Genomic DNA, 144179 nt, shown 5'->3' with positions numbered 1-144179 from the left:
ACCATATTTACACAATCAATTTATAATACAGTGATGAATTGGAAGACGGAAGCTTTTAGCTGCAAGAAGACGGATCGTTCTTGCTATTATATTTTATTATTGATCAGAACAAATAAGGAATAGCCGGGAGCAGTGCCAGCCAGTGTGGATAACTTCTCTGGTGTAACTGAACCAGATTGTACCAGAGACTTTGTATAGCCAATGAAGTTCTTAATATGATCATATGCCATACAAATGGGCCTTTGTGTGAAGGTAATGAAAAGGCAGAGGTACAGCATTAACTTATTAAGCCCAACCTTGTAGGAGAAGACTAAAAACCATATAGAAAAATAAAGCTTGGAGGAACGAAAGGGAACATAGAAATTTGAATAAAGTCAACCTTGTAAAAACTCTACCTAGCATTATGGCTCAATTAGCTCCTGAGAAAGACGTGCTGTCAGTAGCTCATCAGAAGCTGCAGTGCTAGTTTGATCATGTAAAGAAGAAAGAGTGGGCCAATCTGTCTGTGTCTGACCTTGTCACTAACTTGAGCTCCACAAAGAAGCCTTGTATGCACTCTTTTCTCATGCTCAGTGGCTGGTACAATGAATCAAGGCACAAAAGCCGAGCACTCTCAAACTGCCTGACATGCATTTACAATACAGGGTCTTGGCAAGAAAAGCTTGTACTCAATGTCCTCTCCCCCCCCCCCCTCCTCTCACGCTTTCTACTCTGCTACAAGCTTCTCCACTGTCTTTCTGGGGCCAGATGGGGGAATGTTTCGACCCCTCGACTCAACCAAACTCCACAAACCTGTGGGAAAACAAGTCCAAGTCTTCAATTTTACTCTGTAAACATGTAAAATTGTCAAAGTTGGCTCCTCTCTTTGTAGCAAAGAGAAGAGGTGACTCAGGGTCAGGGGCTCAATGTGCAATTGTAGTAAAGAGATTTTTGAATGTGTTTTGAGGCTTCTGCTTTCACCAAACACATACCCAGTCACACAGGCACATGCGAACACACACATAATTGGATCATATCTGAATGTACAGCAAATGGAAGTGCTGTGGACAGCAGCTGAAACGAGGACTGCATGCCTTTCCCATCATTAGCCAGCTGACATCGATGTCTGGCTGCAACCTCAGGCAACTGCACACTGAAGAAACAGGACACAAAAGGCTTAATCATGTAGTGCGTGTACAGTAACAGACAACTCGACTCTGAGTCCAATGTACACAAAATGTTGTGTGAAGAGGCTGGAACTACTTGCAGTGACCCAGCAGTGTCCAGAGCAAGAGACAGAAACCCCCAGGGACCATACAGCCTTCACTGCAATCTCATCAGCAGCTCCACAGTGCGACTATTCCACTTGGGCTTACAATGAAAACGTGGAAAAACAAAACAAAACACTTAGGCAACCTGGTGCAATCAACCTCTAAGGATATTAGTATTCATCAAAGTATAATGGGTGTCATAGCACCATTTTGACAGCTTTAGTTCAAGTCTTTGAGTGGGTACCTAGAGGGAACGGTACGAGCAGTGCATCGCTGTTCATGTTTCATATAGCTGGCTTTTTGGTCAGGGCAGAGGGAGAGGCCCTATGGATGTGTCTGGCTTACTGACTGACTGACTGACTGACTCTGGAAGCAACTAGGTGAGTGACTCCCCATTGGTAGATTATGCATGCGCACGTGAAGAAACAGAGCAATCTACACTCCAGAGCTGAAGGTGGTGGCACCACGTTGGATGGTGATGGAGGATGAGCTGATCGTTGTTTGTCCTGGAGTTTGTGCACCTAAGCTGATATGTTTAACTATTACTGATGACACTACAACTACTACTACTGATAATGATACTACCATGGGTACAATCTTGGCAGTCTTGCCTGAGACTTTATCGATGGGGATACAGAAAACTGACTGTTCAAAGAATGAAAACTGGGAGCATGCGAGCCATCTCCACTGGCCAGGACAGAGACAATTAAGCTACCTAACAAGCCTGGCAGTTGTGACCACTCAGAACAAACAGTTTACAGCCCACCACTTAATGTAAGGTCAGAAAATTATAAGCGTCATCAAGACAGAATGACCACAGAATAAATTTTGAAAAACAATGAGCGCTGCTGTTGCCCCCTTACTGGATATAAAGTTAAATAAATCTGACTTCTCTTCAACCTTGAAGGTAACCAGCCATTTAAGCATTGTTATTAGCACTTAACTGTGACTGCTGCCCGTCAAAATATCCATTAGACACAATCAATTGTATTTAATTGTATAATCTTCTTCTGGTAATTTAAAATGCATGTTTTTTTTCCCCCCACAGGTTTTACAGCACTATCTGCTCTAACAAAATGTCCTCCTATTCTGCCCCACCTATACTGGTCATGACGTAAACACACATCACGCTGTCGATGCGTGAGTATTTGCATCAAAATACATATTTAAATCAAATTTCTTGCTTCCATAGTTTCCTTTTTTATTTATTGGCTTCTTGAAGTGATCTGCGGTGTCAGCTCAAACTGCATGCTAACTGTACTGGTTAGACACATAATACACAGATAGTGCTGGACATTATTCATCACATACTCCGACTATCCAGGTACGATCTTCACTAGGCTTGCCTGGTCTTGTTTGGTAAGTGCTAGCTACCACAGCTAATCTGTTAGCTATCTGCACTATCAAGGGAACTTGAAGGGAGAGTCCGAGATGAGGCAGCTACATCCCTTAAGGGAGTGGTTGGACTTTCCAGCAGACAACAGCCAAACCCAGGATGAAAACATGTTGAACAACTCTTCTTGTGAGGCAACAGGATCTGAGACAGACACATGAGAATCTAGACCTGATCTGATTCACAGCCTTGCCTGTAAACCTAGCACTGTGGAGGAAATGGGACTGCCAAGCTTACACATTTCTATACTGTATATTATCATACTGCCCAGCCCTAGTGTGGGGCCCACAAGTGGTACTTGTCAAAAGTGAACATGGAGGCCTGACCATATCCAATGCTGAGGATTTAGGATATTGTATAAATGGTGTGTGCAGATAAGTTACTTGATCCTGATGGAATCCAAGAAAACTGAGACAGTCAATGTACGTACAATAGTGAACTGATGACATGGCCTTTGTCATTCACTGTCTGTCCAGAAAACCCTCAGATTGCGGACGTATTCTTCGTATTCTCTTCATCTCATCTCAGTTCTCCAGAACCAAACCGACTGGAAATTGCATTTAATGCTCCAGTTCCGGAAATGTGGTGTATAGAGCTTTGTACGGCTGTCCTGCGGGCAGTTCAGCAGAAATGGAGATTTCACGCTCTGAAGGCAACATAGCTCATGGATAAAGACACACTTGGCTGCCCTCTCATCCAGGATGACAGTGGGGGGGAGGGCACATCTTTTTAAACAGAAGGACTCAGTATTACATAAAAATTAGATTAAATTTTAAAATGAAGGTAACATTATGGGATTGTGTAAGAAACTATTCAATTACTGACCAACAAAATAAAACCGTGGCTCTATGAATTGAAAGTACATGTTTCCTCTGTCTATGATGCTCAGTGATATGCACCAGTATCACTGCCAGACAGATCTGGTAAACCCAAAAAGCGGGCGCACTGGGAGACAGTTCCAGGTATGTCTGTGTACACCTGGGACTGGACTGTGTCCCCACATGGGTCTCAAGTGACCAAATGTAATTGTATTGAATTTTCCTGCTCTATGTGCAAAGAAACACGTTTATAATTTTCCTTTGCAAAGGCAAGTGAAAAGCCATGGTTTTTAACTGCAGGGGGGAAGCAAGGCTATTGTTGTCTAGCTCATCTGCCAAAAATTAAAAAGAGAATAAATCAAAACAATACATTCTGGGTCCATACTCCTTGTTGCATGTCTGGAAAACTAAATCAGATAAGATGTTTAGCAGCTTGTAACATCTCTCTGGGCTTATCAAAATTAAAATATGTGTACTAATATAATATTGTTGACATGCAAATTAGCAAGTACTTCCAAGTACCGAGCCAGCAGTAAGCACTCCTTTAATGTCATCCATGTCACATTTGCAAAAATATTATATAAGAAGATGTATAAAAATGTGGTCACTTACAGTCTTGACTGCCACTCAGTGTGGTCATGCCAGATCTGATGAACAGGGTAGAAGATGTTGGCAACATAGCCCCCCCCCCCCCCCCCCAAGTCTGTTCAACTGTACTGACTGCTGCTGGGATGTTTGGTCTTCTTTCTCTCTCTCTCTCTCTCTCTCTTTTTTCCTTTTTCTAAGTATCGTTCACCTCCTCCACTCACTTAGCATTAAAGTCACTGTGTGTGTGTGTGTGTGTGTGTGTGTGTGTGTGTGTGTGTGTGTGTGTGTGTGTGTGTGTGTGTGTGTGTGTGTGTTATCGCTTCTTGTGAGGAAGTCATTTTTAAATTTGGAATTTTTGGGCAGGTGAGGAGAATTTGAATGACTTGGTCTGTGGACAGCGGTTTGCACATGGCCACCCCTGGGCAGGAGTACCCACTGGTCTTGATCCCCTCACAGACTCAACGGTTTTCACGGCAGTGGACCATCATATTAATAAGTGATCCTGAGTCTGTGTTCTAAGAACTACTACAGTTCAGTCTAGGTAGAGTTGGAGAGCAGTTATACATTCTAACCATTAGTAGTATTGGTTGGCTGGATTGTTTCTTGTCATTCCTCCATCTTGTACACACGCACACCAACCCACAACAGAGGATGCCGATGGGGAAGACACCCAGAAACCTCTAATGGGGAGCATTATGGTGAACTTGACATTACTGAGGAGTCGAGGAGGAAACCCAGTTAACAAAGCGAGGAAGTAAGTTGTCACACTTCAGCAAGTCTGGATAACGTTAAGTTGAGTAAAAACGGACATCAAAATTCAAACACACATGTGAAGAAAGCAAACCAAAACAGGGCTCCTGTATTCACTTGATTTATTGCACCACAGTGACGTTTCATGTGAAACCTTGTCAGACTTAAAAAAAAAAAACTATGTAAGACGCCATCTTAATACTTTTAAGTTCATTTATTTTGCCACTTGGTGAGGCTGGTGGAATGAAGTAAAATACACCACATCCAGAGCTAGTGTTAACAGAAGGGACGTAACTAAAACATGAAGCCAATACCTGCACTCATCATACATGCTTAAAAATACACATGATGTGGTCACATGATATACTCAGTGTGGAATGTACCACATCTGTGTGACTCAGGTCTTCAGTGAATTCTGTTACCTGACAATGGCCTACACACACACACACACACACACACACACACACATATATATATATATATATATATACACACACACACATATATATATACACACACATATATATATATATACACACATATATATATACATACATATATATACATACATACATATATACATACATACATACATGCATGCATATATATATATATACATACATATACATATACACACATACATGCATGCATATATATATATACATACATATACACACATACATATATATACATATATATACATATACACACATACATATATATATACATATACATATACACACATACATATATATACATATATATACATATACACACATTCATATATATATATTGTGGTGATCTGAGTGCATCATGTGACCACACATAAAAAAAAATCTTTCGTTGTTTTGTCTGACGGTGGACTTTCACTCAATGAATTAATTTAAAACCAAAGCCCTGCAGTTGTGCTAGATGTTTTTGCATGTCTTTCAGATTACATCTGCCCTTTTTCACTTTGGATATGCATATTTCTATTTTGGCTCATCTTTAAGGGGAAAAAAAAATACTAGTATGTCTGATATACTCCAGTTTTTGTTTTGTTATGCCTTAGCACCAAAGAGGATTTTCTTTTCACACATATACAAACTGTGTAAACTTAAATTTGAATGACAACCTTGAGATTAGGTAACACATGTTAGTACTTCAGCCTTGCAGTCAAAGAAAATGTATTAGCAATCAATGTAAGATGTAAAATCCTTCTTAAGGTGCTAATGCACCTGCTTAAAGTGGCAATGCTGGCCTGCCTCTGAAAGCGTCTGAATGGATGTGACTTGCCAGAGCTTCCTGAACAGCTAAGAAGGCTTTTTATCAATCAGCAGGATTAGTAGCATGTCTTATCATGGGCTAAGCTTTATGATTATGTTCAACAGGGTACAGCTCTGGAAAAGAATGGAAAAACAGCAAGCGACACAATTCCTGAGGGTGACAGACTGTTCAGCCTGCTGCTCCCATCACGTATGAGAGATTAACCCACCTGGATTTTGACAGCGATAGACAGGGAGTTCAATTCCTTATCCAGTTCTTTGAGGACGACAAGCTTTTTCAGTGTGAGGGTGCAGAGCCTAGGTGAAAGAGAAGAGAGAGAGGGAGGGGGGTCAGTGGAGTGGCTAAAACAACACCAACACACCTTCTTAGCATGCTGTTGCCTCCGAGGACGGAAAAGCAGACTTTACTGCTGCAACATTTCACCTCTACTTATTTTGTTTCTTCATTCAGTCTGCATGGATGCAGCAATAAAAATGAATCCAAAAATAATCAGTGTCTGTCAGGTAGGAAAGTGAGTAAACGCAACTGAATTATAACTCGTTTGCCATTCAGCTACACACGACAAGTTTGTGCTCCTCATCTTCACAGATCCATCTATCACTTCTTCATTGGATGATACACCACAGTGATAAATCTGCATTCACAGTCAGCTTTATGGCCGAATTCTTCATGGAACGTGACATAGCCCAGATGCTCTTGACTAGCCAGCAGTAGTGCAGAGAAACGACTTCAGCCTGGTTCAGCAAATTCAAATGAGGAGCAGAGTTGCTTATGCGACTTTCTTCCATCTGTTTATCGGCAAATTAAATAAGTAGGAAGACCAATATAAGAGACACATTAGACCGTAATGCTTTAAGTGCTTAAAATTGAAGAGGCTCATCTCTACGACAACACGGAGGCAGACTTTGAAACTAAAGAATAGAAGAGATGTCAAATCAGACACAAGAGTGACTCCATGCCCCCAAAACATGCCTCTACAGCGAGACACTCCACAAGAAGTCAACAAAACCAGAGCCAAGTGTGCTGAACTTCCTCTTGACCTACTTTTCCCATCAGCCCCGTTACATTAAATTGTGATCAGTCCTAGACAGTCAAAGAGGAGGAAGAAAGACAAAGCAAACAAATCTGCAGCAGTCACCCACTTTCCTTGAGAGCCGCTCAGCAACCCTCACTGACTTTATTCAGGCACTCCCTGCTAGGCACGCATGATTCAGACACACTCATCAAGTTCAAGCACAAAGGAAAGGGGAAAAAAAAAGCTCAACAGGCAACAAAGCGGGTGGCAAGTTGAGAAATGAATATGACGTAATGTATAGAAGATCAAAGTGTAGCTCATCACATCCCGTTTCTTCACTTTTACCTCAGGGAAGTGTTCCCAACAGGTTGAACTGGCAAATATCCCAACATTTACTGTAAATGCCACTTTGGAACATGTACGAATCACATAACCATGGAGTTGCGTGTAATGTTTCCGATGATAAAATTCTTCCACGTTTCTGAACACGCCTCACAGAGATCAGAAAACAACACTATCGGTTAGTTGAGGCCCAATGATCTTTAACGAAATCCTGAAATTTCAGCTGTAGAATACCGGATGCAGCAGAAATAGCCTTAATCTGGATGTGTTTTGTGAAAAAAGGGGGTTCCCTTATCTCACCGAAACATTAAATTGCAGTAGTGAGGCTACAACATGTTGAACTACTACATCTTGGGACACATTACTGATACAACAGTTGGTTGCAAGAGTTGTAGCTGCCAGGAGATGGCAACAAAAGTACCACACTATAGCTTTAACATATTTCTCCATTTCTTTTCCATAATTTAGACATCAAAAGGGCAAACATTCAGATATATTCATAATATATTTTTAATGATGACAATATAAATCTTTCAATTGCAAAAACACTCTTTTTTTTTCCCTTTTGGCCCTAACAGGGGAAAACATTCATTTTACTGAGAGTGTTTGGGCATAAATTGTCCCTCCACTTGGCTGCACAATTACTTAAATTACTGCATGTGTGTTAGAATAACAAATGCATATCTATTTGAAGCTGGAGTAATTAAATGTTAAATCTAGGTAGCTCATGGATCCAGCTCGTCTTCCCATGAGGATGAGTCATCAGTCACAGCTCTGTCAGGGAGGTGGGGGTAGACAGACATGGGGACTGATGGTTTAACAACATCTCTATCCCGTCACAGCTCTCTCTCTCTGACTGGGATTCACATGTAATTAAAATGGCTGCAGGCGCTGAAAGGGTCACCTAGGGAACCAGGGATTTTTTTATTATTAGACAGAGGTGTTATCTCCACTCCTGCCTGCCACTGTGCTGTGTTGTAAGTGAAACTCGTGGCCATCTGGACTGGCCTGGTGCCAGGCTGTTCCTGAGCTCTAAAAAAACGGTGTCCCCCCCAAACAATGACTGCAGTGACAGACAGTCCCGTTGCGATAATTACATTATTGACTCATTGTACAATATGTGGATGTGATGTCTGGCATCTTCTCTGACCTCCATACAGCCCGTTGCATTTGCGTGTGTGTTGTTTACATAAGAATCAAGGTCAACAACATTTTAGCGACTCATGCTGCTTCTGTCCTCTCGTCTGCACTTTGGGTCAAAGGCTCCCTGTGTGTCATACGCCTTCAAGCAGCTCCTCCACACACACACACACACACACACACACACACACACACACACACACCTGACAACATAACTTCAGCTTGTTGGTGTTTTTCCTGTGTAGGAGTACTTTCTTTTCTTTTCCTTTTATTTGAGTCGAAATTTGTAATTTCTAACAGTGGCAATGAAAATTGGCATTCCACGCAGTTTTCTGGGTTCACAATTAGAAATATAATTGAAAACAGTAATAAGGAATCCTAAAAGATAGAGTCAAAATGATTCAGCCATTAAATCCTGTAAATAAACCAAAACATTTTAATATGGAGCAACTTTTGAAAGACAGAATGAATTCCTTGAGACTTTTTTCTTTTTTTCTTTAAAACTGCCACGACAACAACACTTAAGAAAACAACTCATTGAAGCAGATCTTCAGTTACTTCACGACTTTAATTATGATCCAAGGTCAAGCATCTTTCTTGACCCCCCCCACATTCCTTTCTCTGAATTTTCTTTCAAAGTGTATTGTTGTTCAAGTCTATTTGCAATGTTATGCCATCACACTATCATTATATTACTGCATAAAATGGTTTTAAAACAGCAATAATACAGTTTCACAACATTTCTGGAAGAATATTTTCCAGCGAAAATAACTAAACCCCTTAAAAGGGTGAGACCAGGTGTGGCCAAAAAAAAAAAAAAATCATCAATCACTGTGTTTAAATATCCAGCAGACCCTTGGTCAGGTTCAGACAATTTTTTAAATATAGAGTAGAACTACAACTGTATGTGGTACGGCCTGGCCTACACTCCGCACACTAGCTCGCATTCAAAATCAACACAGAGGTTTATAAGACCCTAAAAGATGCACAAACGTAATAATTCACCCAATCAGTGTCATTTGTAGTTTAGATGTCCTAAGTTTTTCCCAGTTTTTCCTTGGTGAATCCAGAATCAGAAAATGCATAACATAATAGCTGCAGCTTGTGCATTCAGTAGAAACCCTGTCTCTAAACCCGTTCATTGGCCAGACTCCCCTGCCGGATGTTCATGGTGGGGAGAATCTAGAGCTAAGAATCCCAACTGTTAGGTTCAGTAAAATTTTGCTAAAATCTTCATGTGAATATTGAGCATATAAGTGGATAAAGAACACTGGACTCACTCAGAAGTATTGCAGGGGAAAAGGATAATAAAAAAGGTAAGAAATTCAAGACTCGTAACTGTGAGTTAAAAGTAAACAACAGTTTTTGTGTGGAGTATCACTTTAATCCTGAATTTTATATGCCAACTTCACATTCCTGCAGAGAGCCAGGGGTGTCATCCCAGCATGCTTCACTGTGCCAAACAACAAAAACAGAAGTCTGTTATCAACACTCAGAGAAGACCAGGTGGGTGGAGAATCTATACAGCAGTCTGCAGTTCAGTGTTTCTGTTAACAGGCGGTGGAAAGGAAAGATAAGTGATACATTTTCTGTCTGTTCGCCAGTTGATAAGAGTCAGTGAGGGAAACCCCTCCTTCAAATCCAGTACTTGCACTGGTTAAGCCAACACGTGGCCTGCGAAGCTCTTCTGATGAGGTCATTTTGTTATTGATCCTCTCTTTCATGCATCAGTCCTGCTTATGAGTCATATTTCTGATTTTGATATGTGGTTTTGGAACTAAAGCCTGAGAAATTAGCACAAATTTTAATCATCACTTCCCTTAAACAGAGAACATAACAACCTTCATGAGGACAGTTAATATTGTGGGACTGTGTCTTTTCAGCTACAGTCTCTGTATGCATTAGAATAACATTATCCAAGTATATTATTGCCTCCATTTATTTCGTGTTTGAGGGGAAATGTTTTTTTTATGGTTATAAAGTGACAAAGGTGCTGAAGACACTGGGTTTGAACAACATGCAGATAAAATGGCAGCAACAGGTCTGCTTCTGGTAAATGGAGACAAAAATACACTGGAGCTACTATAGACACGGCAGGCTAAGTTCCAGTATTTTGCTTGCCAACTGCTTAAAGTGAAGGGCAGGTGACTGGAGCTCTGAAGCTAGTGTTAGCTTTGACCCAAGCTCACGAGCGCACCAAAGGTGCACAAAAGTTAAAAACAAGCACGAACTTGCTGTCCATTCATGAGGATAACTGATAATGTAAGGAACCACCATCTCGACTGAGATGTCTCTCTCAGTCTGAACACACGTTACTTCAACAGAACCAAACACACTTCAACCAAACAACCCTACCACTACTCATCTGTGATTGTTTGTTATCTCTACGAGGGAGAGCTGGCAACCTGACACACACTTAGCCAGAAAAAAAAAGCCATTGATCAGGACTCGTGTGCAAGTGAGAGAAAACAGAGTTCCTGCCTGCTGCAGGGACAGTGAGGGGCAGTTGTTCCCAACCCTCTGCCCTCTCACCACTTCTTCTCTACTTAATTGGGATAAAATCTTTTTTGAAAAAGTTTTTTTGAACTGTTGAAGCCAATGTCTCCCTTATATCCTCTTAGTTTCTAAGTCAGGCTCGATCCTCGGGGTCAACTCTTGTTGAATTCACGTGCACACAGAGTTTCCATCTTAATCTTCAAATAATCAAAACTTGATGACTAGCACAATGCTAATATGACGTCGCTTTGATGGACAGCGCTCAGTAGATGCTTGAGTGCTCCGCAGCTAATAGGTTTAGCTTCTATGGCATCAGTCGCAGCAGCATGAGTGGTGCTGCTCTATCTAAGCCCATTAGTGCATCCAAGTCACTCAGTGTACCGTCACTAACTGTTGACCTTTTCTGCCTCTAAAGTAAAACAAGGCCATTTGACTCAAAGGTCAGTTCCCACTTTTAGATTGCTGAAGAAATCAACTGTATGGAGGTGGCAAATTATAACACTTTTGATTTAAAGTACATGGGAAAAGGGCTCTGGAAATTCCATTAGTCTACGAAAAGACCTCAAATCTTCGCTGAATTCTCCGTTGTTTAAATAACAAACATGATCAATTATTCAACTATGACTACTCTATATATTTTAAATCTTTTTTTATATTTCTGTGTCAGTACAGAAACATTGGGTTACTGCTGAACAGATAAATTAGCAAAGAGCAGAGCCCTAATGTTACGTCATGTCAATCCTTTCCACACCACAAGCGTGGTAAGGATTAAATAATTAATACTTAATTTAACCCATAAAAATATCCCTCTAACTTAAGTTTTCAGCAGTGGCCTACTGGTGTCTTTATATTTAAATTTTTTGACATTTATGTGTTTTGGACAAACAATACAAGTTATCTGGGAGCACACTCAAACAGCCAAATATTTGCTTTTAGATAAGAGGCCAGTGATTGTGGGTTATATGACATGGTGGATTATGTGATTTTCGCTGCTTCTCTCTTTTTTCCTACTACAATAACAAACAGACTTCAGACGTGAACGTACCAAACATTCAAAAGTCTTAATTTTAATGCTGATCAGAGAAACTCAAATACTCTTTGGCATCAGTGAAATGTGAGCGACCAATCACTAGTATGTGGGAGGTTGCCGTTCCCCCTGTAAGTGTGAACTAAATAACTTGGCCCAGCTACGTGGGACCTCAGAGGAACCAAATCCATAGTGAGAGGTGGATTAAAGGTGAGCAGCAGCCAGGTGGAAGTCAGCGAGCAGCGTCCTGACACACACATACCCTACAAAGTGAATAATCCTTTTTGTTAGCCCCTTTGTGACCTCTCTCTCCCCTGAGCCAGGCTGGATTTCTTTAATACACACAAGCCCTCACAGGTTCTCTCTGGTCTGAAACAAAGCTTCTGGCACCAAACCAAGCTTCAGTCACTCTCTGCTTTGAGTCCGGCCCTTTGGTAAATGATATGATATCTACCTGGAGACATCACATTGAGCAGGAGACAGAGTTTATATTACACTGATACACTAAACAAGATGTGACATCCTCCCTCTAGGCCCTGAACATCAGCGTCCCAATTGAGAGGATGTGCCGACAAAATGAGGGAATAATAATTCAAATTGAAGGCATGAATGTAAAGACCACTGAGTTTTCCCTGAGATCACTCCTTGTATTTGAAAAGTCATGACAAAACCAGAGCAAAGAGCCACCTACATTAGACCCGGGATCATACATTCATCTATCTCTTTAAATTCTTAGGTATTATTTAAAATCACCGTTTCACTCTTTTTTTTTTTAATAAAAGACCATGAGAAAAAAGTTTCTACACTTTCAGAGAGGAAATTGCACACTGAAACAGATGCTAGCCTTAATTTGACATCCTTGCCATGTGAACTTGAACTTGAACTTAGAAACAAAATAAAATACACCCTAGAATTAAAAATATATACACTTTCAAGTAAAGCCTCATTACGTCTCATCCAACAAGCACAGACTTTAAGTGAGTGAAGTACTTCTTAATTTTAGCTTCAATATATCGATTCAGGAGTTTAAAAGTGGACAGTGACACCCCCCCCCCCCCACTCCTGCTCCACATTCAGTTTCACAATCTCTCATAGCTGTAAATCTGATTTGTTGATGCACTCAACAGTTAAGTGCGCATGAATATTTTGAGTTTGCTTACAAAGCAACACTTCATGTAACCCATGGACGCAGTCTAAGCATCACTCAAGATGTTTAGACCCTCATCCGGATTCATGTCAACAAACGGCAGACATTCTCTCTTTATCAACATCCTCTGAAAGCTTCAGTCCAAGATGTACTAGTGTGTAAGAGTACATGTGACTATTATCGCAAGGCTATTCCTGGACCACTTTAGCGATAGCAGCATCTCAAATGACTTGGTGATACAAAAACACTTGACTTGAAGAGACTACAAAGAGACAACAGCAAGTCTGCCCATGGCAAAACTTCATAGAATGAAAAAAAGATGCATGCAGCCGACACAGCAAAATATTTAGTTCTATCTATATATGCAGCTACTTCATACAACTTAACATCATAAATAATATCCCATAAGTATAGATATGGGTCTTTATGGACTACAAATCAACATGTGCCACATAAAAAAGCCAACTGAACAATATTCTGCCTGAACAAAAAGCAGTTTTCTAATTCTTTTCCCCTGGTCAGCATTCTACTTGATGTTTCGCCAGCTCCATGCCCTCGGATCACTGCACAACAATTGTCAGAGGCACAAAGCAGGGGGGAAGTGGAGGATGAAGAACAAGTGATTTAACAGAGGGATGCATGAAAAGAGGCTGTATGTTTGGTATGTGCTGGGGGTTACAAGCCCGAGAAAAGACAAGTCAGGCTTTCAGTTCTTTCAGTGCGTTATTGCTCGCACTCAGTTTGAGATGTGAACGTGGCGTCATTAATAAAGGATGATTGAACACTTCATATTCTTATAGAAATGGTCTACTGCATATATGGTGGGGGGCTGACAAAAAGGTCTCACTTCAGCAAGCTTTTGCTGAGCCTTAGAACTTTTGCTTATTCATAAGACTATTATTTGTTTATGTCCAGTTGCATAATTTAGCCCAAATACAGCGTGTGCTCGACTAAAAACTGCTTCTGAATATTTTATCTTTGTGCAAGGATAACTATGAGAGGTAGGAAATGGAGATTAGCTCAAATAGCACGTCCAAGTATATGATCAGTACGGCAAAATAAGGCGGAGAAAGGTACTTGGAAAGTAGCGTACATTTTTTTAATGACCTGCGTTATGAGTGGTAAAGACAAATGCAACTGACTGAATAGATGATTTTTAACAAGTTTACACCAAACCATGTGCCATAACAGCTTAGTATGTATTTAGGCTTACATGCAAAAGCTATTTTAGCCCCCAAATATCTGGTTGTGTGTGCCAGATGGCCATAGTAAAGGCTTTAATTCCCCAAAATGAAATCTTCTCAAGGCCCACGGAGAACGACGGGGAAGAGGCTGTGACAAGCATACACAAAGAGAACAAGAGGATACTGGTAATTCAGAAAAGCCTGATTTATCGGTTCTTTGAGGACATGATACTTTTCAGTGAAAATGGTGGGTGGGCATTCAATCTGCCTCTGTTAGAACGAGGAGGCCAAATACTTGCTTTTTTTTTTTCCCAATAACCCTCATTCAAAAGATAGTTTTGTGCTAAGTCATTGCTTTTAGCTTTGTTGCTGCAGAAATACCAGCAGCAACAGATTGATTGGTGCAACAGCAAAGCAGGGCAGGTGTCATCACTCAGGTATGAACCCACCCTGAGGGAAATGTTATGAATACACACGCGCACACGCATGCACACACAAAACAAAAAACGTTGGGGAACAGATAAACCGGTTATTTCTGAGAATACAAGAGGACGTAATAGCTGCACTCAAATCTGTCATAATACTCTGTAATATGGTCTTTGTGAACTCTGGTTATGAGGCTTCCCAGAGCTGTGGTAAAATCTGACTTTTGTCTGGATTACCAACACATTTGATCTAATACTACATGGAGCTGGTGCATTAGTGTTCAGGGCCAAGGTTTTTCTGTTTGGAAGTTTAATCCCGTGCTTTCCCTCAAACAAGATTTATATCTAAAGTGTGAATGGGAGGTTTGACTGCAAGGCTAGTACACTCCTGTATATGCCATTACTGATAATGAAGAGTGTGCAAGCAAATTGTCTACATTTCCTATTCAGAGAAATGGAGCAGAGGACAATTGTTCAAGGTCAGCAACTCTTGGCAGCATATTGATGAAGTGAGCTTGTCCCCTTAATTTCCAATCAAAAGTACGGCCCTCTACAGTTCTGTTGGTAGCAAGCCTGATTAACGAATGAGTCTTAACCTAAAGCAAACACAGGGACACAAGCCTGTGATGAGTCAGTCATCACATAATTCAGCATGCTCTCTCTTCTTTAAATAATGCGAGTACACGCCAGCTACGCTCACACTATTTCACTTCATTCTCAGTTCTTCTAAGAACACAGGTATGAATATTCACATATCTATTTGTGCACATGTTGTTCAGAAGAAGATATAAACATCTACAATAAAAAAGAAAATAATGTTGAATACTGTAACACCTGCTCTCTGTGCACGAGGTTGGAACAAGTGAGAACATGCCAGGTGAGATCTTCTTAATTAACATGCAATTCAAGTGCCTATTTTTCATAAAGGGTAGGCAGTATTCATACCAGTGTACATACTAAAACTGCAGTATTTCTGTACGGAGCTTTTACATTTGAGATATTCAGAGGCACCATTTTCACAGTGTTGCTGTTACTTCATTCAGTTTGACCTACATTTCATTTTTAATCAATGAAAGTGATGTTTGATTTGTGCTGTTGTGGGACTCCCATCACGGCTGTGACAGTAAGTCAGAAAAATGCAGTTGTGGTTTTGTTGAATATTGGGGTTTTTTTTTACAATTGGGTGTCTGACCCCTCCCCACTCCATTTCTATTCATTTACTCATGTTTATCCATCTAGAATATTCATTGGCATCCCAACATTGATCTGAAAAACATTTCCAGGAAGTCAGTATGTGGATGTCACCCTTTGTTGCCATTTTGCAGTGTTAAACAGCTCTTTTGTTCTACGCCGACCACAAACAGATGAGGCCAGCAGTCCCACGTCTGTAGTGACCATGCAAGACTCAGTTGTTTACAGGGCCCACAAAAAACACTTTCCTAACAACATAGCATGATAGATGATATCATCCTAGCATGAAAGAAGCGATGACACCACTATCTGACCTTCATACTCTTAAGAGGGATGAGCTCCCATAACCTTCCCTTGAGGATCAGATTCCCACTCGTCACAGCTGATTTGTTAAGACAATAATGAATCTCTTCAGTCTGCTACGAAATTACATTTCTCTGAGTGTATACAGTCAGACTGGACTGATCGGATTTTCTGCATCAAACTAGTACCGCACAGAACAATGCAGCCTTTTTAGCAAGTGAATAAAAGCATCCTCTACAGCTGCTGCTCCAGACCCAATTTTCACTTCTTAATAAAAATTCATTCATTCAAAGTATGACTAAATCTAGGATGATTCGTTTTTGATATGTAGACATTTGACTCATCGACACAAGATTACACACTCCTTTTGACAAGATGTGCTTAAATATCGAAACCCAGAAACGTACACACAATTAGAAACGAACACAATGGATTTCAATCAACACTATTTATCAAGAGAAGAGAAGACATTTCTTTCTTTTATAATGTAAAAACATTTCTTTTTATATTTAAATGCCAAAATCAACCATCCAAGAGAAGGTAGCTTGCTCTTGCCTAAAAGTGAAATGTGGTATTATTTAGTTTACAAGACAGATTGAGTTTTATTTCCCAGTCTCGTATTGACATACGGTGCCTGTGATCAGCATCAGACAGGATTAAGCTGATCTGTAACCTCTACTGGCATGTTTATCTCTACAATCTCTGATCGATAATGAGAACAAACAGTCTCAGCCTTATCTGTCAGTAAACAAAGAAAAAGAGTGGCTAGGTTTTGACCCGCAGATGCTTCACAGATCAAACTATGTTATTCACAAAAATGCATGTGAAAGGAGTTGCGACGAATGTAGATCTGAACTTGCTGTTTGAGGAACGTTGTATGTGGTCAATGCCAGTGATTCTATCCAGGCTGCAGCTGGTGAAGGGGCCTTCCTCTGTTCTCCTAAAACCACTGTATTTACAGCAATGTAGACAAAACTTCAAAAAGAAATGAGGGCTCACTTCAAACTGGAAATCTCTTGATCAATAAATATAGAAACACTCACTGTCTGGAGCATCTGGAGCATTATCTATGACCCCGGGCTGGTAAAACGGGTGCATCTGATTAATCTTGTTCTCCACTATGCCTTGCAAAAACAATTCCAGACCAAATATACTTTCCAACTGCTTCCCCAGCTTCATATGTCCAAATGACAAACGAGCTGAATCTGTCCAGGCACCAGAGGAGCTGGTGCCTGTACACAGACCAGGCTGTTCTCTGTATCCATGAAGTAATTTAACAACGGTGATGCCAAAGTGAGCGGAAACTAAAAGACACAGTTTGCCGAGAAAAAGCCAAATTGTACACTTAGTACACAGACTGTAAGGATAACATCAGAGTCAACAGCGTTCAATTCATGAAATGACAAAATATCCTTTCCAGCTCACACATGGTTGATGACCATGAAATGAGTGTAAACGTCTCTGAAGTTGCCAAGTCCACTCAATGGCACATGGTGGACAGCAGCATACGAAGCTCTAATATCAACTCTGGTGACGGGTTTATATTGGATAAGAATTCAATCTGGTCCGAAACTAAATGAGTTTAACCAGTGATCGTTGTGCCTCCACAAAAATCTGGGCCTGAACCTAATTCTTGCCCCACAAAGAACCCCTTTCAAAGCTGACAGGATGAACTTTACAATAGAATTGTGGACTAATTGAGAGGCACATTTAAAAAAAGAGGACGCCAGACAGTTCAGACGCCTTAATCTGTGATTAGACAAGTGGGCGGGGCATAAAGCTCAATGCTATTTGAGAGTTGACACTCTTAAGGACTCATGTCTCACAGAGGCTCAATGTTCACTTCAGGGCCTCATTTTGAAAAGAGTGAAGTTTGCAACTTGACTCCGTAACTTTTAATATGTGGTTGTAACAGACATTCTCAGCAAAAGACTATTGTAGCAAAATTTTGCTACTTTAAAAACACCTATGGTTGCTTCTGTTCATGTCATATGCTAGCAAGCTGTGCACTCTTTGTAACAGTTATGTACAGGCTCTTCATCTAAAAAGAACAAGCATGTTATATATGCAGCCAGCTACAGAAACAACTGTAATGAACAATGACGGCCTATACACTACCTTGCTGCACGACCAGACCTACCCAGAAAGTTTTCAGTAAATGTGTACCATCCCACCCCTAGAGAGTTCCACAATGACAATGTTTCATGTTTTCTCCTGCTCTGTCAGGTGCTCTCACTCATCCACACCAGTGTGTTTTTGTCTGAAATAATAGTCTCTGTGTTGCTGCTGGCACATACAGCTCAGGAAATGCCTGAAAGGGAGAGGTGGGAAATAAATGGAGCAAGAACAAGAAGGAGAGTAGAGTGGTTGAGAGACATTGTCCCCTATGTGCTTATTTTGACAGGATCCTCCCTGTGTCAGTGGACAGTTTCCTTGACTCACAAAGTTGGATATCATCTCTAACAGGGACCCCAGTATCCACCCACACGATCATCTGGCCCTTCTCCCGCTCAGAGGTCCAGGCAGGGGTAAAAACTTTTCCCCCTTTATGACGAATTCAAAAGGAGCTGTCAGAAACATGCCTGTTCTCCGTGACGCTCTGGGCCAGTTCAGCAAATCTTTTCAACTGATAATGCAGTCCTGCCCAGCCTCCCAGAGAGCAGGTTGTTGGTCAACAACAGAGAGGGAAGGGGGAGTTGCTAGCTGCACTAGCAACTCTCTGGTTCCAAGGAATGTGGAGTGTTCCTCCTCCTCCTCCTCCTCCTCCTCCTCCTCCTCCTCCTCCAGGAAAGTAGCGGAAGGAAACCAAGAGAATTTTGACACTTTTCAGGCAGTGGGCGTGAGCATGAAAAAGAGGAGCTTGAAGGTGCTGATTGGTCTGCTGTCAGAGAAGCGTGTGAACAGCATGATGAAGCATGACGAAGAGCTACATTTTTCTACAGCATAACACAAAACAAAACTGGACAATCAATCACAATATTTTTAAGATTTTAAATGTTTATAAGTGGTATTTAACCACATTGTCTGCAAAAGAAATGAATAGTAAAAGAAGGAAGTCGTTCACATTTTCTCGTTCATCTTGAGTATAAGCGTGTAAATTCTAGTCTTTGGAAAAAAATTTTTTTATTGTAGCACTAAAAAAGAACTATTAAAAATATAAATGTCATTGTAAATCCCAAAGCAAGTTAACTTAAAAATAGGCAACTCAGGATATATATATATATATATATATATATATATATATATATATATGCATAAAAAAACATGATCAAATAAGACAGATGCCCCTCGCACTTTGACAGAACATCAGCAAACAAACCATTCTGGTACAAGTGACATTTTTGTGTGTCACTGTCCTAAAGGGCACAGGAGATGGGCCCTGTTTGTGATTCAGGAAGCAGAGGATTAAGCTGTCGGTGTCTGTGTGCAGCATCTGATTACTCTCTCTTCGTTTCCTGTTATGAAATCAGATTACTGCAGCTCCCCTGCTAAGAAATACAATATCCAAGGCTTCAAACGAGGCGTGTCACGATATATCGTTACTGATGGCAACTGATATTTCTAAAAGTGATTATCTGTATTGACAAGTAGTACATTATTTTTGATCTTTTTAAAGTTTGACTGGAGAGAGTTAAGACTCTAGCTGTGATTCTGCCTTTCTTTGGTGCTAAAATTTAACTTTCCAGAGGCCAATGATGACGCTACTTTTTATACTCTTAACTGCAGGTGTGTATCTCCACAGTGACTACATGGCAGGGACCCTGTGTTTCATTGCTCTTCATGTTTTGCACCAACATCTTCAGTCTCTCTTAAAAAAAAAAAAGATCGGAGCTGAATCCAGACTATGTGTTCATGTCGTGTTTTACACGTGACATTCATGGCATGTGGATGTATGGGTGAATCTTTGCAGCCCAGGTTCACACAGACTTCATACAGAAGAAAAATAGTCCAATATCATGAAGTAGAGAATGTTTATTTGAAATGAGTTCTTAACTGAATTTAAACAAAAAAGAACTTTATCTTTAATCTACAGACGCTAACACTGTAGGGATGGACACTGGTAATCAATTCCTGACTTTTATAGGAAAACCAAGTGGGTGATGACAAAACTGTCTTTTCTTTATTTTTGCCCATCTGATCAGGCACAAAACTGGACCAGTTACTAACAAAAATCACTTCAAACGTAGTGATGTTGCCTTGAAAATAAAAATCAGCTATACTTTCTTACAATTAGGATTTTTGGACATTGAGCATTTCTTTTCTTAGCATATTATTGTTGGCAAAGCCAAAATCATTTCTAGTTTGGGATCTCAGCTGGATATTTACAGTCATTACTGGCCCCTCTCCCAATCTATGCTACACACACACACACACACACACACACACACACACCTGTATCAGCATCAGCAATGCATGTAGAAGGATTTATTATTGCAGGTTGTGAATTAACTTTTAAACTGCTAAGAAACCCTTGCTTGCTGAGGCCCATTCTTTAAGTGTGACTATAGCACTATGCTGACCTACGCATGAATGTCATTCCTTGTCATAGATGTGATCCATTCTGACAAAGGTTACAATTTTACATGAGTTTTTCTATGTGGTCAGAGCCATTAATTGCCGACCACACTTTCAGGCCCACTATCGCATCAATGTATTTTTTTTCTCCTTGAATATCGCTGGACACTTCTGGTACCCAAGTATCCTGTCAAATAAAACCACCAGTATGATGAAGACAGAGAACAAATACATTTCTCTCTGCATTCGTTTTTGGTCTCATTAATGTACTGTATGGAATGTCATGCAAATTCGTTATGTATTGAGGTTTTAAAGGGAGGCACAAACAGGATTTTGAATACCCTGGTTTCAATTTATAGTTTGCACGCCTCCAGCATTTTCTTTCAAAATAAAAATTTATTCCTTAATCCCTGAACAGTGTTGAAGTACATTTCAGGACTCCTCTTGTGCATCGTATCCCTAAGCTATCCATGGTTACTCAGCAACATTGCCAAAGCTCTGGTCAGCTATTTGGGGGGGTATATTGGAAAAGAGGAAGGGTAAACTCTCTCCAACCCCCCCCCCCCCACACACACACACACACCTCAAAGAGGTATTCTGTTACATTGTTAGACGGTTAACAAGAGAAAAGAAAATGCCCAGCTTATGAAAAATAAGATGCAACACCAAAACCACAAGGATTTAGAAACATTGAGGGTGGCAGACTGGCAGGCAGGGCAGTGCTGGAATAAAAACAGTGCTTGTCCAACCGTTCCAACAGTTCTGCCAAGGATGGGATTGCCATAACACAAAACTGGCGAGTAGAAACGAGTCAAACACTGTATCACACACACACCAAAGCAGCTTACAGTTGTCTTTAGACACCACAATCATCCAAGATAAAAAGATATGTGAAAATGCCCAATTAATCTGGCTTGATGACTTGTTATAGTCAGTCAGAATAAGAAATACCACAACAAGCCTGTTTTTAACAAGTACTTTACTGGCACACTGCCATAGGAATGTCAACAGAAAAGCTGTCATAAACCACAGTCCCATGCTAAGAGGCCTTGACAACATTTTTTCCATTGTGATTGAATGTTTTCAACTAAGCACCACCTTCAAGGGGTCTGCAGTGCTCAGGAAGGTTAACTTTTAAATACTAATCTTGTAATTACTAAGTAGCGACATTATAAGTACCACAACATTATAAGAGCACCACAACAAAATAAAAGGCAACTGTTACCAGTGCTATGCCTTCTTTGAAATGATGCCACTTGGCTGGACACCAACATATGCTAAGGCCTAGTGGAGAAGCAAACAGCTGCACACAGAAGGGCCAAGCCCCTGAAAGAATGCCAAGGCAGAATCCCCAACACAGGCTTTGGGCTGGGCTCCATGCAAGACCTTTCACACCAGACGAGGATAGAGGATCTCACAACACAGAGGGCCTCTCTGGTCAGAAAAAGGAGTGGCTAATTACTCTTCAAAATCCTGCGAGAGCTATAAATCCAAGCCACAGCATCAAGCATTAAGAACAAATTTTGAATGATGATTGGTCATGATCTCAGATAACATTTACTCCATTCAGATGGCGTAATTATCCAAGACATCAACAAAAACATGTGTCAAACAGTCACTACAGATATTCTACACAATGACTTCAGTCAATGCCTCGGCCCATTAATAATCCATTATTAACCTCATCCTTATTCATCTTTAATACTACACCTAGCATGTCACCTACGAGAGAGAGGCCAGCTGGTGTAGAGAAAGAGACGTGGGAAATTAAATGGTCGTGTTAGCCACAATCTACGGCTTCAGCTTTTTCTGCAGGCAAGGGGTTTTAAAACATAATAGAGGCAGCTGTCAGAGGCCTGCTCATTCTGAAGATGCACCCATCCAATTTCTCGGTTCCAATCCAAGTCAGATACACATCTTTCCCCCTTTAATATTATCATTGTTGTTGGTAAGGTGGTTCCTCTTACCTCATAAGGATGTACTAAACCACACAGTACTTCCTCTAATTGAAGAGCAAAAAAACAAAACAAAACAAAACACAAATTCATTAGATTTGAAACGGTGTGTATGCATTGGTGGTATGTCTAAGATTGTGTAAGTGTTTTCATGGTGCAATACAAGCGAGGGTGAGGAATCTAGAATGGCAACACTCCAATTTCCAGTGTGTACAGCAGGAAGTCAGCCGATATTGAAAAAGTGTGAACACTGGATTCTGAAATTTCCGTTTCAATTGCGCACTCCAGTCCCAAAAACAAACCTAGTAGATTAAGTAATTGTACATCAGTTTAGTGTGTCTATAGAGTCCTAAATATTTCATGTCAAACATAAGGAGGGAAAACAGATCAAGTCACAATCTGATCACCACACGAAGTCGATGATAATTAAAGTATCTTGACACAGCAATTCCGCGATGGTCGGTATCATGCAAGACAATTAAGCTCAATACATAACAATATCTTTCAAATTGAAGAACATATCCTACCTAAAAATCAGGAATCTATCGATTCAATTGTTGTTTTATCAGTTTCACAGAAATTAACAACTGAGATAAAAAAAAAAAATACCAGCATACCAACCAACATCGATGTGCCTGTTTTTAACCAAGAAGAATTAACTAAAGGTCAACACAATCGAACTGTCCTTTCTTTCACTAAAATAAAAGAATATTAATTGTATTTTCAACATCGGGATTGGCATAAAAATGGTTCTACGGTGTAGAATTACAAAGGTTTAACTGTACACACACACACACAGTCCTTATTTCCATCTTACTTGGTTCAAATCAGCTGAGCTGCCACAGACAACACTGACTATTATTCATGATACAGGAGAGCTACCAGTCACTGTAAATATTTCATGTTTTCACTTGTTATGATTTAATTCACTCTTGCATACTCATACAGACACTGAAGAGGCAGCAGGGAAAGGCAACACACACACACACACACACACACACACACACACACACACACACACACAGGGACTGTGGAGGAAACCCTCCCCTCCGAGCTCTTCCAATGAGTGGAACAGATCTAGGTCAAAGCTGATTAATGTACCCACAGTTCCCGAGAGGTTTCTGGTCAGGTGGCAGCAATGCCTGCTCATTGACGATGCATACTAATATTACTGAACACAACTGCCATGTTAGACTTAAACAAAACAAAAAAATCGCGACATGAAAATAGGCACCAATACAATGACCGCCAGTAAACGTGCAAGTGTCAATCAAAACAAGGTGCTCTCAATCTTTTCGGCAGCAGCCGGACCAACATGACCGACGGTGTTTGTTGTGGATTTATGGCTGTATTTCACGAGTTAGTTGAGTACACTTACATATCAAACGATCACGCAAAAAAAAAAAAAAAAAACCTGCGGATTTCGAGGGGCTAGCCAGCTGGTGAACTGCCCAATAGCACAGATAGTTCATGACACGGTGCTGAGCGATGCGTCTACCTATTAAACAAGCAGCATCCATGCCATTTATTGACAGTTGTGTTGCTATTGTTTAGCATTTAAACAGAAAATTAGTTCAAGCATAGACCTATGTAAATGAAGCATGTATTTAATGTCTGCAAGGCTTTACTACACAGTCACAACGCCAATGTTAAGCAGCATTAACCCCTACTAGTTAGCCGAACTTTGCTAGCTAGTTTGTCAAAACGTTAAATAAAATACAATACAAGCAACCAAATTTCACCAGAACAATATACATTATCAAGACTAAATACAAATAACGTGAACTTCCCACTGTGGTGTTTGTGTCGTACGTGGAAAATAAGCATTAGTCCCACTCAATGGACAGTGTAACGTTAAAATTCTTTAGCGTAAACTCCAGGAATGTTGGTGGGTAGCTTTAGCATTAGCCACCTTGCTAGTTAGCTTGATAGTTAGCCAACCCGACACTGTGCAAGAAATGCACGGCAGTTTGTTTCTCCTGCTTATCGTTACAGTCAACGAGGGCGTTGTTTGTCCAACACTGGCCTCGCACATATCGCAAAATATCATTAATAAACATTACCGCTGATGGTATTTACGTAAACAGTGTTAACGTTACCTCGGCACACAGCTCGGGGATGATCGGTCTATCTCCCAAGTCGCAAAGAGGTTCATCGGTACGGGCATGCTGCCGGAGCCCGAGCCCAGGACCACAGCCCCGGCTAGAGCTCCGGCAGGGAGGGTTGTCGGTGCAGGTCCACTGCCACCACCGCTGCTCGGGTTCAGGAAAGCGGCCCGGACGCCTCCTCTCTCTACAGCCGCCGCCATCATCACCTCCACTGCCGAGGGAGCAGCTCTAGCTAAGTGTCGGACGAACGCGGGAGCCGCTGTACTGCGTTGCCTGTACTGCTCCTCCAGACTCCCGGCTCCTCTGCTCTCTGGGACTGGAGATGCTGATAGTCTGGGCGGGGCATGCCACTTCGGACGGGGGGCAGCACCTCCCTGCTTTTAGGGTGGGACGCTTCACACTTACCCAAACCTGAAATATACCAACATTTACCTAGAAGCATTTGAAGGTACAGATAAGAAAAAAAAAAATCTTAAAATGACGGAATTAAATTCAGCCATTAATCTAAAAACGACATAAAATGACCAATGACCAATTTCTAAATTTCATCAATATTTTTTGAAACCATCATCTCAAAGAATTTGAACAACACTTGCCTACTTTGGCATGTTTTGCACCTGCAATATGATAGTAATGTACGCTAAAGTATCCTGAGGTACCAGGACAGAATTAGAGCAATAATATAGACGAAGATACACAGGAAAGGTTAAAAACTGCAGATTATGGTCATTACAAGGCAAGGTTTATGAGGTCTTGTTGTGGGGCAGCGCTAATCTCTAAATTCTCAGAATTTCATTTGGAATCAACATTTTCAGCTTTGTACATCTCCTCTCTTCCATCTTTGCTTTTTGCTGTCACAGAAAGAGCATAAAAGTAGAAAACAAAATCAGAGCTACTCACGCATAGTGAACACTAATAACAGGGTTATGATACAGCAACGTAACTTTATTATCATTCATTTCTGGCAGATGTTTAAAAGTAGAAACTTTTAGAGTTGATAATATTGGTTTAGTTAATGAAACTCAGACGTAATGTAACTTGGCATTTGCTTGCAGTCATTTTTAATGATTTTAAAATGCCCGATAACTCAGCAACAATATTCAAATTCACAAATGTGAACAGTTTTATTATTTATCATCACATTTGCACATTTATTATACTTTGTCTTCTTTGTTCCCATGTAAGTTTATATGTAGTACATTAAGTGCACATATATTACCGATTTTACATTTTCAAACAATTACAAGTTGTATAGTTGTGTTTTATATATTGTTCTTCTTCTTTTTTTGTTGAATAATGTAAAATGTAAATATTTAACATATCTCTATACTATTATTTCTCTATGGTTATATTTTTCTGTAATCTAACGGGATCACTTGCGATCCCTCTGGGGATCAATGTATGTATATCATGATTTTGATGTGATATTCTGAATTATATCAGTATTTTTGGAATATAATCCCAGTAAATATTCTCAAAGAAAGAAGAGAATACAGATTTTCATGTAAGACAGAGAGGACATTTATGAGCAATGCTGCTACATACTCACTTGTCCTTTTGATTTGATTTATTTAAATGGCTTTAAAATGTTCATTCTTGACCTGTGCAAACTTCTGTGGTACAGACGATTGATTTACTAATAACATTATTCATAATTTGTCACCAGTTTTGTGAGAGCTTAGTGACGTCTGACGTTGGATGCTCAGCTCAGACGTCGCACCCATTGCGGGTGTTGTGAAACACCTGTAACTGTGACTAAAGATGACTTGACGTGCTCAGAAAAGTTGGGCAACGGCTTGTTCAAACAAGCCTCCAGGGTATTAAAATCACTTCCTGATTCTGATGTGTTGAGAACAATTTCTTATGTCATCTCAAAGGAATACACCATTTTTGAGAAGATCTTCACATTTACGCCGTAATATTCCATGCATGTAAAAGGAGCTCTCTTTATTAAAATCCCACTGCTGCCACTGTGAAACAAGCTGCGGCTCAGGAGCCCTAATCTTTAATCATTGCTAGGCAACTCTGCACACCTGACTGCATTTAATCTTCCAGGCTGTAACGGTGACAGCCTCCCATGTTTAAAAAAAAAAAAGATAATAATAATAATAATAATGACAATGGTTATCATAATGCAGCTGCAAGCTTCCACAGGTTATCATTATACAACCACCTCTTAACAAGATTTGGATCACTTGGAATTCGTTTCTTATCTTTTCAGTGTGGCATTAATGTATACAATTCTCCATATACACACCCTTGTGTTGTAACATCGTTGACCCCTGTCGTATTCTAATGTTTGTAGCTTTCTGAGGGATTCTCTTACGGACAGTTGAACATGACATGAGCCAATATGAGGAGGACACTGCCACCCAGTGCTTAAAAACAGTACTGCAACAAATGTGCGCAATACACTGTATTGGCACGCATTGACTCATCCTGTAGGTGGCAGGCTTTCTGCATTTTTGGTTTCCAAGGAACTCACTCGCTCTCTTTCTCTCTCCCACTCTCTCTCACTCACTCACCCCGACTGAGCCCCTCAAGTGTGAGTGGGTGGGTGCCTATATCATATAGCGACCCTGCAACGCCACTGATCGTTATACAACACAACAGTCTGTGACATTTTATAAGCCAACCTTTCATTTCTATCAAAGTCCAAAGAAGCAGAAAAATACTGAGGCATCAGTTTGTTATGTAACACCTGTTACATCAGAGAAATTGCCCTTATCCTGATACCACGGAGAGAGGATGCAGGCATTTCCAGTCTCTAGAGCTGATTGATGTGGGCACCCAACAGTAAAAATCATCTCTAAATCATGTGTGACTGACAGGCAAAACCTTTCATAATGCCAGCGCGAGGACAAAAAAATAAAAATCTTTTTTCAAGTAGATCTTAATTTTTCAGATCTGAATTATTTGCCTTGGAACATTGCTGGGGCCACCTCCACAAGAAAAGTCGGTTCATTTTTTTTTTTTTTTAATGAACAATCCTTAGAACTACGAACTAGAGAAAAAAAAAACAACAATTCGGAATCACAGCATTGCTCTCTCTTACAGATTGCAGTCACGCATGTTCTCCTTTTAATTTAGAACTTCAAGGGCATCAGTTCTTGGTAACACCTGTGAAAACTTGTCAAAGTTAGTTTGAAGACTCTTTTTTTTTTATTATTATTATTCCCACCACTGAATGAGAGAATAACAGAGAAAAGTCTCCGCTGGATTAGAGATCATGCAACTTGGCACCACAGAATGAATCTATAAAGTGGTCGCAGCTTCTGTAGTGGGTGCACGAACACCAAGTTCACCGCCTGAATGCAGTAGAATGTGGACCATATTGATGCATTAATGAGAAGTGTTTAGGGCGCTTAAAAGATACATTCAATATTATGGGCAGCTATAAATTTGACCCCTGAGGAGCTCAGCTGCGTGTTTGAGTGGTACCCTACCTGCAGCACAGTGCTGCGGCACAATCAACATCTGCTTCCTTACTCACGTCACGCCGTGTGATGCAACTCAATTCCGAAGGTTTTGTCAGCATGACCTGCCGGATCCATGCATATTTGGTCCAGTTTTACTTACGCATCTTCTTATTAGCTCCACTGAGGCTGCTGCTGTCAGGTTCAGCTCTCACTCAAGTGGTTGATATTCAGGGAAGAGACGGGTCTCGTCTACACTGTTATGATGAAAGAAAAGGGTTAAGTCTCCCCTCAGCTAGAACCAGCCCATTTGACATGAGTTTAAGGGAGGTCTCAATCATCAGGAAATCTGTACACAGCATTTCTGTTACGTTGCTCATTTCACACACATATTACAGCAGCTGAGTGATAGGTCTCTGGTGAGCAGTCATACACAATTTAAACATCCCGTCTGCGTTTGTAATCTGCAGGAAAGATTGCTACATGTCCTGATACAGCAGAGCAGATCAATCCAAGTTACATCTCTTTCTCCTTCTTATGCTCCCTGTGCACCTTTCACAACTAATCACACTTCAAGACACTGAGGGCTGCAGATAAGATACTCAGCTAATTATGGTTCTGCAAGCCTAGCAAATTAAGGCGACGATGTTTCATGGATTATATCTTTTGCAAGAGCACAATCGATCTACAGTTCCCTCCGTTTCTATTTATCAGGTATTAGTATTTCTTTGCACTGTCTGGGCTTTGATACTGATTAAACACTGATGATATAAGTGGAAGTAATACACTGTTAGGAAAGGCATCATGAAGCCCACTCAACATGTGTGTCATCAAAGATTACACACTCACACTTTGTTGCACGCAAAAACAAAGTCTCCATCCGAATTGTTGCCTCAGTGACGGAGGGAAACACCATGTGAGTTTTTCCAAAAAAGATCTAGCCTTTTGATAAGGTCGCTCTTTAATTTCAAAGAAAGAATTCAAACTCTTTTTTTTTTCTAATGCTTTTCAAGGTGACATTTTTCAGTGTTGTAAATCAAATTCTGGAGAATCTAACACAGCCTCATGGCTTTTCCTCACCTTTAGAAAATAGAAAATTCTTCACACAGCCACTTTTACGAGGGGGATGCGGATGTCCTAATGAAACCAACATTATCTTCCCCTCAGGACAGCAACTTAGATTTACAAGGAAGATGTTTATGATTTTTAAAAAAAAATACAAGTACCCTTCACTTACTCAGAATCAAGACACGAAAAACTAACCTTGGAATATCAGATCAGAAAAAATTGGAACTGGGTACCGACACTGAAAAAATGACATAATTCCCGGATTGAAAATTGGAAGAATGGTGCCAGTGCACGTACCAACCCACCATGTTACTGAGTCCAAATAAATGGCTTTGGAATACATACAAGTTAAATCATTTGTGTATGCATTTTTAATAAATACAGCCAAATCTATTAGTGCAGCCTCGTGATGTAACTTGAAACATAATGACAACATCAACAATAATAATAATGACAGTCAAGAAAAAAACAAAACCTCTGCAAAGTCAGTATTTGCAGGCCAATGTCCGATGCGCAGCAGAATCAGACTGAAACTGAACAAACATAAAAAATGAGGATTGCTGCATCCCAACAAATAATTCCAAGTTTATTCATTTAGTTTATGTTATGGGTGATGACATTTATGCACTGACTGGAACGAAGCCTATGTGTTGGAAAATTTGGCCAATGTGTGTCCATCAGTGTGTCTGTAATTGGAATCCCTGCATACTAAATGCAAACGCTGGTGCTCCCAGTAATATCTGTGGTTGAAACATCACACCACTGGACGCGGTTTGGCCGATAATCACCGTATTCGCCGGACGACTCCATTAAATGTCAACCTGCAACATCACACCATCCCTCCAGGTCAAAAAAAAAAAACACCTCTGCTGAGTAAAAGTTTCACCTGCCACATTATTTTAGGTCATCCATCAAACGGCTTTATCAGCACGCGCTTCGGACTGTTGTGGCTGACCCTGAATTTCATAGATCCATAAATGAACGAAGCTAAACTCAAAGTGGATGCATTAGCAGCAAACATCTTTTCAGCTGAATAATGTACTCTTAAAATTCAAAGTTATTAGTCTGGCTTTTACAGAGCGGGTTTGACCGCCCACGTTCATTTTCCCACTTTCAAATAAACTTTTTTTTTTTTTTTTTTCCAAGCTAAATCTTTGTAATTACACTGCACAGTTGAAAACACATTGACAGAAGATTTGGCTCATAAATAAAGATAGATTCATCAAGGAATATTTGTAAATTTAATACCAAGCGTACCAAGGAAAGGTTTCCGCTACTGAGGTTGATCAAACATGAATGACTCTAATTGTTCATAATTTATAGACTTTCGACATTTATCATCATGATGAAGCAAAGACAGACACTTGTATTGTTTCTAAGAATTACTCTCCTTTAAAATCACTACAGTGCAGCTTTTGCTTTAGTTGTGTGCCCTGCATTAGAAGACAATTACAGAAAATATACATTTCCATCTCTGGTGTCACGAACAAAATCCTTTTCCTGTGGGATTTTTGTACCCAGTGGTAGACAGAACTACACAGCTTGAACGCAACCAATCGAAATGCTGATGGTGTCAATATATTTATAGCCACTACATTGTTCAATCAACTTTTACTTCATACTGATAAATTAAAGTGAGAAACGCATCCAGTGCCACTTTAATTTCAGTAATGGCTTAGCTGACCCAAGGGAAAGAGGGATGGATTGAGTATTTGATTTTTAAGACCTACTATTGAAACGATGTGAAAATCCCATTTGGAGGTTATGAGTGAGATGAGAAATGATACAACACAAGCCTTTTATCGTGTTGCAAAGCTGGCGTGGCAAGAATACGACTGTGAATAGAACTTTTAATGTGTATTTGCACATGAATGACGCTGACACTCTTATTCGATTCAGCCAACACGTCTTTTTGCCGTTTGGAAACTCTTCTTAGGAAGAACGCATTGGCACCTTTTGCCAAACGAAAATCATTTCTTTGTTTACTCTCCTCAGATTTGCTCTAATAGCACTACACTGAGAGGGTAAAAGAGGAGAGACGCAAAGTGTTGGAATGAGATGATGAAATCCTAACATACAGTATGCAAATCAGGAGAGACATCCTGTGCCAGCTTCGAATCTCATCTCCATCTCACAGCACACCATCGGCGAATAAGACCATAATTCTCATCCGTCCAGTGATGAATTGATCTCTGAAGAATGTTCGACCAGATTCCCCTGACACTCACTGTGCTTCAACTCTGGACAATGCAGCCGAGAAAGATGAGAGGGCCAGTGATATGAAATCCATTTGCATGAATGTCAGCCTCAGAGAGAAGACAAAAGGACCGGAGCTTCTCCTCGGAGGGCTGACCTGGTCTCACTGTACTGCCAGCTAGCATCACAAAAGATGACTCTGGACATGAGCCAACATTAGGAGAAATTCTCTGCTGACATTAAAATTCCCATTAAACTAGGAGCAGGAAATGCACCTGCCAGCGTTCTATCTGTCCTCCTTTCCCTTTGATACGTTCAGAAGGGAACCTTTGTTGAAAGGAATCATTTTGCATTTAGATTTCCCAGAGTAAAAAGAGACACGTGGGAACTCCCTGCTTGGCGACATGTCTCTCACGGAGGAAGCTCATCCTAATGACTCCTCTCAAGCTTAACTGTTTATTTTCTGTTTTGGAGCTGTTGCAGCATCGCTAGCACATCCACTATTAACCCAGATATCCAAAATGGCTTCCCCCAGGGTATGTTTGATTACTCTCCCCCAATTCTTTGAACTCCACTGCAACCAGTCAACCCCAACTTCAAAAACTTTTCACCATGGAAATGAAAAGGTATCTCTCAGTCACAGCGATGCCCTTTAGAGAAACAATTCTTTGCTCCGAAACGCCATCTTTGAACTGCGGGGCCTTCAGAGGCTGCGCCTGCAACGTTATCTGCAGCTCCATGTGAACGGTGCAGTCATGTTGATGCACAGTCCTCTATCACTGCCGTTTATCTTTCTCAATTAATGATAGAGTCTATCCTCAGTCCACTTCAATCATTTTCTGTGATGAGAGATTTTTATGATTACTCTGACAAGTTGGTGGCTGCTTTGGAAAAAAAAGAAAAGAAAACATATTTGTTTTCCATTTTTGGTTTCCAGTGGGTGACAACGGCAAATTATTTCACTGTCACATGAAATGAGCACTCATTGTCTGAGAAGGATGTTAAGAGATCTAATAGAGAGGTAAAGGTGAAAAAATATTTCACAAAACACACTTTAGCAGTGAGCTACATGCTAACCAAAGGAAGAGGAGCTTCTTTACAAGCAGCATGATAACTTGACATTTCCATTTGGCCTGATATCATTTGACATTTTCTGGCTTTTTGGGAATGTGCAGTTGGATACAAGAGAGTTTACTTAGATTAAAAAAAATTTATGTGTGGAAAAAGATTTCATCTTTTTGAGATACGACTGTTAAAGGATGACATGTGCAGCCTTGGGGCAAAATTCCCAAAACCCATTTCAGAGTCCTGGTTTCTGTCCTGGGTAATGTGGTGTAGGTCGAAGGCCAGTGAGGCATCATATTTGTGTCTCTACAAGATGAAGCTTCGGCAAAGAAGGTAACAACGTCTGCAGTAACAACTCAGTTCATTCATCTGTTTATTTTGTGCCTCTTTAATTCACGCTTAAAGTGTAGGAGAGACAGCCACCATTAAAACAAAGTAATGTTAAAATGTATATAAAATAAAACGGTGACAAAGTGCATGTTGGGGCTGCACGGTGGTGCAGTGGTCAGCACTGTCGCCTCACAGCAAGAAGGTTCCGGGTTGGAGCCCCGACTGGAGCACAGGGTCTTTCTGTGTGAGTCTGCATGTTCTCCCTGTTCCTGCGTGGGTTCTCTCTGGTACTCCAGCTTCCTCCCACAGTCCAAAGACATCAAGAGGGGACGAGGCTAATTGATACTCTAAATTGACCGTAGGTGTGACTGTGAGAGTGACTGGTTGTTTGTCTCTATGTGTTGGCCCTGAGATGGACTTGCGACATGTCCAGGGTGAACCCCGCCTCTCGTCCGTTGACGCTGGGATGGGCTCCACCCCCCCCCCCCCCGCGACCGTTAATAGGAGTAAGTGGAAGACAATGGATGGGTGGAAGTGCATGTTGGAAATGAATCACGACATAATTGAAACATCACCCAGGCTTACATTCTACAGAATTCTACAGAATACAATCAATACAAACAATGGCAACCTAAGAAAACATTCCACATGTCTGAACCAATGACAAGACCGCATCATGATTCAAACGATCTCAACACTTGAACGCCACGTCAAAGTTGTATTCCTCCGTGATGTGAGCCTCACTGTAATGTGTGTTTAGGTTCACCTAAATAGGTTCTAATTCTGTCTCCTGTAACATAGATTCTTACAATAAAATTTGCACCTTCCTCAAAGTAAATACCAATGGGAAGTGGACGTTCGTGCCAAATGCAGTGAACGTCCACAGCGGCCACCAGAAACCTTGTCAGTTCATTCAGTCCAAGCCCCTCCACTTTGTGAGATATCATGTTCATATAAAGGGACACCGACCTTGACCTTTCACTTCCAAATTCTTTTCAGTTTGTGCCAAATGTGAAGAAATTCCTTCAAGGTGTTTCTGACATATCACATTAAAAAAAAAAAAAAAAAAAAGGGAACTTGGAGCTGGACGGACAACCTGAAAACGTTATTTCTCCTGTCCTTGGCTGCATTGCTCGGAGGCAGACAAAACACAAACGTCATATTCAATAGATTTCCTCAGCAGGGGGGGCTGGCATCTTCCTCAGGTATAAGGTGAGAGGCTCGGTCATCCATGTGGATTGCATTGGAAAGAGCCTGTTGACGTGGTTCAAGTGGCGAGTTAGGGTCCCACCTCAGTGTCTCGCAAGTGAGGTGGCGCGCTGGCTTGATGGCGCTTTTCCCTTCATTTTGTCCAATTTTAAGAAATTCATTCCAAGACTGGCAGTGCATGAGGGGAGACTGACCTTGACCTTGAACCAGTTCAGCTCATCCTTTTTGTTGTTGTTGTTGTTGCTAACTTTGAAGTAATTCCTCAGATGGATGGTGGTGTGTGGAGGAAGGTGTTCCTGAGCTGGATGGAAAACCTGAAATCATCCCTGGTGTGGAGGCATAAAAACACAAACATGATATTCCCTTGACGCTCTTCATAATTCTCTGTTACGGATTTAACCGGTGTTCTTTTCATGATGTCATCCTCTCGCTCTCCTCTTCTGGAATGCGTTAATAAAACTGGACGGGGGAATCAGTGGCACCGTCAGTTTATCTTGATGAAAGTCCTAATATTCTCATCCCAGCGGTGGATTCACTGACAGTTTCTTTTGCGTTTGGTTAAATTGTGCCCTACATTTGGATGAAATCTTGGCTTCACGAGCATGCAGCAAAAACACAAACCTTACATGACTGGACCATAAAGTTCTAAACACATTTGCTTTGAAGTGGGAATGGGTGTGCTTGCCCTCCAGCTCATCTGTCCATTCTTATTGAACTGTGGCGGAAGGATGGATGGGAACTTCAAGGAAACAGCTCAGCTGTGATTGAGGCTGACAGAATGTTTCTCTTTCTCCTAATACCACCCACACCATACTGTAGCTAAGAAACATTTATCCAGGCCACCAGTTATGAAGTGGAAGTGCTACTATTTCCTCAGAGACAATAAATGATGCTTAAACATGCTGCCAGACAAAGTGTTCTTTATGTTGCTTGTCCTTGCGTTATAATGCCCTTCAGCGAGCACTGAGCTGTGACGGGAGGCTCGCAGCAGGACCTGCTTTGACCGCACCTTTATCCACAAGCTGTCACAGATATCCCTCACCGCTCTCTCTGCGGACACCTCGCAGTATTTCTTACCGACAGAGAGGAGCAGGAAGTGATCGCTCTGTAAACACTGACCTGAGGGGCAAAGAAAAGAGGGGAAAAAAAACCCACCACCGCTTTATCTTGTCAATGTATTTCAAATGTCAGGAGCTTTTTTCTTTTTTAACTCATTGATGTCTGTGTGGCTTATACACTGTACATCCATTTTATACATCGCGTGTGTAACAAAGCCTTCCATGTCGAGGTTGTGCCAGGGTTGAGTAAATTTCTAGATTCACTTTGTTTGACAAACTATAACTGCCTCATCATATGGCTCAAATAATCCATGTCTGGCCTTCCAATTCTATTAATATAATATAATAAGAATAAGAATACATTGCTACATGTTCTATGTTCTCTCTCCTGCCCAGTCAGTTGAGGCAGATGGCATATATTCATGTATTTATCAGGAATTATCAGTTAAACATTATGATCATTTTGCTATTCTGGACCGTCCCGTCCGCTCTGCTTCGTCTGTGCCTCTCTACCTTCTGGTAAGAAAGACAGATGAAACAAATCTATTGTCTATGCAGCAATTAGTGGACTAAATTTCTATTAATTCAGGGACTAAAAGCAACTTGTTTTTGCATGCTGGGATTCTGTCTGGCCTCCTTATGTAGAGATCTGGTTCTGCTTTCCACTGTGCAGCTTGAATACCTTTTTTAACTCCTGGCTGCATCAAATTTCTCTGTATGGGGTGATAAACTTGCCTTGCTGCATATATAATTCATACCGGCTAGAATTACAAGTACGGCAGTAACTTATGTTTTAATGTATTTTGTATTTTGGGTAACTTTTGTGCAAGCATGGTAAAAAAAAATCATGGGCAATAACACACCACATTATGACATGTAATTGATTATTACATAAAACGAAAGGCGATGAACCCGGTGGGAAAATCCAAATCCAAACTCTTATTGAACACACAACTCAGGTAGTTCCTCAGCGGGATATTTGACCCAGATATGTGAGCAGAATCTCTGCAGCTACAAGGAATGTCAAGCACAGATCCAAAATGTTCTTACCAAATGTTGCTCTACAAAGAAGAACTGAAATAACTTCATCAGTACAATGCTACAAGGTTGTACACTAAAACATTGTTGCGATACCCACAAAAATCCTCGCGTGGTACAGTGAAGCTGTGAGGTTGTCACCTCTTCAGCTGGAGGCTGGATTCTGTTCTCATCAAGGCCAGCCATCCTTTTTCTTGATATGTTTTAGGCACACTTACAGCTGTGCCAAACAGACGCACACAATAGGGAACTAAACTTTTTCACCTTCAAGGTTGTATTTTTCTTTTTTCAGTTACACATTGGTTGCCAGCATTCTTCTATGTTTACCTGCAATTTTGTTTTTCTTTCCAGCTGCAGTTTTTCGCTGAAGGCAGAGAATGGATAAACAGACAAGCACAGGAAGGGGTGCGACTTATGAAAGAAGAAGTATTTTTGAAGCACTTTAGCGTCTGATAAAATTCTGAATGGACTTGTCAAAATATCATCTTATTCCGCGGGACTGTCATGCCGTCAAAGATGAAGTACAGTCCCTTTCATTCTTTCAGACAATTAGAAGGGAACAGTCAGTCAGAGAATTTAAATTTTAAGATCAGTTATGAGAGGGGCTACACTAACCGCATATGACATTAGAAGATTAAATCTGACGCTGGCATTATGTGGACAAATACGAGTGCGAATACTGATTGCCAGTTTGGAACACAGTCTTGGCTCACCGGTGAATTGAGGTCACTCCCTGTAGGAAACAGCTGTGCATGCTTACAGAAAATGAGTCTTGTTTCTTTTTTGAAGTTGTGGGTACCAGAAGATTAAGAGTTTTATTTTTATTTGGGCGTGCAGATGATTACTAGGATGGCTCTCATGGCTGGGGCCGAGGGATTAGAGAAGCATATGAAAGTGAAATGTAAAATGCTCTGCCGTCTCCTGCCAGGGAGGAGCGTGGGGACCAGATGTTATCTTCATGTGGGTAATGGGTTATCACATCGTGGGGCACAGATTACAGACTTATTGTCATTCTCTGCCTCTCTTAGATATCATTGGAGTTTTGATTATCTTGTCCACACACTGTCACCTCAATGACTCAGCGTCTTGTCAGCCTGATGCATAGTCACAAAGCAGCTTAGTTCCCCGTCACCTCATTTACCCTCGTGCACCAATCTTAATAACTCTTTATCACCATAAACATATCACTGAATTCTAGCAATGACTTTCGGGTTATTAACTTTCATACTGCAATACTAGAGCTGATGGGAAGATGGGGAATTTATTTGATGTGAGTTTGAGCATTACAAGTGGTTAGTGGCAATTTTGGCTTCTGATTCAGAGAATGATTTATTTATTTTTTTTATCAATGCACCTAACGGTCGCTATGTTTTATTTAGGTGTTTAAATGAATTTTTAACTGCACTTAAACACTAAACAAGCAAAATTAATAGAGACTAAACATAATATTGTAAAATATATTACTTTTTATGCCTTCAAAACATTTACTGTTCTCATATTAAATCATTATATTTCCATCACAGCAGCAGCTTTTCTTTGCGTGTCTTTGCTCCAGCTACCAGTGAAACACAAGGGGAATAAACTAGGATTAAGTTTATGCTCTGGGCCTGTGTCAGCTGTCATATTATCATGCAAGAAATATAAATGGGATCATGTCAAAGAAGTTTCTGTGGCAAAGTCTAAAAACATGCAACTGGGAGAGGAAAATGCTGCATGTCTGCGAAGTGGGATACAGTGTCTTCTCCACTGTATTGCTTATCTTTGCAAGAAACCACAGTGAAGAGGGACAAAAATACCATACAAACCAGGGTTTAGTATGTTGTGGCTGCAGCACCTCTGTCAACACAGGGGATGGAGTTACAGTCGTTGCTGGTTTGGAGCAAACATGGACTGGAAATATGTGGCAAATGAAATACCCCTGTACTGACTTTAGTCGTTCAACACTGAAAAGACACACAAATATTACCAGATAAACACAGAGTGAGAAAATGTGAAGTGCTTCAAGAGAGGAGAGAAAGAAGTAGCGCTCTATAGGAAGTGGTGTTGCATTGGATACCCCTGTGGAGGTGCGTGCATGAGATGTAGAACCCAGCATGCCGTGTCTGTAAGATCTGACTAATGCACCATCAGCCATTGATCCTCAGCCTGCGCACTCACCTGGCCAGCGTTGCTGCTAGGAGAGTCCTCCTGTCATTTATTATGGAAGAGGAAGCCTCAACGTTAACACACTGGGAACAGATATAAACGTGGAAATGGGAACAAATGTGTTTGAATGAATGTTTCTTGTTTGTTTTGATATGTGGAAAATGTGCAATTATTTGTTCCCTATTTTCCTTTAAAACAATGGACTACCAGGGAGCCTGAAGGCTTCCACTTCACTGAGTTTGTAGGTTGATTGATTGCACATTTGTTCAGGGATCCGCAGGCAGCACTAAATAACAAGAGAAATAATCAGGTTCATGGTGACGCACGGGCAGCCCAGAGTTTAAATCCTTCATCGGTTAGATGTTGTGAACTCCAATTTCAATTTGTCTGCAGAAGTTAAAGAATTTTAAACATCTTGCAACACTTGGACAGAAGCCCCACATCCATCCTGGCTGGCCCCTCCCACTCCAGGAGTCTATTCCAAAGACGATGGCTGAACCCCTGTGGCACATTGTATTGCACATTTAAAAAGTAGTCGACATTTTCTTGTTATTTGCTATTTATTGTCTTTTGATTAGTTTATTAATTTTTTTGTCTGCGTCTCATGTTTGCATGCCTCATGTGTGTTTTCATGCTGCATCGCTAGTCGCCTTCATCAACAAAGAAGATGTATTGAGTTGAAAACAAGAGGTACTGACTAGTTACCTGGAGTGATATTCAGCGGAGACGCGTCTAATATATTGCATGAATCTGGAGAAGTTTTCTTTCTAAATAACAAACACCATTTTCAAAACAGCTTGTTTAACTGTTCCGGTAAAATCTGAGTGATCTCAGAAAATATGTGAAGAGACCAAAACCACATACACGGTGGCATGTAATGTGTTTCATGATAGGACAAGGTAAATAAAGCCACATACCAGGAATTGGCTCTGATCCTTTTTTCACGGTGGACATGTGATGGCTGGTGGTTCGGTATGCTGAAACACAAGAAAGACCATCTAAGGAGGGAGGCTGAGCAGGTGGTTGGATCCACAAAACAACACACTGTCAGCATTAACCCAACAGACGATGTTTCTAAAACCATAACCAAATGTTTCTTGTTTCTAAACCTCATTTTTCAGTGGAGATTTGGTGTACCGACACATTATAAAACATGTTCGTCTAACACTGAACTTCATCTCAAGAAGCTGTTCAAGAGGAAGTGAATAACCATATGATTCATTTTAACAGATGCCACTGTCATGGGGTCACCCATGCCAGCGGAGTAACACACCAGTGTTTGATTGCCACTGAACACATGGTGGCACAGTAAACTCGCTGCTTGCTAGATTGGTTTAAGGGACATCAGTGAAAGAAGTTTTAGGTTGTCTTCATTACCGCTGTGCAGGGCGTGCAGGTCTGAGGGCCGAACCAGAAGTGGAGGAGTCCACAGGAGAAATAGAGGGGGAAATTGGGAAGGTACCATGGGGAGCCAGTACAGAGGGGTGTTCGGGGACTAAGGTCATTGATTAATTTGGGAACCCTAGGTTAGTTTGTCAGGGGCGATATGTATGCCCAGATTGGCTATTTATATTGCAGACGTGCCTAGTTGTGTTTGATATGTATATGGTGTGTTTATTGATTGATGACCTTAATTGTCTTTTAATGATGGCTTGTCTCGTGGGAGGGGCTACCGGTATGAAGGAAGAGTGGAAAGCCTCCTCTCGAGGGAGAGCAGCTTGGGCCTGAACAGAGCAGGTGCTGGAGCTCCATAGCATGGAGCCTAGCATTGGTTGTTTGATTTTTTTGACTGACTGACTGACTGACTGACTGACTGACTTTATTAATCCCTTTTGGACGTTCCGCCAGGGAAATTGCACTCTCCTAACATTCACAGCACTGTTACCATAAAATAGACATAAATGAAAGCTTTGATTTGTGAGCTTTAGTTATTTGGCATTAGTTTTTGTTTTGTTTTGGTTCCTTTTTTTTTGGTTGTACCTTTACCCTGAATTTTTCATATGCACATTTTTGCACAACTGCACTTTTTCGCACTTTTGGTGGGCAAAATAAAAACCCCTCAAGAAGATTTTTGAGTCTCCATGATTCCTCCTTCCACCCCTGGGACAAATACAACAGCCACCATCACATATGAAAAGGTCATGGCCATTTTATTTCTAAGAGAAAAGGTTGATCTGATCATTTGTTTCACTCCTGATATTTGTCAGACTGCACAGAGCTGGGTGGGGGCAGAGGAGGATGCTCGAACTTTTTAGCAAAGCTAATACACCAGGCAGCACTTTTACCTGTAAGTGTGTGTGTGTGTCCTTACACACACCAGCATGGCAACAGGCTTTCCAAAGCAATCTTATCCTACCACTGTCTCTCATCCTCTCTTTGTATAGAATCTAGTTTGTCTAGGAGACTTTGTGGCATTCCTCCTGCTATCTAGCGCCTATTTCTGTGTGTGTGTGTGTGTGTGTGTGTGTGTGTGTATGTGTGTGGGGATGTTAAAAAACAGAGGAAAAACCGCCCTATACATCAGGATCGATACGACTGGCCTGTTATTAGATGTGATTTGAGGAGGTTGTTTGGGGACTCTTTCACAACTGGATAACCCTCACACAACACAGTAATCAATGTGGAATCACCACGCAGCAGAAGCAGTTTTTTTTCTCATTCCGGGCCATGAAGCAGTATTGGACCGCTGTGGCCGCCCCATGCAGCGTCTGTCTCGAGGAACTTTCCATCTGCAGCCTGGATATAGAGTTCCTGCTCAGTGACAAAGAAAATCCCCTTTGTTTCCACAGCTTTAGCAGGCTGAAACCGCACGTGCTAACAGATCTCATACATGCATCCATCTGTCTAGATGGGATGTTAGCTGGTATTCGTACTGGGAATCTTCTGCTTGTCAAAGGAAGGTGCTTTGGGCTCCCATTTGTCTTCTCACCAATGGGGCTTCAATCAATTTGTGCTGCATTTTAAGGACCATCATCACACACTTGCAGCCCTACTGTCAGGAGGACATGCTGGCTCAGAATATAAAGGAACATTAAAACTTTCATGTCATAGTGCTCGTTCTAGTATAAAAAAAATAAAATAAAGGAAAGCAGTCCCCATGGACAGCACTGCCAATGTTCTTTTACAAAAAGGACCATTTGAGTAACCGCCCGTTTGAAAGGAGGCAGATCGAGAGACGGTTGATGTGAGGTGTGACAGAGAAGATGCAGAAAGATTCAAGCTCACACTGATGATGTGAATAACAAGCTGCAAATTCAAATAGAAAATAAAGGCTAATTGTAAGCAAAAAAAAAAAAAAAAACGGATCTGCTTTTCCTGTGCAGTAACACAATAATGTGCAACCTAAAGTAAAGCGGATCATATTAGGCTGTTGTGTGCCTTCAGGTGAGCTTTGAGTGGGCTTGTTTGCTCCAGCGATTTGTTTTTAGTGTCACCTCACAGTTGCCACAGTCTCACCGCAAATGAGACAAACTTGTGTAATTATGATAACAACCTCTGTGTTTTGGATTCCGAGCACCTCCAAAATGCCTGTGACCTCTGCTCAACGACGGGACTGAACACCTCCTGCGTAGCCTTGCAGCTGATCTGCTTAACGTGGTGTTTTTGCTTTTCTATTTTCACAGCACTGTTCTCTGACTCCTTCCCTCTAAGTGGGCAAGACAAGTGCTCCGTCTGTAGTGGCACTTCACAGTTGTGACAGATGCACATAACAACAGTCATTGGGCCTCATTCATGGCTCTTACACACTATAGGACTTTTTTTTCATCATCAATTTAATCTTATAGTCAGAAAACAAAGCCTGATGGGTCGGGTAGACGTTTAAGTCTCTTCAAGCGTGGTTGACTGCAAGAGGTACACAATCAATGTCAGGTGCGACATGTTTCAAATAACTAATCACAAATAAAACACAGCAACCCAAAGACACCAGGCTTTGCTGCATGTCTGTAAGACTAACTTCAGGGCTTAAAAGCTAATTGTGTATATGAGTGTGTGTGAGAACATCTAAATGCGGCCCATTGCGTGCTGAGCAATGGGAGCTTCCATAATGTTTGTGACTTGCGCTCGTACGCGAAAGCTGCTTTTGCACTCCCCCGCTGATTGGCAGCTCTTTTCACTGTCTATTTTTTATTTTTTTTTTACTTCACCCTGAAGCCCGGCCCTACCCCGCAGAGAGCTGAGCAGCACATGGAGCTCATTCAAAATGTAATATTAAAGACTACGGAAATCCAAATTGCACCAAATTCGACATATCGCTTCTTTGGATCTCAGTCAGTTTTATGTTTGCTGAGATAATTGAAGAAAAACAAGCAGACAAACTGAGATTCCTCGCATTATGGAGAGATAACTTCCATGTTGAAGGCACCTTAATATGCATAACTGTTCCTCTCAAAAACCGTGGTCGATTGAGTGTGCCACATTGAATGAAAAGAAATATCTATCTGGTGCTAAAATGGTTCTTATAATGAATTTGTTTTATCCTGAAAGACATTAAACTAAAATCCTCCTCTTTGATCTTATTCATAAGAGTGATTTCTGAGGTTAGAAAGAAACAGTTTCGACATCAAACTCTTAAGAATTCAGGTTTGAGTGGAATGAAATGAGCTCTTACTGTAAATGGTAACAATAGCTGAAGCCCACTGGATGTAAATTACAGTGTTTACATGCCAGGACTATAAAACGCTGCAGGGTAGATATCAAGTGCAGGGGCTCCACTACATAATCCTTCCTAATAAGATTACAATGCAGCAACAACAAGCTCTATTTCAATGCACATAACTAGGGGTCTGCATGTAAAGGCATCATAAAGTTCCTGGCATAAATGTAATGACAGTAAACTTAAAAGCTGTTTCCACTTATCAATATTCCACAAACAGCTACTTGAGAGCACCTTTTAAATCTAGTCAGTCGAACACTACTTGCATAACAGAAGATTTCTACTTAACACAAATAACAAATCACATCCCTCCCTTAATGCTGTCAGTCTGGGGAGGGAAAAAGAACAGTCTGCCCTGAATGGATATTCGATAGTGAAGACAATAGGAGTGAGCTGCATCCGCCGCTGCTGCAAAAAAACTGTTTTTGTTAAATTGTTTCCTAAGCCAACAGCCAACATCTCCAACTTCAAAGAAATGTTTCCACACCCACATTCTGCTGAGAATCAAATAAGAGGTAGAATATAATTGCTGCACATGAATTATTCAGTTGTGGGATTTATGATAAGACACAATTCTTATCAGGGCTTTCCCTGAAGGTCCAAGGCAGACTGTTTTTTTTTTTTTTTTTTTTTTAACCCCCATTTTGAATGGCTGGCGGATGGTTTAAGACTCTGAGGTCTCTATCTTCTACTCTCCTGCTTCCCTTGATGCCCACCAGGAGAACAGTCAGCAGAAATCACGCTCGCTGACACTAAACAGGCAGCTCGCTCTGCAGCAGCGCACTTCCTCTCGTACTCCACTCTTCAAACACATGCAGGAGGTGGTTTTTTTTGTTTTGTTTAAATCCTGAATAAGGAATGCTAAGAGTGACAGGTGCGAACAGAGAGCGCAAAGAGGGAATACAATTTACAGGACTGCCAATGCTCCTTTGAAAAATCGCTATAAGCAAACTGTAAGTGGAGGTAAAGTTTATACCTGATGAGATCAAAGAGGAGATTTCTCTCTCTCTCTCTCTTTTTTTTATAAAGTCCAGAAACAAGATCTGCACTTTAAAGCACAACAGTGGTCCCCTGTGTGCTCAGGGCTCCGTAAAGTGATTTTTTCCCCTCCTGCCTCTAAACCCATTGTTGGGAAGCATACACCACAGGGTTTAATAACAACTTCAACAAACTTCTCTTTTTCTTTGGCACCTTGTGAGTTAGCAGCCTCCTTCAGAGCTGTCTATCCTGGGTTTATCTCAAAGGGAAAGAGTTTAACTGCTGCCCAATTTTCTAGAAAAAAAATGGAGAAACAAAAAGGAAGAAAAGGGGAAAAAAAGACGCCTTCTTCTATTCTCTCCATCAAAAAGTCACCTCCAGAAATATCACACACACGTGAAAAAAAGAGGTATATTTTATGATGGAGCACAGGAGCGTCGTGCTCTTGTGAAAGTGCATGTGCCTATCAATGAACTGATGGATGAGACGGGTCTTCAAATTTAACCTTCAGTGCCTTCCCCTACAGATCAAACCCATCCTTGTTGTATGAAAGTTTGCATTCTGCCGAGATGATAGCCCACGCCTTCAAGGTACTCATGGGAGAGCATCGACAAAACTGAAGCTCTGTGCTAAATGGACTCAGAATCTATATTACTTTTGGCACCGCCTGTCACACATCCTTGTTCTGATATGAAAGCGTGACCTCAGGAGTTAAGGGGCTGCAGGAGTCAGTGCTTTTAGAAGTCCTCCCCGCATGATGGAGGGAGTTTTCTTGCCGTTTAATTTGAAATGTTTATCCTTTTTTTTTGTCCGCTGCACTAGAGCTTACACAGCAACTCTCCACATTCACAGCAACGTCTTAAAAATGGTCACAAAACAGCTTGACATTCACCATGAGGGACACTGCCCGGGGGACGGTCGCATAGCAACAACAAACATTTAAGAGAAGTTCTCTAAGAGAGTTTTGTGGACAAAAACTAAGTGGCAGTATAGCGTACAGACTGTATTTCAGTCCATTCAACTGAAACAATCTGAATTATTATTTATTGATAGGCGAAAACATTGAATTTTGCACAAAAATATTCATGTCAAACGTTGGACATGCTAAAATATTTAAAAAGAAATAGTCGCTTGTTTAGAAAGCGGACAAATTCATCCAGATATGATCTTGGGTTTATACGGTGAGAAGCATGATGGGACACACAGGAAACAGTCACAGCGCACTCATGATAATAACAGAAAACTGTAGTTTATGCAGATTTATTTTCATAATATGTTTATGTTCTTTTATTCCCCATCCTTAATCCCATTGTTATTTATGAGAATGTATCAGATTTCATTTTGCCCCCCCCCCCCCCCCCCCCCCCCAATATTTCATGAGTACCTGGAGGTGGGGGTGTGGGTGCCCACTCACCATTGCTAGTTCCCATGGGGATGTCTATACAAACATTTTAAAAACAGGAGTAGAAGTAGAACTTCTAAAATGGCGGGTGACCACGTGTGTGTGGACTCTCTTGGATCAGCTCAGCCACGTCGGAGGGCGTCTGCTGGACGGTGGTGTGAAGGAAGGTCTCGATGTCCTCCAGGGTTTTCTTCTCATCCTCAGTCATCAGGCTGATAGCTGCTCCCTTTCACCATAACGACCACTACCACCAATCCTGTGGGTGTGATTTTCCCTGTTGATGGGCACGTTGTAATTAATCACCAGGGACACCTGCTGAACGTAGATCCCCCGGGCCAGTGCGTCCGTGGTGATCAGGACTCTACTGGAACCGGTGCAGAACTCACTCATGATCAGGTCTTCCTGCTCCTGATCCACGCTGGTGTGGAGAGCCCAGACGGAAAATTGTCTTTCTCTCAGCGTCTGGGTGAGCCAGTCCACCTTTCTCTTGGTCTCGACAAAAATGATTGCCTGTGGGACTGTGAGGGATTCATATAAATCACACAGATCCGTCCATTGATGTAGAACCGCTGGATCCCCTCAAGCGTTAGCTCCTCCTCGTTAACCAGATTTCTAACTGGTTGGTACATAAATCGTGTTTTGACCTCCAGCACTTCAAAAGGCATTGTAGCTGACAGGAGGACCACCTGAGTTCTGGCTGGTAGGGCCTGGATGATGTCATAGATCTGGTCCTAAAACCCTCTACTGAGTATCCCGTCAGTTTCATCCATCACCAACACGTTGATGTTCTTGCCAGGAGTCCCCATTGCAATTAGAGGGGTGTTCAACGCAAAGCACCTGCACCTCTCATCGGATGTTGATCCTCCAATACAAACGTAGCAGCTGACTCTCAGGTAGTCACCCAGGGCCAGCGCCTCCTTCTGGATCTGCTTGGCCAGCTCCCAGGCTGGGGCCACAACAAGAGCCTGAGTGGCATTCAGCTTAACTTTGAGCCTCTGCAGTATGGAAATGGCAAAGGTGGCGGTCTTCCCAGTGCCAGGCTGGGCCTGAGTGATGACATCATGACCCTTGATGCTAAGATGATGACCCTCTGCTGGATTGGCTTCTCTGGACCATGACAACAGAGGGAATCATCACAGAATCCCTGACAGAAACATCATCTTGCATCTGTCGTTATCACTGGCATTCAACGCAAGAAATCTCTGCCAGAAGACTGAATCTGGTGCTGGAGTTTGCATGAGTTGGACCCCCTTTTGGCTGTATTCTTGGGCATATTGAAATAAACCCAGTAAACAAAAAGGGCAGCTTCAACTCTGTAGTTTGTTATATCATTTATTGTCATAAAAAAGTGCAATATGCATAAGTTGAAGACAATAAGGAGACATAGAAATGGGATACAAATATGAAGAACACCTGAAAATAACTCCTGTCTCCTGTGTAGAAGTCTGATGTTTGATGTAACAACAGCTACTCAGACATAAATGACCGTGGTAAATCGGTTGTGATATGACTGACGTTTCAAAGCTGGTTAAGATGTAGAGGGGCATCACTGCAGTTTCCCCAAACCCCCACATAACCGAGGTCATCCATTTAGTCGAAAAATGGGCAGTCCAGGAAACGTTTTCACACTTTACAGTGGACATCAATATTGCAGAGGGGGCAGAGACATGTCAGGCTCTTTGCCTCAGCCCCGCACCTGTGGGCTCTCGAGCTTTGCAGGATGTCCCATGCTGACAGAGAGTTTAAGGCATCCGTCAGACTCTATAAGTCATTCTTCTGCCCCTCTTGCCTGAGGACATGGCAGTAAACTCTGGTGTTCGCTTTTAGCACTTCAAGGTCCTTTGGTTCTCTCCTAAAAGTGAGGAGCTGGAAGTGTTGACCTGTGTTGGTCCCTGGGTATGCATCAGAAAGCACCTCCTGCCTTCGCCACGTAACCCGGTGACAGGCCTGCGCTGGGGTACTCTGGGCAAGAGGACGTGACAGGATGATCTTTGTCGACACTGTAGCTTTCATTTTGGCTCAGGTAATATACCATTCACCTGACCCCTGCACAAAAAAACGGCTGTAATCCCAACTTTTCCATTGCTAACTTTAGAAAGACCCTTGTCACACTCAGCTTGTCATCTGACATTCCGTCTTTTACATCTAAAACACACCCAGGAAGCTGCAAAACTGACAAAATCCATGAAAAGCATAAAATGTTATCCTGTATTAATCGTAAGGTTTTTAGCATACATTTCCAAGATGAACATAGCTTATTGTTATGTTTTCCAATTGCTTCATTAAAAAAAAAAAATCTAATCAGAGTTTCATTTCTTCGTGCCCCTTTTAATAACAGATCTCTTCAAAGACTCAAATCTCAGATCAAAGCTGCATGTTTGTTTCCTTCGCCTGTGGGAAAACTTATTTTGGACTTTTTTTTCTCCACATTTTCACTGTAAAACAAGCGAAGGTGAGGATGTCTGCTTATATGTTCAAAGTTAAATTCTCATGCGTAGGTTCAAAAGAGAGAGAGCGCCAAAAGAGATCTGCCCATGATGAAAGAAAGAAATCCTAAAAGACAACAACTGGTGCAAAAGTGTGGCGTATTTGCATAACGATCATGACAGCGATCGTGCAGAAAATGCTCATGAGACATAAAAGCAACGCAAAGCAAAAATGTATGAGACAATCAAATATTCGGTTTATGCTTTAGACAGGAAGCGGTACGTTTATTTGCGTTTTTCTGTCCGTCCATCCATTCTTGTTAAAACCTCTTGAATATTTTAAGGGAATTTCTCCACATTTGCCGCAAACATCCACTGGGATTCCATGATAAACTGAAAAAGATTTTTCATGCTCAAAAGTGGCTGCCATCTTAAATGAACACAAAAGTGCTCAAGAAGACTGACGTCATTATTTGTCTTTAAACATCAATATTTTCCTCTTTTCTTCTGCTCTCCTCATGTTTAGCTTTTTTTTTTTTTTTTACTGTACTCTGCAACAGAGAAACATAAGAAGTGTTTCTTGGCGTGATGAGGAATGGAGCACTAACTCTTTCTTCTGATCTCAACGATCGAGGAACACCGATGAATCGCACGTACTGCTGCAGACTTCTATCACCTGACCGATGCCAATATTCCCTCAGCTTCTTTTCAGAGACACCCCCCCCCCCCCAAAAAAACCCTCCTCATGTTCATGGCGACACTCAATGTGTCTGGTAGGTGTAATACAGTCAAATAAATTGTGAGCAACAGGCTACTTGGAGAGCACAATCCTCCGCCGAGGCAATATGACGTCATCAGAGCCACAGTGGTTTGATTGTCCTAAGTCATCCAGACAAAATCGTCCACCATTTCCAGAGCATTTGAATATTAAGAGGTGTGCTATGATATTTGGCCCCTGAATAGACCAAAGGTTATAAATTTGAGAAAAGAAAAAACAAACAAAAAACCCTGTTGCTGTCTAGAAATTCAAGCTCAGTTGCAAACAGAGAAGCACAAACCTGGCAGCCGCTTTAAAGTTTCTCTTAGCAGTCAACTCAACACTTTCTTTAATCTGAGACATCAAACGTTCTCCTCTAAATTTTACAGTCAAGCCATCTAATCTGCATAAAGTCAAGCTCTTTTCAACATTTTGGACATTAAATCTTTATTGGCTTTACAAAAAAAAAAAAGAAAAGAAAAAAAAAAAGGCCACCTCACCCCAATCTTTCCTAACCTCCTGTTAAGTTAAGTCATACAGCACTTCTTTTGAAGGGTTCAGATGATAAAAAAGCACAAGTCCACACAAATTAATATTTCACGACTGTAGACTTGTTAAATTCCACTGAGTCACAGCTCTCATCGCTGTTGAACTTTAAGTAAGTGATGTCCTACAAGAAGCCGTTTAATGAAGAAGTATAATAAAAACGCGTGGGAAAAAAACACCAATGGCAACTGATGGTGCAATAAAAGACTCAAATCAATAAAGGGACACTTCTTGGAGGGATTCCAACGCTCAACCAGGCTTGGCTCAAGACACAGTGACATAAAAAATTATGAGCAGGCAGCAATCTAAAGAAACCGAGGTCATAAAAATGCAGAGGTCACGTCACATAAACAGTGTTCTGGCGTAAACCCACGATCTGCTGACTCGGGCACGCAACACCTATCAGAGAGCAGTCACATAATTAGGAGGCATGGGTTTATGATGTTTATTAAAAAAAAGTTCTCGTTGTCGAGAGATTTCTTCGCTTAAACCTTTTTAAACACACCCACCCACACACACTCACACAGATACAGACTTCAAAAAGATTTAACGCTTGGCGTGAATTGTAAACCTTGTATTTGGTCTGAGGGGAGCTGTATGACATCCAGTGTGACAACTATTAGCATCTAAGGTGGCAAACACAGCGATCACCAGTGTGCCAAACACGGTGGGAACAGATGAGCTCTCTGCATGTTAATGGAGGATAAATAATTAAAGGCAGCAGCATTACATAATGAATGAACCTCTGTCAAATGAGCATTGTTGAGCGACAGCAAGTTGAAGGAGAAGAAGAGGCAGAATGGCCCAGTGAGAGCTTGACAGCGGCAGAGCCGCCTGGGACAGATAGGACCAAGTGTGCCCATGGCCGCGCATCTCTGGCAGGAGATGAGAGGAAGGACTCTCTCACATGAAAGAGGGGCTGGCATGAGGAAGAGCGACGAGAGGGAGATGAGAGTGAATGTATAGAGAGGAAGGTCAGGAAGACCTGTGACTCTGAGGCGTTTGACTGGCCTGGTTCTGCCTACTGCTACTGTTTTTATCCTCTGAGTTTTTCACCTGATTAACTCAGGAAGTCGAGGCGGACAAACCCCTCGGAGAGAGCAGGCTGGGGATCTCAGCCACGTTTAAAGAATGTCCTTAGTAAAAAAGTATATCAATCAAAAAATGGGAATACAAACATGACTCCACATTATATTTACTCATCACTTTAAATCCAGTTCCAGAGAACGACATTTTCATCTCGTATCATAAATACACTGTCTACTGTACTAAAGAAGAACTCCTAGTTGTGCTGCAGATTAAGACTTGACACCCTTCACACATGACAAGAAGCTTGTTAATGATGATGCAGTGTTTTAGATAAATCAACCCAAAGGATATTAAAAATTCAGAATCAATACTTGTCACATCTTGGCAGTGATAACGTGTCATCGACTCACTTACATTTTTACTCAAGATATAAAAAGCAGCAGGGCTGATGGTCCCAGCCTCAGCAACAGCCTTTTTACAGGATTCATTTGTGTTATTTGGCTTTACTGATGCAACCAGGAAGTTCTGTGTCCGCGTTTGTTTCCCGTGACGTTTGTTTCAACTCTGATCCATGCGGTGTTGATCGCAATACATTTCACTTTTTCATAAATCCTTTAAGTCATGTCACATATTTGCTTTCCCTGTAGCTTTGTCTTGGAAATGACCTGAGCCGCACTCGCTCAATTACTTCGTTAGAGCTTTTTTTTTTTTCATCAAAAAAACAAAGGAAAGACACTCCAAGTTTTACTTGAAAAAAAGATTGATGAGTACGGCTTTAATGAAAGGACTGAATTAATTCCTTCTCTCTTTTTTTTTTTTGTAGATCTGTAATTTTTAATAAAATTGCCTGGTACCATAAATTCACTTCGGGAAATTAGCAGTGTTTGTGCGCCGTTCCTGAGGGCTCGTGAAACTTCGATCTCCGCGCGTGCCTGAAATGTTAGACGATAGGTATAAAATTGCTCTTTAAGATGTGGGATGTAAAAGGCTTTTGGGACAGCCTCATCATCACTCTCATTCTGTGCATGTGTAGTTTTCACAAAACTGAGGATCCCCTGAGTCATACCCATAGAACAGCGTCTATAGCAGAGCTTCTTTCCTGCTCTGATAATATATTCATGATGCTGATGGTGGGCAAGAAGGTATTATAGGTCAGCGCAATCCGCTCCCCCTGACAAGCTTTGTTGACGTGTGCTTGCTACACAAGCATGCAGGTGGAATATAAATCATGGCCGACATGTCTCGATAGACACAGAAGGATCCTCACCACACGACAGAGGAATAAATAAAAGAACAAGCTGTGATAGTTGTCAAAGGAGCTGCTGTAGAGGCGTGACGACATGTTTGTCAGCCTGCTTCTCCGCTTGTTTCTCCTGATCCTGTTTCTTTCATTGTCCTTTCTGTTTTTAATGTGTTTGTTACATAAAACTACACTATCCCAACAAATTCAGTGTGATTTCTAGTATTCAGCTCCTGCATCAACTTGATAATTTTTCCCCCCCCCATTTTTCTTTGCAGGCTGCTAGTTGACTTAATGGACTTGGATTTGTTTTATGTCCCTTTTTTTTTTTTTTTTTTTTAGTGTGTGATTTCTTGCTGATTCTGCAGCTCCCAAGGAAGACTGTGCAAAGAGGAGAAATAAAAGACTGGTTTATGTTTCCACTGCTATCCATGAACCTCTGATATGCTAAAACGTGTAGTTTTTTTTTTTTTTTTTTTACTTTTGGTTGGTAGTATCCTATAGAGGAATCACTTGTCTTTCCTTTAAGGGCTTTCTCTGTAGCCTGCTGGTGTCTCTTTGTTACTCCACACGCACTGCAGAGGGGTGAGAAGTAGTTTCACAGCCTGAAAAACACTTTGGGGCTTTTCATAATTTGGTGACGCATCCCATTTTAATGCAAATGGATGAACAACCATACGAAATGTGACAGCCTAGTAATCAGAAGTTTACTGGCTCCTCCTAAAACCGTGCTGGAGTGACCTTGAAGTGACACTGAAGCCGAGTGAGTGATGAATGAGGCACCACTGTACAGCCCTGTGACTGCTGCTACGCTAGAAAAGGTGCTTTATACAGTACATGAAGCCAATTTATTTCACTCGTTGAAGGAAAAATTTAGTTTTTTAAACATGGGCCCTACTTGCTTATGTATTTTGGGGGTCAAAATGATTGATAGGGACCAAAACTATTTGATTTGTTGTGGAGCAGTTGTTATGTTCTTATATAATGCCATAGAGTGGAGTAGAAGAAGTTAGCATAACTGAAGTTCCCTTGTCACAAATTCAGGGATTTTATCAAAATAGGTTGATGGTTACATAAGTTAAGATATAAGATATTTACCTGTCTTAAAAACTGCCAGGAAGTATCTAAATAAGAAGACAGGGGTGGCAGGTGGGGAAGTTGGCAGAGGAGCAGCAGGGATGCAGTCAGATCTCTCAGTTTAAATGTGGCGCTCTATTGGGACACTGGTCATGTGACTGACAGAACCTAGTCTGTGCACCTCAAAGATGACATGTGTTTGTGGTGACGTCATGTGACTGTTTGCAGTGGTATTATATTAACTGTCCATCCATCCATCCATCCATTGTCTTCCGCTTATTCCTGTTAAGGGTCGCGGGGGGGGGGGGGGGCTGGAGCCTATCCCAGCAGCTACGGGCAAGAGGCGGGTTCACCCTGGACAGGTCGCCAGTCCATCGCAGGGCCAACATACAGAGACAAACAACCATTCACACTCACATTCATACCTACGGTCAATTTAGAGTATCAATCAGCCTCGTCCCCAATTGCATGTCTTTGGACAGTGGGAAGAAGCCGGAGTACCAGAGAGAACCGGGAGAATATTAACTGAACCTGATAAACATCCTAAAACTGAAGTTCATTTGTGAAAGTCATCTTGTGCCTTGCAACAGATTTTTGGGGCAACAATCCACAACTCAGTGTAAAAATCCCTCTAGCTGTTAGTGGAGGCGACCCACGGTGATGCTAACTTCAGGTGGGTGAAGGAATCTATGCCATCCCTGCTGCTCCCTGCCGTCTGTTTCAACGGAGCTCTAAGCTGTCAGGAAGTGACGGCAGTAGTTTGCAGCCTGTGAGGTCACCGTATGTACTGATGGTTGGTAGAGAGAAAGCAGGATGAGGGTTTTTAACTCGCCGGAACCAAATTAGGGCTCTGATGCTTGGCAGGGCATGAATCCTAATGAAAAGCAAAGCAACCCTCTGACATGTTTGAGTGGAGCATTAATTGCTGCAGAAACCGAAGAGGTTTGAGGACCAATCGAGTTGTGGAGTCATCGTACTACAGCTCCTCAAGTAACCAACCAACAGCTGAGGAGCTCTTGCTGATCCTGTGAAATCTAATTTTCCCCATTAAAGAGAATGTCAGAGTTCTGCTCCAGAGGCACTTCTTCCATGAACTATAATCACTGGATACCTTTCATTCACATAATTCCCCTCAATTCAGGTGTGGCTGCCAACCCTCATCCTTTCACTCAGCACGTTATGTGTAATTGACTTTCACCTCTGCTTTGCAGAATCACCTTCAAGTTCACTCAAGCAACCCTCCTGTAATTCCTCTACGCCAAATACAATGGGTGGGGTACGGGGCCTAGAGAAGGTGGTGAAATTAATATCCGTCACCCTGGTTTTTTTTTTCCCCACTTATATTACTTTCATCCTGGAATCAGATTGGGTACATGAGGCCTTTGTGAGCCTTTCTTTCCAGGCCATGAATCTGTCTCATTACACACTCATATCTGTTAACGTCTCAAGATGATTTCTTACAGCAGCGGTGACATAAACGTTTCCTTCCTGGTCAATATGAGTACAACTGGCACACACTAGAGGAAGTGTGCACAACACAAGATTCAGTCAAGATGCAGGACTGCACACTCTCTGGCGAAATGGTTTCAGGGAGGTAAATCCAAGCGACCTCAAATGTGACTTTGGAATGAACAGAGATGGACGTTGCAGAATCTGTGCAATGTTTTACATCGAAAAAAAAGAAAAAAAGAAAAGGAAAAAATATGGATGGAGTCACGGCTGAGTCAACATGGCTTACATATTTTTCACAGTCGGAAATAAAGTTTGATTGCTGTTCTCAAATGGGGCTCGTGCTACAAGCTAAAGTACACAACTTCCTGCCAGTCAGCTCGTAATCATTTGCTCGTGTGGGTTTCTGATCAATATTCCATCACGGTTCCTTTCACAGTACAGGATTTCAAGTCGTAAATATCAAACAATTCCCAATTAACAATTCAAGATTGGGGAGACTGCGGTCCAGCTGGAATATTGAGATTATATCTGTAAACCCCTCACACATCACGACCATTCGGGCAGATAATCTGGTCAGATCAACCTCTAATCTGGAGAGCCCTTGTGTAAGTAGTTCAACTGTTGCAGACAGTTACATGAGCTACACAAAAACTACATACATGCATGAGAAAGACAAACCCATTGAAGTAAAACGTGAAGTACCTTCTGTTACCATAATGAACAATCAAGTACATTTCTGATCTTTCAGCATCGACGCTGCAATCCTAGCCGGGTATTCTGAATCTGACATGGGTTCATTTCATTCTTCCACCTCAGAGGATGGAACTCTCCCACTTCCTAGTTGCCTCTGAACACATTATAATTCCACTTCTAATATCAATTTTATTTCCCAACTTTCAAGTTCAAAACAGATAAAAACTTCGCATCGAGTCCGAGTGTTGGTGAAGGAGTTTTGATCCTCTGGGACTGTGGAGAATCATTCTGGCATGCATGTGAGCTGCGCTGCTGCTGGGAAATCAAATGATATTGTTCTCCACATCTCCTGTGCGTCACTGGGAGCACAGCGAGGAGATAGCCTGCGTTTCACCGCCCATGCTGAGGCACATTGACGGTTTCCCGAAAACAACGTGGAGCAGAATCAAAATAACAAGTGATATGATTGGCCAATGTGAGTCTGCTGTCACGGACTGCACAGACAAAGCTTCACAAATTGAGAATGAATAGAACAAATAAGAAACTCTTCTTCTGCTTAAATGTTGTTTGTAGAATGTCAGTGGTATTAAACAGCACAGAGACGCTGGATGTCATTGAGTTTCAACTGATCCTTTGATATAAATTCAACACCTCTCCATCCCCCCAACCCAACACTCTCCCAGCTTGAGAAGTATTCCAGCTCAGCGGGGATGTAAACAAGTTATTGACTAAAGCATTGTTCAATAACAGAAGATGATTTGCCAACATTATGATGCTGAATCTTCCTCCACACAGTTATGAATGCATTTGTTGGATAAATGATTGATTGGATGAAAAAAGATATTAGCGACATTGTGTTTGATGTGTTTTAGAATAAAAAAAATATTTTGTATTCTTACTTAAAGTCTCTGTTTTGTAAATTATCTATTGGATGATTTTTCACCAACATAAGCTGTAAAAAATAAATCTCTGGGTGCCATTATGAACCTTGTTGATATTTTTGAGTGTACGGAGGCTATCAGACTGTCAACTTGCAAATTACCGACTAATGCAGAGCCGACTACGCTGGAATTAAAGCTGCAGTCTCCATGGGAACCTGAGAAATCCAAACAGATTATACCTGCTTCTGGACTTCTGCACTGTCTCTCAAATTGTTATCAGATATGCGTGTCAGATATGAGTCAGCGAGGCCTCTGAGATCATCTCGCAATGCAGAACACAGTGAAAAGCGGGGAGAGCAGTTTTTATTCCTCCGTCTGTCAGACACAGCGAAAAATTCTGTCAGATTGTAGGGAGGATATGCAATTTAAAAATAGAACAGTATATTTTCAAGTCTTTCTGTGTGCAAGCATATAAATTAAATGAATTTGCTGTCCTTATAATCAAAGCTCAATGGCAGCATGAAAATAACAACTGCTTCCTCTGCTGAAAACTATCAGGGCTCAACATTAGGCCGCCGGTGTCTACTGATGGCATTTCCCTCATCCTTGGGCTTGATGCAATCATGAGAGACAGCCTGTCAAGATGAGTGACAGGTGCAAAGGCAGGACCTTGACCAACAGAGAGGGAGGAACTAAGAAAATGCCTCAAGGTGAAACGACGCGTACTGTTGCTTTAATCGCATTTGGAAAACAAAAGCACAGATGAGATTTCTGCGAGTGCCTTTTGACGTGTGAAACCAGGAGATGAAGATGGCTCTTCGTTCCTCTGTGTCCTCTGCTTGTCCTTGTGAAACAATGATCATCTAGGACACAGACAGTATAGCAATATCCCATAATTTACACATAATATTGTGGCCGATTTGCTTTGGGAACTGCAGTTCAAGCAGCAGCAGAAGAAGAAGCCACCTCTGTTTATTAAAGATGTGCCAAGCACTGCAGCTGAAGATCCTATTAAGTTATGAAGATATGACATTTATTGAGAGGACCACTGGGTAAAGGAAGAAATAAGCAAGAAGGCGGGGTGGAGATACTGCTGCCTCTACTTTTATGTGTCAGTTAATGAGCATGTGGCTCTAGCTGGTCAAAGGGGGATAAAGGTGTGAGCCACCGCTTGCTGCGATATCCAGCAGATGCCTCAGTAATGACAGCTGGTGAGGCAAATGGGCCAGAGTGCAAACATTCAAGGTAATTACTGAGTAATTACCCAGCATTGCTACCATATGGAAACCCACCGAGCACCATACATCTTATTTTCATCCTGAGATGAATCAGTTCTTCCTCGATCAGGGGGCAGCATCTTCAAAGACAATGTGGTGTGGTGGACTTGTACATGGTGTAGAATCAACCAGAAAGGTTGATGGAAAATGGTCTGGATCACTGCTTCATGGCCAGAGTCACTGATGTAAAATAGACCAGATCCTAAAAAGATCCCAAATGGAACAATTATCATTATGATCCTTAAGTCTGTCACGTTGGGAAGATGCGATGTGCCCTCATGCTGACTGAATTCATCTAAAGAATGGAAAAAGGCATGCCGCAGTTAACAGCATTTAATTATACACCACAATATTATTAGGATCTGACAATCTTATGGAAATATCACAATATAATTAATAATCCATTAATTATTTTCCCCAACCTTTCCAACGACCTCCTCTAATCTCCAGCAGACTCCTGTCTCATGTTTATCAATGAGCTTTTTCTCTCATCAAAAGTCAACAATAATGAACACACCACATCAGTGCACTGATTCATTTTTCACACTTCCAGCAACAAACCCTCCTGTGAGAACAGCTGTAGATGTAACCCTGATCATTGATCTTGCATGGCGTAGCTGCAGCTCCGAGCTCTCAGAGTTTTTGATGTTTCTACCATCTCTCCATGCTCCCGAAATGCCTCACCCCCTGCCTGCGGGGCTGACGACTAACCTGCACCACTGAAACCAACACTTAATCACTTATCTACGCTCGTCATGTAAGGCTCGCTGCCTTTGCAGCTCTTTGTCTTTAGATCTTCTTGGATAACAAGTTTGTTTTTTTTGGATTGCACTTGTTCATGCGTGCAACAAAGAACAAACACTCCCACCTGTGTTCCAGCAAACACGTTAAGTAACACTGTTATGGTTCTGAAGGCTTTTGTTTGTGTTAAGACACATGTCCTGCACCAGATGTATAAAAAATGTTTTTGTTTTTTTTAATCAGACAAGAGATCAAATTTAAGAACGAGAACAGATTTTGTTTGTAGATGAATGTCAGGGAGTTTTAAAAAGGACTGCGTGACATCAGCAGTACTGCAAGTGTTGCATAAATCTGTAGTTGTGAAGAAGGAGCTGAGACAGAGGCGAAGTTCTTAATTTACCATTCCATTTACGTTCCAATCCTCACCTTTGGTCATGAGCGACTGACAGAATGAGAATGAGAGAATCTCAGACATGTGGGGGGAGCTCAGAGTAGAACCACTGTTCCTTCACGTTGAGAGGAGTCAGCTGGGGTGGTGCAAGCATCTGGTTAGGATGCCTGAAAGGCGCCGGGAAAAGTCCTGCACCCTCTGAAACATTCCTGCTGTGTGGCCCTTCTATCCCCACAGATGGTGCTAGCACCACCAATAGCTAGGCAACTACTAATAGGGCTAGCTCAGATACGGTACTGGAAAAGCCCTGGAGCAGATGGTTTTGACAGTTGGGACTCTTCAACTGATGCACTGCACCTACTGACATTTTGCTGCTCTCACTGTTTCAACCAAAAATCCATGTTTTTCGCAAGTTAGGCAACATATGGGTGCTAAAGAGCCTTAGTTCAGAGGTGGAAGTGGGTCCTGGGATCCATTAAACACCCACCTGTGGCCCTACTCTGCTGCTTATGGCTAGAACTCGATGCCTATAGGCCTGTGAATCCCTTAGAAATAGCTGCAGTGTGCTGCTGGGTCCAGGAACGACTGGTTTAATTCAATCAGTCTGCTGACAACATGACCCGGTTCAGGACAGAAAATGGATGGATGGATGGACATAGGGTTTTGTCCATGAACATCTCACTATTTACACTTGTACAGTATGTATGTGTGTCACAGCGTTATTTGTCCATCCATCCATCCGTGTTGTACTGCTTATCCTGATAAGGGGGGGAGGGGAGGTGGAGCCTATCCCAGCAGCCTGTGGGCAAAGAGCAAGGTTCACCCTGGACTGGTCACCAGTCCATGGCAGGGCCAACACATAGAGACAGACAACCATTGGCTCTCACAGTCACACCTACGGTCAATTTAGAGTCTGGATTAACCTGGTCCCCTCTTGATGTCTTTGGACTGTGGAGGAAGCTGGAGTACCAGAGAGAACCCACGCAGGCACAGGAGAAGATGAAAACTCCATACAGAAAGACTTCCTGCCCGAGCCAGGGCTTGAATCTGGAACATTCTTACTGTGAGGCGACAGTGCTGACCACTGCACCACCGTGCCGCCCAGCATTATTTGTTTCTCACTGTATTCTTTTTGCCAGAAGAAAGTCAACAATCAACAGCGGGCTGCTCCGAATGTAAAATCTTCAGAATGACACTTAATTTCACAAACCATCCACGACGCCTGTTTCCATTGCAGAGCGTTGATAGATTACGTTGAATGTGTTCAGCGTGTGCTCTCTGAAGCTTTCTTTGAGTTCGTTTATCACAAGCATGCTGTACCGTACCCGTCCAGATTGATAACATTTCACAAAAGCTGGAGCCCAAAACACGGGTGGCTTGTCAATGGAACTGAGAGCCCAGGGAGGCCTCTATCTGATGGGGGACAGAAAGAAAACAAGCGGAGCAACAGTGTGGGTGCAGATCCTAAAGATACTGCAGATTTATTGACATGCTACAGTGAAACTGCATGAGGCCTGTTAGTACAAGTTGAAGGGCTTGCCTCCATCTCAGCCTATTAGTCATAACTACATTTATAGCCAATTAACAATGGCTCATTGCATCAAAGTCAATGGATACTGTGACCATTTTTCTCTCAAAATGACTTCTTCAGGGCACAAGGTATATCTTAATTTCAGATAATAAATGTGTACATGGACAGAGAGCACTGCGTGACTTTTTTTTGGCTTTCTATCTTTAGTGCTGTCGTAATTCCCTCCTGAGGGAAGGCATCTCATTTAAGATAGGAAATGGCAGTGAAGCCTTGATCTTAACTCGTTCATTAGTGAGTAATTAATTCTCATGCCTCTTAAATGTGTTGAAGTCACGGAGAATCACTCAAAAGGCTGGTTGACTGTCAGCAGGGTGCAATTTGATTCGCAGGCCTTTGAGCAACTTCAACTGCTTTGCTCATAGCTTGAAACAGATGAAATAAAAACATCAGACATTCATCACACTGGTGTTCTTATAAAGATAATATCACGGTCTGGATTGTACCCTTGTTTTAAGACTGCCAAGGAAATAATGGTATCCTGCTTGCAGGTTTTGCAATTATACAAAAACTATAAGGCCAGTTTTCAACCAAACATGATGGCACGGGCCAAGGGAGAACAAATTAAGGTTTTAATTATTATATTTTATTGTGTTTTAAAGAGGTCTCTGGATTGAAAACACCTATCAGTCATCAACATCCTATCATCATCCACTCTCCTGGTCATTGCGCTTTACTCATTGAATTTTTGAATCGTGACATTGGGGTTTTTACATCGGTTTTGACTGAGATCGTCTCTGTGGACGTATTTACTCACTGAATGCTCTCTATTATAGTCATATAATAGCTGAGAAGGCAGCAGTCAATCACTGCATTAATAAATGATTGTTGTGGAATAAATGATCTTATTGTGTTGACTTGAATGCATAGAGCTGAGTATTTTTCACACATCCAACATTTGCAATCATTTAAACCTGTGTTTCTGGCAACATGGTTTTATGTGACTATGTAAAATGACTTGGAAAATGCATTGACACCACATTGAGAGGCGGTAGAGGAGCACCTGTCCTCTAATATTACGTGTCAGTGCCAAGCAAACAATTCCAACAGAAAAGTAGTTGGGATTGTCTTGTTGGTGGTCGCAATATTTTTTTTCCCCCTTTAACACTGAGATTAAAATGTGGGTAAAACTCTGACGTATTATCACTTGAAGGGTGTCTCTTTTGATGTGGATCAAGAGTCAAATGACATATTTAACGAAAACCTTCTTAGACAGAACAAGATCGATGGATCAGTCAATCCCTCCAAGCATTTAAGGACACACAAGGTTGTTCAGTATTCTGGATGTTTTGTTGTAGTCATCCACAGCAAACATCAACTGAAAGAAAAAACTTTTAGCCTCGTTCCCAATAAAACTTGTTCTGGTCCGTATTATTCCTTCCTGTGATGGGAACAGGTTTATTGCTTCTGTTTTTCTAATCTCTAGCACACATATATCGAGAGGTTGGAGCTCTGCTCTCTACGATGGACAAATGAAAACTTGTTGTCTCTGCTGAATGATTCCGTAATTTTTTTCCCCCTATTTCTGCTACAAATTCAGCCTCTTCATGTTCAAGCAGCGATGCTCTTACATTCTGCACTCTGTGTTAAGTTTTAAGAATACAAAGACTGAATACCAGCCCAAGATGTGCCACTCCACTGCTATTTGGACAACACCAGACACTACTTTCTGGTGTAGTGACAGGGTTTGTAAACCCTGTAGAACAGTGATCCTCAATAACCCTGTAGAACAGTGATCCTCAATAGCCGGCCGCCTATTTGTGGCCCCCAACTGTTATTCCTTCACTGTGTGTTGAGGCTGGGTAAGCACATGAAGCCAGGGTAGCCATCGGGAAGTTCGGAAGTTTTCTTGAATGGCCGGTCCAGACGTAGCGTTATTTTTTTTGTAGCCTCAAACGGCGCGTTTATATTCCACCCTGCCCACGCAGCCACAGCACGTCCAGACAGGTACACTGATAATCCAAAAGCGACCGCACTTGTACTTCACTTGCACCCCCACCAACTGGGATGCGATATACTGGCAGGGACTTGTCTGTGCCAACGATACACAGACATCCTGTTACTGGGTCACTGGTTCACTGTTACGAGTGCAACTTTTTAACTTGCACTTTTGTTTTCAGAGCAGTTTTTCAAATTTTAATCAGTTTGTTAAACAACTTTTAAATATTTCTCATTCATTTCAGTTCAGATTTTTAAAATATTTTTACTTTTCACAGATTAAAAAAAGCACAAACAAAAGCACAACCAAGCACAACCTCTAAACACAACAGCTGGTGTTCACTGATGACAGGAGCATCAGGTTTCTCCCTTAATTCCACAGACCCCTCTCCCAGCTCGGTCCACAGGTGTGATGTCTTGGTCGTGTCCCCTCTCAGTGCATCTTTGTCTCAGGGTCTCCATTCATTTTAATGTGGTCAACGCTAACTCAACTCATAGGTGAGAGGGCCCTGACCCCACATGCCCTCTCCAGTTCCAGTGGGGGCTGGGGTCCTCTCCTCATCTCCCCATCGCCGAGGCCAGCTTAATTCAGGAGAGGGAGGGCAACAGCCCCCCATGTCCTCTCTAATTCCCACTCTGGCTGAGAACCTCTCATCATCAGGACTCCTACGCCTGTTGTATCCATCAGGGGGAGGGCCACGGGCCCCTCTGTCAGATTGCTCGATTGTTGTATAATGTCAATACTTTATTTGTGTCAGAAGTCACATTCAGTATTTGATTGGCATGAAGGCGTCACATACAAGTATGGATATGAAGTTGCCTGTTTGAGGATATGAAGTCTTTGGTTGTTTCGCAAAGCCCTGAGACAAGTCATATTTTTAGTCTGTCGTCTTCGTAAAACCAGCAGAATACCTTGACATTTATATCCTTTATTTCCTTCTGTACCTGTAGGAGATTAAAACGTATTCAGCATCCTTCACAGAAAAACTTTTTTAAAAAAATGCTCCATATTTGAGTTATTTCCCAGTAAAGGGAAGTAAATCTGTAGGTAATCTGGAGAAAATGAGACAAACTGCATGCTTCATGTAGCTTTCACTGCAACAATTTCTCTCCTGGCTACAAATCTACTGAAAGTGTACAACTGTGTGTGTCTCAGTTGTCTGCAATCCCCTTTTCCATGCAGCCAAAAAAACCATCCACTCCAGCAGATAATAAGCTGGACTGGCTATTCAGGCGGAGCTAGAGGAGCTGATAATGGCCACTGTTATGCCTGTGTGTCACCTTATTGTGATACTAGTCAATTGGGGCTGAAGCCATTCCAGGACACAGCAGATGGACTGGAGGCACACTGAAACTGAAACAACCTGGGGTTTTTTTGGTTCACTTTGAGAAAAGCATTTGCCAAACAGTTTGGCAGCTCATTCTCCTATTTGAGACATCTGGACTACAGGAATAAATGTTTGCACAGAGCTTTGAGATCTACACCTGTTCAGTTGTACCAGGTATGCCCATGCTCAAAGTCTTCAAAATTGCAAATATTCCCGATGTTTGTGTCAAATATCCTTGGTATACATAGTTTGTATCCTTCTGGGGCTGTGGTGTTCCGTGTTCCGGTTGTCCATCTGTCTGTGCAAATGTCTACATGTCACTCCCAACTCTGGAACACCCATCCATCCCTTTTCTATGCCTGATGGAGATGAGCCAAAGGAGCGATGCTCCCAGCTGTATTCTCTCCATTTTATCTCCCGTTATCTCAACTATGCTGTGATCTCCATGTTCCTGGGTGTAGCCAACAAGATCAGTTTGCCTCAACACACACACACACACACACACACACACACACACACACACACACACACACACACACACACACACACACACCTTTGTTTGATTCAAAACATTTTGATACAATATCTGCACGGTCTGGCAACACAAATCATTATGCAAAATTGACCAATCAGGGACAAATGCCAGAGAGTCAGGGCCATTTCTTAAAGAATGTAATATGACTTTGTTTCCACAAAAGCTAGGTCTGAGCTCTTCCAGCGCTGGACTTTGCTGCACATGTAATTCTGCCATGAAGAGTGAATAAACCACTCACAGATCTGGATTAAGCTGGAGTTTATCCCAGTTGACAGGCGGGGTACGACCTGGATGGGTAGCAGTTAGGGGTTCAGTATCTTGCTCAAGGATATTTTAACATGGTCACTGGAGGAAATGAGGATCGACCCAGCGGCCCTTCCATCAATCCTCCATTTTTTACCGCTTATCATGGAACCTATCCCAGCTGCCTTTTGGCAAGAGGCAGAGTTCACCCTGGACAGGTCGCCAGTCCATGGCATTGCCAACACATATAGACAGCCAACCATTCACACTCACAGCCACACCTATTAATTTAATAGGTTCAATTTAGAGTCTGGATTAACCTGGTCCCCTCTTGATGTCTTTGGACTGTGGGAGGAAGCTGGAGTACCAGAGAGAACCCACGCAAGTACAGGGAGAACATGGAGACTTCACACAGAAAGATCCCGTGCTGGAGCCGGGGCTCGAACCCAGAACCTCCTTGGTCTGGAATGACAGTGCTGACCACTGCACCACCGTGCTGCCCACCTTGAGGACATTCCCTCAAATTTGGTACAACCGTCCACTGGGATAAACTGAAAAGATTTTGGTCACAGATCAAAGTCACTTTTTACCTCATATAAAGTGGGAGCACTTTCAGAAAATTTCTTCAGATACTCAAGATATGTCTACAGGGACTCAGGGATGAAATGAAAAACTATTTGGATGGTCAAAGGTCAAGGTCGCTGTGACACGCACACATCATGGAAGCATACAACCACCACGCATTAATAATTGTTAGCCCTGGTTTTACTGTCACACCTGCCCTGGCTGCCTCCTCTAACACGCCCTCCACGTCCTGGTCCTTTCTTCCCAACCTGTTTCCTCTGTCCCAGGAGTTCTCTTCTGATCCACCTCCACTACATCTGCGCAACCTCATCAACGGTTCGCCATATTTAGTGTCATCACAAACCTGTTGGAGGGGGGTCAAGGAAGGTGATTCGTAAAACTCTCTGATGCCAAGTCTTACTGTCTGTGTGCAACACCTGACTGTATTCGTTATGGGACATTCTCCATAAATATTGCACTTAATAACATCCATACTGGCATTTACTCCTCCAGGGATGTTATAAAGGCCAACTATATAATTATAGCTTTGATTAAATTACACTGACATTAGGTATTGTCTCTTCAATAATTTTGATTTAGATCTCCAATCTAGAGACCTGTACTGTGTTTATGTGTTCATTGGAGTGGAATTTTTTTGTAGATTTATTTTTTTGTGCTGTTGCAAAAACCAAGCAGCTGATACACATCAGCTAAAAATGAGATGCATCCAAAATAGCAATAAGGTTCCAAATTTTCTCCATTCTATTGCATGTTAGACGATTCCCATTTTCACTTGACAAAGCAGTTTGTCAATGCAGTCATACCACTGACTTAATTGGAGTTAACTCCGAAATTGAATGGGAACGCTGAGTGTCTTGTTTGAGTAAGATTCCCTGTGTGTGCATGTTGAGTGGAGACAGGCGTGCTGGAGTCAGACACCTTGAAATACTCAGCTCTGCCGGATCCCAGTGCCTGCTTTGTCCATCTACATCTTCAGCCAGCTTTATAGCAAGTTTACTCATCGAGTATGATCATGTTTATCTCGCCCTGCTGTCCTCGCTCTGCTCCAGCCTTTTGTCTTGTCTGCCCTGGACTTTTCCTGCTAGCCACCAGCTCGATACCAGCATTCTTCTCCGCCTATCGTTCCTTCTTTTACCTTTAACATCTCTCCTCGCCTGCTTGGTTTCTCTTGATCATACAGTATACACCCTACACACCTTACACACACACTTTTGGGTTTGACTTTTGATGTTACCTTGGATATATATATATAGATATATAATTTTTTTCCCTTGTTTTTAACAAGATTTTTTTTTTGTTTTAACAGTGCAGACATTTTCCCTCAACTTGCCCACAGTATCTACTGTACATTTTAACCTATTCATTAAAGCTGCTGTAGCTCACACACCACTGGCTGGCACTCATTATAACTTCAGCTACACTGCATAAGGCTGCGATGCATGCTGGCTGCTGCCAAGTGTGACTCAACGCTCAGTGTAATTGTAGAGTCTTCTGTTCCTGCACCAGAAACATCAAGAACAAATCTTGACCCGTAGACAAAAAAAAAAAAAAGAAAAAAAGAAAATGAGAGAAAAGATCTGACCAAATTTGTAGTCAAAGTACTTACACTAATAGAGGACAGAATCAGTTAACAAGTAGCACCACAATGAGAGAAAGCGATTTATTTGAAGCAGACTAGCACCCACACCAAGGTTAGGTTTTCAGTGGTGTTTGTCTGTTTTGTCTCTCAGCTTGATAATGATAAAACTACAGTATAGAATCAAGGAAAAACATGTTCTGATCAGGGGCAGATTAGCGCCACCAGGTAGCCACAGGAAATGCCATCATTTTTTACACTTTGATGTTCTCCCCCTGGTAGGTTGACCACATCCATCTCAAATTTGGCCAGAATTGCCTCAAGACCTTGGTCGTGCTACTGCGGAGAGGTGGCCATGTTTTATTTTTACCCCAGAACACAAACAGGACACTTTTTAAAAACTTCCCAGTTTGAAGTCAAGCTTGATTTATAGACTGCTGGGGGATCTCCCATGGTGCACTGAGCTTCTCTCTCCTCCTGTTCTCATGTATGTTACTAACTCGAGTTCTTCTCTTGAGCCTTTGTGCTTCCCCACTTCCCAGATCCCTGACTGGTGCTGCTGCTGGAGGAGGCTACAGACCTGAAGAGGCTCAAGCTGCCACCTTTTGCATCACTTATTCCCCTCGCTCTCCCTCTTTATCTCTGCCCCTCTCTTTCCTTCTGTATATCTGTCTTTCTCTGATATCTGTCTTTGTCTCTGCCCTGCTCTTCTGCTCGCTTTCCCCCCAACTGGCCAAAGCAGAGCCTGGATCTGTGGTGCTGGACCTGCTCTACTTGTAAAGTGTCATGAGATCATTTTTGTGGTGATTTGGCGCTACACAAATACAACTGATTTGACTGATTTAGGTCATAGCGCCACGGAGTGGTTACAGGAAGTGGCCTGATGTAACAATCATCACTCAATCTATATCCAAATTACACTGGATTGTTTGTCAACCTATGTCCTTTAATTATGCATAGGTTGTCAATCCTGTCATTGAAAGCAGTTTTTATATTAACAGATGTGTGATGTGATAGGTGGAACTTTGGTCAGCCGCCTGTTCAAACGACGGCTTTGGCTGTGAGATGGTTAAGGCTCAGCAATGGCAGATCTGGCTCTGTTAGAGGACCTTAACACGCGCATCAGGCGAGAGAGGGTTTTTCAGGACCGCCAAGATTTATTTATTACAGGAGAGTGATGAGTGGTTCATGAGTCTTTTTCGTCTTCCTAGGCATCTCCTCCTGGAGTTATGCCACAAACTAGAACCCCCTACACCATACCTGTGCCAGTGCAGGTGCTATTCACCTAGGGGTTTTTGGCCACCAGGTCCTTTCAGCGGGAGATCGGCGATAGGTCTGGAACAACCCAGCCATCACTCAGCTGAACTATGCCAGCAGTTTTGAGGGCGATCAGTTCCCTTTCTGCTGAGAATGTTCAATTCCTGTATCATGATGCTCAGCAAACTCTGATTAAAAGGGAATTTCATGAGATTTCCAAACTGATTGGAACAATTGACTGTGCGCCTAAAGCCACCATCCGTGAATGATTATGCATCCATCAATCGCAATAATTACCACTCCGTTCATGTACAAGAAATCAGTGATGCCAGAATGAGTATTCTGAATATGATAGCCCGGTGGCCTGTAGGCACGCACGACTCGTTCATTTTTCAAAACGGCAGCATAGGCACTCGGTTACAGGAGGGCGCACTGCATGGTCGGAGTCACCTCATCGGTGAGTTCCGTACACAATTATTATTTTAATTGTTGGACACATAGCTCCAACAATTGGATGAGATTCATTTAGGTCGGACCGTTTCTTCTCAACCTTATTGCAAATAAAACCATTTTTATTCTAAGTGAAAAACTAAAAAAAGTGTCAAACTAAGTTTTATCAAAATGTTTAACCTTCAAATGTTTTATTTACTATCACAGATGTAGAAATTTAAATATTCCATCGTCCAATTGACTGTGGAAACACTGTTGACCGCAGCAGTAATTTCTCTCCGCACCACAATTTTTTTGCTTGCCTTTTATACCTGATTTCAGGTTATTAATCAATACCATCCATCCATCCATCCATCCATTCATCCATTCCATTTCCATTTTCTACTGCTTATCCAGTTAAGGGTCGCAGGGGGTGGAGCCTATCCCAGCAGCCTGTGGGCAAAGAGCGAGGTTCACCCTGGACAGGTCACCAGTCCCTTCCAGGGTCAACACATAGAGACAGACAACCATTCACACTCACAGTCACACCTACAGTCAATTTAGAGTATCAATCAGCCTGGTCCCCTCTTGATGTCTTTGGACTGTGGGAGGAAGCTGGAGTACCAGAGAGAACCCATGCAGACACAGGGAGAACATGGAGACTCACACAGAAAGATCCCGTGCCCGAGCCGGGACTCGAACCCAGAACCTTCTTGCTGTGAGGCGACAGTGCTGACCACTGCACCACCGTGCTGCCCCATGCAAAATCCATATCTGATTTTACCATCCTCTCACTTGAAAGAGCAGACACACACTGTGATATAAACTCGGGGTATGGGGCCGTTCATCACTGCTTTAGTTAGGATCCAAGCTCTAAAGTGCCAGGAGCTGGAAGTTCACCTTGGCTGAGGTACGAGCTCTCTGAGTGGGATCTAGGTTGTTATTCATTCATCTGTCCATCCATCCATCCATCCTTTGTTAAATGCTTGAGCCTCTTTTTAAGGGCCACAAGGTGCTGATGTCTATGACAGCTGTCATCAAGCAAGAGTTTAACTGCTGATGGGTAAAATATTCAGTCAGTAATGTACTTGTCAAGATTTCTTGAAATGCAATTATACTGTCTCAAAAACCAGCTCAGGTTTCTTACTGAGATGTTAAGTGATCAAGGTGTATTGAGTACAATGGGATTTCTAACACATAAAGACTTCTGTATAAAATACACACTGAAGTTGCTACCTAATCCTGAACATTAGTCAGTTAGAGCAGCTTCTAGGACTTAAGTAAGCATTATTGCCATAATGAGCTGATAAGATGCCCAGTAATGCAGCAGTGGGAGAGAGCCTTTCGTGACAACACGATAATCCAAGATATACGCTTCTCCTCGAGAACCAGATGGGGACCGGATGAGAATACAAAAGTGATGGTTCGGGTTTTTCTGTCTTTCTTTAGTGTGTTTAACAGTTATCCAGTGGCATGTCACCCTACAGGCTGCAAATGCTGTGTTGCATTGTTCCATCTGTGATTCACATGTATGCACAGAAAAGGACTGACGTGAATTATAAAATCATTACCACATTGTATGGCCACATTTGATACACAGCTCCAGTGCTGGGCGTGAGACAGATTTGCATATTTAGAAGCTTTTTTTTTTTTCTGTGCAGAAAGACTAGAGCCTGTAATCCCCAAGCATGAATCCATAACTTCTCGAGTAAACTCTGAGTGCACGTGACTGCACATTCATGACAGCGAGCCTCCACTGGGCAAACGCTGCAGTGTACATAAGCCTCTTTCATTCATGTGCATCCACATCTTCCAGCCACAGTGCAGAGTAAACACCACCACCCCCGCCTCCTCCCTGTTATCTGACCTGCTCGAGTGGCGTGTTTACTCAATAGCTAACGGCACTGTAATTTGCTGACCTGTGTGAGCTAATCTCAAATGCTATGCTAACCCACCTCCCTTACCCTTTCTCCCCTGCTATATTTATCTTCACACACAACGATAAATGTGTTAATTCAGTGAAGTTCCAGCTTTTACATGCAGTGATTTAAACAATCATGTGCACCACCTAGCATGTCATCCACAAACTTCACCTCCTGTTAGCGTATGGAGGACAACCTTGCCACTGGCTGGGATTTATGACGCTATATCACAGCCCTATTCTGTTCCTATAACCACTCGAATACTAAAACTGCATTTACATTTGTCATTGTTCAGCTTTGGAAACAGCCACTTTCTCTTAGTGTGTTTATTTCTACAGTTTGCACTGCGCGTGGTTGTTATTTTCAAGATCAAGTGTGCACGACCCCATTGTTCTTGCAGTACAATATCCTCTTATTTATTAGCAGTTGTGTTTCTGCATTTTAAGATGCTCTGTTTGGATCAAGAGCAGATACAATGTACTTCTGAAGACTTATCACACACCCACTCACTTGTTCCAATTGTGCTGGCTAGAAAACCCAGAGTGCTTCACTCCAATACTGCAGGCAATTCTCGGAAAACCTTTCAGTCCTGTGGGTGATGTATTCGTCATTGGTGGCAACAACAGCCAGTCTACCAACTGATTGCCTTGTAGTTGCACTTCTCTAAAACTATTATCACACCCAAACTTTAGAAATCTCTCTCATGTCCCTTGATTTTCCATACTGTCCTCTTTTGTCAGTCAAAATTGAAATATCTCAAGGCCTCTGACACAAATTGCCATGAAATTTTGTACAGTTTGGAAATACTGGAAACAAATCAGATCTTCAAGAGCTGTGATAATGGAGTTCAACCTTTCGTTCAGCCGCATCACATGGTGAAATGTTCAATATTCAAATCAAAATCAAGTCAAATTCATTTCTGTAGCACATTAGGACGTGTTGAAAGGTGTGTACAGAACTTCTGCATCAAGTTTTGTTGATCCCATCACCTTCAGTTTCGGTGCCATACGTCACTCTGAGGACCCACAGCCTTTTTTCCTTCCCATCTGATGCATTCAGACCAAAACCATCGACTTTGGTCTCATCAGACAGCATCAAAACTTTTCTGGCTACATGCATTTGAGTTTTGTTTTGTTTTAAACAAACTGAGTAGAACACCTATCACTCCATCCTGTCTGGGTTACACTTATTGCCACTTTGATTGCTATATTTAGCTATGCATTCAATATTTATATGGCGCTTAGCAGTTGTTGGCCTGCAAAAAGATAAGATATGTCCAATCATTGCACCAGAGATGGGACTGGACCCCCCGTCAAGCCCGGCAAGAGACGAAACATCAACTCTCTCCCTCAGAAGTTGCACATTCCTGGCCTGATATTCAGAAAAGCGATGGAAAAGCTCACCCTTCAAGAAATCCACATGAAGCTGAGAAAAGGTCACAGTAAGCTTACTTTTATGTTTATGTTGTGGACATGGAGGAGTATTAACACACACACACACACACACACACACACACACACACACACACACACACACACACACACACACACACACACACACACACAATGCAGATTCTGTCCAAGTCTCCTTTTGACAACAAATTTGCACATAAAACATAAACAGTGATGCAACAAGTATCAAATAAAGTTACTCATTACAGTTTTTTTTCCTGCTTTTTATTGTGTACTTTTATTTTTTTCTTGAATGTTGTAGCAATACTCATATGGGTTTTTTTTTTTCCGTTGTTGTTGTTGTTTTTCTCCCAGAAGTAGGAGGTGAAAGCTTACAGCAACGACCTGGACGTTCCCATCCATGTATCACTTTTACTTCTCTCTTCTGGCTCAATAACAATGATTTGCTAATCCTCTTGAACCTCTGTCCTTTTTTTGTGCTGCCTCTAGTCTCAAGGTGTGTGTGTGTGTGTCTCTCTCTCATTAAGTCCGGGTGGGATTCAGTGGCTACAACTTTAATCGTCGACCTCACTGTAACAATCCCATTCCAAAGATTAATTACAAAAAACAATGACAGAGTAAATGTAATAGCTGAAAAAATGAACAAGTGAAAAGTCACTCATCTCACTAAAATGCTTCTTGTTCCTGTAGGTTTTATATTTGACTAGAAATTAGAGGAATATATCGGGATGATATTATGTAACATAATTAAACTTCTAGGTTTTACCTGTCCACCTTTCTGTGATTTCTCTAATGAGCACAATTAAACCATTTGATCGAGTATTATTTCACTTTTGCAGCTTTTCAACATTTTGCTAGTAGATCATTAGCAACTGAAAAAGGAGAGTCACAGGATTATGTTACATTGGAACCCCAAATAAATCCTGTATGTTTATAGAGGAATAATTGAAATGTTGGAGCGGAATCTGCGTACTGTTGCACCACAAGGTAGCCATGCTGGACCGCATGCAATATTTCTTTTTATTAGCCGTTTTTTTCCCGGCCAGAAGTGGAGCAGAGATGAGATCCTTATGTTAGGCTCAATAAGAAAATAGGTCCGAATGAAAGATGATGTCCCGTTTCTCCTCCTCGCTCACGTGCTCTAACTAACTCCCTGATACCCGTTGATACTTTATCCTCATCAGTTCCGCTGTTAAAAACAAGCTGAAACTAAGCTTGTTTTTGTTTATTAATGCAGGCAAAAATAGAAGTAAGAGAGTACGCATGATGAATATTGAGTAGTTTAAGGCTTTGAGCAACATATGCCTACTCTTGTATAAAAATGTATAAATTACTGGGTAAATTCCAGGCAAGCTTGTTATGTGTTCCAGTATGTCGGGTATCTGGTTCATTAGCCAGCAGGTTGGTCAATATCTTCATTATCAAACTACAGACATTTCTCTCCTCCAAGGATCCTTTAGTTGAGTCGGTGTATTGCTGGTTTTAACATATATATATATATATCTTTTAAATTATTCTGTGCAATTTACAGAGGTCAAAAAAGTCTCAGTCAAAATTAACAATTCACTGCATGTATTAGTAGATTTTCAAAAAAGTGAATATACAGTGACGTGTGTGATTTTGCATGGAACAGCCAACAGGGTCTTTTTGTCATAGAATTATTAAAATGTAGGGAGTAACTAACTTCTTCACACGTTCTCCCATCAGCGTCGCCACTTATTGCTGCTCTGCTTTAGGCCCCTCACACGTATGCCAGTGCTGCTGTTGCAGGGACACGTGCACGTCGGTATGTGGACGTTTGCATGTCACACACATGTGACTGGATACAGAAGACTTGGATTATACTGGATGATGCATTTGGTTTAGTTCTGCTGTTGTTAATCTACATTGACTTCGAACAACCAAAGGCGCTGGTGAGCTCTGAGTTCTGGACTCGAGAGAAGTCAGCGCAGGACGGAAAACTTCCTCATAAATTTAAGACATCTGGTGATGAGTGACGAATAAACGAATTACATTTTAGGCTGAAATTCAATAAAAATCTGTTCCAGTTTTGCTACATCGTGTTAATGAACCAAACACTGAAAAGTGGCCAAATCATCACTGACTTTACATTTCTGCAAAGACAAGTAAATGTTTGGAGGACTGTAGGAGTCTTGCATCCCTTTGTTTCACTGAGAAGGAACATGAAACAGAAATCATAGCCTATAAATCTGAGTTTCATGATAAATCACCTGCTGGTGCCTTTTCCTCAACATGGTGACTTTTAGAACGTTTTCAGAAACGATCTAGTGCTATGTGACCTTGAGATAAGTGTGACAGATAATTACAGATTTGTCCACAGAGGAAAGGTCGTTACTACTATTGATGTGTTGTAAATAGATGGGAGGCTGAGTACCTGAGGCTGCCGCTATCTCCGTGATTTAAGCAGCTAGTATTACGACAAAATTAATCATCATTTCCTACCAACAATCTACCTTTGACCACAGTTATCTGATCGGTATTCTCAGAGTAGCCAAGTGTTTTCAGTATTGTCGTGACAGCGCCTGCAGCAGATGAGAAGCTGCCCGTGCTGCTGTGGAGGAGAGAGGAGAGGCCGACACACTGAGACCTGGGGACTGGTCTGGAATCCAGCCGCCTCAATTTGACAGGCTTGATTTGATTTGGTGTGTGCATGGTAGCGGTCTCACAAAACTGCAGTTCACACAGACACTCCCTGCCCTTTATGTCAAATTTATTAGAAGAATATAGAAGTCTTACTGGCCTTTGAAAAATCTGCTCCTAGCAAACCTCAGAGAAAACTATGCCTATGACTGCCAAATAAAGATAAAGATTGATCTGTAACAGCAGATGGTGCCACTGAAGACATTTTTCTGCAGCTCAAACAAACAGCTGCAGCGCGAACGCTGCATCCAGATACTCACACAGCCGTTGCTGTTTACACTACACCTGCACATTCCTCAGGATCCCCAAGGACTCCAGATATGGAGAAAAAGCCTTTGTTTGTTAGCAGGATATCTCAAAAACTAATAGGCTGATTTTGATCCAGGAAGATAAGGGGTTCTTCTGGAGGTGATGTGGATCAACTTTACAGATCCTGGATCCTGAAGGCTGTTCTTGTCCATTTGCAGGATAAACAGTAGCTACTAGCGGTTTATGTGTCTGGACATAAATGAACATCAGTCACTCTGATTGAAATGGCTGACAGATGAAAGTTTTGACTTCTGGAAATCATCTCATTCTGGGTTATATTTTCGAAGCAGTTTCCCTGCAGAATTCGATTAGTTTTTTTAAATTTTCTGATTCTGGATTCGTGGTTGCCTGCTAAATGTTGAAAGCGTAGCATCTCATAGAAATATGTGAAATGATCATAACCTCTTTAACACTTACATCCGATTTCATTACTTTACAAAGTTCTTTTTTTTTTTTTTTTTTTTGTAGGCCAAACCAGGAAATTAGCATCACCCACAGTTCCCTTCACCAAAAACCAATGGGATTTTTTTTACACAGGATTTTCCACCATTAAAATTTTATGAGACTTAACAGTTTTATTCATAATGATCATCTTCACAAATGAACAGGAATTCTGAAATCGTGAGAGGTACAAAGCTGATATTATGTCATGCCACAATTAGCTTCGCCCTCCTTCTGCATTCAGTTAGCTACTTATTAGCTTTCACACTTTTTGAGACACATAAAAGTTGAGAATTTCATGATTCTTCTATTTATTGATGTACTCTATTCCATGAAACCAAATATTAAAACAAGCTTGCGTTGACTTGTGTTGACCTTGAGATGAGGGACCTCAACTTAATAACTTTCTTCAGTGTTTTAGGACTCATTCTATCGGCGCTCGATCTGTGCATCTGATGACGATATTCAAGAACGGAAATCTTCAAGCAAATGCAGTCATTATTAGCTTGTTCCTTCCAGCTACATGACTCATTGCATCATTTCCTGTTCTTGCATGCTCAGCCCATACACACACACACACACACACACACACACACAAACCAAACTGAGTACGGAAGTCTGTTCCTGTATGTGCCACATGTGTGACAATGCAACTCTGGACAAAGGCCTGATCTGATGTCCGGGAGTTCGTATGAGAAAAATGCAACCAGGCATTTTCCAAATATTACAGTTTTTCCTGACTTCACCGATAAGCTTCAGTTGCAGAACCTCAGCCAGACTGTCATAATGTAGAGCAGCAGAGAAAGCAGCCCATATTAATTATTACTTAAAGACTGCTCTTGTACTTTGGCAATGTTCTGACAGTTGTTTCGTCTTTTAAGGCACCCCGAGTGACATCTGTAAGGCGGCCATTGACTGAGCTCAACTCTATGTGAACTTTTGTCTCTTGAAATCCTAAAATGCATTTCTCAAGGCAAAGTCACATGAAAGTGCAGCTAAATAATCCAAAATGACTCTATTCTCAGAACTGTTTCTACATGAGGGGATACAAATTATGTTTAAGGGAAGATAGCCAGTCTGCAGAGGTTTAGAGTTTGCCATCCTCCACTGAGGTATAGGGATTAAAATGGAGCTCAAGTGTGTTCTTAAACGGCAAACATTGTGGGTATCATCCAAACACTTGTGTATGTTTTATCTGTGTCCTCAGCACCTAATCAATTTTTGTAATTTCGATTTCATTCTTGTCCTCCGTATGTATCTCATCTGCCTCTCTCTTTGAAGTCGCCGTTATACTGATTTGTTTTTAAAGCAGTCAGTTCGGTTTGCCGAGACATATTCTCCCTCTGACGCCACTATGAACTCAGCCCAATTCGACGACTTCAAATACGCTTCCGGAATGCCAATAAGTATCTTGGTAGAAAAAAAACATACTTACAGGGGGAAAAAAGAAGACCGTATGAGGATAAATGTACTCTAAAACTCCCTTCGAGACTGTGGCCTCCAAACAAGTTAAACACAAACACGTCCGCGTAAATGACTGCAGGAATATTTCAAGGAATTTGTCTGTCACATGAAAATGCCAACTCCTTTCCTCGGCTATTGTTTATCAATTTTTACGGCTCATTTTGGTGCTCTCTGGCCTTCTCTTACTCTGAAACAACCTCAATCAATTGTGTTTGTCAGCTTGACACTTGGAGAATGAAACCTCACTGCAGCAAATCCCCTCCGGCGGCACGCCACCACCTAACAGCTTGTATTACAGCGGAATTGTGCCAGCCACTTGGCATTTGAAAGAATAAGCCGTTGATTATCACTTGCGAGAATGCTTTTCTTTCAACTTTGGTATCAGTGTGGAGGATGACCTTCAGAGCTGTGCGGAGGGAGGGACGAGCCATCAGAATAAATTATAAGCTGCTGCCCTTGTCAAAGAAGTCCGTCTGGTGTTTGGAAGAAGGGAGTGTGATTGTCTCAATCTCACATCTTCTAAAACAGCACTAAATCCTCGTTAAATCTTACAAGATGTTGATAAGCCAGGGTAAAAGATACAGGTAGCTATGGATTAACACATAAATCAACTCAATATATTATTCAGAAAAGAAGAAGATTGATTGGGTTGTGATTTATTGCAGCACAGGTTTAACAAGGGCAGAATAAACAGGGAAGAAGTCAGAGTGATTATCCCGCCTACGCCGGCCCCCTGACACGCCAGGTAACAGTCTATCATCGGGTGTGCGGCTGAGCCAAGGACTATCTCCTTACCCCCAACCCTCCCTCTCATAACTCACCAATCTCACTCACTGTCTGTCACTTCCACATCTCACATGGATTCTCTGCAAATTCTTTTTTTCCTCCTCCTCCTCCTCCTCCTCCTCCTCCTCCTCCTCCTCCCTCTGTCTGCTTCTCAGACTGCTCCTGCACATTTTAAAGCACTATAACTAAGACTTTCTCTGGTCCCTGAAGACTAAATGATGACCATCCATCTATAGAGGAGCTGATCAATACCAGTGACTCTGGGATCATCTTGCCAGGTGCTGACATTCCTCACGTTCAGCATGCTGGGCTGCATTAGGGTTCCTGATCACATCGCATAGTTGTTCCACAATGAAGTGAGAGGCTGAAAGGAGGCAACGAGTCAAGATATTTCTGCTTGAATGACTCAAAAACCTTGATAGAAGCCAAAATATCAGAGTTGTTTAATTCACTATATTGGACCACCAACATTTTCAATAAAAAGTCTGAAATGTGATTGACCCAAGATCAATATCAGACTGCCAAGGCTCCCGTTGTCTCAGAGAACAGTTGCAGTGGAAGCAAATGTAGAGAGTGATATCTACGTCTCCCGAGATCTATCCGCGCTGGCTCGCTGCTCAATCGGCTGCCTTGTGAGACGTTTCATTGCCTTTGAGAAGAAATCCAAGACACTCTTTTTAAATGGTGCCAAAGATGATCTTTTTATATCTTTACTGCAAAGATTGGAGGATTTTTCCTTTATGCCACCCCTCACTGTTAATGAGTATCTTTTTGTACTCTTTTACGCTGGCTTTTATTTAAGATGCTTCAGAGGGAAAGTCTTGCAGTGAGGCTGAGGACAGTTCCTGGCGCTACAGACGAGAAACGCATGAGTCACTCACTCTAAGGTACCAAAGCACTGGAACTAAAACAATCAGAGACCTCAAACTGCACCCTGATGATGACAATAAGGTCTCAGTTTTTAGGGCTCAGTTGAGGTTTGAACGTGTAAAAGCGCGCAAAAATTGACCGCACTCACAGGCCCTTTCACTACTAGCGCCAACATGTCTGGTATGACAGGAGAAACAAGTGCAAACACATGAACTGTCAAGAAACGCAATTTTGGAGCTTTTGGCTTGAATGCTGAGCATGTGGGACAGCACAAGTGTCTCACACCCTGGACAATGACAATTCAGATAACGAATAGTTCCCGTCTGTTTTTGCAAATGAAATCTTGTTGTGGCCTCTAACCAAACGGATCAGGGCTGTCACAACCACTAAAGCCAAAAGCAAATTCTATCAAAATTTGTCTCCCTCTTTCATTTCTTCTTCTTCACAAATGATGCGTCTCCCTCCCAGTGTGTTCCTCTCCTCCCTCTCCATCTTACAACGAAATAATGGCATAAACAACATAATTGCAGGTAAATCTCTGTTTCACGATTTGGTTCCCGCAATTCAGAAATGCACACACAACCCACGACCACTAAAGTTACTCTTTCTGTTATCCAACACAAACAACTCTCCATCGCCTCTCTCTATCGCTCAGCAAAACTGAGTTTCTCCACCAGTGATTTCATACAGCAACTCAACTCTCGCAAGATTTCAGAGTGAGATTTCTGAGTGAGACTTGAGAGTTGGACAGACTTTTCTATGATGGTGCACTATCTGAGCCACTAAGATGCGCTTTTAGTGCTAATTTGGCAGTAGCCATCGCCCGAGGCCCAGGTCGGAAAAAAACAACAACAACAACAAAAAAAAAACAAGAAAATCTACTGACACCCCGAGTCAGAATTCTGACATCACAGTCAAAGATCACAGTAGGAACCTGACAGACCTGTGAACTGTGATGTCAGGTTTCTGACTCGGGGTGTCAGTGGATTTTCTTGAGAGTTCTAGCCCACGCTAGAATTGGGGAGGGCGTGTGGGGTTGGGGGCCCTCCCACCATTGAGGTTTTGCTTTTGTTTTATGTATTTCTTTTTTGTGAAAATTTAAAAAATGTTCAAAAGCCTGAACTGAGATGATGGAGTAATATTTTTTGTCTTGGGTGTTGATGACTAGATCCCAATATCACAAGATGATGACATTCAAGACTCAGGATTCAAGTGCAGCCTTTCTCAGCCACTGTGCAAAAAGAGTTTTGCGGTGTAAATATGATTATTACTATCCTCCTGCTCGGAGTTGTACTCTGGTGCTGCTGTGTTGTTTGAGCCACTGGACTGGAACTTGTCTGCAGGGCTCCTCCTGGTTACGGTGGTTAGAGGTACTGTGCGGACATACCTCAGCATATATTTAAATATACATATATATATATATATATACATATATATATGAGAAGAAAAGTACAAAGGATAAATAGTGTTTCATGTTTTGTTACTTGAATTATTATTTTACAGCTACAGCAGCTGCATTGCCATCAGGATGAATCAGTTTTAAACAGACAGTTATTCAACAAAAGTATTCGTACGAACACATTTTGTTCCTGTCTTTCAGTTGTTTGCAACCTTTGCATATTTCGAATTTTTCTTCTGATGCTGTAATACTGTTGACTTCACCATATTGTTGTCGTGCAGGAATTTGACTCTTTCTTTCCACTTGACAGTGTAGCAACAAATGTTCAGTGTGGAATTATGTTATAATTCATCAAAGGACTCAATATTGTTACACGGCAAGATCCAGTTAAAGTTTGACTCTGTCGGTTCACATTTTCCATCAAAAACATCAACTCGAGCTGCTGGAGCAAAACCATATTAAGCTGAGAGAGGACACATATTATTAATGGAGGGAGACGACTATTTCATCTCCAATTCATGATTTACTTCATGCTCGTGAACATCGCTTTGATATTTTTTCAGCTTTGTGATCATTCACAAACAACAATGGCAGGAAAGAGACAACTCTAGTGCGTTATTGTGCCGCTCATCTTCCCCTGCATCTAACCAGAGGCTTGTTTTAGCATCTTTCTATTAAGCAGTCAGACTCGGTGCAGACCGGGATCAGAGATAAGACCACTTTATCAGCTGCTTTCATCTCTTTGAAGGACTTCTAACAGATAGTCTGCAGGAATGTAGGCGCCACGTTCAGGTTTCTGTTCTCTCCTCATGCACACGGGAAGCCAGCAATAGATTCACTGTTGATTTTTGTACATTTACTTTAGCATTTATGTTTCAAAATTAAAGGAAAAAAAAAAAAATTCTCTTTAAAGCGAAAATGTATTCGATTTTCATATAAATGAACATCCTACATGAAGGCGTTGCTAAATGAGTTCCCACAGTGCTCATTAAGCTCATCAGCACCAGTTAAAACTCTCGGCATTTCACACTTGATATCACACTGGATATCATAATGGAGTGAAGAAAAGAGTGGTTAATTCCATCATATACTCTGAGAAAAAAAAGCTTCCTTTTAAAGAAACATTTCCAAAACAAATGGATCCACTGTTTTACTTTTAACGAGGGTTGAGCTTCATCTTTGTACTGCTCCATGTAATCAGATTACTGCGATCTACTCACTCATCGCTGCGAAGAACTCATAATATTGATCCAGATACGTACAGACAACATATAATTCATCAAAGAAAAGGGAAAAAAAAAACTGGAAAATTTGTATTTCATCTGAGAAAATTCTGATTTTCAACTCAAAGAACTGCACGTAATTACTGCAACATTCAAGCTGAGAGACAGCAAATAAAAATAAGAAGCATGCAAGTTTAATATTAATGACTCGCCATTACTCCACATTCGCTGGCGACCACAACAATCCCCAGTGTTCCAGACCTCCTGATTGCTGATGCCATCATTTCGAAACCAAAATAGTGTGACAAGAAATGAATTTGATGGCTTTATATTACAGGTGCTTAAATTGCCTCTGCCTCTGGCTATTTCCTGGTAATGATTATAAATGAATTGAAAAATGTGGACGGACCTGAACCGCCAGTGGAGAAATTGATTCCACAGTGGGTGACATCTCCATGCTGACAACAGAGATGGAGTGAAGAATTGCCGAGACTCAAGGAGGATGACGGCGGTGGCGTCCTCCACGACCTCGCCGTGCTGTCTAGATTGTGAAATGACTGAGCACCCTCTTGATGTTGACTTCCTGATACGCGCCGCTGCTGTCAGGTGTATTAATTCATTGTTTTGCTTTGGTTAAGTGGAGCGATTTAAAAAAAAAAGAAAAAAAGATAATTAATATTCCATTTTTGAATGAGAATTATCAATACACATTAACTCAGTTTGATTAATTACCACTGAGTGGACGTTTATGTTTTATGTTTTCATCTGATTTGTCATGCATGACTCACGCGTGTAGACTGCAGTGAACCCATACTTCTCACGCTCAGATTGGACTCTGCGGGACACAATAATCCATACAGCCTTAATCAAAATAAGTCATATTCCATTATTTGTTGCCAGTGTGGAGAGGATGGACACCTCGGATGTGTTTGCTGCAAAATCCCACAAATTACGCCAAATTGGATGTACTCCCATGAACTACTTATCTCCTTACATTTATTGTCAGCGAACAGTCAATTTTCACCCCCATCTGCTGAGATTTGACTGGCCCTAATCTGACTCTGCAGTTATAGTCTTGTGGGAATGAGGATTAATTTTGGCAGGGCACTCACATAAATGCTGCATAATTATTGTCATTCAAATATTTCATGTTTTACCGACAAAAGGAGCCACAGGCCAAACCAGACTGTCCCTTTTCCCCAGACACTGAAGAGTCATTTGAATGGAGCGAGCTTAATTTAAAAAGTATGAAGCGGTGGCTCGGTTTGCCATTTGATTTAGTTGTTTTTTGGGGTTTTTTTTGTCAGTCACCACCACACAGTGTGAATGGTGCCTCCTCTCTGCTCCACCTTTGTCTCTCACAAAGATATTTCCAAAGCTTCCAATTACGGAACAGCTGTACTTTAGTTTCCTTCACATTTACAAACACCCTCCTGGTTTCCTTACATGAAATTGGTAGGAAGTGAACTGGCGCTTTTCAACCGTTTCATCTGTGTGATTGTGTTTGGGATTAATACCCACTCCACATCCTGCAAGGGATAATCTGACAATGGCTGGATGGAGTCATGGCTTAGTTAGTCATTACTACCCGTGACTAAAGATGAAATCATATTGTTGGGGTGGTAAAATGCAAATTCTGTCATTGACTTTTTGCGATGATTGAAATTCAGATGTGGTGCCTCTTGGTGTGTGTTTTAGTCCAGGCTCTTGTCTGACTGAACTGGGAGAAACTATAAATCCAGATAAAAAAAAAAATCACTGGGAGATTAAAACTGCATGCATACAACCCTAACCCTAAACCCAGAATTACCTGTCAAATCTGAGCCCCCCCCAAAAAAAAGAAGGTCTTGGTGACTTTGCCCTACTAAAACACCCTCCTAGCTGTTCCACTCGACAGCAACATTCACTCCCCCCTCATCTTCCTCACTCCCAGTCCTGGTTTATCACGCCAACATACTGCAGCAGTCTGGCATTTGTTTATATAAATAACTCATTTATTTCAGCTTCTATTTCTTTTATGTTTTTTGATTTTTGCGGTTGGGGTGACTTGGTTTATTCAAAGGCCATCTATGCTGCATTTAAAGCAGTCAAATGTGCACCTACATCAGTGCAACTACGTGATCGGCCTGATATATTTTCAGGTTGAGTGGCTGTTGCCGGGGAGGAGAGCTTGTTAGTAAAACATTTTATTATTTATATTTTATTTCTCTTGTCAGAGTTCCTTCAGCTTGTTCCTGCTCTCTAAATGTTACGTGAAAATGTTTCTTGATTGACTTTTACTGTGAAAAAAACGACTAACATTTCTGTTTCTTCTCTTTCTAAAAAACAAAAAAAAAAAACCTTCTATATAATCAGGGTTAGATAGTTGAGAGGGATGTTCTGTTTTTAGCAAGAACATCCTGATTACATTCACACCAGGAAGCTGCCAGTGCAACCAGTCTGATCTGGTGCTTCTGAGCAGCTCTACTGGAGCAGTCAGGGGTTAAAGGTCTTGCAGTGTGACCTCAGAGGTCATAATAAAGATCACAAGTTGCACTGACTCTGGACTGCATTATTTTTCCTCTGCTTACTCATGATATTAAAACAAGTTGTTTTTTTATTTTCTAAAAAGTGTTTTGATGACTGTGATTTTCATGGCTTTAGAGACAGCAGCTAACTGTTGATTGTCAGCGATACATCCGTTGTCTGGCAACTAACAAGCTTTTCAAAGAGTTTAGAGTACAATGGCTCAAGGCAGCGTGTGGAGGCATGTTAGCGTGCTTGAGTTTTGTTTTTGTTGAGTTTTTACACGAGTGCAGAATCAAATCTCTGAAGCGCTGACAAGTTTATCACCCATGGCAAATAGCGCGCATGCATTGCTATTCTCTGAATTATTAATTAAAGACAAGAGTGACAGAGATCAAAATCTGTTTGATTGAGTTTTCCACTTTTCCTGCTCAGCTATTCAAATCACGGTATTCCGCTAAAGTGCATTTTGCTGACCAGAGGTGACTTCACGGGCGACGTTTCCGATTTTAGAATTAAAATACTCTGTTCTGGGACACTGTGAGAAGGTATTATGGAGAATGCCTGAGAGAAAACTACACAAATCCATTATAGTAATGTGTGCTTTGTTGTGCATAAACTCTTTCATACGCAGTGCAAAGATTTACATTTCGAGCATTTCGGGTTGCCAAGCTCAATGTCACATTTCCTGGTAATTATCACACCGCGGGAATCAGTCACAGTGCTGGAAATCATTTCTGCAATGTCAAATGTGTTCATTTGAACCTGCTGGAGCACCAACATCTACACACATACATAATAAGGCTGAAAGACTGAATGGTTCTACGTACCGTGAAGTCCAGGTGGGGCCCGGAGAGCCTCTTTGTTATCCGTGTCAATATCATTTTCCACGCCAGGTGAGGAACCTGAAGTCAACACCCATCACATTCATAATTTGCTCATGGATACGCTGGTGTTCCATATTTTCATTTATCTTTTAGTGTTTGGTATTGAGATCTAACCAGCATTGCATTATTTGTAAGTGCGAGGTTAGCCCTGTTTTAGCAAATGAACATCATACACTGAGCGAAACCAGATTGTCATTTTTTGAAACGTATCAAATATGAGCACAAAGACTTCAGCTAAGTATTCATGGAAGACTCAGAAAAGGAGGCAACAGAATTTGACAGACCAGTGAGGGGTGAGGCAGGTGGTGTTCCAGAAAACTCCTGGTTCTTCATCGCCCCAGACTGGCAGCTCAGCTGAGAAGAGATAAAACTCAGAATCAGAGTCTAGGAAAACCCCCAAATTACAGATTGTCATTTTTTCATGTTTTTTTTTTTACATACTTTAATGGCTGTAATTATTTTTAATTAATTTTACAGCTGTTTGAATGTAGAGGCTGTTCTATGAACTTTATACTGCACAGTCTCAGCACAGACGACGCCTGCACCCCCCCCCCCCCCCCCCCCGCGCTGCAGGCGTTACGTCACATTACGTCGTCGTTAGCCGAACACACACAGCTGTAAAACACTTTAGACACCAGTAAATCACAAAACCTGGCCTCTCATACGCCTGTACCCACCCAAAGTACAACTAAAACAAAATGCTCGATGCGGTAAAGGGTCTAGTTCGCTACAGCTAGCTGCTACTAACATGCTACATGAAAGTTTTCACATTCAGAAAGAAATTCGGGATAAATTCAATGTCAGCTGACCTTACCTCAAATAAAACTGGTCCTGGGTCAGTGTAGCTCTAAATCAACAAATCAGCTCAGCTGTCATCTTTGATTGACGGGCGTTTGGGAAGAACAGAGGAAAAAAAAAAAGCTTCTTGTATTGATGGACTTGATGAACTAGAACTAAGGTCTGGGGTCAATAAGATTTCAGTGGTGGCCACCCCAGACCATCCCCTCCAATCCCCACTGCTTGCATCCATTTTCTACTGCTTATCCTGTTAAGGGTCATGGGGGTGGAGCCTATCCCATCAGTCTTCAGGTGAGAGGCGGGGTTCACCCTGGACAGGTCACCAGTCCATCACAGGGCCAACACATAGAGACAGACAACCATTCACACTCACAGCCACACCTACGGTCAATTTAGAGTCTGGATTAACCTGGTCCCCTCTTGATGTCTTTGGACTGTGGGAGGAAGCCGGAGTACCAGAGAGAACCCAGCAGGAACAGGGAGAACATGCAGACTCACACAGAGAGACCCTGTGCTCCAGCCGGAGCTCCAACCCAGAACCTTCTTGCTGTGAGGCGACAGTGCTGACCACTGCACCACCGTGCTGCCCCAGAAAAAGAATACTTTATATTTCTATGTGTATTCAAGTCATGTGTACACATTGCTGCCTGTTCAAGTAAAAGCACATCAAAGAGGAATTCCTTTTTGGGGAAAATCAAGTAAAAATTGAATTTACCTTATTTAATTTCCAATATACTATATCATTTTTAGTTGGAAATGTGTAATTTTATTTAACTAGGATAGTATATTTATTTGGTTCAGTAGTATTTGATAAAGCTGAATTGGTGCGACTGTATTTAACAGTATTCTATGGGTTTCTTTAGTTGGGGTTATTGAATTGAAATCCTACAACTGAACTGAGTTGATCCAATGAGGGTTTTTTGTTTTGTTTTGTTTTGTTTTTTGAGTGTATAACTGCATATTTCAGTGACCTTTTGCTAATCAGTAGACTAGATTTAAGATTTCTCTTTGGAGTAACAGATGGAGATACTCAAGCTTCCCTGTACTGGATAAGATCTCGTGTCTGAGTAACTCCATCTCCTCCTCCTCCTGCTCTGTTGAGACAATTAGGGGCACTAAATATATAATGTCAAGCTTGTGATCTGTAATAAAAACATCAACAGGGATTTGCTTCTATTCAGGAAAGCTAAATGTGTGTGTGTGTGTGTGTGTGTGTGTGTGTGTGTGTGTGTGTGTGTGTGTGTGTCAGCTTCAGAGACTCCTCAAACATGTAATAAACACGCAAGCTCCTTGTAATCAGGACAGACAGGAGGCCTGAGGGGGGTGATGAGGAGCAACTCTTGATGGTTACGTTTATATCAGGGAAAATAAGATGTGCGTCGATTTGTGTGTGTGTGTGTGGGGGGGGGGGCACAGTTCCTGAAGGATGTCTAATTCTAAAAACAAGTTAAAATTGTCAATAAAACCTGCTCCAGGTGTGGAGGGTCCTGCTGAGCTGCGGCTGCTGTCGGGGGGAAGGTCGTGCCTGTCAAGTTGCAGACATCTCTCCTGATATGTTGTTCAAACCAACAAGGACAATTACAGAGAGGGGATTGGTAACGCTTGTGTCTGGAGAGCAGCGGGTCACCATGGCTTTAGTCTTGCTATTCTTCACCATTCAGTCTCCAACATGGCAAGAGGGGCTGCAGGTGTTGAAATAAAGGAGATAAGCTGTGCTAGAACCCACTAAGGAAATGTTTTGGTTTTTTTCCCCCTGACACTTATATCCATTTCAGATTTGGTCAGAAACACCTCAAAAACCTGGTGATAGGGTCCGATGATGGGTTATTTCACCTCCGGGCAGGAAAGCGTTTTAACTGGACTCCACATGGCCAGATCTTATCAAAACCCCACATTTGATGCCCTGAAGACATTTACGAGCTGAATTTAGGTCAGAGTTGGTCTGTCACCCATCACATGTGATGTACAGCAACATATTATGGTGTACAGTAAGTGTGTATGTTCACTTATGTATTTATATTTGTACACGTGTTAGTCCGCTCCTTCATGCATGAGCCAATAGCAGCATTTTTCACATCATTCTCGCCCCTACAGAACAACCACACACTCACACTCTGGCATTGGCAGAAGTGCCAGGATCCGCTCGTCGCTGACGGGTTTACATTGGTTTTGGCTCACCTCAGCAGAGTCATACAGTCTCCAAGTTCCATTTATTTTTCCGTTCAGATGCACTTGTTGGGCCGACCATGGTCCAAGACTGTGGATGTGGAGCTAACAGGGGCTTTGGATTTAACCGTTGAGCTGGAACAGTGGTCATCGTTATGGTCAGACACAAAACCACCAACAGCGAGGTCACAGGTTTGCAATGAGCCTGACTGAGGTCATAAAGAGAGGAGAGTTTTCCCTCCTCAGTTTTGTGCTTGATCCCTGAGAGTCAATGCCTTGAGTTGGCTTTCTCTGTGTGCGTGTGCGTGTGCGTGTGTGTTTTGTTTACCTGTGTTCCTGCGTTGATGTTGTAGTTTCCACTCGGAGGAATATTTTGCTCGAGGTTGCAGCAGCAGGGGTTAGAGCAGGTGCGCTGATCACTCCTGTGGCTGAACATTGGTAGGATTATGCAGGAAAAGAATGTGCATAACTTGTGAGGAACACGAGGATGTGTTGTATCACTGGAGACAGCAGCAGCAGCAGGAGCGATAGCAGCAGGCGGCGCAGGGGCCGTGGCCTGAGGTGAAGTGGGGTCGGAGCGATAATGTGCAGTGGCAATCGGCTCAGAAGTGGTGGCGGCAGCTTGGGCAGGCTACAGAGGACAGAGTCCAAATGCTTCTCCTTTTCTGGATTCTGCTCCAACTCAATCATGTTCTTGTAGGGGTGAGGGTAAAAACAGGTGAAAAACTTGATTTTCACTGAAGGGAATCTTGAATCATTTTGTGCCTGTCGATCTGAATATGAGTTGTTTATGATAAATTTAAAAGGTGTGTGTGTGTGGGGGGGGGGGGGGGAGGCGGCAGAAGGCAGCCATCTCAAGGCACGGAACTGCTTTAACTTTGTGTCACCTCAGAAAATGAAATAAGAGAAAAACAGAACTCCGGAGTTGTGAAAGGTTAAGAAGAGTCACAATCAGGTTAGTGTTTAATCGTGGGGAATAAAAAGTTATTACAGTAAATGCACCACTTTTAATGGTGTTGCTTCCCTCTTCCAACAAGCAGAGGGGGAGGAAGTGCTAACAGCCTCTCTGAAGTTGTGTAATTTGGATACACTTAATACACATTTATACTTGGCAAGAAGAGTTGTTCAGAGCAGAGGTTGGACCCATTATAGATCAGACATAACAAGAAAACCTCTCTCAAGTTTTTGACTCAGGAAGTTAAGTCTCTTACCTCATTTTGGGATCACGAGAGTCTTCCTACACTAATTTAAGTGACTAATCATGCAACGCGATTCATAAGCAAAGGCCTGACACGTGGCCGGCTTCATGTATGTTCAAGAGTTATTAAGAAATTAATTAATCTTAGCTGGATTATTTCAGACTTCTTGCTCTGCACAGAGGAATGGGAGTTGCGAATAAATCTTTGCGGCGCTCTCCCCGTCTGCCTGTGCAGTAAACACACACTCCTCTTTGCTCCCTGTCACTGAGCCAGCATGATGGCAGAGAAGAGGGCTTTTTATGCTGACTCTTCTCAGACAACTTAGTCATTTAAAACAATATATGAAAGCCGGAGAGTCCAGCCAGACAAAGAGCCGCTGTCTTCCACGTAGGATGGGAGGATTATTGCCTTCAAACATTTGATGCAACAGAAAAATACCACAGCGAGAGAGCCAGCGAGTGGAGCAGTGTCCTGGGGAGGCTTGGATTGAGGACACGGCCCCTATTTCTGGAAGAAGTTCTGCAAATGAAGCCAACCCAAACATCTCAAAAAAATGTTGCGTTTTGTTTCACAATGAGACTGAAATGGAGTTTCTCTTCATAGCTGGAGGGATCACGAAAAAAGGAAATGACTTCTGTATTAACTGCAGGGCACACTAGCCTGTGCCCCCCTTCAGCATCATTTGAGTATTAGAAACTCAAATGTAGGGCAGACCTCCTTTACAGCTCCACTCGCTCTCACTTCTGCATCTTTGTGGGTGAAAACGAGGTGTTCAGTTCGTGCTCTGATAACTGACTTTTGACGTGTACCCCCCCCCCCCCCTTTTTTGAAGCAGCACTCTTGCTGCATGTCAAAAATGACAAATCCATCTCTTGCAAAAAAAAAAAAAAAGACCCTGGCCGAAATTGCATTTGTGATTAATTCTTCTTATTGTCTTTAAACACACCTCTAAATAATCTCTCACCCAAACTGGTTCCCCCTCTTTTGGTCATTTCATTTCCCCTCATCCAGCACCAAATGCCCCTGGCATGAGACAATGGAAATTCTGATGGGAGGTTGAAATTGCTGCATTGGCTCGGCTCCCATCTCATTGTCAATTCATTTAAATATGCTGGGTTGTTGCATCACAGCCAAAAAACACTGGTTATGTTTGTAGACGTCCCGGGGGGCTCGTGCCTCTGGGTGGCATCCGTCGCCTCTCGCAGGACTGTGACTGCTCGCTGACCCAAATACATTGTTTGGAGAAGCAGTGGCACATTTTTACTGATTCGTACATCACGAGCAACACTTAGCCAAAACAATGGTTTACTTGTGGATCTCAGCTGGGAAAATCTCCTGCATTTTAAGTTACTGTGACCTTATTCTTCTGGCTTTGAAACACTTTTGCTGTTCTGAAAACATGAATCAAGAGTTATGTTTGTAGGTCTGTGGACATAGGACATACAATGCATGTGTCCGGGTATGTCAGTGGTTACCTGACCAGCTGCTGAAACTGGCTCTCACCCCTCCCCCCTCAAACCCCCCAGCACCCACTCCATTTTGGAACAAACCCCTTCTCCCCTCTTCCCTCCCTCCTCCCTCCTCTCTCCTCCCTCGCTGGAATTACACAACACAAATTTCTGGCTTTCTGAAAACTCACTGCCTCCTCTGTTTTGGAACCAATTCTCTTTTTCCCATCGAAATTTCAAAGCAGTCCTAATCTGAGCCCCCTCCCCCACCATATCTCACATCTTCTGCTTAACGATGGAGGATGTTGCTGCAGCACGTTTCACTCTCGGGCCAAAAAAGCAGATGAAACAGAAATATTTCAAGATTCTTGCTTGATTTTGATTCTTGTCTTTATTAAGATGTTGATTACAAAGGCGGCCTTAAACATATGGCAGCTCATTTTAAATGTTAATTATAGCCCACACTTCCTGGTAAAAGAGGCAATGGTTCAGGTTTGCAATAACATGATGTACTTTAACCAGGAAACATCATGTGCATTTCCAGCATAATGTAAGTAATTAAGTAACTGTGTCTCCATTTAACTGTCAAATGAATTTTAAGCAAACTGGTCATAAAAGGAAATGGGTACATTTACATCAAGTGGCTGAATAAAACAGGCTCCATTAGGCCGTCAGAAGATGGCGGTAAAGGCGGTATTACACGTGCTGTAATTATAACAGCATAGAAGAAGAAAAAATGGCGCAAGGTCTTGAGGAATCACCCTGGGTTGTAGGAATAAGCTTGATAATAAATATATATTATCTTAACCCATATCCATCCCAGCTTAAATATAGGAAGGCGCCCCACAGCTCTGAGTACGGATGATGTCAGTGGTTCAGTAGTAATTGCTTTTAACAACCAGTTACTGGTCCTGTTACACGCAGAGATGAAGTCAGTGTTTGAGAATAGCCGCAAAGATGGCCGCTGAAACAGCTGGTCAGTCTCAACAGTTAAAGATTTAGTCCGTCAGAACGAATTCAAATGAAAGGTTTCCATCTTCCGTTTTATATATCTACTCTATTTTTTTTTTTAAACCGAGGGAGTTTTTTTCATTTCATTGTCCCATTTTCATCAACATTTTCTAACGCAACCTTTCAAATGTGCGCAACAGAAACACTGGAACGTGACTACGGCAGCTTCTCTGATTTCTCTGGGTTGTCTGCCATGCAGTCGTCTTCTAAGGGCAGTGGACAGATGAAGACGTGTGAATTACTGAATTCATGCAGAGAGTTGAGGGCTGCCTAGGTATGTCTAATGCAGAAATATCATATTTAGGTCTATATGTAACAGCTCTGGCAACCAGGCAGCTTATTTTACTGGTTATGAACCAAAATAATGGAAGTCTTGGTTTGGTATTAGATGTTTCATGAGGTTTTGGTGCTGACTTGTAAATGACAGTTACTTGGATAACTTGTAATTCTTGTGTTGCTCATTCGAACGGTTTTATTTTGTCATCCCTGAAATTGTTCTATATTATGATCTTAGTTTTCAGTTGAAACATATGACTCCATTGTTTTAGTCACAGGTAAGAAACTCTAGTCAGTGTTGGGGGCAGCTGATGTCTTTTTACATTGAATTTAATTGACAAGTCAGTATTAATTATTATCATAACTTTTAAACTAATTAGCCAGACATGCTAATGATTTATGCTGGATGCTAATGTCCCTGGACACCTAAGGTGGACTAATTCACAATTTGACAGCTCATGCACACAGTGGCTCAGCTATGATTGGACAATTAGGGGCGGGGTTCAGTAAAATACTTCCACTGAGGAATTATAAGGTAAATTTCCTTGGTAAACTTTACAGACTTCTGAATAATCACTTAGGGTTGATTGATGACTTCACTAATGTTCGTCTTTTAGCTCAGCTCATTACTAGCATGCATGGACAATAAATATACAATAGTAAGAGCTATAATGATTATAAAACAAAGCCACCCTCCACATGCGGAGTGATTAATGGGCGCTGTCACTCACGGTGCAACATTAATGCAGCCATTTACCCAGTGCTGCATCGTGTAAGAGCTCCAGAGACATGATGGCACAAGTTGCTAACTGATTAGCACCCGAATAAATAATAATGAAAAAAATCCTAATCAAATAAAATATCCTTTATCAGCTGAAGTGCACAAAGTGGAGCTAATCTGCCACACAATGAAGTAGGAGATTGTAATTTCGGAGCAGCATGGAGGGAAACATTTTCCCAGTGGATTCCGCAAAGTTTATTTAATCAAGTTTGACTTCTCTTTTTGTTGCAAACAAAGAATTAAGGCAAACCCAGGCAGGAGAACTGCCTCATTAAGCTGCCTAAGCAGCAGTCATCGGGAGGAAAGGTGAGCAGAGGCTGTGCAGTGTCTGCCATTTATAATCTACTTCCCTGAATTAGTCAGGTCCCCTGTGAGGAGGGTTGGGAATCATGCCACCAGAAATTTAGATGTGGATCGAGGCACAACCCAGCCTGAAGCTCTCCACGGGAAGAAACACTTGAGCCAAAGGGTCTGTGGTGCAGTTCTCCATGAACACAACCTGTCCATCCACACGAGGAGGAAAACAGCATTAAATTCTTTCAAAAGAGTCGTGGAAAAAGCACTGAACACCAGCGATTGATCCATCCACCACACGGCTTTGTTCCCTCTTTTATTGACATCCTGTGACTTCCTGCCTCACTGTGACTGTCATAAATACAATTGCCACTAGAGGGCATCTCTCACTTATACATGAAAGTAGGTTGTTTCCACTGTTCCTCGGTTTGTTGTTTAACATGACTTGCCTGCATGCATCAAGCACTTAAATTTGGGGATTTTTGCTTTCTAAATTTTGTGATTAAAAATTCACAAAAACAACATGCACCAAAGTGAGACTGTACAGAGGTGTGCAAAGATAAGAGATAACAGTAGTGACGTGGAAAAAATAACATGACCTTGACAAATCAGACGGTTTACTTTCACTTGTTGTGCAGGGTTCAATACATACTGCACGAGTACACATCTATAAATACCATAAAGCCTTAAAGGCAGATGATGACACCAGTAAATCAGGTGGTGCTGTGGTGCTGGGAGACTGTGAGCCCCCCCCCCCCCCCCCCGCCACCACCTCTCTCAGCCAGCCAGAGCTCCACAGAGTGAGCACCTTCCTCCACTGTCTCACACAGCTTCAGCTGGAATGCAAACTGCATTTCCAAACAATTTTCCAGCTGCTGGGCAAGATGGCACTAATGATCATGGCGGTGCTACTCAGGTTATTAAAGATGCAAGAGTTTCCACGCCAGACTCGATCCCCCGGTGTACGTGTGCCACATCTCCTCCACACACAGGACAGCCTTGCATATCGCTTCTTCCTTGGAGGGAAGACGGCTCATTACAGCAGTGCTGTCAACACGCCTCCCTCAGGGGGACAATTGTATGATTTATCTGGGGCTATTGACTTCCTTCTTAGCTTGAAAACTTTCTATTCTGTACTGACAGGACAGCCTGTTCTGATCAGGGCAACAAGGATGCAGCAGTGGTTCCGTAAGCCCACGTGCTGTCCGTGTGTCAGACAGTCTCTCTGTTGTTGTGGTGCAGTGGTCCTTTGTGACTCCCGTGGCCCTGTTCAGGTCATTCATGCATCCTGGGTAATCGAATAAGAGGTCCAGCTCTGAGTCCAGGCAGACGCGTTGAGATCCAGACGCTCCGACCACATTTAGGGGTGATAATCCTCAAGCCACAAGGTTTATTTTAAACAGGAGGGCTGTGTCTGTGTTGTTGGAAAGAACTGACCCACCACTGGCTTACAAACCTGGGGGGTCTGACGAGAAATCTGACAGGCCGTGGTTTATAAACCACGTGCACAAGCTTGTAAAACAAGATTTACACACGGCTCTTCTTTTTACAGCCGATGGCTTTATTTACCTTTGCCAAGGACAAAATGTGATCACTGGCCTTGGTCAGATAGGTCATATTGAACACAGGACCAGTATTTAGAGGTGATCTGGATAGATCCTGATCCTGAAGACCACTCTATGCAATGAGCAATAAAGGAATTTTGATTGAATTCCAATTCCATGAGTCCATTGGAAGCAGTAAACACAAGTTAAATCTGAGCATATATTTATTCCTTTTTTTTTCATTTGATCTTTTTTTTTCATTCAAGAAAAAAAATCAAAATAAGAAACAGCTTATTTTGAGGATATTTCTGAGGTGATGGACTTCAGGGTGGATTAGTTCTGGATATGGATGAACTGTTTTTCATTTCAGTTCAGTTAAAGTCCAGTTCATTTCACTTTATTGTTGTGTCACTGTACAGTGCCTCTGAGTGAAAGGCAGAGAACGTTTACCAGAGATCAACAACAACAGCAACAACAGCAAATGAAGAATAAATATAAACTCACACCACCTGTTTCCAGGCGGCCATCTTGGCACAGATTTAAGAGGGTTTTCTAGTTACGGGTGCGTCAAGCATCTTGGACAGTTGGTTAGCCTGGAGTGCGACCCGGTCATGGCTTTGATTTCTCCTTCTTTCACTTTCTGGCAGACAAGCAAGTGAAGTGTGTTGCTCCCACCTGCTACAAACAACAGTAATAATCTACATGGTTATTTGCATATAGAGTGGGAAGGGAGATCCGATCACAAGTGGTCATTCAAGATGCATGTGGCGATGCATTCTAATGTCAGTTGTGAACTCATAACAGACTCAACTGCGATGAAGGAGTGAAGTCTGAATCATGCCCATGTCCCAGATACTCAGTGCAGTTCTTCATTACGTGTAAGGAGGAGAGGAGGAACGAGGCCACGCTGGGGGAGCAGCTATCAAACTGTGTGTGCAGGCGGGGCCTCACATTCCACCAAAGTTCATTCGTATTTGAAGTGTGAACAGTGGCGTTTTTAGCCAAGCGGGCCAGGATTTACCAAAGGAATGACTTTTTTTTTCTTTCCTCTTTTAGTTATTTTTGCTGACACTTTAATTAACGCCAGAGATCTCAGTGTACGTGATCAAGCACCCATGAAAATATTTTTTAAATGGTCTCATCATAGTTGCTCTGCATTCAATTAACCAGAGTGAAAACACCACAGAGGCCTGTACAAAGAGAGAATTCATCAATGAGATCAAGTCTAATAAGACTGTAAACAAATCACTGTCCTACGCAGAACCCATTAGAGCACACCTCCATTTGTCTGCAGCACAGTATGTTGTTTATCTTTGTTTATGATTATATAATGAATTCACCTTCCGCTTTCACCAGATTCATGAAGGTGGCAAAAAAGAAACTAGCCTTCATTCATTTCCTAGAATGAGTTGGTCATTAATATTGACTGGGGATGGAGGGTTTTTATTTTCTGTTTCTAACAGTCTATTCTGTTTTAGTGATTAGAGAGTTCATGAAAATGTATTCCATGTATGAGCCAAGAGTAGACAGGTTAACAAAAAGCCTTTTAGGAAAATGTGCCGCTTAATTAGCTCATCAAAACATGGCGTCCCAGAGTGACACTAACCAGCATTATCGTCTCAGTGTTTATAGTCAGTAAAGGAAATGCCACGAGGAGAATTAAACGCTGCACATCCGTTAGATGGTACTAATTAAGTCACGTGGATTTATTTTATCTTAGAAAAAAATTTCTATCAATAAAAACGTTGATTGATCCCCAACCTCCAAAAAACACGCAGAAAACAGCAATTATTTCATCAAGTGCAAAAGTGTCTGGCTTTGTGAAACTGCTTCTCCAGTCGACCCAAATCTCTCTGCCCATCGGGGTTTCTAAACCCTCTTATCTCCCCCCTACACCTTCCTGCACTTGCAGCTGCTCAGACGTGGATTGTGTGGCGGCGAGTCAGTGAGTGCTGTTTTCCTGCCTAACATGACAAAGCATCATTTTAACCACGATAGTTTGCATGCTGACATCCACTCTCTTGAGAATGTCTCTGACCTCCGCATGCATCAGCTCACTCACTTGTTTTTACTGTGATAACACGTGGCTGTGACCGTGACTCTTTGTGTTAAATGCAGGCCAACATGAGCTTCATTATTAAAAAGAGTGGATAAATGCTTAATGCCCTGTAATGCCTCTGTCTCAGCTGACGTTTTACCAAAAAAACATAAATGTTGTGCCCTAGATAAAGCACCTACACACCTCCTACGTCGCTCAATTGAAGTTTAGGAAGTAACGGCTCTGTGATTGCTGATACCAACTAAAGAGAGTCAACTCTTTTACATTCAGACACAAATCCTCTCATATTCAATTAATTATAAGTGTCAAGTGACAGAGTCTTTGTGCTGGACAGTTTACTGTCCCCCACGCTGGTTCACACGCTGGGGGAGGCTTACATAAATCTGCATTCATGAGCAGTGATCAGAGGCTCGCTGTGTTTTCTCTCTAAGTCCGTTACATAATAACGATTCCTCAAGTTTGAATTTGGCTTCTTTGAAATGCGGCCATAGTGAGAGAAGGAGGCTTTTTAGTGGCCACAAGATGTAACTCGTCCCTAAAATTTGATCATGACTGCGAGATGTCCACTTTTTCTCAAAGCTGGATTAAGTTCATGCACAAAAGGCATAACTTGACCCCACATTTTGATTTAATTCGTGGTCACAAGTTAATAAGATAACTTTTTCCCTCTTTGTGATTGATTAGCCTTAACAAGATATGTTTCATTCCCCTGATTTGATAGATTTCAGGGGCCAAGTTAGATCTTGTGGCCCCAAATTAACCAAAGTGTGGGAAAAAATTATATTTCCCGGCCACAAATGTGGGATCAATTAGAACGTGGAGTGGTTTTAAATATATGTCCATGAAAGCGTCTCTTGAATGATTCCCCCTGATTGAAATAATGTGGTAATTATTCTCTCCCTGTCTCTCTGCTGCACAGCCCACCCACATGGGACCCTGGACAGATCAATCAAATGCAAACACTGTTGGAGCCACATTCTCTGAGCAAAGACGCTGCTCTCTTTTGTTTCAGATGTGACCTGATGTCAAATGCAGTGAATACTCCAGCGTAGACTTCTAAATCTTGTTACCGATATAAGATCCGCAGACGCTGCAGTGACCGCCACCTCCTCGCCCAGCGTGAGCGTCCGGAGGGGGGAGGGGGGTAGTCCGTCCTCACTCTGATCTAATAGCCTCATGGGAGCAGCTTAGCTCATCCACTTCATGTTTCCCATTTGGTGGTTAGAACCCTTATGGGGATGTTTAAAGATGGGAAGCCTTAACGCTCCCATTTGTTTTCCTGTAGGTAATCGATGGCAGACTCAGGGTTACAGCTAATGTGATTTATGGCTCCTATTTCCACTGTTATGCCTCATGTACAAATTGTCTTTGCTGAAGTAAATTCTCCAATCTTTTCTCTACTTGCTGACGCTGAAACCTGCCTGCCAAACCTGAGCCACGAATCCATGTTTGGGACCAACTGATTTTTATTTTTACTGTTTTTTTTTTTCTTCCTTTCTTCTGTCTGCTATCAAATCATGATACACAGAACATTCTGACACTGAGACTTGATTCCTTGCCAAAACAATGATCTCTGCTGACATACTTACGGTAAAAGATGGAGGATCAGTTTGTAAGATCCAGTGTAGAAGTCAGAAGAACCATTTACTAAGAACCTTTGGTGGCCTTCAGGATGGTTCACCTGCCCACTAACAGAGAACACCAGCATTTCTTGAAAAACACTGGTTCTTTGTTTCCATTTAAGAACACAACATATTTTTCCTTTGGTTTTGTGTCCTTGTGTTTTGCTTTTTCGATGACGAGGATTCATGTCTGAACAAATCAGTGCCTTCCACAAACATTACAAATGACTATTGAAAAAATAATTAGGTTTTATGATGTGTCAATGCCGTGTTTTCAGGTCCAAATCGATAACACTTGGGTAGATTTAGAGGACGCTGATGCTTCTGGTTCATATAAGCTTTGCTGTTTTTTGATTTACATCCAGTGGTGGGTTTGCTTTATCCATTGAGCTGCTGCAACATCATCACATGACCTGGCGGACAAGAATATGTCAGTGGTGCTCAAAGACACACATGAGCTCAGGTGGGACCACGTCCATCCCAAAGCAAATGTGTTTGAAGTAATTAACTAGTGTGTGTGTGTGTGTGTGTGTGTGTGTGTGTGTGTGTGTGTGTGTGTGTGTGTTGGTGTGGTGGGGGAGGGGATTTTTGTCATAGAAGGGAATAGTGGCTTAAACCCCCGACAAAGCCAGCAGCTGACTTGTCATCATGAATAAAAACTTAGACACCTGTGCAGCCTGGTGGATTTTTATAAAACATGGCGAGGTTAAGCGTGGACATCTTTGAAACCCCATTTTCGAGACAGGAAATTATTAGAGCACTTACATCGATTTCCACTGAGATTTTACACAGAGAGGGCGGCATGGCTCAGAGGTAGATTGGCCGTCTAGCAACCACAGGGTTGCTGGTTCGATCCTCACCTCCCCATGTCCAAGTACCCTTGAGCAAGATACTGACCCCCTAATTGATCCTGATGGCCCTCAAAAAAATGTTGTATATGTGAAATGAAGAGTATTGGGCAGGGTGTTCAAGTTTGACTGAACTTTGAAAATAAAGGCCAGGAGCAGATTTGCATTTCTTTCAAAAATACCTTTGATAGGGTCATTGTTCAGTGGATTGTTTCCTGGCTACGAGCTGCTGGGAAAACTAGCATACCTGCACTGTCAACAAGCTGTCAAACCTCTAACTACTAGATTTCCTGTATCTTCTGACTGCATGAGTACCTGCTGTAGATGTACTGGAGACGGCGTAGTGTGATATTGCTGATTGTATGGATTATACTATTGTTTGCTCTGCGAGTGAACACTGAACCCCGTGTAGATATGAGGAGCTCAGCCTGACAGAAACATTCAGGTGATAATAAACAAATTAAAACGATTTTTATGAAAACGATTTCAGCTAAACGATCCTGCAGCACACATGCTGGTCCTGCAAGGAAATGAAATCAGTCCGTCGATTTACTGTAGTGATTCATTGCCTGGTTTTCATCCGGTCATTCCTTCATAGCCTGCAGCCCTATAATGGTGCCACTACCTGCAGCTCTCAGGTGCAGTCTAATGTCTCCTCTCAGTCTCCCTCTGTGAGGCACATTGATGCAATAAGTTTAGATTGTGGCAGAAACATGTGTGATGTGTGGTCGTTGTAGAGAAAACAAAAAAGCCTGTTTTCAAGTAATAAATTGTGCTGAGAGTGGAAAGGAAATAGGGGAAGTACACCGTCAGAGACAAACAGCGACAACAAAGGAGGGAGGAAGAATAGACGACTGATTGAACAAGCAATTGCAATCAGCCAAAGGGAGAAACTGCACTTGAAAGGCCTTTTTATTACAAGATATATTTCATTTTTCTTCTGTACAGTGTTCATAAACATATTAAATGTCTTATTTAAGCTGAGTTCAAGGTGCTGCTCTCACTTTTCAATTCCCCACATGATATCTTCTCTGACAAGATGAGAAAACATGCTTCTCAAGCTGCTGCACTTGGTTGTCAAGGGAACATTCGGAAAATGGAGTGCTGTGAGAAATCGTGCTCAAATATTTGCATAAAGGCAAATACCACATTTAAAGACAAGCAGATCAAATTGAGCATTTGTTTTTGAAAACAGAACAACAGAGCGACTTTCAACTCGAGGAGGAGGAGGAAGCTGCAGCGTGTAGCCACTCCGTGAATTCTTCACTTGAAGTCCTCCGAATGTTTTCTGTCGATGCTTTATGTTATAGAGACGCGAGCTGATATTTTATCATCTGTTGTGTGTTCGCCTGCCTGGAGCCCAACAGTGATGATGCACTGTCCCTGTCCAGGAGCCAAGGACAGGAGGAGGCAGAGCTTGATTGACTCGAGAGAGCGGAACGGCGGCAGATAAGACTGTCAGAAATCTCGGTTATCCTGAAAGTTGCGTTGTGTTCATTAACATTAATCATGACATGAACTAACTGTAAAAAGAAAACTTGTGAATAAATCAGCCTCCATCCCTCACAAGACCCTGATGCGATTTCCTCTGTGCTCATGAATTATAAAGGCAGAGGGAAGGAAGACAAAGGGGGAAATGCTGAGCATGTATAACTGGAGATATTTAGCAGATTAGATTCAAAGTCTGAACTGCTGTGCTTTACGGTGAGGTTAACATTGTCTCGGACACTGCTGTATATCAAAAAAGCCATGTAAGTGAAGATATGAATTGTAAATTTCTAGATAGCATGTGAGTGGAATAACAACTGCATCCATACTGATTTTAGGGGAGTGAAACTATTACAGCACTGTTCCCTCATGCAGCTCATTTACATTTACCATTTTTACTGTGCCACTGAGTGACTTTGAACAAATGAGTGAGCAGGTTCAGCTTCTGGCTCAAGGACGCGCGCTTGTTGCCTGTCATGGGGATCGTACTTGTGACCTTTTTATTACAAAAGCGTTTTTCTAACAACTGGTGCACCTTTCTCGAACAAACTCATTTGAAAGTTAGCAAAAGAAGATATAATTCACCCGCTACACCTGTCATGGCTCCATAAAACCAGAGAAAACATCAATAAGAAAGCAGCGTTGTGAAAAGGAAACAGCCTCCATGATGATGATGGACATCATAAACAGTCATGATGGCAGCTGTTGGCTGATCTGCAGCTGCTAAATTCACCGCTGAAAAACTGGAGCTTTGGTTGCCATCGGATGAAAAGTGCAGCCACGCTGCATAGAAAAGTGAGACTTTTGACTCGTTTAATAAGTGCAATTCATAAAGTGAGCAGTAAATGGCTTCACACTGTAGTAATGAAAGTGCTTTGGTTCCTCTGAGGAAGGATTATCACTAATTGGCCCAGCTGGATAAACAGTGCAAGTGATATAAGCTTTCTGCACAGCCGAGTAAACACACCAACCTTTTCTTACCTTTATACATTCTTGCTATTATCTTCCATTCAGGCATTAGAGGATAAAAATGTTCCCTCGACATTTGCAGTCTCACCCCTCACATCTCCTGCTCTCCTTTCGAATAATGTCACTCCACTTTTCTACTCTTTTCTCACTGACTCCAAACCTCTCCTTAGCCATCATCTTTTTTGGCCCCATATTAGTCTCCTGATTCACGGCTCTGTCACTGGATCAATAGAAAAGGCTCTCTGTCAGGAGAAACCACTGCATGCCCCCCTCCCTTAACTCCCCTCTCATGTCTCTTCAGACTGCAGACACTACTGGGAGGCTTCATCCCCAACTGGAGAGCATTCCCTCTCACCCCTTTCTCACCTCTCTGGATCAGTTTTTATCTCCTCCAACCCCGAAGAGAGAGAAAATGCCAGCTTCCTTGATGGGCTTCTTATTGACGAAAGAAACGAGGCTCAAAAGAGAAACAGCCCGGGAAAATAGGATATCAGCACAAGACAAAATCTGTAGAGAAGAGAGGGATGTGAGGAGGAGAATTAAAAAAGAGAGATAGAAGTTGTGCATTCAGTAAGCTAGCAAAAAGCTGGCTCCTTTTCCCTCCCCCTGCCTTTCTCCACCCCCTGGAAAACTCTCTCTCTCTCTCTCTCCCTCTCCCTCTCTCTCCCGCTCTCTCTCTCTCTGCAGCTGTGGTCTACTGAGCGTCACCTCCACACAGCAAGTGCCTTTACTTGAGCAGAAGAGGGAGAAGGAAGAGGAGCTGCTGGAGAGAGAGAGAGAAAATCCCAGGAGTGTGTCTGAACACACCAGAGGAGCATCTCTGACATCGCAGAGAGGGCAGAAAAGTGCAGAGAGACAGACAGGCGGTGGAGTGTCAGAGCGCTGGTAGGGCTGGCAGAGCAGGCGGAGGGGAGACGGGGGACTCTACTTGATCCTGGTGTCCCTGGCAAAAAGCTGCTCGAGCAGGAGACAGAAACAGGCGCAGCAGCCAGGATCTCGCCTGGGGGGGCAGCATTTTACAGCGACAACGAAGCGAGGAGACGGCTGAAACCTGCATACACACACACACACACACACACACACACACACACATACATATACGCACACACACACACTCACACACTGACAAACACACATGCACACAGCTGAGTGGAGAAGGACACTGACACATTTAAATTCTTTGCAAGCCTTTTTCTTAGTCTGAAACTTACACACATTTTCATGGATGCTGGAAGATAGAGAGGAAAACTTCTGCAGAAGGAATTCTATTTTAATAGCAACATACCAAGAATAACTTTCTCTTTTTTTGGAGTTGGAGGTTTAACGCATCTATAAGCACAAGACAGAATAACCTCTATTCTCAGTGGCAGAGACTGAGAGCGGTCTTTGTGACCATTATGATGCTTCTTGCTGATTCAGTCTGAGCAGTAAGTGGATTATGACGGCAGCTTTTTGGGATTGCTGTTTTGATTGAAAAAAAAAAAAATCCAAGACTGGTGGATTTACATCTGTCAGAGAAGGAGAGGATCCCGTGTGTTTCGCTCTTTCTTCTCCTGTGGATTACAGATGGGCTTTGTGATTTCCCGGTGCAGTCTCATGGATGATCGCTCGCTTGCAGTCATTAGGATAAAGTACAAGGAGGGACACAAGTGAGTATTCAGCTGAATGTTTTTCTATCACGGAAGCTTAAGCTTGTATGCAAACAAGGGTGTTGAAAGTGAATCTGTAATGAGGACACAGTGCTGCAGCTTTCTCTCTTGAAGCAACAGAAATAGTTACTTGTCTGATTGATTAAACTGTTGAATTGCATCTAATGAATGATTCTAAGGCCACTTGGATTCATTTTTACTACCTGTATATTTACACACCATTTGCCAATGAACATCATTTACTAAATGAGGGGTACTGTCTACCTGGCAGGTGGCTTGGGCACAAGCAGAGATTGATTGAAGTGATCTGTATGAATCCTATTAATGCTTCCTGGATTGTGGCCAAGGCAGACGCAATGGAGGGAAACACCGCTGTCTAGCAGCACTATCTGATCTGGACAAACTCAGTACCCTCTCGCACCCCCTCCCCCCTCGGCAACCTCTCCTCTCCCAGGCAAGGATGGTACCCCCACCTCCCACCAACAAACCCCATGTGTGCCTGTCCACCATTCTGATCATGAGCAGCATGGCACTGATTGATGCCTACTTGGTGGAGCAGAACCACGGCCCCCGCAAAATTGGCATCTGCATCATGGTGATGGTGGGAGACATCTGCTTCCTAATAGTATTACGTTACGTGGCGGTGTGGGTGGGCGCTGAGGTGCGTACGGCCAAGCGAGGTTACGCCATGATCCTTTGGTTCCTCTACATCTTTGTGCTGGAGATCAAGGTCTACTTTGTGTATCAGAACTATAAGGCGGACAGGAAGAGCCTGGACGCTCTGGCCAGGAAGGCGCTCACGTTGCTCCTGTCCATCTGTATTCCGGTGCTGTTTGTGGTGCTGGTGGCTATCGACCACATGGAGTACGTCCGCGCCTTCAAGAAGCGAGAGGAGATCCGCAACCGTCTCTTCTGGGTGGTGGTGGATTTGCTGGACATACTGGACATCCAAGCCAACCTGTGGGAGCCCCAGAAGAAGGGCCTCCCTCTGTGGGCGGAGGGCTTGATGTTCTTCTACTGCTACATCCTGCTGCTGGTGCTGCCCTGTGTGTCCTTAAGCGAGATCAGCATGCAGGGCATCAACATTGTGCCCCACAAGATGCTCCTCTACCCCATCCTCAGCCTGGTCACCATCAACATCATCACCCTCTTCATCCGTGGAGGGAACATGATCCTGTACCGGGACGCCAGGGTCTCTGGGATTCTTATAGGAAAGAACATCCTCGCCATCATCCTAAAGACCTGCAGCTTTGTGCAGTACAGGAGACAGTTGCAGAATGCTCCTCCTGCCTTTGGGGTGGAGCTGCAGAAAAACTCAGTGGCCCACGCTCGCCCTGCCCCCACCCCTCCCCAAGTGGTCATGCAAGACCAGACACCCCTGCCCGAGGTGACGACGTGCGAGCACACATGACAGAAAAGCGGGATGAATCCTGGAGATAGGAACATATATGACCCTCAGGACACTGGCAGTGCACAGTGCTCCACATTTGTTGGGCATGTGAACACTCATGTGAACTCAGAGGTGATCCACTGATGCTTCAAGGCACACGGGATGCTGTCATGGTGCAAAAATACATCACTTGTGACTTTGTTAAGGCATTTTCCCCCCAGTGAGTTCAGTTAATTGTGTATTTTTTCTAATTGTAAAAGAACAAAAAAAAAAAAAGGAAATGGAGCAGTGAGATTAGAGTCTATATTTTTGAACTGTGTGTGTTGCATTCTAATCCTAAACTTAAGGGTCTGTGTGCTGTGGTGTGTATTTCTGTTGCTCCAGTGTTCTTCGTAGGGCTTTAACTCACAGTGAGCAACTAAAGGGAGAGAGGAATTAATGAGAAAATAACAGTCGAAGCTTTCCCTTGGAAGAAGTGTGTTTTTATATGTGATTCTTTGATAAAGTATTGTGTACAAGATGAAGGCGTTCCTGCTCCCTCACTGAGTTTTGGGCCTCTGTAAAAAAAAAAAAAGAAAAAAAGAAAAAAGAAAAGATAATAATAACAGGGTTTTCATGAAATCATGCAAGAGTTATTGGACTCATTATTTCACTTTTTAATAAAAGTTCAGCAAATGTTTTTGTTAATTAAGCTGTGAAAGGAAAAAAAAGCCAATGGTTTCTTTTCTTTTCTCACTCTCCTTCAGTCTATAATTAGAGACTTCTTAATTGCTGAAGTGGTGACTTTGCAGTGTCATTCATTTTGATCATTACATCCCACAATGGCTATTTTGAGTGAAATAAATGAGGACGGGAAGTGCGTCTCTGCTGTTATGAGCAGTGTTTGATCACTGAATACGATGTTGTAGCCACAGGACAGTACACAGCCAAGGGGCAACGCTGCAGATGGATAAATGATTCCCAAATAAGGAAACCTGTTTAATATCCTCCTCAGGCGCTGAGTGACTATCTGTGTTTCTGCTTAGTGGCAGCAGCAGATCTCAGCCAGCACTGTCATCCTGATACGCACACAAAAGAACTAAAGGGGCCCTTTAGTCCAGTGATGAGGATCCTGAAAACAAACAAACAAACAAACAAACAAAAGAACTTTCAATCCTTATATATAATAAATATTAGTTTTGATTTTGTTTTGCACCATTCGTTGAATCATTGCTGGACTGTTTTATGGTTCTCAGAACAAAATGACGATGCTATCTTTAAAGAAATCGAAAGCAGAACGAAACCAGAGAGCATTCGCCCTGGCATCCCTGCACACGCTGCATCGTGTAGCTGTTCTGTAGAGCGAGAGGGACGGTAAACCTGAGAATATCTGGATTTCGTATAAAGGAGCAGACTAACACAAAACTTCCAGCATCCAATAGGTGGTGCTACAGAAAATTCACTGTCAATATGCCCTGTCTCTGTAAATATCTCTACTATGGCTATGACTTCAGTTCAGCTTGTAGATCAGAACTCTCATCAGTCATGAAGTTTGAAAACCATCTGACCATGTGAAGTCCAGGTCACTCCAGATGCATAAATTTGACGAAATATCAAACTTGTCCGCTTCACCGCAGTAGCACCTTGTAAAGAAAACTCACAGTCTTCTCTATAACCCATCACCAAGGTCTTGAGGCTTTACCGACCAAATTTAATATGGATCTGGTTGACCCACTAGGAGGAGAACATCAAAGTGTAAAAAAAATAAATGAAAAAAATCACCCCACATCATTTCCTGTTGCCACCAGGTGGCCCAAAATGTAATGGGTTCTTCCTTGGCCTATTCCACACCTCCCCACCATATTTGGGTTTTACCGTAATCCTGCTGACAGACAAACAAACAGCACTGAAGACATGACGCCCTTGGCAGAGATAATAAGAAATACACCCACATGTAGTACATCCTAAGAACTAGAGACAAAATGAACAACAAGGTCAAGAGCTATAATTTGATCCGGAGCTCAAAAGCAAATAACTTGCCACAGTAAAATATAACCTACATTTTAAAAATAGCTTCCGTCTCTCATAAGCGGGTGTCTCTGCATAAACTCTCTACCTAGTGTCTGCTTGCATTATTTAAAGCAGGCTGGCTGTTCATGTTTGTTAAAACCCTCAGAGAGCAGAAGCTGCTGCAATGTTTTCATCTGTGCTCCACACAGTACGAGGAAGGTGACAAGTGTCTGTGGAACAAACCAGGCTATCACTTTCACTCTGCTGCAGCAGCGCTATTTGTACGTGTATTTGGAGTTGCAACATCAGCTATTTAGACTCCCATAGACAATATACTGTGAGAGGGTTTTTACCAAACTACAGTGATGAAAGAAAACATTCATCTTTTAGATATTGAGTGTCCTCGATGATGCATTGATGTAGTCTGAACAATAAGGAAATTGCTTCTGCAAGAAATGAGCTGCGTTGCACCTTCGATTGGGCCTGCGACGATGTACAACAGTGCCAAAAATAAATATTCCACCATCAATATAACAAGTTTAAACAATGTGAACAGCAATCATGTCATGATAATGTAAACCAGTTTTAGATATTATAATTGTCGGTGATACAAATCCAACCAGCCCATCCTCTCTTGAAGCTGCTATAATTGATATTTTATCATACCAATGCCTCAAATGACAATGTAAAAGGTCAGCGGCGTCACTCACTGATGAACCTACAAAGAATTATCACCCGCCTCTGCAGGGTCCCCTGGCTCTAACTGAATAATAATGTGTCTCTGTTACTGCAGGATATAGAATATTTGCTAACAAGTTTGCCATCATCACTTAAAAGTTAAAGATACGGCTGCCTCCAGTTAATTAGAGGTCTTCTACCCTTTTAATATTACAGTCTAGAATCAGGCAGGATAGATTTGATAATTACAGAAAACGCAGAGGAGCACTTCTTCTACAGTCTCTATTTCTGCAGGTCTCCTCTTTGTGTCTCTCAGCCAGCAGCTCTTTTTTTAAAATTTAAGTCTATAGCACAGTGATATATGCACAGATGTATGCGGTGTTTGGAGGACCGGGAAACACATGGACAAGGCAGAGGAGATAAAAAGCAGATTCCATTATGTTGTGAGGCATTCTGAAGTCTCCATGTGACCAGCTTGCATTTCGCCAGTTGGAGGGAGGAGAACAAAAGTAAAACATGAAGTGAACTCAAGACTCAAGCCTTTGTGTTGTGATGTGACAGTGGATACAGAAGAAATCTCTTTTCTAGCCACAGGCTTGTTCTTGCTCACAGGGTGTAAACGCTCAAGTCTGTTAGCAAACATCCGCATTAGGCTACAGTACAGTGAGGCACCAGACTGTCCCTATGACTGCTTCATTACTGTATTGGAGGTTTAAATATCTGTACATATGTAAATACATAAACTCACTACTACATTGACGTGGTAGCACCACACACACCAAGCATATTAGCAATTTTTAGTGAGCAGCACCTTCCCTGAACGACATCGGGCGGGCGTTAAAACACAGGAAGTTGTAATCGGGGGGCAGGTTGGGGTGGAGCTTGATACCAGCAGCCACCAGATTTTGCATCTTACAACATTAAGCGAGGTGACAATGTTTTCTCCAGCATGTGTTCCTTTGTTCCTTAACCGTGGCGCTATTTTCAAACAGTGAATCATTTAAAGAAGCCGTTCTAAGCAAACAACAGTAACAGTAACAATAGTTTCCATGTGCGCACCACCAGAGGATCCTAAAAGCCTGCTAGTGACGTTTCCACTGCGGTGGTTCGACGGGCTAAAACTATGTGGTACGGTGTTGAGAGGCCAATTTCATTTCTATGATCACGACGAGATCAGGTTGAAAAATAATAACATTTGATGGAACTATTTAGGATTTCAGAATTTTAAAAAAGCATTTGTTTTAACCAGATTATAAGTATTTATTTCCGTAATGTACTGACTGTTTTCGTGACAAAGAGATGATGTACTTCTCTGGAGGCCGTCGGGCAGTCACCCAACTCAATCTGCTCCCACCCTCTCAGCCCTGCATCACCCCTCTCCCACAGCCAGCCACTGAAATGACCGTGCTTTTTTTCTTCTTTGCACTCTCAAATGTTAATAAACTGGGAAGGCTGCTGGATGCACCACCACACCCACTACATTAACACTGGCGTAGTGGCTGGTGCCAAGCAAGCTAGACAAACGGCTGCAGTAAATTCACAGCTCGACCTTCGGCAGGCTTGGATGGCAACAGAGCTGCGAAACAAATGTATTTTTTCATGGGAGGCATGTTCGAGCACAACAGTAACTGGAAATGAAAATGAATGTTCATCAAGTATTGATTCCCTTGCCCGGAGGGATATCAGGTTTTTAAAGACCACTTCTTGACATGCAGGTTTTTTTAGATGAATCAGAGGAAAGTGTGCAATGATGCTGCACTGAAGGTATTTAACAGTTCCATTTAAAACATAAAGTTAGTTGAGTCATTTCAACAGTGAGGCGGCCATGCCTCATGATAATGAATGCTTAAATTCTGTGCACAAGACAAATACAAAATAAGGTAAGAGAGTTTTTCTGCAGAGTCGTAGGCTCAACTAATCCTACAAAACATGCTCTTTCCCAGAGATGTGCTCATGGTAACACTGAACATCCTGCAACTATGGTGCCAAGGTGTCTATTCCTGTGTTAAAACACTTTAATCTTTATTTTCCATCACTAAATTACAGCCACTATGCTTAAAAGCTGTTTCCTCAGAGACCCTCAGACACACACATCTGCGTTTTATGAGTGTGATGGGGGGGCAGAGACGCCGTGACAGGGCAGGTTTCACTATCTTCCTTGTGCACAATTCAGGGAGGATTAACAACAACTGCGAAGTGTGAACCTGATGGAGGATCAAGCTCGTGACTGGCAGCTACACTATGATCTCTCTAATAATCAGGTCGCTCCGCTGGACTGCTGGCAACTCTCAGACGACCTGACAAGGAAACCAGGTGCTCCAAATGAGAGCTGCTTGCTCCCAGCGAAGAGATGAATATAAATATGAATTACAGATACAGATGCTTCAATATTTAGACTGCTGGCAGTTTCTTGAGATTTATCACTTCAACCTGAGCTATTCTTCAAGGTTTGGCATTGTTGACTTATTAAAATTTCATTTGGTTTGCTTTCAGAAATGTTACCCAGTCAAACACATGATAAAAGTACCTCACGGCCAAAAAGAAGAAAAAAAAACATTTTGGTGAACAGAAACTTAGTGGAATTTATACATCAGTAACTGTAGTTTGAAATGTATTGTAAAACATTTGTTATTCGTCTTACTTGAAGAGATTACAGTGTGAACAGAGAGCTTTGGACTCGGTTGTCTTTGGCTCTTTCATTTTAAAGCTGCAGAAAGTAGCATTTCTTCTTGTTGGCTTCAACTTCTGCGTCAGGTCAACTTCACTTTATAACATCTGTCAGTCATTTCAATGAGCTTTCTACCTTGGAAAGGCATCTGGCCAAAGGCTGACAGAACTGGCATGAAAAAGAGCCGCCATCCACGTTAATGAAAGGTTTGAGGAGAAAATGCAGTGATTTCTTACCTCTGTTCACTGCTGTTGCTGTGACCTGCCTGTGGCTGACGCAGCCCCCCTTCAGCTGGATGGGATCTGTGCTGTCTTTGGGTTCTTTTCTCGTTTTTGTAGTTCATCATAAATAATGCTGGAATACACCGGCACGCTGGAAATATTGGAGTGGCTGTGGCGATACACATGACTGCTGTAGTCACACCATTGGACACAGTATTAGTGTCACATTGAGTCAACCTGATCTCATAACACAAAAGAGATTCAGCAACACATTAAGTCCATCCAGCCATCCATTTTCTACCACTTATTGAGAGGCGGGGTTCACCCTGGACAGGTCACCAGTCCATGGCAGGGCCAACACATAGAGACAGACAACCACTGGCTCTCCCAGCCACGCCTACTGTCAATTTAGAGTCTGGATTAACCTGGTCCCCTCTTGATGTCTTTGGACTGTGGAGGAAGCTGGAAACCCGGAACCTTCTTGCTGTGAGGTGACAGTGCAAACACTGCACCGCCGTGCCACCCCAACACATTAAGTGTTGGCGATAAATAATCCCCCCCCCCCTTCTGACTCCTCACCATCAGGTGAAAAGGTACGTCAACATGTGACGGAGGAAGCACGAGGTAGTCGGGGGTTGTGTGGTGGGGCTGGAACAACGTCAGGTGTGTGGCAATATATTAAAAAAACATGGAACAAAAGAAAGAAAAAAACCACATGATCTTATCATTATTCACTGATTATAGCTTCTTGAAATGTCTTTCACTGTTGAATTATGTTTCACGGTGTGTCAGCTTAGTCTGATTGGATTTAGGAATTTTTAAAAAAAGGTGTTAAGGTTTCTTGGCTGGTTATGTTAATTGTGATAAATGGGACCTGTGCAGGACTCACAAAACCTCTCCACTGCAGTGGTCTCTGGTCCCAACCAGCCCAACCTGACCTACTCTCATGCTGACTTTACTGTAGTTTAACAAAGTTACCATCACCTCTTGTGTGATACTACTCACGTGCCCACAACGAGACAGGGACTGATTCAAAATGGCACCCATGAATTTTCGTAATATGTTGGTGCTAATAGGCTGTGGTCACCCTGCACATCCCATGAGCGTGTAGTTAATTTAGTAGGTCTTCAGCTGCCTGTTCCAACACAATGGTCACATTCTAGGTGGGCTTATGCAACAACAACAAAAAAACGCAAATGGCTTTGAAATCTTCACTGCTCAGCTTCAACGTAAATTTAGGTGATAAAAACAAGGATGGTGGTCACCCATCAAGACTCGGACTCGCTGTATTACTACGGCTGCTCGGGCAGCTGTCACTACTTAGTATGTTCCTATCTACTACCACAAACACACGGGCGATATGAGTGACGGCGATACAGAAGCTCAACAGCAGTCAAAGCGGGTGTCACAGCAGCCACTACAGTCTTACGTCATGACTGTTCACTGTTGTGCCAGCAATACCCAGACTAAAAATAACTGGGTCATGCTGAACATGTATTTGGATGAAAATGTCAGTTCATATAAAGAAAAAAAAAAACCCAAACTGTTCAGGGTTTACTGTCAAACTTGTCTGGCATATGGGTTCAATCTCAGTCATGTCAGCTGTCACTCTTCAATTGAGCGCCTTGTGATTGTTTACACGTCGGAGAGGAGCGCGAGCTGTCTCACCAACAAACACGACACAGATACAGGGCTCAGCATCAAAATTTCACGACATTTTAAATGTCCTGGATTGGAAACACAAGCGCTTTATGTTGGTGTAAAATATGTATCTGAGAGTCTGTCAGCTGGCTGTGTGAGCTAATTCTCATGCATTGTGAATTAGCAGCTAAACTCCATCCATCCATCCCTTTTCTACTGCTCATCTTGTTAAGGGTCACGGGGAGGCTGGAGCCTATCCCAGCAGACTTCGGGCGAGAGGTGGGATTCACCCTGGATGGGTTGCCAGTCCATCGCAGTTCACACTCACAGCGACGCCTACGGTCGATTTAGAGTATCAATCAGCTTGATGTCTTTGGACTGTGGGAGGGAGCCGGAGTACCAGAGAGAACCCACACAGGCACAGGGAGAACATGGAGACTCCACACAGAAAGACCCCGTGCTCCAACCGGGGCTTGAACCCAGAACCTCCTTGCTGTGAGGGGACAGTGCTGACCACTGCACCGCCGTGCCGCCTGCAGCTAAACTCAAACATATGAACTGTCCCTTTAAAACAGAACTCAATTACATGACTTAGCGCCCTATAAGTGAATCTCCATCTAATAACCCTGCTGTCATTTAAAAACATCAGCAGATATTTTTGCTGAGAGATGAGTTTGTCATTTCAAACGTGTTCAGCATTTTATTTCAACATGTTGTGAATTTGAATTAGTGATACTGTATGAAGTCGGAGCATCATTTAAATATCAGTGACCTTAGCGAGCAACACACTACCCTGCAGATAGGCTGAGGAGGACATTTTAACATGCCACAGTGAGAAAGGCAGAGGTGTAAATAATGAAATTAACGACGGCTGAATTCCATTTAGAGTCTTGGCACTGGGCACGCTGGCTCACTGTCACACTGTCACACTGACATGGCTTACCCAGCTACTTTAATAGAACACAGCATGTCAAAATGTCTGCTCTGGACAAAAAAAAAAAAAGGTTAAAGCTCACCCGCTCTGCTGCTAGACGATACATTTGAGTCTCCCGCCTCTCATTAAACCCTACAAGCTTGTTTCCGAAAAACAAATTGAGTGTACACTGCTTGTCCGGCAGAAAATAGCTGAACAAAAGCCGCGTCTACAGTAGAGAAGTCCACCATCTAGGGCCGAAAGAGTGTGGTATTTTCTGGGGAGCTGCTGCAGACCACAACAGAACTAAAAGGTCAGTGAATATTGGACCGCACCCCAAACCCCGTGCCCTTTTTTTCCACCGCACTTTATGAACTATGAAAAGACCATTTCTCACTTTTAATGTCTGCAGGGCTTTTTCATTTAACAAAGCCTTGATAAGCCACATGAAATAATAGAATTAGAGTGAAAGAAATGAGGTAGAAATCAATAGAGAAGCAATGATTCAGACTGTTTGAGGTCGGAGCTGCTGTTCAACCAGTAATTGTTAAGAACTGATTTCCAACTCTCTGCAGGCTGATCCTCCTCACTAATTAATCAACAATTAAGTCTTGTGGTGGTACCTCTTCCGCCCAGGAGCATGATATGATTTGCAGAGAGGAATTAAAGTTTAAATGAAAATGACTGTTTTGTTGAATTTGTTAAACTCCCCCATGTGTGGACTATTTAAATATTGCATTTTATCAGAAGATAATGTCTGTAGTACAACCAGACTTCCTCTGTGAGAACTGCTTCGCTGGATGAACTCTGAATGCGTTTAATCTTTTTGAGTTCTGGTTTTATTTTTGGGTGAATTGGGTTTTAAGGACAAAGACAGAGAACCTTTCTTACTCTTTCTCACTCCCTTTGCTTCTCACGCTGACTTACAGACCTTTTGGATTCTGCGACTGATGCAGCAGAACTTATATAGACTCCACATTCAATACACTCTGCTTTTGGTGTCAAAATGTAGTGAATGTGGTGCTTTTTTTTTGTTTTTTTTTACACTCAAAGCCATTTACGATGTTGCTCATTCACACACACACACACACACACACACACACATGCAGCCACAACATTAGAATCACTGATAGTTTAAGTGATTATCTCACAGTAGCACCATAAAGCAGCAGGATGTTTATAAGGCAGCAAGAGGCCTGTCAGTTCTTGAGGTTTGAGGTGAAAGTCATGACCAATCACATCCCTCAGAAGATCTCGTCTCACAAATTGATGAAAAGTCTTGAATATTTTCGGTCTTGTGTCTTTGCAGAGAATTTTTTTTTTTTTCTTTTAAAGATCAAGTCAGTTATATGATGCATTTAAGAACATATTGTAACCTAAAGTAACTTTTCAATAATTTCCAAAACCATAAGCTTGTGTTGTTTAACCTAATGACCAAACCAGCATCCACAGGGAAAAAGGGCACTCATTTCAGCTTGAAGGCGAGATTACACATTAGCTAGTCAGCAGTTAAACAGCCTGAAAGCTTACCCTCAGTTTAAATGCATAAACACTTTACAGGAATGATTTTGATTATTTTGGGTGAGAACTGTGTTGACGTGTTCATAGCTTTGACTGACATATGCAGTATTTTACATCCATTTTCAAGTTAAACCTCCTGCAGCTCCATCCATTTTCAACCCAAGCAGATGTAGGCCTGTAATTAATCACGATGCATCAAAACAGGGCCTTCAAAGAAGAACAGAGCCGACAGTTTTTTAAGCAAATTTTCTAGACTATGTGCTTTAACTCACTTTCAATAAAACCATACGCTATCTTGCCAACATACATGTGTTTGTAGACGATGGATTCACCACATTACAAAAGCAAGCCGGTGGAGCAGCAATTCATTTCTGCGCTTGATCCTGTCTGATTCCTGACGTTTATCCTTCCCCCTTGTGCCAGTAAACACAACACAAGCCTAACTGCCACACTGAGCTTCACAAGATATGCAGACCTGACAGTCGTTTTCATTTAACCACTGTAACAGCAGGGCAGCGACGATGTTACCATCCTCTCCCTGCACACAGCGGAGAGGGAGAGCCTCTTGCGGGACAGACGAGCCACCACACAGCGACTTCCTCCATTGTGCATAAATGCGCAGCTTCTTGTGGCTTTCAGAGCTCCGCGGGCCTCCCCCTCCCTCCAGTGGAGACACAGAGAGCCCAACAGGAGCCGCTCATGGCTAGTTAAATATCAACACCATCACAACTGTCAGTCTGTTGCCTCCAAGCCCTCTCATCCCCCATGTTGTTACACAGGAAACTACTAGGATAGGAGGGTGGCTGCTCCTCCTTAGAGGTGCACTTAGAATACCGACACAGCTGTCTGTGGTGTGTCGTGTGTTTACTTGGTCTCTCCTTACCCCTGCCAGACTCACCTCGTCTCTGTCAGTCACACATCCAGGGAACGGATACCAAAAAAATCTGATATCTATGAGACAGTAATTTTAAAAATCTATTTGACTTTCTGATAGCTAAAAGGGATGACAGCTTGTGATTTCAGGCATAAATTAGCTGCAAATGAGCTTTTTCAGCTCATTACTTGTGGCTTAGATATATCCATCAATATTAGCTGCTGCAGAGACAAAGCCTGCATCCCCTCCTCGGGTGTGAGATGAGAAACCTCTCTGAAGACTGAGCACATCGACCTTGGCTCCTGATAAAGCTTGTAATGTTATATATATAAAAAAAAAATATTGGCAGGTTATTCGTGTTCAATAACTCAAAGTTATTATTGCACATATTTTCATGTAATATTTCTTTTTTTCTCCACAGTCCCAGCAAAGCAGTCAAGAGGTTTATGGAGGCATCAAGTGCGATCTTCTCTGCATCTCTTATAAGCAATTTAGCCCAACTAAGATAAAAAAAATCATAAAATAATGTAACATAACCATCCATTTGAATAATAAGCTGGTAATTATGAACAATATGTATTAAAGAGGGTTAGGGTTATTACAAAGGAGTCCATTAGACCGTCACCAATCCATTACTTCAAGCATCACTTCATTTTTGTCTGATTGCACATTTTCTTCCATTCATTCGCAATCACCCAACCAGACGCTTTATATTTAGTAAAGAAATGCTTGTTTAGCATGTGGCATGTTTTCCTCCTTCTTTCAATTATGCAAAGTGAACCACTCACAGCACCGGGGAGCTCACTTTTCTTCCGTGCAGCCATGAATACAACAATTGTGAATCAGGTACGTGACACCTTTAAACTGTCTTTCAGCGATACAGTTTTTGATGCTCGTTAAAAATAGACGATCATCAGACGACCGTCTTTGTGTGTAGTGGTCAGAGGTGTTTCGGCTGGTTGTAAATGGAGGTGGTTTATATAAAGAGCCCTCCAGAGAGAGCCGGGCAGGGAGAGATAGAGTGAGATGGAGCAGCTTGCAGCTCAGTGACTGATGGAGGAGAGGGAACTTTTATGGATGGAAGCTCAGCTGTACTGCAGACACAAGGAAAAGAAGAGCTCACCAAACAGGAGTGACCCCTGAGGTGGATATCTCCTGGGAAATTGTTTAGCTGTGATTCTGACAGAGCAGGAGCTGTTTGCCACTTAGTCCGCCTCGCCATGACATGTAGTGACATGCCCTAACCTTCTTTGTGTCTGTGGACACAAGGGGGATTATTTATAAGCTTGTTAAACCGTAAATTTTGAAACAGTGTTGGACAATGAGTAGGACACATATATTAAGCTGCCAAACTGATGGGATATTGTAGACAAAAAGCAGCACCACTCACACACCTCATGTCTTCCTGATGGCAGTACTCTGTGTAGGTGATGTGTTTACATGCACAAACCACTCACTTTTAGCTTCACCTACAACCTAGTGGATGTAATCGTTTCTCTCTGACAGCTCCTCCATGAACCTGTGCTCCTGTAATTAGCACCAGAACGGTAAAGAAGCAGCGCTGGTCGATGTTGTGTAGTAGAGACGAGGTCAGGAGGAGAATCAGGGTCCTGAGGTTATATAGCCGGTTCAGCTATGATTTAATTCAATCAGAAAAGTTTATTGCAGAAGGAGCTGTCTAATTGCTTCCAGGTTCTCGAGATCATGTTGACAGCAGTTTCATTTTTCTGGTGGCAACAAGTAAAAAACAGAACTTTCTTTCACTGCATCTTCCACTCTGAGTCTAACTTTGCTGATCATTCTGACACCACATCGACGTCTCAGACCACATCACCAGGGATGATCATTATCTGTACCTGTTTGACCAACAAAAAAATTGGAAAAGTCTTCTGTTTTTCAGTGAGGGACACACACAAAAAATAGACGGGGTCAGATGAAATGAGTGCCCAACACTTTTCTGGAACGAATTAACTGCCATCCATTTTCTTACACTGTTTCTGTCTTTAGACAAAATTCCATTCGCTCACCCCGGAAACAGACCGGATATCTGAAACGGCTTGATTTTGTCCTGTGGAATAGCTATCAAATGAGATAATCCATCATTTTCTCAACCTTTCTAACATTTTTGTTAATTTCATACCAACATATGTTAGTAATTAAGATGTAATGAAGTTCATCGCCGGATTCTTGTTAATGAATCGAAATGACGAAAGGTTTCATTGCACTGCATCAGAAGGGTGTTGCTTTATTTAGCTAATCGTGGATTCATGCCTGCATGCTCACAAACCTCTTCTTCAAGCTAAACAACTGTGGAAAGGTACTGTACATCATGTACGGGGGAATAAAAATGAGTCATCACGCATATTATGAGCGTGTCACATTTGCTGTATTCGTGCAGCAACCTTACACATTAAATAAAAGCTGAGAATTAGACTGTCACTCAAGCCCCCCCTCAAGAGAAGGGGGGCTTCTGAACTAATAAGATTAATTAGAGAAAAGTCCCACTCAGCAGCCTCAGTTCAGCTGCCAGCAGGTACATCATGCCAACCAAGCAGCACATAAGGTAGTAAGCCACTGTGACACGAAGCCACTAAGAATATGCTGCGACATCTCGGCTGCACGGAGTGAGACTTGAGGTGGCAGAGTGAGACTTGCATCAGTTGGTTTTACTGGTGATACTGGGAGAAGAGATACTGTAAGTAAACCTCAAATATCACACATCAAGATACTCACGACATGGACAATCATGATAATAATTTGCTGTGGGTAATGTACAGATACGTGCAGGAACCACACAGTATACAGTCAAATGGATGGTAAGGATTGGTGGTAAAGTGCAGAGGCTGCTGCGTGGGAGCAGGAGCCAATGGATGAAGGTCGTCTGCCTCAGTTCGTCTACAGGAGGATGAGAAAGCCTCTTCGAGATGGAATCTACACCACCTCCAGACCGTCCAGGTCTTCTGTTGAGCCTGTTAGCGTCGGAGAACTGCGATGGAAGTGTTAGAAAACTTAATCTGAATGCTGACTGGTTGGAGGAGGGAGGACATGAACGGACCTAACACAGTTTTTTTTCCAGTAAATTAATCATCACATTTGATTAAAATTAATGGGCGGCACGGTGATGCAGTGGTCAGCACTGTCACCTCACAGCAAGAAGGTTCCGGGTTCGAGCCCCGGCTGCAGCACGGGATCTTTCTGTGTGGAGTCTCCATGTTCTCCCTGTTCCTGCGTGGGTTCTCTCTGGTACTCCAGCTTCCTCCCACAGTCCAAAGACATCAAGAGGGGACGAGGCTGATTGATACTCTAAATTGACCAGGCGTGGCTGTGAGTGGGAATGGTTGTCTGTCTCCATGTGTTGGCCCTGTGATGGACATCCCATCCAGGTTGAACCCCACCAGCCTATCCCATAGCCCGCCAGGATATGCTCAAGCCCCCCCCCCCCCCCCCCGTGACCCTTAACAGGATAAGCGGGAGTAGGAATGGATGGATGGATTAAAATTATAATGAATACTGTAGGCAAACAAAAACTAATAGCCAGATTTACTCAATAACACCCTTTAAATTGTTTTTTTTTCCCAATAACATTTACTCTGACATAGTTATGTCTTGAAAAGTCATTTTATAAACGTTTTGTTTTCTCACCAGTTTTTTTCAATAAAAGTAATTTTAATCATTTGATGTGATCACACATTTTTGTGCAAATCTGTCATGAGTAGCACGAGTATTCAGGAAATTATGGCCCAAAGTGAGTTTGTGCAGTCCAAGGAACTTTTGACCTCTGAAGTTTTGTCAGTAAAACAAAAAGAAAAAAAACAAACATTTGAATGTTCATATATATATATATAGAGAGAGAGAGAGAGAGAGAGAGAGAGAGAGAGAGAGAGAGCGAGAGAGAGGAGAGATACATAATAATATAGACATAATTTCTGTTACAGGAATATTGATCAGCCTCCCACACTACAAAATAAACTCACAAAACCTTATAGACCATAGCAGACTTCTATTGTTCAATCTCAGCACCAGCGAGGACTGAGGGCTCACTGCCTGTCAGAACAAGATCAAATGAAAGACTTTATCAAAATACGTCAATACTTAGCTACATAGCTCTCGTGTAACTCCATCTCTCGTCTCAAATGCCATCTTACTACTGTTTTCTGCCCAGAATCAAACCTTCTCCAAAGAGGCTTTTCAGATGGCTTAGTGGGCCGATCACATGGTTAAAACGGTTGTGAGGGCGCCCTCCCTTGACCTCCATTCAATCAGCACATTAGCAAGTGACGTGTTCCTTCTGTCCCTCATGCAACCATCAAGCGCTGCCAGAAGTCTGGAGACACCAGCTGTGGAAGTACAGTAGCTACTGCAGTTCTTCTAGTAAGTCAAATGTACATTGTCACAATGGAATTCCTGTCTCATCCAACAATTCTGATATGTGTTTGAATTCTTTAGATTCATTACCAGGCCGAGTGTTGATCAGAGTCATCCAAACCCTGGCAGCATCTGTCCTGAAGCCGCACCCTGGACGACCCCCTGCAGTACCTTTAGATCAATCCATCCAGCACATGTCAAGATGGACAGAATCATGTTTCCTAGAGTTAGATAAGAGAAAACCGCAGGGTCCTCTGTGGGTAAAGCTCCTCACTAACGTCCAACATGTCAGAGCAGCAAGGGTCTTTCTCTGCTGCCTTGGAGAAGTGGTATATGATTGACCTGCTGTTGGCGAAGAGTCCTGTTCCTGCTGGCAGTCCAACAGGAAGTGAATACAGAGGGACCCTGAGGTCCAGAGGCCAAACAAACAGCATTCTCTTCACAGTTTAAGCCGGACAGAAGTCAATACAACAACAAATCTAACTATCATTAACTCAATCCTGGATGAAATTCCACTAATGTGGACTTTATAAAACCTTTTTCCACCCCTCTATCTCTGACTTAGGGACTGCTCATCTTCCTCACCTCCTTCATCTGTCCCTCCAATGGCTAAACTCCACCCACTGAAAGGAGTTTGACATTTATTTATTTCCATGATCTCCACCTAGCGCAGACAGCTGCTTCCTGCAGAGAGATATTTTTGGGTTTGTGAAGGTTGGACTATAGTAAACAACATGAGAAAAAAAAAAGAGTTCAAGGATTCAGGAAAACCCATCAGACAAACAAACAAACGAGAACCAACAGAAAATACTCAACTTCCAACACAGTCATAGCCAAGTGAAAGAGATGAGGTAACTGACCCAATTTCACATTTTTATCTCAATATTTCTGCTACAAACCGTAATAATAATGTGGTCCAGATGCAGTCAGGGTGATAACGTGAGAAAAGATGATTAAGCTTTAATGGTGAATGATAAAATCACAGTGATAAACTCTAATTAGACATATTACAACATTACAGTTGAGGTTAAGTCTTTTGAGCCTCTTGGAAACCCTTTAAGGACACGCGGGCATCCAAGGTCAGTGAAGCCTCAGGACCGGTGAGCACGGAGCCAATGACCTCATCTGTTTCACAGAAAGGTGAAAATATCCTCATCAAAAAAAGTTATTTTGTAAAAGAAGCGTGAGCAGCTAGCTTTTTACCAACTGATGCTAATCAGTAACCATCACCGGTTGAGTGTGTGACCAAACTTTCCTTTAATCAGGACAATCACACTTCATTTTCTGACTACCCTACGCTGATGAATGCCACTGTCAGAATAAGCAATGGCAAGCTATTCATGTTCATACCATCCAGATTTAGTGAATTGAATTTTGAGTTTCCACAGAATTTCTGCAACATATACGGCAGTCAAACCACTTCAGGACGTACAGTCCAGCATCCTGCAGGCGTTACAAGCTCAGCTATCGGCACAGTTCTCTGCAGGATCCGAAAGAAAATACTTGAAATTTACCGCAATGATAAAATGACAGAAAGGTGTCTGGTCAAGAAGGGAACTTCAAACAGGTAGAGACGCAAGTTGTTTGTTACAACTTTGCTCTCTAGCATGTAGATATTCTTTAGGACACTCACCTAAACACCTTAATTAAAAAAAACAAACATCTAATTTAGAAGGGCAATGGTTGGATTATTGCCAACCAGTAGCACCAAGCTTCATCAACGTCAACGTAAATCTAGCCAAAGTGATTTCATCATTGGTTTGTTCGACTCATCTGTGAAGCAGGCTTAAGGGATAAAACAAGTTTTCAGTGCTCTTAAGACAAATGCAAGCTTTGAATTATATTCTTTGAGGCAAAAGCAAATGTTTCTCCTTCTGTCCCATGGGTTAAATTCTTTACATTGACTGCGAATGAATAAAGTACGATACTGAACTGATTTAAATACACAATTTTCAAAATCCCTTTATTCGTCTCCCTGCAAATTTGTTTCTGTCTGCCAGTGAAATGTTCGACTGAGCCACAGTTGTTAATTCCAGCAGAGGAGCTCGTTTCTTCCTCCGTGCTCGGCTGGTGATGGTGTGTGTTAAGTGAGCTTGGAGGGATCTCAATATGGTATCTGGTAAATGAAGGCTTATTCTGGGCTGTGTAGTGTGGAAGTGAGGCTTTGTTGTTACAGCGATGACATCCTCACTAAGCAATGCTGGCATGAAAACAAGTGCACGCTACTGTTGGGAATTTCAATCGGAGGTTGTGCTCTTCTTCTATCTGTATTTCTACCCTATGGATGACCTATTTCTCCGTGAGGTGTCACACTTGATCGCACAACATGCTTTCAAAGATGGAATCAACATTCAGCGCCCAAGAGCTGCAGAGTAGGTAAACAGTTTTAATGATACATTTAATTATATTGCATGGAATTTGAAAAACACCAGGGGAAAATCAGCTACGGAGGAGAATTAGGCCAGTAGTGCAGCAATAGCCGAGATTTCATTGGGAGAAATTTAATTCAACTGTTTATTAAGATAATGGAAAAATGATCCTGACAGTGAGTCAAGCAGGTTGAGGGCAGTTGCACTTTTGTAACTCGTTTCAAGATAAGAGAACACACACCACAGGTAAATTAAATATTTCCTCAAATGTCAGAAATACTGTTTAATCATCATCTGCTGACTTTGTTAGACTGTAGATAATAAAAGGCTTCAGGGTCTGGAAAAATGAAGTCAATGCCTTTCTCCTGTAACCTGTGATGCCGCTGGCAGCCATAAAACAACGTCTGATTATATTGAATGAGAAAATCCCCAACTTTTCATTTTTTTTAATGAGTTTCTGGATTCAGCCTGCCAATGACAGAGGCATGACACTACTCAGCCTTCCTAGGAAAGTCAACTCTTAGGAGTTGGGCAGGAAGGTGCAGCTGATAGTGGAACCTCTAACTGAAGAGGAACAAAGTAGATTTCCTCACTATGGTACAACAGAACAGCCTTTCACTCTCTCAAGGACCCTAGAGGGGGCCTGGAAGTCTGCCCATCCAGTTTAGATGTCTTATGCGGTGAGGCCATATGACAGGGTTCCTCTGGGGTATTGTAGGGGATGTTGTGGGAGTCTGGGGTGAGGGAGAAACTGCTCAGGGACATTGAATCTGTACGGCCAAAACAAAAGCTGTGTTTGTGCTCTAAATAGTAAGTCAGACTCTTCCTGGAGGGTCTTGGCCTTCACCAGGGCTTCTTATAGGGGAATTATGCTTCTTTTTTAGTCCCAGAGCTTTAACTCTTTCTGATTCATGAATGCTAACTGCTACATTTAGGGCACCTTAAAGTGTTTTGTTCAACATTCGGTGCTGAAAAAGATATTAAAAGGATTTGTTTGTAGGCACGCAGAAGTAGCATCAAGCTTCTTCAATGCAGGTGCACCTGGGTAACCTACATGTCCAGAGCAATATCATTTTTGTATATATTGCATGAGAAATGCTTGGTGTGACAATAAACAAACTAAGAATCGAACTTCATGCAAAGCTGTCTAGTCTTGCCTCATTCTGCAAACTGAATGTAAAGCAGAATATTTGCTTTCCTGCTAACTACAGTGAACACACCCAACGCTGTACCTTCTCAGACATGAAGCTGACATTAAACCCTTCAAAAACTTCTCTGATTACCAAGCTGACCAGGGGTGCCGAATGTGGGGGTTTCTTATACCACATGAAGGAAACAAAGCGGCGACACTCAAAACCTGCGCGTAGAAATTATCATGAATAAAGCGAGGATAATCTGCAGGAGCACTAACAGCCACTTCTCAAACCTGTCCTTATATAGACAGGAATAAACCCTGCAATGTCCAAAGTCTTTGTCTACTGTCCAGTATGTCCCACTGTTTCTCACCAACATGCCAGTTGCTGACATTATCTTATCAGGTAGTGCACTTCGGAGGCCTCCACACAATGTTCTCAGTACCTAATGGCCCATGCCTGACCAGAAATAGACCGCACGATTCTAAAACACAGGCTTGGAGAGTTAATAAAGGACTTCATATCTGCTTGTAGCTTAACTGTAGAACATTCTTTCTTTTCACCCACTGAGGAAGTGGGACGCTTTGGTTTCTGGTGCAAACTGAGTGCTGCTGTTTCACTTAATCGCTCCAAGCTACGCCTTTAGGGTGGCACCATGGTTCAGTCACGGCAAAATGCTCCCCTGTTTGAGTCCCAATAGTCCCAGTTCCTTGTTGTGTGGAATATGTATGCTTTCCCTCTCATCTCTAGTGTGTGTAAAAAAAAATAAGCATTCATGCCCTGCAAGACGTTTTTGTTAACAATGGTTTTCATATATTTGATGACCTACATTCTACAAACACCTTGCTTGCATCTTCTTTGTTTCACCAGCGACAATTCTGCACGAGGCTTTACTACATCCTTTGGACTACACCTCTCTATCCTCACACTTTCCACAATAGCTTAGAGGGGGAGGGTCACACTAGGAACTTGGCATTTACTTCATCCTCCTGCAATACTCTACAGATACAAAACTCTGAGCTAGGGATCAGGCCTGCCTATGGGTGGCAATGATGAGGCTACTGAAAGGAAGGTTCCACTATCTTTGTCTCTGTTTTTATGAGTCTGTCATGCCTTATCTCATCCTGATAAGTCCTTGTGTGTGAGGCAGTTAACAGCCAATTCACAGCTTGAGGGAAGAAACTGGTTATTAGGTATTTCTTGGTTTAAATTGACAACTATATAAAGGGACAAAAAGGTAAACGGACTCCTACAATGTGCCTCTGGTCCACTAACAACCTCTATTATGCTCTCGGAACAGCACTCTGACGTTAAGTATAATAACTGAGAACCAAGGGGATACAGTGTCAGAGACCATGGAGTTGTTAGAGTGCGACAGTAAGACAGAGGCATTAAGGATGTTGTGGAGAAGAGGAAGAGCGTCACTGATACAGGTGGATCACACATCTTCGATAGAAAAGAAATAGTGTTTTTAACACAAATAACACTCCTCATTTGCTATGTCAACAGCCAGCAAACTGTCAAACATAAATTCACTCTTTAATGGAACCAGTTAAAACAATAGAATTTATCCTACTGGTGAAATGAACTCCAACATACCACTGATGTCAAACTTAATACTAACCCATATTTGAGGATGAACCAAAACCCTTACATCTCTGGGTGATACCAGAGAACAGGATGTAATAGGATCATGTCTGGATCCTGAATGAGGAGGGGGGTCAGGGCCTCCTCCATGGCCGTGACAACAGTGGAGACATCCCGAGGCTGCTCAAGAAATCCCGCTGCACACCACCTCAGCTGAGCCAGTGGGTCACTGGGGTACCATACTTTGTTTACATTGTGTTGAAGTAGATTTGTCGGTTCAAATACCTTTGGCCTCACCTGAATCTGGTCTTTGTGCACCTCCCCCTTCTCCATCTCTCTCTCCCATCACTCAGGGGCGAGCCATTCTTGCTGACTTGTGCTAACTCACTGAAGCTAAAGTTAAACTGGCACATCATCTCGCTTGCTATCTTTTGCCAAAATAGCTTCACTTCTGACACCAGTACATCATGTTGGCTACACGCAAAAGCAGACATGGCAACTCATGGCCTTCGGGCCCAGGAACCAGAGAAATTTGCTCGCTGATGTTTAATTTTCTCTGGCAGATGTGATTCGGTGCGTTGATGTCGGGTGTTTGGTGTTTAAACTATGGAAAAGGGTGTAGAACAATTTCAGAGGAATCAATAAGTGCTTCACCTATGAGGCACACCTGATAAAAGCTGGTGATGTCCTTGGGTTTGTATTGACCGACCTGACTGTCATCCAGCACTGACTTTTCCTTCCATTCTGCCTCCATTCAACCGCGCTATGAGTCAGAGAGGTCCACATAAAATAATCCTGCATACACCCTGAGGTCCAGTGTGGTGTTGATGCCTTCTTCTTTTTTTTTCCTTTTACCTTTTTCACTCAGATATTTGTCAGCTTTTTACATGTGCATACGAATTGTGAGGTGAGGACAGAAGATATCTTCAAGGCCATCAAAAACCTGAGTGCTGTAATTTCAGCCAAAATTGAAAATAAACTATCTGCAGTGAAAAGATGTCAGTTCAAGAGTATTTCTGGAGTCACAGACAATGTTATAGATGTTTGTTCCTCTTCTGAGCTGAAGTGCTGAGCGAGGCGATGCCTTTCTTCATTCCTTAAATTTCCCAAGGCTGGAACAACTCTGTGCTCCTTTTGGTGTTATGTCATTCGCAAACATCTTGTTCAAAAGAAAGAACACCGTAGGTGAATGGACTGACTGTACCAGTCAATGAAGTGATCCTCACAGTTCTTAGTTTATCTGAGCTCTCTCAGTCGTAAGCAAGGCTGCGACTGATTGGCTCCTTGTGAAAGAGCGAGTTGAATCACTCGCTGAGCGGATCCCAACGGATCCCCTGAGCTAACTGCTCATGTTTGGAGACAGCGTCGTTACACTTATAATGCCACATGAACACGAACGCACACTTTCAAGTTTCCTGTAGTTTTTAACAGATTTTGCCAAACTTTAAATGTTTGTAGAGCAGAGTGAAGATACTCAGCAGCGGTGATGAGAGAGGACTTGGAGCCAGGACCACTCGGGGTAGCCAGGTTATTGATCCAGAATGAGACCTCACTGTAAAGGAATTGTGAGTGTTCAATCATTTGTTCACTGACTGTAACACACAGAGAAGATCGGCCCTGGGAGATTGTCATAAACTGTCTGAATCAGGCTCAGAAAGTCCGACAAAAGATTGATCAAGATTTGACACTGATGTGCCTCCAGGGCTCAAAATAGTCTGCAAATTTGCTGTATATTACGCACACAATCTGTTTGTCATTGGTCTACAATTGCTGGTTCGCTCGGACCAGAGAAAGTGAAGCATGAGAGAAAGGTGATAATGCCTTTGCAGTAGAGGCCCCTTCCTCATAAATTCAAAACTACAGATTCTGTTTGAAGTTCCAAATCAAGTCTGAAAACTTACGGACTATTTTTTACCACAGTCCAGACCTCATTTGACCACTTTGTATTTTATGTATTTTAATGTGTGTGGTCCTTCAATTATTATTATTATTATTATTATTATTATTATTATTATTAGAGAGTTAGTTGAAAGCTTAGGGGGAAAATCCAGCATCAGTTTTTAGACCTTTTGATACAGAAATGTTACGGTATTATACCTTTAAATATACCTTCGGTACATTGAAGATATGCCTACAGAGGAATAGGAAACCTGTACACACAATCTGTTAGGTTGCAATATACTGGCTTTAGTTAAATGCTAATCTAATTTTACCCGCTGCATCCTCCCTCCAAGCATGCACAAGCTCCCAGACTTATAGAAAAGAAGGTTTATTCAAACCAATAATTGTTCTTCCTCACTGACAGAAAACCATCCATATTCCTCACGGAGACGTGACTGCACAGAGTCTTTGTGTTTCCAGTCCCTTCACACAACAAACAATAAGCGCCTGACAAGCAGGTGCTTCTCAACCTCTCTCCTCTCCATGTCACCAATTTCCCCCTGTCGTTCTGAGATCTGTTTCAGTATCCTCTTGAACAATCCCGGGCTGGAAATCATTCACTGGCCTGGTCGCTGTCAACACCAAGCTGGGGTTAGGACATGGCGCTAGGTTGTGTGTTACAGCTGCCATAAGGTTCTGAATCTGGAGGAGCTCCCGCATGGAGATAGATCTGTGGCTGAGGCGGGGTGGTGGGCCGCACCGGCAGCCAGCTGTCTGTGTGATTTAACAGTGTGTGTAAATCAAGAGCGAGCCTCTGCCCGACCAACCAGCCTCATTTCAATCTCTCTACAAATCACACCACGCAGGCAGAACGAAGGGGCAGAGCTATAAAGGCACCCCAAAATAATCATCTCCTGCAACTCTCTTTCTTATGCCTTCATTTATTAAGCAGATGAGCAGAAATCTGACATCCATCATTAAAGATACTGAAAATATGGTTTAGTTCAGCCAGATAAGGTCTGGCTTGGTTAGTCATCTGTGCTTTTGCAGACCGGGTGTCACAACCAATGCAGAAATGGAGAGCAATATCTGAGGCAGATGTTAGTAAAATAAGAGAACACATTTACATCCACAATCCAGACTTGCAAGAGACTTTTACTTATGATGTGTAAAAAAAAGAAAAAGAGAGGATTGAATTAGCATATCTGTGGCCGTCAGCTGACCTATGTTCAACTAGCTACTAAAGTGAAGCGACGCCAGGGAGAAGACAACACAGTGATTCAGGACTAAACAGATTAATTCACTGACGGAGTCACACAACCAGGTAGGAAGCAGACTGTAAAGGCCACGCACACATCTGACAGCTCTCACACAGGTATAAAAGACGTCTGGAAGCAATTAAGCCCACAAGAACTGCTCGTTGTGCTGCTGGTCAATACAGACAGTGTCAAGTGTAAAAAATAATACCAGGAGTGATTTAAGAAAATAAACGCCACACGTTTGTGTCGAGACAGAAAGATTTTTCACGTTAGTGCAGTTTTTAGATAATGCAGGAAAGTCCATTTATAGAAATAAACACTTTTGCAGATGGCTGTTGTTGATAAATTCTTATGAAATATTCTGTGGCCACTGGCATAATCAGAATGAATCTGTATTCTTAAGGAGGAGTCCCAGAAATTAATGAATTCAGGCAAGCATCCATCCACTTTGTGGAATGGCTTTAATAGAGGGCTTCCTATTTTCATGAATGGTCTTTTATAGATTTATTCAGACGCGATGGTGATGCAGTTACTATGCCACAGCAAATCATCTGTGCTAGATGCTACGATTACTCTCAGCTTGTCTTCTAAATTGTTTTGGGTGTTCTTCGGCTGCATCTGACTTGATGGATCAGATTCCATAAGATCACCAGAAAAAGTCTGCAAATCAATTAAAACTACAAGGACACACTTTTTGAGAGGGATATGGATCTCTCTATTGGAAAAAAAAATTTAAAAAAAGGTCCAGAATCTGCACACTACAACCTTGTAAAGCAGCGATCTGTTTTTAGAATATGCATTAACAAAAGACCTGTGCAATGAGATCGCTATTAATAGCAACCAGAGGAGTCATTATCCACACGAGCGTGTTCAAGAATCAGTTACAAACTGAATTTACAATGCATCTGGAGGTGCACGATTAACAAGGCCGACTTGCTGAATCCTCTCAGGCTCAGGGAGCTAATTCAAAATCCACAGCCACCTGGAAATGAGCCAAGAACATTTCTCATTCAGTGGGGCTCACACGCACCCATACAAAACTCAAGTGCAATATACATTAGCAAAGTCTGTGCCAATGACAAGGGCAATACAATGACATTTAGGAAAACTGCTGAGTTGCTGCGCCTGAAATACAACATGTGACACAGTGTCATCCGTCAACTTTCTTGTCGTTGCAATAATTAGTTGACAGAAATATCAACATTTTTAATTGTTTATTAAACTATTTGTTCTGTATGAAGGTACTTATGTAAGAGAGTTAAACATGGAAAACCTGAGAGTTTATTCTAATACAGCAAACGATTTATAAGGAGTTGAATCAACACTTCTCTGTCAGCTTCTCCATTAATACTTCAAGCTGCTCCGTAGATTTATTGCAGGGTCATACGCTCTCAAGCCTATAATGTTATTTTGAGAGTCCATGATGTATGTAATGTTTCTCGTTGTACTGAACAAAGCCCGAAAACGGACTCAGAGCAACATTCATCTTAAACTATTGAGTTGCATTCTCCTTTTCTGCTACTAAACACACCACCATGTTGGTCAGCTAGTCACTAACATGGTCTTCACATGGGTCAAACTCCACCTTCCCGGAGCATAAAAGTGCAGATCACCCATTGTTATCACTGAACAGCCGCTACTAAAAAGCAAACACCGCTTTTACCATCATTTTTTCACGCTGCAGAATATTAAAATATCTTAAGCAAGCGTGAACTGCAGATTTTATTTCAGGTATTAAAAGCAAAAACCCATTCAAAAATCCTCTTTTTTTGGGATTAATGGTTTGCTCCTCTTCTGTTGCCACGGTTCCTGAAACAGATCAACATTAGGCACAATCATGACCGGAGGAGCTATGATAAGAGGTCACAGGCGAGTGCTCAGGACGGACCGGAGAGCAAGAGTCATTCACACCTGTGGAAATATAAATAAGTGCAAATTAGCAGTGCTAACTTTAGCATCCCTTGAAATGGACAGGAGGGCTAAGAAACCAACAAAGATGATTCTTAATGACTTGTGTTTATCATCCCTCTCAAGAGGGCAAGCAGGCAGGAGGTCGACATATTATATTAGGTATTAGATTACGTATGTATTAAATACGCACATTTACATTAACTTAATATAGCTGTGAAATCGGTGCAGTTTGGTTTTGTGTCTCCCATCAGGATTCCGACATTTCTCGGTTCTGTATGGGTTCAGGTCCTAGCATTCAAATAATAAGGTCTGATTGGTTCCAGGTTGTAAGCTACAATTCTCAATTCTATGCTAAAATACTTGTTCTGTGGGGGAAAAACAAACAAAACTTGGTTATATACTGCATGTGTCGTGGTTTCTAATGGAGTCATTTGGTTTATTGTCAGATTCACTGATGATATTCTGTTAATGCTGTTAAAACAAATAGAAACATGTAATCATATCTTTTTATGACTTTTTTTGTTACTCTGCAACATCTGAGAGGCATTTTGAAGTAATTTACAGGCAGCAAAATAATATTAAATCATATAAATGCATTGCCACCGTATCAGCTCAAACACACAAGAGCTTTCTTTTATGTTTTTTTATTGAAGAAACAGCAAAAGCTGACAGCAAAATTGCTTAAACAAAGCACTCTGCAGAAGGAGGTTATAGAGAGAAGGCATGTTTTTGCATCTTACTCAGATTGCATTATTGTAAGAGAAGTAAGTGTAATACTGTTACTGCCTCCAGATCCCCACTGTGGTACATTTCTGTGTAAACTTTGTACTGTTGTTACAGGAATGTGTTTTATAGCAGCTTCAACTTATGACCCTTCCACACAGATTGATTAACTTCCATCGATTCAAATTGAAGAACTTCATCAACAGCACAACACTCTCCTAAAACATTTCCAACCAGCATCAAACAGCAAAAAAAAAAAATTTTTTTAATTAAAAAAAAAAAAAGAGTCGAAGTCACACAGCGTGAGCTTGTTTGGGTTTTAAATATATTGGGATTCTGGGATATATTGGGAACGGCGCTTTTCCTGAAATGCCTGTGCATTCAAGTGCAATAATGTGCTATTAAAGTGTAAATGTTCCTGCCCGCGTGTTTCTCAGGAAAAGGCAGCATTAGATGTGAATGGTTTGAGTGGAATCTCAATTTCCCAGGAGCTCTGTCATAATTCATTTATTCTCTAACACCGAAACAACAACGTTAATTAGGAGAGCTCAAGTCACTCCTGTTCGGATAAGGGTTTAAGCACCATTTTAGGGAAACGCAACGATATAATTCTCTATTTGTTTGCATACTAAATAGACTGCAAAGAGGTGGCAAGGGTAAAACTGGCAGCCAGGAGGAGAAAATGATTATGGCCACTTAAAAACAAACTCACTGTTATCACATTGTAATAAACGTCTAACTTGCTTCCCTCCTCGCAACCACTTTGGAAATGCAAAAGCTCTCCCTCTGCACCGACTCAATTAGTTGGCAAATTGAGATTCAAAGATCGTTCACGGTGGCCAGAGTAACGACGTGGTTGAGATCGACGCAACCTACCAACACTTAAGTGTCTGGAGACAAAAACTGTCTGAACTGTGTTATAATTGAGATGCTTCAGAATCAGAAAATATATCAAATTTGAGCAAAATTATTCTCAATGAAGTCCTCGCGTTAACATTGTATCAGTGAGAATCTTCATAATAGTAAATGCTCCTCTGCATTGTTCTGTAGTCATTCCAGTAATATTACAGAGTAAATTATATCTATATGGGTTTTTTTAGGGGGTTGCAGCATTTGGAACCCCAGCAGAATAAATGTATCCACACTGAAACATTATTTCTGGACATCAATCGTATTAAACAGCACTTTGGGAGATTTTGGCTTAACATTGTGAAATTCATCGAGTCGCCCGTGACATTTAAGCTGGAATAATATTGGATGCATTAGTCAACTTAGCAGCAAACATCATTTTGTGTGATTAATGGTCCGTTAACAGTCAGTAATGAAAGTTTGAGAGGATCAAATGGTATCAGACCTTTACTTAGTCGGCTTTGACGGAGTGATCTTCATCCCCCAACACAAAACAATAAGTGAATTAAAAACTACCCATCTGAAATCACGGAACAAAAACAGGATTAAATATTTCTTCTTTATAAATATGGATACAGCAGATGAATCAAGGCAACACTGTAAATTCAGTACCAAGGAAATATTTGTACCGCTGAGTCTAAAACAACTTTAATAAACGTTAATTGACATTAAAAACTTTTTGCAGTCGTTGAGCTGCAACTGTGTTGTCCAGCAAAGGTGCATGCTGGTCTGGGTGGAACCCCGGCAGCCCAGCACATCCACACCGACCTGCTCAAACTGACCTGCAGTTTGTTGCCTGTCTGCTGGAGCTGCAGCCGGGACCTGTGGCTCATCTGTTGGGTTGGTGTATGTCTGTTGCCGTGTGTCACGTCACACTGTTTCATTTCATACAGCAGCAGCCGGTGCACAACACTCAACCTCAGCACCGGTGTTGTGTAACAATGCTCATCCATTACAGCTCAGCCTAAAACAACAAGGACCAGGTTGCTTTCCTTACTGTGAGGACTTGAAAAACCATCTCACTGTGACTTTAACAGGAAATAAGGTTAAATAAAGAACGAGCACAATGGACGACGTACGACGCAGCGTCACATATCAGGCCTGACACTAATGTGACATTTAAGGACTGCATCAGTTTCTGGCCTCCGGTCGATGTACATTAGAACATTTGTATGACACCAGAACATATCTTTTCTGATGAGAACAGTGGAATATGCTCAGAGATCCGTCTGCAGCAGGAGGAGCCTGGTTGACAGAATCACACATGCTGCGTGAATAGAAAGTCAAGTCTGAGAAATCTAAGAGGCCGTACTTTGTTATCTGTCTTCAGTGAGTGATGAGGGAATTATTGGTGGTGTGCTAATCTTTTATTTCCACATCTTCCAGCAATAATGTTAAAGACAAACTTCCGCCATGTCCAATGTCTCTTGCCTCTTTGTTAAAATACTAAATAGAATCCTCCTTTTATCTCGCCCTGTGTAAATGTTCTTTCAGACAGGCCACAAGAGTCTTCCTGTCTTATCAGCTGTCATGCAGCATTTCCACCACCAACCCAGCTGAGTATGAATATAGGAGCAAGTATTTAAACCATCCACCTGGTCTTCTGCTCACAGGGCTGGCACTAAAACACACACATCCTCTCAGCTCCTGCTTTAATTAGTGCACGTCTATTTTTATATTTCCCCCGTGTCATTTTTCACTTGACCACATAGTAATTGTCAGTTCTATTTTATTACTTCTGGCAAATTCATGTATTTCATGTGCTATTATGTTATGTTTAGTTTTGTATTTAAACCAGACAATTCAATCAACACACTCAGATTTCACCTTTCGGAGTGACTCTGTGTCTAAGAAACTGGTCAAATGTGACGTCAGATAGAAGCGGGCGGTCGTAAACTGGGCGCGCCTGTGTGAGCAGTGCAGAACCAGAGGGAGCAATGTGGCAGAGGATGAGTGTGGCTTGTATCTTTAGCTGCAGGAGAGTTGTTGATAAAGTGTTACAGGTCTCAAATGGGGCTGCTTGCTACTGCTGCAGGTGAAGGTATGCAGGGCCTCCCAGTCTGCTTGTTGCCATTGCAGAGGTTTGTCTGACCACACAGAATAAATGTATTCTTCTGCATGCACCAAGATGGCAACCCCTGCTCTGAGATCATCTGAGATGTTTTTGCAAATCTGATTTTTTTACTAGTTTTTGTTGTTTCATGTTGGTTTTAAAACCGCTGCAATATTTAAACCACTAACTATGATCACGTGTTGCTGCTAGCTCGACTAAGTCGTCCTGATTATTCTGTAGAATGCTCCCTGCTTACGTTTTCTTGCTCATGCTTCATCTGTTTGCAGTCATATACTCAAGTCTGACGCCAGTTTGGGGGTTAAAGCCGCTGTTCGATAAGCTCATACTTGATGGTATGACCCAGAATCACCCAGAGCAATCCATTCCACTAAAGATAATTGCAGCCCACTCAAGATACTACAATTCTGCAATTATTCTGGACAGAGTGGTCCTGACTGAAATACAGTTAATCCACAGTGTGTGTAGTTGAGACTGCTAATTGGTGAGACATGGGGAGAGTCAGCAGAGTCGAAGCCCTTCAGAGCTTTAAGTGAGGTCCAGTGATGTAAGGCAGCAGCCTGGAGGTAAGACAGCCTGTTCTCACTTTGCTGCTGTGGCTGGATCCTCTCCAGATTGGAAAGCCTTGCTCCCTTGGAACAAAGCTCCGACAGAGACTAATGTCCCAACATGAGGCGGCCTGCACCACTCTACGGTTGACCTCAACCCTGCTTTGATGTCTCCTTTCACTACTGTGTTACATTACTGCAAGTCTTTGCAAACTTGCGACAAGAAGGATGGGCATGTCTCCTCCCTTCATATTCATTAGTCGTAAATTTTTTTAGGAGTCTGACCAAAGTAAACACTGGTCAGTCCATCGGGGCAAAGTCAGGCATTTGTCAGTGCTCCCAGTGTAATTAATGTTGAAGGTTTCCAGCCAAATTGCACATTAAGAAAATACACGAGGTGATTTTTGGTAAGTGGAAGCGAGGGGAGGGGGTTATTGTGGCCGAACATTAAAAAAAAAGATATTTATAGAGTGTGTATTTCATTTCCATATGTTCAGTCTAACTATTAATACAGAGCGGAGGCAAACCCTTAAATATGTATCGTGATGTTTGTAAGCCTGACAATTTGAATGCACGGCTCAGTTCATTAGGATAAACGCATGCAGCAATTGTCATTTGAAATAACTGAAATAAAGATATCACAGTGGCGTCAGTTTAAAAACATCAAGAAAGTCCTTTACAGTTCCCAATTAAAAAGCGTTTAGTAACATGGAGCTCAGCGGAAAAAAAAACAAAACGTCTCATCTGTCCTTGCGCTCCCGAGGGAAGCGAATCAATCAGCAGTATAGCCAGAAGTGCCTCAGTGTTCAGTCAGGATTTGTGTAGCATTTCTATGACAAATTCCTTTTTGTATCCAACCCACACATCATCCCAATGATGATGATGATGAGGCCAATCTCACGACAGGAAACACTGGGACAATCATCAACACCCAGTCTAGATGGACCTGCTCCAAGGTTACTTGCCGAGTCCGTTTAGGAGCCGAGATGAGAACATTTTAACTATCTATCATTTCTCTCTCGTTTAACCTCCAACAGGCGGAAGCATCCAGACTCTTGCATGTAGGATGATGTTCATCTTACATTAAAGGCTGGCAGATACTTGATCACATGCTATTCCTCCAGAGGATTAGTTGGATTTCCTGTATTTATGCCTGGTAAATGTAGCTGGCACGCTGATGAGTCAGTGGTAACCTAAAAATAATCTCAGAGGTTTCAAATGCTGGTTTGGTTTGTCGGTCTCTTTTGAGGGAACTTGTCATTCAGATTGCATCAAACTGCAGGACTGAAAGATACTTCATCTGTAATTGTATGTTAATAACAGTCAAGACTACAAATTGATGTCATCCCAAAACAATCCAGACTTTCTTTACAGAAACTTGGAGATACCCGATAAACCCGAGATCATAATTAACGATGTCAGCTCGCACACCGGTGGTACGAACGTTTTGATTTGATCCTGTCTTTATCACTTTTGTCTTAATTTTGTCATATTAAAGCTGTTGCACACACAGTATTGCTCATTTTTATTTTTAGTCAAGTTGCTGTAGTATTTGTATGTATAAAATACTTAATATAAAATTATGATTAACTAGTATTACAAGCGGTTGAGATGTTACGAATGAGCTTTTGTTTTTCTAACTTACCCCTCCATTTCCACTGGAACAGCTCAGGTGTGACTTCCAGACTCAACCTCAGACTTCAGAGGTAAAAGCGCCATCGTGTCCACCGTGTCACGCTAATATCTGATTAATTGCCCCCAACACACAACGAGGCTGTTTAGAGGTTTACCTGTGAGTGCAGGCAGCGGGTCACAGAAGGGAAGGTGATGAAAGGTCAGAGGTTCACCACAAGGATTATAATCCATCCTGTGGCTGTGGTCAGCATTTACAGAATAATGTTGGGATTAGGTATTAAAACAAATATGAGAACAGAAAATAATTGAGGTGAAATACAATTTGGAGAGCAAAATTGAAGTCAAATTTCCAGCACCCAGACTGAGGTGCATCTGTATAAACCTGATTCACATCAAGCTTCAGACCGCCGACAAATGTGGTTTGGTTCTGATTTCCAGGAAATACAATTTTGTGTTTTTTTTTTGGCAGGTCAGAGTATCTAAAGTCAATCCAGATAGGCGAAAAAATAATAATCTGATTCTGGCAGACAATCTGAGCAAGATGAATGTCAAAATGTCAAGATCGAACCTGAAATGCCACTGAGAATGAAGTCGACTCACTTGATTCATCAGAACAACTATTTTCTCCTTCTGAGCACACGGTCCTCACACACACGCCGCCAGACAAAGATTTTTTTTTTGTTACTAAACATGAAGCACATTCAATTATTTTTGTGCAGCACATTCACGGCGGCTATCACTTTGATTTTGACCTGAAATGTCCCGTTTATCTTGACATTTTGACTTAAATCTCAAGTTGCTATTTTTTTGTCTGATTTTCTCAACATTTCTACTTTCACAAAAAAAAAACATTAAAAAAAAAAGAAATCTTCTCTCTCAATACGCAGTGAACTGACCACCAGACGCTTACTGAACACAGCATTTAGATAATTCACCATCTGTAGCGCTTGTTAGAATAAACCGCACCATTATGAGAAAACATATGAGCAAATTCTCTGCTTTATCGAGACATTAGCTTCCTCTACCATGTACAATAATCAAATCAGAACAGCTCCAATAAGAGAAAATGGAGTTTAACTTAATGGACAGGATGTTTCTCAGATTTTTTATTCCCCCCATCCAAATGTATTTGACTTGATAATGATAACTGCTCTGCAGCAGAGTGAACGGTTATCAGCAGACGTTCACGCTACTGCTTTGCCGGGTCTTCCATTATCTGCCGAAGAACCACTGAAAGTCCCTTTTGATGATGTGGTCGACTGTCGGTTCTGGGCTCTATTGTCCAAGAGGATTGGTTTATTATGTTCTGATGGTCATATTTTTACTTTGAACGATAAAACCAAACATTTCTGAGGAAAAAAATACTTTGTTTTGTTCTGAAAGACTGGAAGAAAACTGTATGGAACGACAAAAGAGGTAGGATGGCACTATTTTTTTCTTGACTAGCATGTTATCATCAGCCTGCAGGTGGGATTAGGCTTGTACACTCTTCTTGTTTGATAGCACATAACATTCTCATTATATTACATAATTTAGCAGGCGTAATTGAGCATCTCAGCCAACTGTACCTGAACCTTCTGTTATTTATGCGTTATTTATTGTCACAGACCCTCCACCTCCCTCTCCTATCTTTGAACTGAGCCTCCCAGAGGAGAATTTACTCACAGTGGAAACACAATCCCTGAGCGAGGCTACACTGACAATTATGTATTTGTCAGACATCCTCATAAATATTCATACCTGCTGGCTGGACCTCAGTGTCAACACTGCAATCATGCAACAGCCTCACGTATCACTGGTATCTATCTTGATTATTTACTGGTGTTAATGCATTAAAAAGGTTTTTCTTTTGGTTAAATCCTAAGCAACAAGTGTCCTGAAATCCCTTGCTCTCTGAAGTGTCTCTGTGATCATTTCTAGTTATGTTTTATGCCCCAAAGAGCCACACGGACAGGAAGACACACTTCATGTTTTCTCGGTGGCACTTAATTTGGAAATGCATTAAGGATATTTTTGTATATTCCCGTCCTCTCGTTTTAAATCCTGTGTGTAAGCCCTCCACGTAAATGACAGGTGCATCACAGGATATCAAACATGTTTGACTAATTCTGAATAATTTCCTGAGCCGGGTGACAAATTCTGCCTTCCCCCTGCACTAAGCATGGGTGGAGAGTGTAGGCATGCATACAAAGTAGGGGGGTGATTTAGCTTGGCTTGCCATAGCGTGGCTCCCCCCTTCCCTCCAGCCTCAGCTATCTCTGACATAAAAGGGCATGTCCTCTGAGGTTCCTGCCTGGACCTCTCCAGGCTGCAGCTCTCTTACAGACACGAGACTAAAAAAAGAAAAAAAAGAAATAAATAACCAAAATGCTTAGGAAAATATAGGAGTCATTTAACTGTCAAATTGAAGTTAAACTGCGCTGCTCATGGTCAAGATGGAATAATCTTGAGCTGAGACACTTCTACATTCATGCCTACTCAATATACCACCTAGAAGCTCCTGAATTCTTTTCCAAGACGAATTTTAAGTCACACAAGAACTCTTTTGAGAAAATAACTTTGAGCTGTCCACCTCTTATTGATATGTTCGTGCACAGGTGCCAAGTTTGACTCAGAGCTGCAGACTGAACTGAGGCTGTGACTCACCCAACGCTCATTTTCTGCTCAGTTTCCTCAGATGTCTCCCAAGTGCTGTAAGAATAACTTTGTAATTATAATAGTATGGTAATGTATTTGAGGGGCGTAGGTTTGCATATGGACGGTAGGGATTTGTCACTGCCAATATGTTGGGAAGCAGAATTGTTCCAACCAAAGTTTGAGTGAAGTCGTATTAGATCATTCCCATGGGCCTACGATTCGGCATACTGGCATTTGATTGGCTGACAGGGTTGGGAGTTCTGCCCAAGGAGATTAAAGTAGATGTTCATACAAACTAAATGCAGACTTGTCCATGTTGAACAGATAATATTCCAGTCTCGAGCTGGCTCCTCTAACCCTCAGGCCACCCCTGCCCACAGCTTCAGTCATAGTTATTAAGAGGCAGGTGGTCCGCTAGACCCTGGTCTGCTGGCTCCCTGTTTTCCTTCTGCAGCCACTCGACTTCAAAGCAGCATGGCGGCTGAGGCTACGGTGAGAAGATGGCTTTCAAATAGCAGCTAATATTTACAGACAAATTAACAGCAGGCTCTGTGCAGGAACACTGTTCTGAGGTCAGAACATCAGAGAACCGTGCTGGCACTGAGCCGACAGCAGTATGTGTGTCTGTTAATGTTAATAAGGTTTTTTCACATGTAGTCCTCTGTAAGAGAACCGAGCCCAGTCCTCAAAAAATGGACCAAACAGTGCAGAGACTCTGTTCCTCTTGTGTTCTCATTGTCTGTTTATTTCACAGGACTCGGTTCTAGTTCTGGTCCACCTCAGCTCTGAAGGGGTCTGTGTTCGGTTTCTGTTCAGTCTGTCTGAAGCTCAGCCATTAGCTGCTTTTGTTTATGGGTCATTTTTATTAGGAATAGCATGCTGTTGCTATACTTGCTTTATTTGAGCTTCCTGGTACATGTTATCAGTCTAAGCAAGCTTAGAGGGCTTCAATAAAGTTGCAAATGGTGACGTGAACTTGGAGCTCTTGGTGTTGATGACGCACGGATTAACGAACGTCTGATTATTTTCCTAACTAGCTTTGTCAGTCTGCTACTATGAGATAGTTTCAGAAAGCTCTAGTTCATTTGCCACATCTCCGATTGTCTTCGTGTGATTGGAGAGATTCATGAACAAAATTAAGAGACAGAAATAAATCCGGTCATTTGTTTTTCTCCGCACGAAGCCTCACGTACGCCTGCTTCTCTTTAAAGAGTCTGCCTGCCACAAACACACGATGAGCTCATTTCCACTCACTCCGTATCATTGTTGCACTTCATTTACTCTTTGGACACGGCAATGAAAAAGACAGCAAAGGAAAAAAACGACAACATTTGATAGGATGGTGGGAAAGGTTGAGAATGGAGTTATTTTGTTTGGTGTCTCACTGCAGCACTGCTGATAACAAAAGAAATATGTAGAGTGGCAGAGAGAAAAAGGAGTGAAATAAGTCAGTTCAGTAACGGCTGAGCTCTGGACCGCGGAGAGAAGAAATCACCATCATTACTGTCACGGCCAGCGTGCACAACGATGACAATTAATATCAAACGAGCCTCGGAGTACACAATCAAAAGAACAAGGGAAATATTACACTTTTACAAAATCACATCACAACATAGTCATCAATCATAATATAGCAACAACAATCCATGAATTATTTTTTTCTCTTAACCTTTTATATACTAAGTCAAGTATATTTGGATGTCTAGTTTTACTTGGACTTAATATGTCTTTTTGCAAAATAAAAAGGGTTCTGTTGGGAAAAAGTGTGTGTGTGTGTGTGTGTGTGTGTGTGTGAGAGAGATGTTTATTTGTGACACATCTGACTTAAAAGGTTTTTTTCCCCCCCATATTTATGTTCTCTATAGCAAAAGGGCACTTTGTTTATTTTGCAGTTGTATGCTAATAATTTATTTAACAAAAACATATTCCATACTTTTTAGTCAATGAGGAAACAACGTACATGACAAACAATGCATGATTTATAAATTCACAAGTTGTGCCTCTGGTAAGATTAAAAGAATTACTGACAATGACTATAGCATGTGTAATCGTGTGTGCTGAGAAGGAGGTTTTTTTTCTATTTTTTTCCAGGAGCTTTGGCTCTCCCTGCGTATTTCTGCGGCGTGCACTCTGGCTGCCGTGACACAGTGAATTTTTCGAATCACATTCATTAACCCTCCATGAAAACAAAAGCACATTTGATATGATTTCAACCACATAAGCAATCTTCTGCTGTTGCCAGAGATATCAGCTCGTAGCGACGGCAACATAAACATATGGAAATGCTGTGAATCACGCTGACGTTCCTGTCATATTTTCTGTCATTCCCCCGATGATGGCTTCAGATCTGATGTTGTCGAGTGTTGGATCATTCACACTGTAGTGGTGTTCTCATCTGAGTATCTTTGTGGGCTGAAGCGATTCCCCCTGAATGCGAATCAAATTACATTTACTTTTATGAACTGTGAAAAAGAAAACCAACAGGAGCTCTCGACTGAGAAAAACAAAGCCTGTCCTCATTTGCCAGCCTGGTAAAAACTCTTAGCTCCGATTCTCCGTGGAGACTGGCAGGTGGTCGGGTGTGAGTCAGGTAGAGCAACAATGGAGCCAGATGATTTATTCATATCACAGCTATTAGAGTGTATATTCTGAAGGTTTAAATGTGTCAAATTCTGCCCGTGGCTCCAAAAGAAAACAAAAATTTATAATCAGACTCACCACATCACTAAATGAATAAAGGGCGAATTGCAATCTTGAAAGATGTACATAGGATTTTTTTCATGCGCTCTGTAACAGTAAACACACACACACACACACACACACACACACACACACACACACACATCAGACAACAAACACACCCATCTTACTTAGCTAGAATCAAATGTTGTGTAAACTCTGACTGGGCGGGAGGCTGCGCTAACAAAAACCTGGTGGATAATGGTGCTAAAGGTGAATTTCTGCTTTTAGCTGAAATGCAGTGCTGAGTACCCAGGCACAACGAAGAAGTACACACAGGGAACATTGACCAAATATATTGAAATATTCAAACATTTCATAAAAATGTAAAAATCCTGGTCGAACCAAATCTCGTTCATAAATATTCCTTCAAATGAAATGTTGTTCTATTTAGGATTTTTTTTTTCACTAAAAAAGGAATGTTTTTTGAAGTTTTTCATCAACTATTGTCATTTTCTAACATTTGAACCGATGGATGTGATTCATATTCTTCATTTTGCTCACATCTTAGTTTCCTGTTTGTTTGGTGGTCGCATTGATCACAATTAAAGTTCAGCTGTTGACTGCGCATGTTTTATTGACCCAGTCTTAATAGATTAATAACCTTGAATGAAATAATATCCCCCCCACGAAAAAGAAGCATTAATACTGCCCGATCCCTGAATCTCTCTCTGCACTGTGTGAACTTTCCGTCAACGTGACAGCTCGACAACTGGGTTTGATCGACAGCATGGGAAGATGAGAAAATGTAATGGCTTCACTCTTGAGAAATATGGGAAAACAGGCACCATGGGAAATGGAGCAAATATGAGATTCAGACAGAAAATGAAGGCGGTGATATAGCACTGCGAGATGTATTTCACCGGAGAAGATCACATGCTGGATACTCAACTTTAGGTGTGTTGTGAGCTGCAGAGATTCATCAAATGCTCTTCCTCCCCGCCTGTAGCTGACACGGTCCCAGTACATTTCACACAAAACTTCTTGGATATTATTCTAAAAATGATATAAGGTGCTCTTTAAATGATCCTGAAAGAAAGAAATAATATTGATATCTTGAAACACACACACACACACACACATAAACACTGATGAATTGATTTTATTCACTTGATAATTTAGTTACTCCATTTATTAATATTTTAACAATCAGGTCGCGTTTCACCGGACCCGTGAAGGAACAAACAGTAGACTCCTGTTTTGTGTTGTGGTTTGTTTGTGCATGCATGCATGCTTGTGTGTGTGTGTGTGTGTGTGGGGGGGGGGGGGGGGGTGTTATTAGCAGGATATCTCAAAAACCAGTAGATTTTGATGAAACTTTGAGGAAAGACGGATATCAAATTTGACTTTAGGAGGTGTAGATGTAGATTCTAGTGGCCAAACGTTTCTTCTAGAGTTTCTTCTTAAGTCTGAATTCTTGCTTGTGTTGTACGTCACTTTGGACAAAAGCGTCTGCTAAACAGAATTGTAGAATTGTAGAGGGTCAAAGCTGAAACTTTATCCTGGAGCAAAAGCAACCGCGACGTTTTGTTGAAACGCCTTTCGTCTGTATTCCACCGTTTCTGCCTCCCTTTTATTCTCACTGCGCTCACTGTCACACATTACGAACAAGCAATAATTATTAGGAACGACTGATCATTTTTACTTCACATAAAAGGAAACAAAAATTGTATTCACGGTATATATTTTGAAATTATGACTATTATTATATACATCTGGTGGGCTCAGTTAGGCCCCCGGGCCCTACTTTGGCCAGCCCTGTTGTTTGCTATTGGCAGGATTTAGCTATATAAGGTACATGTGGAAAAAAATCAAGCTCCAATCAAAGTCCTTGGCTTTGCATAATAAACTGATTTCTCCTGATTTGAAAGAAAATGTATGAACAGATTCTGTTGCGACTGTTTATTTAGAAACCAGCCCCTGGTGCGGGTCTGTGCTCTCTGAGGGGGTTGCAGTTTTTATGTTTGTTAGCAGAATATCTCAAAAACTAATGGGCATAATTTGATGGAAATTGCTGGACAAAAAAGTAATATTTCCAGTAACAAGGGAATAACTTTTGGAGGAGGTAATTGTCTTATTGTGCATTCACGCAGCCTTCTTGAGAGAGAGCTACGAGCTCTGGGAGGCTTTCTGTTTGGAATAATGTGGGCGTGTGCATAAATTGCAGATGACTCAGCAGGTTCCTGATCACTATAGCTCATATTGGGAATATGTTACATAAACCTGGAAGCGGGAATGATATTATGAGTCACTGAACATCGGAACACTGCCCATGTATGTGGTATTTTTAAGCAAAGATGTAAAATGTACCAGTGTTTGTAGGATGGACGGTTCATTTGTTCTCCTGTCAGTAAAATTTCTATTTCATAAAAATGATTTTCAGCTTGATGAGGTCCCGGCACTGCAAGTCAAGTGAGGAATTGTCACTTAAAAAACACAACAAAACATCCCTTTGCATTCATCTTCACGTGTTGTGACCGATGCACGGTGAACATGGAGGCTGGTAGGTCTCCAGCACACAGCAGCCTGCTGAGGTGAATTCATTAGAGGGTGAAAATAGAACACCTTAAATGTTAATTGATGTTTCCACAAAGGCTTCCTCGGATGCATAAGCATGTTGAGCCACTGTTACCATGGCAATGTACATTACCTGACAAGGTCAGTTGTGTTTGACAGGGTGTTTTGTGTGTGTGTGTGTGTGTGTGTGTGTGTGTGTGTGTGTGTGTTGCATTATGCAGGCGGGAGGTTTCAACGTTGTGCTGACAGCTGCGTTGAGGGCAGCGGCAGGTGGCGGCTGTCCCGGCATCTTTGTATGGAAATCTCATCCATTTTGCGATCTGCTCAGGTGCATTTTTGCTGCGCGTTCACATTTGCTGCTGCGGTGTGCAAATGCAAGTGAAAAACAGATTAGAATTAGCAAAATTATCTTCACGATGGGCCGTCGCATACGCGCTGCTGTGTGTGTGTGTGTGTGTGTGTGTGTGTGTGTGTGTGTGTGTGTGTGTGTGTGATAATGGTGAATCAGCAGAATCAGAGACAACTTTCCTCCCTCAGGGTACAATAAAGTACATCACATCACATCGTTAAGCAAACAGAGTCAGTTTCACGTTAAAGTACCGCAACAGTACAATGACAACGATGAGGATCAGGCTCGTTTTGCTCTACCAGTTAGTTACTGCTAATTTATCAAACTGGATCGTGACCCAGTCTCATATTAAATGAGCTTCTCAGTCGCTCTCTGTTGCTTACACAGCTGGCTGCTTTGAAAATGTTCTCGAGATGGATGTTCATATTTATAGATTAATGGGGCTCTAAAGGAGTTGGACATGATTAATTGATGTTTTGTGTAATAAAGATGGATGATTAACTTGTCTTAATTGGTTTGTCAAAGGCGACGTGGGGGAAAAAAAACAAGCAAAGTGTCATTATGGTCACGGGGAGTGAATTATTTTAGAGCTTCCATTAAATTAAACACAATTAAATGTGTTGTTCAGCAAATAAAGGTTGTGCCTTTGTTGTTGTTGAGTTTCTTCAAAGATTCTTGCTTTATTCAGTCTGCCAATACACGTGTTACTGGAATGTGGCTGCTCTTTTCTTCTTTAAGTGATGTTAGAGGACTATTGGCATCACTGTTGCCTTTACAGCTAATTGAGGCTGGCGTTTTACATCTAACCAACAGGCGCTGTTCGAGAAAGCATCCTTATTTGGCTTTTTTTTTATTGAGAACGATATAAGTTACGACCTGGTAAATCTTTTATTTTTTTTTCCTGTTTTGGAGATTTTTTAAGGCGAAAAGATTTCTTTTGTCCTCCTGACCAAACGCGAGTGAATATTTTTTTAAATGTATTCGGGAGCGCTGTTCTCCTGCGCCGTGATCACATTCACACCTGGTAGCTGCTCGGTAAACACAGTATGAACTGCTGCCACTTGCATATTTTACCAGCTTTTGACCGGTGAATGGCTGCTGTTGGACAAGGAACCTCAGTGTGTGTCATGCATAGGAATGTGAGGGAAGTTCTGTGAATGAAGACATACAGCCAACAGATTTGACTGTCTGCAGGCAGAACGAAAGCAGGTGTCAAGGTAGGTGGGTGGCAGAGGGGATGGATGGATCTAAATGCTGACAACTGAGGCAGGCAGGCAGGTAGGACGTGAATTATTTATAAAAAAAATACATTTAGTTGCATTTATAACAATCTACAAAACCAAACACAACAGAGACAATAACAAAACACTAGAAACGTGCCGATAACACGAGGAAAAGAATGAGAACAATTGCTGGGTTTACATGGAGCCTAATATTCCAAATACTGCAGGACCAACACATAGAGACAGACAACCATTGGCTCTCACAGTCACGCCTACAGTCAATTTAGAGTATCAATCAGCCTCGTCCCCTCTTGATGTCTTTGGACTGTGGAGGAAGCTGGAGTACCAGAGAGAACCCACACAGGAACAGGGAGAACATGGAGACTCCTCACAGAAAGGCTCAAACCTGGAACCTTCTCACTGTGAGGCAACAGTGCTGACCACTGCGCCACCGTGCCATCCGCAAATGAACCAGACAACCAAAAATATTATCTTCACGAATCACACAACGTGAAAGAGGTGAGAGAACATGAGGGCTGAGAAGGAGCTGACTGGATCAAAAACAGTAGGAACAGGGGTGTGGCTGACGAGGACACCGGTGAGCGTGGAAAGAAGGAGGGAAGATGAAAAAAGACGGGAAGTAAGACAGACAAGATGTATGTTTCAAAATAAAACAGGAACTAAATAAGAGAGGTCTAACCAGTAGGCAGGAGCATCTACACACACACACACACCAGTGACAGCATAAACAGTCGAAACGGGACAAATATAGCATACATGTAAATATATGTTGAATCTTTTTAAATTGGTGTTCATTTGGTGGATAAAACATGTTCCTGAAAAAAAAAGTTCACCACAGTGCAGCGCTTGGCTTCAGAGTAGCGCTGCAGTCGGCGCTCTGCACGGATGACAACCACCCACGTCAAGTAAAGGCAA

General features: G+C 42.0%; 2 protein-coding genes and 1 long non-coding RNA gene across 5 annotated transcripts in view; 1 reads left to right on the top strand and 2 right to left on the bottom strand.

Moving 5' to 3' along the window:
• The window catches only part of LOC147247878 (phosphofurin acidic cluster sorting protein 2-like), a 48861-nt gene extending 23620 nt beyond the window's left edge, over positions 1-25241 (bottom strand). For all 3 annotated transcript variants that reach the window (XM_086179910.1, XM_086179911.1, XM_086179912.1), the window contains exons 1-2: positions 24905-25241; positions 6274-6361 (exon numbers count right to left, since the gene is read on the bottom strand). In XM_086179910.1, the coding sequence (XP_086036036.1) occupies positions 6274-6361; positions 24905-25116 (300 nt within the window). In that variant the 5' untranslated portion in view covers positions 25117-25241. The remainder of the gene's footprint in view (positions 1-6273; positions 6362-24904) is intronic.
• A 14046-nt stretch (positions 25242-39287) lies between these two features.
• Positions 39288-84344, bottom strand: LOC147247877 (uncharacterized). Its single transcript, XR_015109616.1, has 5 exons — positions 84155-84344; positions 83625-83694; positions 83284-83358; positions 80737-80783; positions 39288-39415 (listed from the first exon to the last, which is right to left on the bottom strand). It is a non-coding gene; the product is annotated as an uncharacterized LOC147247877 (long non-coding RNA).
• Positions 84345-100538: 16194 nt separating this feature from the next.
• LOC147247876 (transmembrane protein 121) lies at positions 100539-103481 on the top strand. Its single transcript, XM_086180262.1, has 2 exons — positions 100539-101492; positions 101764-103481. The coding sequence occupies exon 2, from the start codon at positions 101953-101955 to the stop codon at positions 102901-102903; it is 951 nt and encodes a 316-aa protein (XP_086036388.1). The 5' UTR covers positions 100539-101492; positions 101764-101952; the 3' UTR covers positions 102904-103481.
• The last annotated feature ends 40698 nt before the right edge of the window (positions 103482-144179 follow it).

The sequence above is a fragment of the Aulostomus chinensis genome, chromosome 16 (assembly GCF_037954235.1).
Source record: "Aulostomus chinensis isolate RoL2024-O1b breed Wild chromosome 16, RoL_Achi_v1.0, whole genome shotgun sequence".
Lineage (NCBI taxonomy): Eukaryota > Metazoa > Chordata > Actinopteri > Syngnathiformes > Aulostomidae > Aulostomus > Aulostomus chinensis.
The sequence above is the reverse complement of the archived record's forward strand: the minus strand, read 5'-3'. Positions and strand labels throughout refer to the sequence as shown.

Coding starts and splice junctions, on each gene's coding strand:
- LOC147247876 (XM_086180262.1), top strand. CDS start 101,953: ATGGTACCCCCACCTCCCACCAACAAACCCCATGTGTGCCTGTCCACC.